General features: G+C 44.3%; 2 protein-coding genes and 1 long non-coding RNA gene across 7 annotated transcripts; 1 reads left to right on the forward strand and 2 right to left on the reverse strand.

Annotated features, from left to right (window-relative positions):
- Window positions 1-60353: 60353 nt before the first annotated feature.
- Window positions 60354-64374, reverse strand: LOC128154646 (uncharacterized). Its single transcript, XR_008239401.1, has 3 exons — window positions 64332-64374; window positions 62880-63771; window positions 60354-61882 (listed from the first exon to the last, which is right to left on the reverse strand). It is a non-coding gene; the product is annotated as an uncharacterized LOC128154646 (long non-coding RNA).
- Window positions 64375-64666: 292 nt separating this feature from the next.
- NOCT (nocturnin) lies at window positions 64667-73463 on the forward strand. The gene is made up of 3 exons (XM_052815570.1): window positions 64667-64964; window positions 70385-70654; window positions 71742-73463. Exons 1-3 carry the CDS (start codon window positions 64769-64771, stop codon window positions 72575-72577), a joined length of 1302 nt encoding a protein of 433 aa, XP_052671530.1. The 5' UTR covers window positions 64667-64768; the 3' UTR covers window positions 72578-73463.
- Window positions 73464-80628: 7165 nt separating this feature from the next.
- Window positions 80629-120301, reverse strand: ELF2 (E74 like ETS transcription factor 2). Of its 5 annotated transcripts, none has more exons than XM_052815592.1 (9): window positions 120142-120301; window positions 112004-112199; window positions 110844-111009; window positions 91226-91339; window positions 90062-90199; window positions 87924-88010; window positions 83527-83719; window positions 82781-83134; window positions 80629-82346 (listed from the first exon to the last, which is right to left on the reverse strand). In XM_052815592.1, the coding sequence occupies exons 2-9, from the start codon at window positions 112073-112075 to the stop codon at window positions 81719-81721; spliced, it is 1752 nt and encodes a 583-aa protein (XP_052671552.1). In that variant the 5' UTR covers window positions 112076-112199; window positions 120142-120301; the 3' UTR covers window positions 80629-81718. The 5 variants fall into 5 exon arrangements, with proteins under 5 accessions (XP_052671552.1, XP_052671543.1, XP_052671570.1 ...); XM_052815583.1 differs by having other exon boundaries at window positions 90062-90235; window positions 120142-120299; XM_052815610.1 differs by lacking the exons at window positions 110844-111009; window positions 112004-112199; window positions 120142-120301 and adding an exon at window positions 98473-98601.
- Between the last annotated feature and the right edge of the window lie 1595 nt (window positions 120302-121896).

The raw sequence follows: 121896 nt of genomic DNA on the forward strand, positions 1-121896 counted from the left end.
CACAAGGACTTGGGGGGGTTGTGAAAGAAAAAAAGAGCAAGAACAGCGAGATTTATGTAAACCCATGGGGAATGCACTGGAAATCTCTTTGATGAAAGATTGAGATTGCTTTGAAACAGACTTTATTGAAGAAAAAAGTGAGTGTTGTGTACAGGGAGAGAGGTTAGCTGGGTCACTTATCAGTCTGTCCTGATTTTCCCCGTTCTTTCCCTGAAATTGTGCACATGCCATACAAGTCTCTCATACCCCAAACCTTGCTCTGATGTGAAACATCACACGGGAGAAACTTTTTGGAATTCGATTACTTGTGCTGCTGTTAGTGTCAAAGCCCAAGGAAGTTTATGTATGGGAGGATGGGGGGAGGAGGGGAAGACCACAGCACAAAAGAGACTTAGCTTAGATGGGGAATGTGCACAAACATGCCTCAGAACAAAAGTCTGTGCTGTCAACGGGATGCTGGTACTTACAGAGCCAAGATTCAGCCCAATACCGGCTGAGAAATTGCATGCTACCTACCTATATATTCCTTCCATGATCTCAATACAGGTGGGTTTTTTGTACCCCAGGCTTCATCCTGGTTTGGGTGCAGTAGGAACCTTTTTCGTTCTGAACTAGAAGATATAGAATTGAGTTCTGACTGGGAATGCCTGCCAGTGAGCGTGGCTGACCAGCTGCTACGTGCCATTGGTTCCCATTACAGCCAACGAACAGCCATAATCCAATTCAAGTGACCAGCATCTTTTGGAAGAAAGGATACACTATGTAAATATAAGCCCTCAGTGTTATCTTTGGTAAGCTAGTCCCTTTTGGGTTTGCAGGAAAAGATTAAGAATATTTTCTCTAACATAGGCAATTATGGCTTTAAGAACACAGGCCAAACTCTTAGAAGGTTTTACAACTTTTAGAAGTACAGAAAAGCAGAGAAACATGTACCATCAGCTATGAAAGTAATAACAAAACTTTGGTACTGTAAGCCAGACATGGCTGAATTTGGATATTTAACACATACATCCCCCAAGACTTTAATTCTTGTCTTTTTTTGTGTACATTTCATGCAGAAAGACAAAGAACTTAGTGTTTCTTATATTTTCTCACTGCAGATCTGTGTACTGTTTATGAGAAGCAGGTACACTTCTTTGCCCTGGTTCTCTTCCCTTTATGCTATTGTTTGTGCCGAAAGACAGAGTAACCTGCAACACTGGCTTTCAGCAATTTTGAGGCTCTTCTGCCACACGCACCAACTTCCTGAGATAGCAAGCAAGCATCTCAAATCAAGCAATGTAGAATCTAGAAAAACTTTACACCACTACCAAAACTTAAAGCTGTCTGGCTTTTGAAGGTAATTTGATCCGTTTGCTGTACTCTAGTCATTACTAGGCTCATCCAAAAAGAATCACATAAGTTTCCATCCTGCCTACTCCACTGAATCTCTCACTAAATTTGCAGGGATTATTTTCAACATAAATACATTGCAAAAGAGAGCATAGGTTGAAGTCCCATCATTCTGTGATAAGCATGGGAACCCATTTCTACAAACGTGTTATATGCAGAGATGTATACTGACATCTGCAGATCCCACTCAGAAATCAGTAGTCTTTCAGCCAAACACGACCATTCTACTAAAAAAAAATTCAAGTAAAGCAATTGATCCTTATGACAAAACAAGAAGACCCAGCTGCCTTGAGGATGGCTGTAGGGATATGAACTTCACCTGGATTTAGGTTTTACTACTTTAATAGTTAGGTTGGTAGGGTGTGCCAGCACAAATCCACTTGCATACAACTCAGCATGAGATAATTTTTCCCCTGTATAGCTGAGGACTGCTTGTGTTCATTATTTGGCCTGTATGCACACAATGTTATGGTTAAAAAGAAAGAAAACCTTCCTCACCAAGACTGACCGAAAAGCGCTGATAGGAGGTTTGGTTTAGCTTCTCTTTATTTGGCAATATCTCTCTACTGACAAATCAGAACACCTTCTCCCTGTCATTTGCTATCAGGGTCTCCATCGACCTACATCTAACAACTATAGTCCCAACTTACCAGCAGACTACGCAGCACAAGAGGAAATCTCAGAAGGTTCTCCCTCACTACCAGACTTCTCATTAAATACAGTAAATTTACATTTTCTTCTTACTGCACTATTAAAACCAATACGAGAAACTTCCTGTTCTTAGCAATTTGTCTGATACACCTACAACAATGTCAAACATGATGTAACACCACCTTAAAGCAAGTGTCAATCATGAATGTAATCCTGGGACTGCTGAATTCAGCAGCAGAAGTCAGTAGAAGCAAGTCTAGTCAAATCCTTTCACACTGATTTCAGTGGAATTGGCCTCTTGCTGCTATGAGGAGAACAGGGTTCTGTGAGAAGCATGGCCACCAATATCCATTTGGGACAGCAGGAGCCTGTGGTACAGCACAGAGAGCGCCAAGTGATGCAGTAAACAAGTCAGCAGGATTTACCCCACTTGTTAAGGAGAATAGCTCTCCAATACAAAGATGCTGCTTTCAAGTGGAGGTATCTCTGTGAGGTACCATACCGTACTTTTGAAGCACACCAGAAGTTATTCATGGCAAAAAGCAGAGCCCATGTGGTATTCGGATGAATACCTCTCTCACAGCAAAGCCTTCATTCATACAACTGACTACATTGCCTGAGACGGGGCAAAAAGCCTCACAGAAGTCATGTGCTAAAAGATAGTAGACTGAGGAAGGACAGATACGGGTTAAGTAACATGTTGGCCATGCTGCTGCTCCTGCACACCTCTGCACAGGGCAGCAGCACTGCCTACCAATGCATGGAGAAGAGCCAGCCTCCATCACCTGCTCCCTCAGCAGAGAGGAAATTAAAAAAAAAAGTGCAAGTTACAGTAGGAGAGGGACAACCCTCTCCATTCAATGGGTGCAAATCAACCACCACTCCTGTATAGGAATCCGTGTCTTGCAATGAACCTGCCCAGGAGAATGGCTGAAGAACAACAATCCAGCCCTCACAGTATTATGCAAAGAGTCACCAAAGGATAGTTTGACCACAGATACTTATATGTAAAATAAAAATAGTGCCTTAGAGAGCCTCATTTTTGTTTGCAAGTCATAGTCATCAAACAACACTCATTTTTCACAAAGATGCGTCTCTGCCTAACTCACTGGGAGGAGGCGAGACTGATTAGCATCGGGATGAAACAGGTTGGCTCAAAATCCCAACCACCCTTTGGTGGGGGCCTCTGAGGACTTCAAGCAGGGTTTGGAGATGAGAGTGAGAGAAGCTTAAAAGGACACTCTGAAGACCCAGAACTGCATGTGATCAAAAACAAACTTTGTTTAGAAATTCCTCCTGATCCTCAAAAATCTCTCAGTCATCCAAAACAAGAGCTCACAACACCAAATGATCTGCTTGATGCTCACTAGTCCCCGGGTTTTCTAAAAGTTGCAGGCATATCAAGATAAACAGTGTGGTAACTTGCATTCACATCATGCATTTATGCTACTCTAGTTTGAATGGCCTATTATAAATATGCTAAATTGTACTCTGAGAGTACATTTCTGAAAACACACACAAAACCCAAGTAACTGGGATCTGAGGTTGCCCCTTAAGAAAGATAAGAGAAAAACAAATATGCTTCTGCAAACAAAGGTCCAAGTACAGTAGTTCATTCTCAGCAGCATTACTGTGCATACCCTTACATTCTCTGTACAGCTGTGCCCATATCTGCATCAGCTCATTTCAAGTCCTTTTTCCAGCTGACTCTTGCCTTCTTGTCTGAGACCATCCATATAAAGCAGAAGACAACCCTCTTCACTGGACACACTATCTGGAGGCTTTTCCGCACAGCCACACAATTCCTCCACCCCATTCCCCCAAAGACAAACAACAGAAAGGGCAAATCAGTCCAAGAGACAATTTTAAAACCAAGCAGCTTGGAAATTATTTCACTGTTAGACTTAGGTTTGAAGGTCACCTTTATATCACCTTTAATGCTTGCAAGACAAAAAATGAAAGGTTTCAGAGGTTCTGAGTGCCTGCAACTGCCCCTAATCTGTGATGTGTACCACTTGTGCACACTCTCTCTGCAAGACCAGAGATGAGCTACCATATGTAAGTGAGGCAAGGTAATAAATCCATTAGCAATACATCTACCTTTGAGACGACATTGTTCCTTATATTTCCAGCTTGTATTAATACATCTCTCTTGCTCAGTTCACATAGTTCTTTCACAGAGAGCTATCATTAGCTTTTCAAGAGGCACAAAATAGAAGGGCATGCCTTTGAACTTGGATCAGTTCAGCGATATAAGGCATTATCCAGTAATAATCCAGGTTTTTCTGAAACCTCAAGGGATCCAACAACTGCTATTACATGCAGCTGATCAGCAGAGAATACCAGGCAACATTTACACCTTAACAAATTATTACGTGAATTTTCCATATTCTGCATGATTCTCCACTGAGTCACATTCTTTTTAAAAATTGCAGCTTTCCAGTTACAAACAAGTTTTGATTACACCAGCCAATACCACTAAAGTAATACCTACCAAAGAAAACACAGACAGACTAGCAAAGGCACCTTACAAGAGCTCCTGAAGTATGATTCCAAGTTGTGTCCTGGGTTCACACTACCGGCTGCTGCCACCGAACCCAGGAACAAGCCAAAGTGAATCCCTGCTTTCCGATACAAGCCACTAACATGCCTTCACCTTAAGGGGTTAACGGGTCACCCAAGCTCAGGCAGGCAACGACTGAATAGGCATGAGCAAATTTAGGTCAGCTGGATGTCGTCCTTAAGGCTGCTATTACAGTTGTTGCAGAGGATAAGCCACTGAAAAAAGCTCTTGGTGTATCTCACAGCAGGCAGATAGCCTTCAGCTGTGGGAGGCATTAACATCTAGCCATTGAAGGCAGTGGAGCCATAACAATTTACAGAGCTCTGCCCACAGGCCTGGGGCTTCTTGCAGGGTTATGTCCCAGACCTTTTTTTTTTTTTTTTAAGGTCCATTACTGCTTAGTAACGAAGAGCAAGGGTAAATTAGTTATATTAATAGGAAAACATTAAAGTGATAACATATGCAGATAACAAGTGCTGATTTGAATTATACAGTCATGTGTACAGCAAATGAAATTTTTTTGTATCTATTGATCAGCATACTTAAGAAATGCTTAGAAAAATACTGAAATGTGAAACAGAATAAGTCTTAAAAGACACATCAGCAGATGCAATTCCTCAGAGCTTCCCTAAGTATGAAGTTTCTAGATACCTGCTTCAACTACGTGTTGTAAGATAAACAATGTAAATAGATACTTTGCTTTTCTGCAATAAAAAAGGATTGTTCTTGCAGCTTGATTTCTGCTGAAGTAAGCCTGCAAGATTCTTTAGTAATTTCACTGCCACTGATCAGGAAAAGGCACATTAAGGTTAACAAGAGTTATGCTCACTAATCTTAATCTAAACTAAGAGTCAACAAGACAGATCCACATATTCTCAGAAGGATTTAGTTGTAAATAGGATCTTCATTGCTAAAACAAATTAGACTTAGCTCAAATACCTGCAGGATCTCTTTTCTTTACTAGTCAGGTTGGAAAGATGCTCAGAAAAGACATGAATTTGTACTCACTTTGTCAAAAGTCCTCTTTTCTGCTTCACAGCCTGCCTACCTACCGATAAAATCCTCTGTAACTTGCTGGCTCACAAAAAAAAAATAAATCTTAGACTGAGTTTGTGCCATCCATCCTTCTTCTGATATGCAAATTCAAAGTGGTACAAGTTTGTGCCCCCCTGTCAAAAAAGTATCCTAGTAGACTCCCAGGAATCTGAGGGTAGAGCATGCCATTGCAAGGATTTAAATTAATGCACCTCAAGGAGATTACTGTGCTTTCCCTGGACGCTACAAGTCTCAGCTAAAGGCAGCAATTTATAACAGGCATGTTTCCAACATGATTATGTACAGGGGATCATGTTAAAATAAAACCCAAGATTTTTTTTTTTTAATCAGGCTGGGAATCTCTACCTTTAGGCTTACCTGTTTTATTTCCTCTTTGCAATGAACTAAGAGCACACGAGGTCAAATACTGCTTGTCAGGAGTAAATGGTTGCTAAGCTCGACCTGATCATTTATGGTTGTGACCACACCTGGAAGCTGTTACCCAGACTGGGCTGTCTTCAACTTCTTTTTTCCTTGCAGTAAGTTTTTCTTTTTTTTTTTTTTTTAACTTATCATCTATATAAAGCTTTGAAAAAAAATTAAAACTGTTGGTTTAAAAGGACTAAACTGCATTACTAATGCAGAAGTGTAGCTTAACTTGAACAACCTACACATCTGAAAATAGAGTTTCTGGTATTCAAAGAACTTTTTTTTTAAAAAAATAGGAAAGTAGGAATTCTACAGTGGATTAAATTTCATTCTCATTTCCTTATGGGATGTGCTTACTCTGGACTAGAAACTGGGATTCATCTGATCGGATTTAAACATCTGTATCTGACTTGGTTGTCAAGGCTCCTTTAATCATCAATGAAAATTAAAGTGGTACTTCTAGGGCAAAATTAATCTCATACTAAAGCAGGCTTCTGAAGAAAGGTAAAGAACACCTACTTCTCTTGGGAAAGGCAAGCTGACTAACTCAAATGTAGACAGTTGCCTTGTACACGCATAAAGCTAATAAAATTAATTCCACCCAGATATGATCTGTGGTGTACAAAGCATTGCTTACCAACTGTAATAAAAAAGCCCACAGTGTGGAACAGCTGTTGTATGCTATTTGTCCACAATAGTTATTCAGGTCTATTCTAAATAGAAATGGGAGTCATTGCTTTATGCATTAAATCGTCTGTTCTCCCTACTCTGGGTAACTTGAAGCTCTTATATTTTAGAAGAGGGAAGACGCCTAGGTGAATAACCCAAGGAGAAGACAGCAGGCATACAGTGTCCTAATAGCTGATCTCAGGAACTTTGTTTCAAGAAAAACAGCATGCAGTTGGCGCCCTGTAGATGGTCATGCTCTGGCACTAGGTGGCTTCTGGTACTTCTGAGTCTCGGTATGCTCAGAACATTTCCCAGGCTTCCAAGAGTAAATCCAGAGGAAATCATTTTGGTGTGAGGATGTGAAATTATTAGCTCAGTGAGGTTACCACCAGCCAGCAGCTGGACAGTCTTTCCAAAGGGTACACCACAGAAGGTGAATCACAGATGTGCTGCTCTATCTACTGCTCAGGAAAGCTTTCCTCAGTTTGGTATTCCTTTTGTACTAATAGAAACTATAGACTGAGACATGTCTTTTGTACTCCTTTTTATATGAATTTTATTTGGGAGGTTGGGAGAGGAGATAATGTGAGCTGTATGCCAAAGATTATGCAGCTGCAACATAAAAACCTGACATTTTCAGACTCTAGTCAGAAGAATCCCAAGGAAAGAATTGTGGGACTGACAACAAGAGGGAAGTGTGAGAAGTAGAATGCATGATAAGAATTTGAGGAAAAACATGATTTAGTAGAAAACAATGCTGAACAGTTAGTATGGGCTTTAAGGAGAAATTGTGGAGCCAAGTAATGTTCGTACTGCATTTGTTCACCCACAGTATTTTAGAGTTTCATATCAATATGATACTGCCAGAGTGCCTTAGAGATAAAAGAGAATAAAACCAGTGAGTTTCCTGCATCATAATGTCTGTGCTTTTTGGCAAATTAATTTTTGAAGATATTTTACATAGATACTACCTTTTTCTTCTACTCCTACAACTATAAGCTTATTCTGCATGTGGGCTCTTTTTGCAATGCCTTACAACAAGAAGTATAAATACAGAGGTAGCAAAAATGGAAGCACTACCTTCACACCTTCTCAACAAGGAGAGAGATATTTTTGACTGATATCCAAAAGGCTGTGCTACCACACACCCCAGAATTGAGCCCAAATCACATCTGCATTGCTTCATAATGTTATGTCTACACGTCAACATCATGTTCTCGCTATGGGGAAAGTGTTTGCTTTTTCCTCTGTAAAAATAACAGAACTTTCTTCCTAATTCATTCTGGAGATTTGAGTATTACAAGAAGGGGATGCTGTTCTCTGTGGCTGGCTGCGAGACACACAGGGACTCTCCACATTATGCTATGAGTACAGGGGTCACTTGCATTACTTACAGTGTCTGTAGTTTACACTTTTCAATTAGAAGGTAATCAGCATGCCATTATGAGTAAAAATTGTTGGAATGACCTTTGGACTGTTTTTTATCTCGTGAATCCCCAGGGGCAGCTTGACTGAAGGAATGACAGGAGAATGAGCTGAGCTAGACTCACGATAAATAAGAACAATTATCACACTTATTATCTGATAAATAATGTATCATGATTTGCCATTAATCCATCACAAAACACCTACTTCAGGAAAAAGCCTGCAGCCTGACTTCCTTTTATGCATCCCCGCTTAGTGTCAGATATTTGTGCTAAAGGAACATAAAAGGTGTGTTTACTCAGAAGCAGAGAGCATCCTCTGCATCCTTGATCATTTCAATCAGGGAGGATGAATTATGGCCCTCATAGAAGCAACAAACTGATTCTTCTGACTCACTGCTGCATGTTTAAGTATCAGAGACCCATCACAGGAAAAGGTACTAAACACTCTGACCCTCTAGCTCAGAAAAGACTTCAAAGCACTTCACACATTACAGAGATTATTCTCCTTTTTTCATGGATAAGTGCACTAAAATACAGGACAGGCAAGCTAATTTTTTTTCCAAATGCAGTGCCTGAATAGCAGAACCTCGACTCGCAAGCAGGGTAGCCTGCCCTGGGATTTCTCCAGGGACTCCCATGTTTGCTGCTCCCCAGGTCGTGGATCCTCACCCCTGCCACCGGGACAGATAAGGATATTATTTTGCACACTAACACATATTAAGGAAATCAGCACTGATACCCATTTTCCATTGGGTACATTAGCCACTGCCCCACAATCAGCTGAGTTGTAATTGCTGCAGGGATCAGGGGCACTGGGTTATAAAAGATAATCCCTGTTTCTGTCTAATTTTATTCTGTCTTCATTTGTGAATGAAGCTCTTTGCTTTCTAGCATCTGAGATGGACCCCTACACAAAATGTTCAGACTTTTGAGTGAAGCATCACCATTCATATTAGACACACAACCTTAATGGAAGCAGCTTGACTAAAATCACAGAAATCAGTACCAAAGCCAGCACAAAACCAGATTGTACATTCCTGTCCCTGTTACGGTTATCTGGCGTACAGAGGTCCCTTTGCCTGAATGAAGTCAGTGTCTGAAGATTAAGCCCAAAGTAAGAACTCGCCAGCTAAATAATACTGTCCTCTGGCAAAAAATAATACCAACTGAACACAAATTTACTAATCAGTACTCAGCAAATGCTGAAACTATACATAATCCATTAAATACATTTTAAACTTGGGAAGGAAAGACAAAACATTTTCCTGCTATGGGTTTTCATTACAGCAACTCCAACAAGCAAAAATGCATTCTAGCCACTGATATACAGTAAACAACCTGGCCTTTCGAAAATTCACTACCTTTTTCCCAGGATATTTAATTTATTGATTTGATGCCATTTTTAAAGCATATGGTTTTCTTTTTTTGTTACTATTAATAATTTTTTTCCTTTCAACTTATTTCTGCTTTTATATCCTTCAACCCTAGTCCCCATTATAGTTCTAGATTTGAAAGCTGATATTTAACAGCTGTGCATATTTGCTCAAGCATTTAAAAAGTCTTGCAGACAGCTGTTCCTAATTTTTTTCAGTATTTTCTTCATACATTTCATAGCATTTCTTTTCTATCTTCACATTTCCTCTTGTGTGCTCCTGATCCTCCTAAAACCATGCTCCACCTCCACACCATAAACAATGAAGCCCTAAGTAAATCCCTAAGTAGTCAAACTAATGGGAGGGGGGGGGAGAATAATTTTCATGTAATATCACTAGTGGAGAGAAAAAACTGTTTTCCATTCCAAAACACAGAACTATTTGGCTGTTTCAACTACTGTATTTTCAAGTCTAACCCAGAACTCAGCAATATCTCTTTAAAAGGGTATTTGAACATAGGCTTTTAGGAAATATGCACTTTCAGGTAACTTGCACAAAATCAGAGGCAGAACGGGATCAGAGAGAGAAGGGGAATACTGAGGAGAAGGCAGCAGGCTACTAGAGGAAAGGACCAGAAAAAAGGAGGCTACTGGCAGAGGAAGGGTCTTAAGGGAAATTTTATCTTAAATTTTACTCTTCCGTGATCTAGACACAAAAAGCCCTCACAGCAGTTAACCTGCAAAGTGGAGCTTTCTGATTAATTAGGGATACCCTCCCCCCGCCCCCAAAAAATAAGCTTCATTTTTATTTCTGAAAAGGTAGTTCAAAAAATATCAAATGCTTTACAACGACACTGCCACTTTTCCTGCAGGTGTCCAGCTGTACCTCCTCAATGGTCCAAGCCTTGAAGGCTTCATGGCCAAACATACATAATCTTAAGGACAAAAATTAATTTTTTAGACCTTCTACTCCTTTGCTGAGCTCTTAGCTTCTTAGTTATCAATTTTTTTGGAGGATTAGCTTGCTCTTAAATGTTTTTCACCAATAATCTGGCTCAGCTGGAGTTTTTATTTAATGAGCTGTATTAATCATTAATCAAGTTTCCTAAAGCTCCATTTTACTGAAAGAATGACATCTTTATAGACTATTCTTGCCACATTTTTTATACACCAGTTACAGTTACACCAAATGGGTAAACACATTTTGAGGGAGTGAGATAATCTTAGCAATATGTCCAAGATAGCCACTTAAGTATGTTTCCCCTTTGAGTACTTGCTTTCATGTCCACATTCCTGCTTCTGTGTTCAGCACTCCTAAAGTTTCAGATTATGGATTTTTCTGGGACTACCCTGTGCCTAAGCATGATATTTCTGGCTTTTACATTTGAGCAAAGTTTATTCAGCTACTCGAGGAAAATACTTCCATTATTCTTCTTTACTAATGTATCATCAATGCTAAAGGTTGAAAATAGGAATCTGGAAATAATTGGAAATTTCTGTGGAGAAACCTGAATCTGGTTGTCCTTAAAATACATACAGCTTTATGATATTCCTATTATTGCATTCAGCCTCCGTTTTCATCAGCCTCCTCCACATTTTGTGCATCAGACCTTCCCCTTTGCAGGGAAAGCTCCAGAGACCACAGCTGCATGGTGGAGGCATTTAACTACCAAACCATGACAGAGGCACTAGCGTAAAACCTTGTGGTGACAAATAAAGACAACAGACCACTATGCCTAAGACTGTTGGGGTAATTCTGTTTTCTAAAATTTCCTGGAATATTCCCATAGTAAAATAGAAATCAAATACATTTTGGGTCAGACTGAGAACACTATCTCATCTTTGAGTAGAAAGAGCAGGTAGAGATGAGGCAATTTTGCCCATATACTGACTAATGAAGGAAGATAATCAGGAATTTGAAGGCAGACAGCACTGCCAAAGATGAGCAGGCCCTGGCTGAGAAAGGCATTTCTCCTGTTGCTCCTTACTTGTAGTGCTATTATTCTCACATTAAAATCCAGCAGGGGAAAATACTGAAGCAGAATGAAGCAGACATTGCTAAAAGGCAAAGGGCAGGGTGAAAAACGGTTTATTAAGAAAACATGGTCTGGTAGAGCACTAAAAACTGAGCAGCTCTTACTTAGGGCAGTCTGTGTCTCCAGGGAAGTGCTGTGCGTGGCAGCTCCAACTGTCATTAATGGGGTTCAGCTGCAGCTGGGCTCATGGGATCTGACAGTGCACAGCATCTCTCAAGAAATTTCCAGCACCCAAGTAGTCAAGCTGGTAAGTAAAGTAACAGAGAGTGTGAAAAGCTAATATTTTCAGTCTTACATGCCTATGCACACACATGCAAAAAAAAAAAAGAAACATGACAACACCACAAATTAAAGGCTAAAGATGATTTACATAAAACAAAGAACTGATAAGATGATTGAGAGGAGGAAAAAAATAAAGTGTATAAAATCAGGAAGCAGGTGCTAGAAGGATCCCACAGTTTTTAAAGATCTAGTAGAAGGAATAGCTAGTGGCAATGACTTCCTAAAAATCTTTGAGAATAGGCCCAGTCTCAAAGGGCTGCAGTGAAGGAAGTAAACTGCCCATCTTTAGGAAGGAAAACTCAACAACTGAAAAGACCAGAAATTAGAAACTCACATTTCAGTCATTGACAGATGTGCAATCACGGCAACTTTGAAGTGTGTTGGGAGAAAACAGACCTAACAACCTGGACAGAAAAAAATGTAGGAAATGTTGGGTAGTGGGAGGCAGGAGGAAGTAACACTGCCCTAACACTGTTCCCTTGCCATCATGATCACATCATTTGTATTACTATAAGTATCCTCTATCATTCATTAAGGTAGAAAATATTTTTTAAACACCAAGAGCAAAAATTATAGCCCTCTATCTCCTTGTCATTCTGCCTATACTCAACAAGCCATTGGACACAATGGGATTATTTAATGATTTCAGGTTTTATTTGCAATGTTGGACATGCCACACCACTTCCATTTTTATCCTCTTCAAAATGAATGACGCTGGACAGCTGGCAATGCAATGAGCTGCTGAGCCAGCAGAGGGAGCAAAGAACCATGGGTCATTCTCTCAGATCCTCTAGTGTTAATTTGAAGTTTAATTCCAATTAAAATATTAACTGCAGAACAAAAAAAAAAAAACAAATAAATTCGCATTTTAAAAAAATCTACAAAACTATAGATTAGATTAGACTGCATTTTATCATGTCTTACGATGGACTGAGAATTAGAACAAAAGCTAAAATTGCAACCATTTTCCTAAGACCAGGACTTTCAGCACCTCTCTGCTTCAGTTTGGACTTGTAAAATGGGAGACATAACACTTTTTTGCTTCATAATATTTGTGTTGGTAAAAATATGTTCAGATTGTCAAGGGCTCAGGTGTTACAGGCTGGGGAACCGTAGATGTTCCTTACTGCAGCTGGATGTGACCCTCCAGACTGCAACCACTGAAGTAACAAAACAGGATTTGGTCTGATATGTCAACCTGGTGCTCCTGACGTCATCTGCTCAGCAACACCATCAGCTCAAGCTCTTCCAGTAGCTTTAGGCAGAATTCATTATTGCTCTCTTATGCTGGCTTGGCCAGTATGAAATGACTGCAAAATATCTGTAAGGTCTGGGTTTTGGTCTTTCAAAGGTGGCTCCTGGCAGGAAACCTGAGACTGGGTGCCAGGTCAAGAACAGGAATCGGGAATATGCCAGGATGAGGAGATGCAGCTATAGGTACCCCAGTGCCCTGGCTGCACCCCAGCTCTGGTTCTGTGCCACCAGTATCAAGTGGGGTATCATTTAGGAGATCAGAAAGAGCTACCTTGGCAACACAGGAACAGGAGAGGGACAAATTGCCTCACCCAGACCTTTGCAACTGGCTGTGCAAGAGCACAGGCATGGACTAGGGTAGCTATGGCTTCTCCAGCATCTGAGCAGTTCTGCTGAGCAGCTAGCATCAGGGTTTGAATCACTGTCGCTAGCACACACATACTCGCAGGCCTAAGCTGATAGACAAGAAATTAAACCTGAAAGGATCCTTCTGCTGATGCTCATTTTCATCAGCTTGCATTTCATTAAATGTCATTCATTTGCATAGTGTGGCACCGCATTACTATACTTATCCAGCCATTAATTGCAGAACTGGTGACTAACAGCAAGGCAGCCAGCTGTCCTCTCTGCCTGCCTAGAAAACTCCAGCACCCACATAGGCTGGGGGAGCTGTAACCAGAAGGAGCAGCAGCCAGAAGCTGTGGTAGCCTCCAAGTAGACAGAGTCTTGGTACACAGTGACTCTAAGTGGGGTTTTGGATCTAGAAGCACTACAGATGACAACTCTGCAGCCAATTGCTCTCTTGGTCGCACTTCCTTTTTCTTCTCTAGTGTCTTTTAATCTGCCTGTCAGCCAACTTGCTTTGCTTTTAGCAAAACATTTGAAACAGGAGCAGCTCAGCCTACAAAGTCTGAAAAGCAGCTGCCCAAGCACCGCAGCTTTCAAAAAAAGGGGATGTGAAACTTGCAAACAACGTTTAATAAATCTCTGTATTATTTTAACCAATACTTAAGGCCAAACAGAATAGATGTCAAGTGTGAGACACAGTGTACTTGTGGACCGTTGTTTATAAAACTCAGTCACTCTGAGCAGCTCCCAGATTGCTGCTGCAGCCTTGAGGTTACAGACTGCTATTTTTCTGTGACAGCTTAACAAATCTGCAAAGCAACTGAAGGAGCAGGGCAGCTGCAGCTCTGCCCCTTGTCCCATCATGGTCCACCTTGTGCCTGCCTGTGCAGGTGCCACTGTGGGGTGCCTGGGGCCACACTAGGAGCACAGCTGCCCCCGCCATGCCTTGTGGCTCTGCGTAGCGTGACTGCACTGGAGGTCACTGTGGCTGGAGATGAAGAAGGGGCTCCTCTGAGTATCATCTGTCATTCATGTTGTCACTAGAGAATTAGGAAGATCAGCTCCATCAAAGACCCCTCTGACATCCTGGAAACAGCTTAATGCACTCCATCAATTCTGCGAGAGACTTGTGTCAAACAAAATTCAAAGGCTGAGAGCACACACAGGTTAAGAAGAAGCCAGAAGCTTTCCACCAGCCAGCAGGGTCCACACACCACACCACCTCCCTGGAAGCCAAAGGTAAAGAGGTAAGCATGGGACCTAATGCAGCTGCATGCACAGACACACCCTTGTTCTCACCCACGCACACACACCATGATTTGTTCTCATTTCAATGTAAATAATACCTATGTGTGACAGTAAAACTAATTCCAGGCATGCAAAGACTGCACTGCTGCCTTCTGCTTTGCAAAAGGAATATAGCTCTGCAAGAGCAGGAGGCACCAGAGGCCCTTCTCTTCACCCTATACTTCACCCACCTGGGGTAAGCAAACAATGTAGCTAAGAGCCTGAGATTAACAAGCAACAAACTCTTGTACCAGCACGCTTATTTTCCATTCTTTGGCCTCAAAAGGTACATTTCAGGCCTATTTGGTCCTCTACTGAAACCAATGTTGTATTGGCCCTAGTTGCTACTTTCCATAGTTAAGTGTTTTACAGACAAACATAACTGTTATGCCTGCACTATTACCGGCTTGCATCTGACTTATAAGCCCAACCCTACCATCACTGGAAACCTCAGAGTCAATACTCCAGTCTCTCCCCATTTTTAATAACTCCCTCATCACTGTAAGTATCTACTGCCTTCCAGAAGTATATTAAATGATAAAACAAACGCATCTCATTTTCATTCCAACTAGAAACTGATGCATGGGATTTTAATTATTGATTCATTGTTGGTTTGTTGGGTTTATATTTTAAAACACACTGCTCTGTGCGTGCTTGTTATTGAAAACAAGCTCTGTCTACACAGAGCAGCTGCAGGATCACACACTGTGGGAAACCTCTCGCATGGCGTTTGATGTACTGTACAACAAATCTCTTGCTTCTGATTTAGCACCTTTCTTTGGATTCATGTAAGTTGTTCTTTGTTGGTACTGTTGTCATTTTTAGGAAATTAAGAATCAAAACAAAGACTAAAAACTATTCGAAAGAATTTAGAGCAGAAAATCGTTTGGTTTTAGAACATATGGCAATCACAAAAGGAGCTTTAATTACAAGGAACTGAAGAAAAAAAAGGGCTGATCTTTCAAAACGAGACATCAGTGATGAACTTCAAGATCAGATATTTCAAAGACTTCAACCACTTTAAAGTCACGTCCCAAATTTATGTGCCAAAGGTTTCATACCCTCATCGTTGCAAAAAGCTAGGGCTAGACCCTCAGCTAGTGTCAGTTGGCAAATGCAGACTGAATTCAGTGTAACCATACCGGTTTACACAAACTGATAGTCTCGTTCTTAGATTTGTATGCTTGTACAAGCTGTAATTCTTCATCCAAAACAGTAGGATGTAGAGTTTATTTTCATTAGGATTAGTTTTCATGTAAGAGTTCATATGGTGACATGTACATGTTACATCCCAAAGAATATGCACAGCTGCGTTAACAACCTCGATTGTTCCCCTAGGTTTAAAGATCATTTTTGAGGGCTTGGCCATATGTGTTTCCAAGACCCTGCAATGTCAAGTATAAGAAAAATGGAAAAAGTCATTTTATACCTACAAAAAAGGAGAGAGGAAAGTGCTCATAAATCTCACCATAAGCAACGATTAATCTGATCTTTTAACCAGCCACCTCTGTCTTACTAATACACAGGGGAACTACCACTGTACCTGCCACAACCTAATGCCAGGATTTGGAAGCCCTGCTAGCAAGCTGAATCAGCAGATGCAACCATCTATCTCACCAAAAAATGATTCAACTGAAAGCCCCCCTAGTTACAGCAGCACAGAACTCTGCAAGTAAATTAGTCAGCTCAGGGCTCCATATTGCTGCAGCTAGCCTGTTTCCAGCATCTAAGCTGCCGAAGTGTGATGTGTTTATACCGCATGAAGGAGCAACCTTGCCCTCAGATGTGCCCTCGCGCAGTTTCTCTTTGACTTCAACTTTGTAGTAAGGGATAGTGGTTTATTGCTGCCTCACACTACCTTCTGCGGCCAGTGAGGAAAGGAGTCTTTTCTCTTTACTCCCATGTCCTCTCACATTTCTCACCCATCCGCTCTGGAGAAGAAAGGCACCTAGCATATTTGAATCAATCCCCCATAGCGACTGCTTCCTGCCGCAGGTATGTGGTCCAAGGCATAATGTCATCCTTAAAGGTTATGCCCATCCCATTCACTTTCTTTAAGAGAAAAAAACACTTTTAATGTTTTTCTCCCAAGAGGGAAAATGACCTTTCATTGCAGAAAAACATACTAGCTGCACCATTAATGCTGAGGAGTCAAGTCCTTGCTGCTTTGATTGAAGAGCTGTGTGAATAGCCAGCCTCCTCTCACTGCTGTAAAGCTAGAATGCTGCATTTTGTGCTGCTTACACCAGTTGCTGTCAGTTGCACTTAATGCAAATGGTACATATGCCAGTTACTGTACATCGTAAGATTTCCTTTTATTTAATAGAAAGACCCCTTTCCACCCAAAAGTCATGATATTTAATGTGCCACACCAAGGAATGCCAGACATGGTCTGGTATCAATGGTTTCAATATTACATATGTACCTATAGCTCTAGTAGGCATATGTTAGAGAAAATCTTTTAACAACCTATGATATACTATCATTATTAAAGTACCTCATCACCCTGTTTATGACACTCAATTTAACTGATATACTTGATTATTACTTAAGTTGCTCCGTGTAGAGATGTTCTTCCTACTTCAGATACAAAAGATAAGTGTTTGGCCAATTAAGCCATTTGAATAGATAAGTATCCTTGATCGTCTTCGCTCGCATACTTGCAGATCTTCATTCCTAAAATAAAGCTCTGACTATACGGGGGTGGGGGGGAATACTGTGTTTCTCTATTTCTTGCCCTTTTGCGACAGAAAACGCACACTTTGGAATAATGAATAATCCTTTTTATGGTGATGACTAGTTGTAAAAAGAAACCAATACCATGGATTACTGTAGGGGATGTACAGGCTGTGCCTCCATTTAGCTTTGGTTTAACATATTAAACTTCTGAACGTTACCCAGAGTATACAGACTACTTTACAAACATTAATATCCAGGACGTTAATGGCAGGTTATTAATCATACAACCTACCTGCTTTTTTGAAGACGTGTCTGGGTATCACAGATGATGCCTGAAGAAACCCAGGCACTCATGGAGTGTCTCAGGACCAGAGGTTCTTGCAGACTGGAGTTACCCACTGCTGTCGCACATCTGCTTCCAGTTCAGTAACAGCAGGGACGAGTACTGGTCTGTAGAGTAGCACCTGTAGAACAACACCTGTAAGTTATATTTCATACATATTTCTACTAGTTGCTCTCTATATAATTGCCAATGTTATAAAACCTCTTTGTTCAGTATTCCTTTGCCGTAATACTACATAACAGTACTAGTAGATACTTTTCTCCCTAAAATGCCCCAGGTCCAGCGTATTACTACTTCTTCAAGTGGGAGGGGACTGTATGGTCTTCCACGCATTCACCAGGATGTATTTGAAAGCCATTGCCCTGCACGGTGGAATAAGACTGACTTTTCCATGTCTTGGTAAGCTCACACGTAAATGCCTGTTTTCAGCAAGGCTCGCCCCCCATGATTACTGCTCCCCGGGCAATCTGCAGAGATGAGCACAGCCTTTGAAAGTGGTGGTAAACCAAGGCACAAACCCAGTGCGATATGAGGGAATCATTAAAAAAAAAAAATCAGTATGAATAACTTCATGTTATTCAACATTAATAACTTTCAGGATGTTTTTCAGTTAAAGATGGTCAAATGAACAGCTAAGGTGGCATTTGAAATTCAGGGGGCAACTCGTGTTGCTCGGGTCTAGTATTCAGATGTTTATAATTGTAAGTCAGTCATACTTAGTCTCTTACGGAGACGTGGCCTTTCCTGCCCTGTTTCAAAGACAAGACAAGTATGAGTGTATCTGCCTGCAATGCCGAGCCCAGCCCCGCTGCCTTCCACCAGCCAAACACCCCGGCTCCCACCGCAGCCTTGCCTGCTCAAGAATGGCAGCAGCTAGGAATATTTTAGTGATAGCTTATTGCCTGAAATTCATTTCAACAGAAAAATGCCTGGAAACATCCCCGGTGTACCCCAGCCTCGCGTTTTCTTTGCTAGAAAGAGGTGTTCCTCCGCGCGCTGCCAGAGGAGGAAGGCCAGGCCGGGCCAGGCCGCTCCTCCGGCCCTGCTGCAAGGCCCCTGCCCCCAGACCCCATCTTCTCGGAGGAAGAGCCCACCTTTTCTCAACCCTCTCCCACGCCCCAGACACCATCACGCAGCAGGCAGGCCCGGCCCAGCCCTGCAGGGCCAGACCCAGCATCCCCAGGAGCCCCAGGCCCCCCCGGGCCGGCCTGAAATGGGGCCCTGGGGAGGGCAGGGGAGGCCCCAGCTGGGGCTGGCCTGGCCAGGGCAGGCTGTAAAACGCTGCAGGCCGGCTCTTACAATACTACGTGTGCAGGTGCATGAAATGGTGCTTCACAGGCCTACGGGTAGCTACCTACCCTGGCTGCCTCTGTTTTTTAAAAAAAATACGCCGTCTGATGTGCCCTCACTTGCAAGCTGGTGGTGGGTAGTTAAATGGGACAATTACCAAGTGAGGGGTGCATAATTAACAAACGGTCACCATGGTCGTTTGGAAATCTGTGACCAAAGACGGAAGAGGTGCCTGACCACTGAAATAAATGGTTTGTCCAGCTCATTATCCGATCAGTGATGGTTTGGGTGTTCTTGGGTGCCCTATCAAGACTATAATCAGTGCCACTTACATTACGTCTTTTGTAGTGCATTGTTACAAATGCTATTTTATGCCTAGAAAGTAATAGCTTCATTTCTTACCTCATGGAGAAGCAGATGAGTGAAAGCATACTTCTGCAGAGCAGAGGAGATTATCGGAGGCTCAATGACTGTTGGCTTTTGCATTTGCCAAAACACATCCCGCAACTCTGCTAGGATGCTTTAGGAGAAAACAAGGACATTCAGATCCTAATACAAAGCAGACAAAACAGGGCTGGGGAGGAGAGGGAGGAGGGAATCGTATTGAGCAGCCATCTCCACTCACCCCTACAGCAGGCACAGGAGCACTGCTACCTAGTTCATCTCAAGCAAAAGGCATTTCAAAGGCAGGAAATAAAAAACGACATTAATTCAGAGAAATCCTCGCGTGCAACCCACTGCCTGCGATGCAGCTTTCATCTGACAGCAGCCCATGGGGAGAGGAAAGAAAGAACTGCAAATTCAAATGGGTGCCTCTTGCACTGCAGTCCCATCCTGTTCAAAGGGGGCCTCGGTCGCTGCTGCTGCCAGCGCAGCTGCGGGGAAGTCAAATCCTGCTCTGAATTCTTCCCCCTCATGGAGGCAGCAAGGGTTTTTGTTCAGGAATGGGGGAAAAGAGAGCTTCTACTCATCCCAATGAGTCTTGCACTGATGCAACAGGTGAGTATTTGGTGCGTTGCTTTCGCAACTGGTCAGCCACGCTTACCAGAGACCAAAAGAAAATGTATTTTAGGCTGTCAGTGGCAGAGGTTTCATTGGGTTTTCTGCCAAGAAGGGTCCTGACAGTCTGAGCACTATTCCAGCTACACAATGCATTTCTGAAAGCCTTAAATAAAAGAAAGATCTTGCTGCAAATAGCATGGGGAACTCTTACTCTCCAAGCATGTATTTTTTGTAGCAGAATCCCAGTCCCTCGCTAGCAGTCCTGCTAATAAGAAAAAACACATGTTCTTAATCTGAAGCTAGTCACACTCAGAATTTGGTGAAGGGGGAATATTACCCAAATGGAGAACAGAAAGGAGCCCCAAACAGCCCATCCTCTCCCCACCAGGCCAGACAGGGGTAGCACATGCAGCACAAGCTCCCTTCCCATCAGGAGGGGAGGTGATGCTGTTTGAGCCAGACTTATTCAGCAATAAGGCAAAACTTTTACTGGCTGGATCTTATCCCTCCCAAAGAAACAATAAATGAAGGAAAAAAGGGAAATGGCAGCTGTGATAGACAGTCCTATCTGTACCCAAGCACAAACCACACAAGAACATCCGGGGCAGAAGAACTTTGCCTCACTTCCAGAGAAAAAGACAGCAGAAGACAGCAAAATCAGAAAAGGGAGAGCAATTTTAATAGCAGGGATCAGCACTGGCATCTAGTATCCCCACTGTGATAAAGGAGATGACCTTTCCCTGAGAAATTTAAAGTCCGGGCTGTAGACATTTTCATCTGCCACTTTAAAAATACACTTTTATACTGCATGTCAGTATTTTTTGCTCTCTCCCTGTCATGTACAATTGCAACCCCAATGGAAAGAGCCCCCGCCTCCATCTTGGATTAATACAAGTGACATTTCTCCTCAACTACTTTTATATAGCTACTGTCAGTCATATCAACTTTAAAATCTCATTTTAGTCAGGACAGCCTTGAAAATGCTGCCTGACTTCCATGGAAGTAGCTGCAAGTATTTTTATTTATTCTTATTTCCATGATGATTTGATTTTTTTTATTTATTTATTTTTACAATTTCTCTTTTCTGTAATCTGTCTGGCAATCCCATAAAGCAAGCAGAGAGCAAAGAAGCAAGCCCTAGAAGCTACAAAGTGTGGAATAATATCTAAATATCTCAATTTAAAAAGCACTTTTCCTCTAAATGTCCTTCAAGCTTTAGATTTACCTTCTGGAGAGCTTGATCTATTTTTAGTTCACAGGGTCAGGGGACCTTTCTTTGCCAATTGCTAGATGGTCAACAGTTCAAAAGTTATTGACCAACTAGGAGAGCAATAGCACAAAACTGGTCTAGGTCTCATGACCCTGTCTCAGCCAAATGGATTGTTTCTGAGAAGCCCTGAGGATAATAAATTATATAGCCAAATAGACACATTAAAACTCTGTGGCTGCAAAGAAGACCAGAAAGTGCTGCAGTGATGATAGGCCACATTTTAACTCTATAATGAGCATAGGTCAGATAGTGGCTTTTAATTTACTTGGAATGCAGTTGTTTGCATGTTAAGACCTCAGTTCCTCCACCAGGCAAGGGAAGCTAAATACATGACTCTGAAATCTTTTCACAGTTTAATCCCAGTGAACTCCCCTCACACCATTTACCTCCCTTATAATTAATTTTGGGACAATGTCAGGCAAATAAACATACAAACAAAAACAAGGCAGGCACCACTGCAGCTGTTCTGTGGCAATACAAACCTCCCTCAAAGAGAAAGGAAAACAAAAGGGAAGGTCTATTAAGGGATTAACAAAGTAAGCGACCCTAATTTTTTAGTAAATCGTTTATGAAGCTTGTATAAAGCCACAAGAAGGAAAGAAGAAACTGATAACTGAGTGCACAATGAAGAGTTTCTTGCATTGTAAAACCAAGACTTGAGTACTGGTACACAAGCATAACGGGGTGTGTTAGCTCTTCAGAGCCAGGGCAGTTCACCCCTACTCCACGATGGGTGAACGGGATGGCAGCTGAGGAAAAGGTATCGGCTCGGCAGAAAGGGTACAGGATGTGCTGCGGTGGCCTCGGATGGCACTTTGCCAGGGGAATGCTACAAAATGTCATTTCCTAATCCTTACAGTAGCCTAATTAACTCTGCAAAGCTTTCCAGAATAGACAGAAGAAGAAAAGCAGAATGCTTTACTGACCCATTAACCCATTGATGTGGGTTTATATTTTAACGGAGCTTTAGGCATACAGACAGAAGCAAAGAAGCTTTGTTGTTGGCCCAGCCCAGCCTTTGCCAGAAGGGGTCAAGTTCATTTTTCAGACTTTGAAGCGGGTCCATTGAGAAGGTCTGAGATAGCATGAAAAGGAATAAAAACAAAATTAAAAGAGAAGAAAACCCTTCAAGATTCGGTTATGAAAAAGCCATGGCCTTTTTGATTTTTCTGAAGTTACAAAGCATCCCCTAATGTTCTTCAGTCCCTCCCTTCATGCAGCTCAGGGTGGCTGTACCTGTGTCACCACTGTAGGGGGACACACCACCTGGAACAGGCCACTACAATTCTTTTTTTTTTATTTCTTTTTGTGGACTGACAGCATCTCCCTTCGTGGAGCAGAGTCCTATGAACCCTTTGAGACTGCTGACACAAATTCATGCTGCATCCATAATGCCAGGCAGCTGCAAGTGATCCTAAAATCCACTTAGTTCACACATACAAAAAAATTTGGATTATTAGCTTAAATATAGCTTTCCAGGTTAAGGCACATTAAATGCCAGCCTAAAGAGTTTTATATTGACAGTGACAGCAGGATCTTAGTCTCTAGGGCTGGGTGTAGGAGTTTGGCAGCTCAAGACAGTCAGACAGATGTCTTCCCCTTCCCTGCCTTTAGTCATCCAAGTACCTCTGCTAGTTTGTTATTCTAGGCGGCTGTCTATTTTACTGGTATGACAAGGCTTGTCAAGGCAAGTCAAGCAACTTAGATGCATACTTTATCCATTTTCTCCAGGAATGGTTTTGTTCTAACACATACAAAGATGGTTTGCTTTATCAAATCAGGAAAAAAAATAATCTTAGACATTGGGGAAAATACACACAGGATATCGTACAGAGCCTCTGTGGCAGAGAGCAAACACTACATCCCAAATTTGTCTTTTGGTGCAGCGAAATGATAACCAGAAACTCTGAAGCTCCAAGGCATATTTGGATTTCAGCTTCAACATATGGACCTACATAAGGTCACTAAAGCAAGCATCTCAACAGAAAATGCCTCTCCTGCAGCTTTTCTGCATGCAGTTGACATATGTTTTTTTGATAGGGCATGTTTTCTCTCATTATTATGAACAGCACAAGGACTATCTGTTGCTTGTATAGTAGCTGTAACTCAGGTGATTTCAGTGGAGACAGAGTATATAAGCCATGGTAACAAGTACAGAGCTGCCTGTTACTCTCATCGGCCCTATCCTCTCCATATAGACATAAGAAGCAATGAATCTGTCATCAGTATTTACTCATCCCCCCTCATCCTCATACCTCAACACCTCACAATCTTTAATGCACTTGCCTTCACGCTCTCTGAGGCAGTTTTGATGGTTTTATCTCAGAGGTGAGGACTCAAGGAGAGGGATGCACACCAGCTTGGTCTCTCTCTCCCTTTACCTCAAGTTCCCCATTTATAAGCTGGAGACAAAATCGCTTACGAAACGCGTAGCAGACCAAAGCCGCTTCCCAAGCACAGCATCCAGGGGTGTCCCCCGGCTCCACGTGCAAACCCCATCGCAGGAGGGGCAGCTTCTGCCCCGGCCCGTGACCAGGCATGAGCACTGAGCACCGTGCACCAAGCGTTTCTGCTGCTCAGAGGCAGGAGGGACTCAGGCTTCGCAGCACATTTCACCACAGATCCATCTCAGGCGGTACTGTTATTAACTGTTAATTACCTACAGCATGCCTGATGCTGTGCAAAGGGGATGGCTGTTGAAAGGAAGCTGACTTCACACAGCGAGTTGATATGGTTTTCGTCCTTTACCATCTCCCTCTCTTGCTTCTTTGTCTTTTCAGTCAATCAGAATTCTTTAAAACTCCACATGAAAAGGAAATAACCAGCCCCAGCTCATTCCACCTCCTAACACAAACTGTAAATAACATATTCCCAGTCATTCATATTCTGTGACTTGAACTTTATGCTGAAGGGGTTTATGTGTGTTAGCACTGGAAACATATCTCTAAGGCAGGCTGTGCTTAGTAGTTAATAGTTATGTGCTGCATACCTGGGCTGAGGAATCATTATACCCCCTGTGAGCACTTCAGTATTTATATATAATGATCTCATTACCAGGCAGCTATTCCAATTTTATCTAGACTTTAATATTTCTTGAAGCAAAAAAGCATACAAAGGGGGTTCAAAATGCCAACTCAATCAAACTCCATATTGATGGACAATTACTCAGCTGCAGGTCAGCATAAATAGAAAAAGAAAAAGGATTATCCTCCACCTAGACTAAGCTGTCTTACCTTGCTTTGCTGCCTCAGTCTGTACCTAGGATTGGCACAGACTGCTTCCCAAACGTGGTACCTAAGTGATTCGGTGAAGCTTCCACCAGAGTTGTGCAAATGCAGCATTGCTGCTTCAGAGGACGCTGTGCAAAGATTTTCCTTCAATTTCCATCCACATGGTTCTCATGTCCCTCCTCTTCTACCCTCAGAGTTTCACCCCAAGTCCTTGTCTGCATAAACTTAAACTCTCATCATTGCTTCCACACCAGGCGACTGAGCTGGTCTGCGACAGGAGACATGCTGAAAATACTCAGAGGACAGAGGATGTGTATTTCTCTCCTGTACCAAAAAGTTCTTTTCCTACACACCAAGATTCTGGTCTTTATTCTGCTCTTTGTTAAACCAATGGCATTATTTCGGATTTCCCTCAGAGAAGCAAAAATACCTGATATTCCCAGAGGATCCTCCAGCAGTCAGCCTTGTCAGGGTCTTTACATTTCCAATCTAACCTTAGACACGTCTCTTACCATACTAATTAGGTTAATGTGTCGTTTGCATGCTCCACACGAATTTCCCACATGGAGCACGCCCTTTTTTTCCTCACATTATTGTATCGGTCATAAGGACTGGCTGACTCCTTGCAACATTTGTCACTATTTTGTCTTCCTTTTGCTCTCCTTGCTTGTTCCAGAGCCTGAGATGAAGATTGCAACACGAGCACGTTGTGGTATGAAACAGATTCATTCTAGTGCTGCAAATTGTAATGAGAAGAGGGCAGGGAATTAATCCTGTCTCGTCATGACAATCTCGAGATTGGAATCGCGCAGTCTTCCTCAGACCTGGGTACTGCAGCATCCATCATCCTCACCCCAGCAACACCTATTGGGCGGCAGAGAGAAAATGCTTGCGCTGTGCTCCCAGCACGTATGACAGTAAAAATAAAATACAACTGGCTGCTGGTTACAAATCCCAAAATATTATTTTCTTACCTAAAATATTACGTAAAACCCATTTGTTTTAAAAACTATCTCAGAAAGAAAGAATACCCTACTGACCAAAATTTGTTACTGTCCAATCCTGTTACATGAACTGTGGCTTCAGTTCACTGAGCCCCAGACATACGCTCTTTTGCTGTAAGGAAACTCAGTAGATTTTCTTTCAAGTGGTTAATGACATATGTGAAGTGAGTACGCATGAGTATATTTTTCTTGTCTGGTGGGTTCTTGGCTTGTTTATCTGCTTGAGTTTCTTTTAGAGGAACTTCAATCAGGAAACAGTGAGTATCCTTAATAGATTTTGGTTTCCCCAGTCTTCAGTTTCTAAGCCCTGCTGTGTCTCCAGCGATGGTTGTCTCCCATCTCCATAACCGTACCCGATGGCAATGTGCAACTGTCTCAGCCACGGCAGAAAGGGCTCTGCCTTGCCTTCTCCCTTGCCCACTGCCAGAAAGTGGGTGTCTACCGAGGACTGCCCATCCTCATGGTTACTGGCTGTGACCAGCCCTTATGAAAAGATTCAATACGCTTTGACTTCTCTTTCTCTTGCAGTCCTGGTAAACCCCAGTGCCAGGCTTGGTTACAATCTGAGCTGGGAGGAAACACTCAGCACAAGTAAAGGAACGTGTTTATTGTTTATTTAGGCACCTGGAAAAGGAAAAGGAGGGAAAAAAAGGGAAGTAAATCAACTGGTCCTTATACAAAAACTGACAAAAGTTAAGCAAGAACTGGTAAAATGGCAGCCAGGGGAAAACAAGATGTAGAAATCATAACATGACAATTTAGCAACTGCAAATACATTCTTGTGCCCTTAGCTTAGAGAAGCAGGCTCTCCTGTCACAGCCTCTCTGCTTACATTCAACTAACCAAGTAACATCCCAAATCAAAAGCATCATCCCCATTCTTATCATGTCATCACTTTCATTAGGACAGCTGGATCTTTCAGGCAGAGCTGAAAATCCTACATATGATTCAGGGAATCCCAGGGAAGTTGATTACCAAATCTCCCCATTCTACCCAAATGTTGTAAAATACATGATGCCTTTCTGAAGCGATGTGAGGAGCTGCCGTTATTCTCCAGCACCAGCCGGTGGCACAGGGCTGCTCATCGGCTCCACACACAGACAGAGGAAAAAACATGGTAACAGCACCAAAGGGGAGGTTCAGACCAAGGCTGTCAGAAAGGTATTCCTAACTCATAAAGATAATCCCACACACAGTCATCACGTTAATGGCTGATAATGTAGACTGGAATTAGACTGGAAGTGGTTAAAAAGTTTGTGTGCCAGTACTGAGCAGGCCAGGCTTGCATTTTCAGCTCCACTGTACAGTCATATAATTGTATTGCTTTAGCTGTTTGTGTTTTATTATTTGTTCCTATAACAATGGCTTAGTTATTTCCCTGGGAAATAAGACTGGTCTGTCAGACTACATGACCAGATTTCTGTTCATTTCCATTAGGGGCTTGTGCACTACAAAAACATGATAATCATAGCCTCCCCCTGATGACTGTTCTCCAGCATTACAGAGGAGAGGGCTGGCTGACCACCTACAAATCTTAGAAACTGCACTTACATTTACAGTAAGCTCACATTCTGTAACAAGTAGTCATAAGTACTCCTATCAGAGTATTTATTGCAGCTGCAAAATCTCTACACAAATTGGTAACAACTCAGCTGTCTCCTCTTGTATGTTGTTACCCATTAGTTTTCACTCCTAATGACTAAAGTCTTATATTGCATGTCAGATGATTGTGATATACCCTGTGATGCATCAGGCAAAATACTAAATGCAACTTTCTGGCACCACCAGTAATGTAAAAGGCAATACTGTAATGTATTATAATAATCTGTCCAGTTTGCTATAACCCACAATTAATTTTATTCACTTGTGCATTTTTTCTTTTAGACATAGATTTATTTTCAGCTAAGTTCAAAGGCTGGAAGAGGGAAATTAAGTGGTTTCATCTTTCATTAGAGATACAGCGATGCAGTCTATATCTTCCCATTCCTTGTATAGTTTATGCCAATGCAAAATACAGGTTTGATACAAGCAAAGTGATTGCTACAGGTATTGGCCGTCATTAGATAAGAATGCTAATGAAGATGCAGTGGCACCACGTAGCAACTGGAGCATGTGTACAAGGTTGCTGCAGGGCTTATCCTCCAGTTGTACACGGCATACTAAAACCTGCTCTGCACAATTTCATTAGAGAGGTTATGGCTGGCAGAATTAAATCTACGTTATACCTACCTGTACTGTAATCACACCTTTGCTTGCTGCATAAATATACCTTTCAAACGTGCCTATTTAAAGGCAATAAATATGACTTTTGCAAGGCAATGCAGATTGCCTCCTCCCCACCCTTGCTCAGCTTAAAGATATTGCATAGCCCTTGCCTTCTTTTGACACAATATTTGAAATGTCATCTACTTCTTGCTTTCAGAACAAGAAAGCATTGCTAAGGGCAAAGGCCTTTGCTTTACAGCGTATGAATTTATCTTTTTCTTATTTCCTAATCCTATTATCTATATCCGCTTTATCTGTTAAACCCAAACTCAGCTGTATTCTAGCTCCATTAAAACCATCCAGCAGTGTATCTTCAGCAATCAGAAGCTCACTTCCTAATGCTACTTTTTGGGTAACGCACTCCAAACTGCCCTTTATGTTCTCTTTTCTTCAGAAGCCTTTGCTACTGTTCAGGATCGCTTTATGATATGAGCACTCTTCTTTGAATCTGTCACCCGAAAGCACTTTCCGAGTGCCTGCATTCATTAACTGAGGGAAATAAGTTGTGCTTGAAACAGTGGAGCCTTCTTAAGTGAATTCCTATGCTTTCTGAAAGAACAGACTTCTTAAAAAGGTAAGATCTGGTGCAGCAAATCTATACACTCTGCACTAACAATTTACTTAACATTAGTTAAGGCAGCAGTCTGGTGATCCTAGTGAAAACAGGGTTGCACTGTAAATAATATGCATAATAGCACTACACATTAAAGTTGCAATTTGATTTTTCTCTGGGTATCAAACACATGTATTATTAGTCTATGCAGCAGCATCAAGCAATAAGGAAAGCATGTCACATGGCAAAACTCGCTCTAAGGCAATCAGCTGCCTCCACCAGCATTCAGTTTTGCTGTATTTCAGGAGCATTGCTCTCACATTGATATTTGGACTCCTTGGTATATGTATATCCATCGGAGCATACAACAGAATAGAATATTCTTCTGTTTCCCCTTTCTCACCCTTGTCTTTCCTACCTCACTCACACCTGTTTACAGAGGGGTTTATCCTATAGTCCTAGCATTCATGGAGGTTGTTCCAGCACTAAGTTCACGCCAGTTTGGTTTTGGGTTTTTTTTTCCCCAGGAAATATATGTCCAAGACCTGGGCAGCTTTAACTGGAATGTTTGAAAACAACCTAAGTCAGTAGAAAAGTTATGATCCTTCTGACCTGACTATTCCTTGCACCCATTACAACGTCAATACGTGACTTTACAGGGGTAGACAGTCAGGCTGTCTCAGGGAAGATTCTGTATCCTTAACTTAAGCCGAAAGCAGCCTTCTCATTATGTTTTGATAGCCCAAAGCCACAGGAAATAGAGAGCAGGCTGGGCATTTCTGCACTTTGTTAAAGTGAAAGGACAATCAACATCAGGAACATTAGTGGTGGCAGAACACAAGATTGCTCAGCAGTGTATGAAAAGAAAACTAGTCATCTGAATTGAATTTTCAACTGGGGCCTAAGAGGCCAAATTTAATCATCCACCTAAAATTATCACACAAGTCAATATTCCCTACTTCCCTTTGCAAGAGAAAGAAACTGATTCTCTATTTTTCAGTCAAGCAGGTGGCCTTGAGGCAGCTAACCAGCTGGCTGATAGCTAAATACCTTTGCCAAGACAAAAGCTAGTAGCATGATTGATTATCTTCCTATTGTACTGGAAATGGACCCTCCTTGCTGGTCAGACTCACAAGCTCTTGCTCTGCTAGCACACGGCAAAACTCTTCTGAGAGCTGGTAGAGGCAGTCCCGAATGCCAGCCTCTGCCCAGCCTTTGCGTTAGCTACCTGCTACGTCAATTTACTGATGAGGCAGCAATAAAAATGCTTGAATTTTAAATTTCCTTTTAGAGACGCCAAAGATATACCAGTAATATCAACAGGGCATTGCATCCCAGACCTGACCCATGGTGGGTATGCCACGGTGACATTTGGGACTGGAAAAGCATCGAGGGGGCATACCAGTCTGGGGCTGAAGAGCCTCCTGCAGTGCTGGAGCACCACCAAGCTTAGCACAGCTGCAGAAAAACTACCGACAAGCTGGATAAACACTTCAGCTGTGCAAGCTAAGCTCCACACTGCCGTGGCCACATAGCTAGTAGCACCCAGGCTAATATTCAGTTTACAGACAGCCCAGAGTCTGTCTACACTACCTTGCAGTCATACTTTTGATTACTTCATTCCCTGCAGTGCCTGCTAAGATCAACCATAGTTTTATGTGCTCCTGGGAGAAGGAAAATTCATGAGTCCCATCACACCTCCTCCTTCTCCTTAGATCACATCCTGACCTTCTTGCATAAAAAAATAGCCTTCTGGTTAGTCTGCAGCTAGCCTGTCACCAACATGCACTCACCTGATGTAAGGTTTTGCTGGGTAGTACAGCTGTGATCACTTGCACACAAGGAAACTATGGGGTGGGACAGAAGTACAGTCCCAGGCAAAGCCTGCAAGTTCCTGTCAGTCCTTTAGTAATTAAATGGGAACACAGCCTGCAAGCCTGATGTGACCTGCTGGTCCTGGGGTGGATATGGCTGTGTGGCATGCAGCCCTGGAGAAACGGGGCCATACAACTGAGTGACATTAACTCCACCGTTCAGGTGCCATTCCCTTCCACTTCTGGGGCCGCAGACTTTGAGGGAAGGACAGGAGACAGGTCTTGGGGTTCCTGTGTCCAGCCCTAGCATGGAGAAGCTTCCTGGCCATTTTATTCATGCCTCTGTTTTCATGCGTGTGAAATGGCTATGGCAAAAATAAGACATGACATAGACATTAAGAGAAGAAATCAAGTGTAAAATGAAGAACTCTACGGTTGCAGGCTTGTTTCTCATTATCTCCCTGTCAATCCCCTCTTCACATCCCAGCCTGCTTTTAATCGCGCTGTCTGTGGAGCTCCATCACTGTTCCCATCCCTTTCCCTCTGCGGGCAGGAATCACAGCGCCGTCTGTGTATGAGGATAACATCAAACGTTTCTGAACATTTCTGGAGGCAGGAGAAGCTCTGCAGACTCCAGTGCAGCTGACACAGGCAAAGGGCATCCATAAATTACAGGAGCATTGTCTGGGCCTGAGGGCAGGTGGATTTGAGGTAAAACATACAGAAATAGCCAGAAAGTAGAAAGGAAAAGGAATTATTCTTTCTATAAGAGATTTTCCAGCTGTACTTTAGATGACATTTTAACTGGGAGGCACATGAAGGGAAAATGTTTAAAATATAGATTGCTTCAGCTGTGAGGGGGTTTCCACCCTAGCCAATGCAAACCTTTAGGGGAAAAAACACAGGTTTTGTTACAGGTCTGTGTTACAAATGTGCAAGTCAGGAGGTTTACCTCACTGTGTCAGTTTATGAAGACTGAATATTTTATGCAGGGGGGGAGAAGAGGGAGAGACCCAATCCAGCAGCTATAGATGCATGTCTGCTTAGGTGTATAATTTCCACTCCAAGTTCAACCATGAGCCTGTTCATGAGCTAATCCACTGCCCACATCACTGTTTGCAGGATTGGGCCCTACAACAACATAAAAGCCAAGGAATGGACAGGAGATGAATTGCAAAAACAGCTTTCACAGAGCACAAAATGCCTCAGGTTGATAGCTGAGAATGCACTACAGTCTCTAGAGACAAATTCTCTCGTACCAGCTCTCTTACTGTGTCACAGAAACATTGTTTGCTTGGTTTTAGGTTGTAGATGAAGGCAAGAAAAAGAAATACTTCAGTGAAACTATGTGCCATTCATGGAAGGAGTTCGCTATAACTGCCATGTTATTTTTTGTATTACAAGGGGAACCAGCAAAGTATGTTGGGAATATTGGAAATAACACAAAGGGAACCAAACATTTACAGTGTAAATAATTATGTTGTTTCTTGTGCATATCTCTGCACCACAGCTGTATGCTTTAGCTTTGCCTGAGGACACACTACAAGCCTGTACCCAGAGGTGCAAGGCTTGATTCTGCACAGTGCAGGGAGTTGTCATCATTGGGATTACTGAGATGTCAAGCAAATGCCTACAAACTTTGCAGAACAGAGGACAGAAAATTGGACGGCCTGCAAGAGAGAGCCTCTAGCGGGTAGGAACTAGAAAAGTAGTTTACATCTGTCTGGCCTTAGACACTCAGGAGTTGCAGTCTTTAAACCAGCTGAAATCTTCCAGTCCCTGTCTGCCCTTCCCCTCTAGACAATACACCCAAGTGTGGCCCTTGTGTTTGGTGTAACTCCACGGTGAACCGGAGCTGGGAGCTGGGTACAGGTTCAGCTGAAAAACCCAGAGGGGAAAAAAAAAACAACAAAAACCCACAGTATTTCAGCTTCCTGAATCCAGTTCACTGTGCAGCTGCAAAAGCAGCTCTGCCACACAACTGAAGGGGCAAAGCAGAAGCCGGGATTTCGTCTGCTGATGCTGCTCCCAAATTATGGTCCGAACAGCCTCAGTGTGAATTTGCAGGACTCAGACTCCCAAAGATGATCTTACCCACTGGTAGCAGAAAAAATAAAATGCGAGCCTTGTTTCAAGATAACTTCAGTATTTTCCTTCTGTTTTGCATAACCGAAGATGAAACAGCTGTCCGTGGTGGGAACCAAATGACTCATTTATCACTGCAGATGCAATGAATGACATCCTCCAGCGCCATTTTGACAGGTCAGTAGCACCTAGCATCACTGAGAAAACCCAGCTCCATGCACAAGGGAGGTAGCTAGAAATACATATACTGATGGTAACATTGCTTTCGTCAGTAGTTGCAAATGCATTTGGTAAATACAGTCAAATTCACTAAATTTCACTAAGCACTAACTAGGCTGAGATCCCTAAGTGGGTTTAAAGGTAACTGTAAGTGCTGAAAAGACTGAAAGGGTTGACAGGATTTGCCTCAGTTCTGAGAGGGCTACAGCATATATTCACCAAGAAAAAAATGCTAATATTCAAGGATTTGCATTTCATCAAAACAATTTTTTTTGAGCTTGAAAAAGAACATCCTGAGATCCCTTTCATTCACTTGGATTCCTCTTCTGAGCACAAATCCAATTAAATTTCAAATTGCAAAATACATTTCTAATCTATCTCAGATATTTGACTTCTAACAAAAATTAGGACACTTGTATGTTAGTGGTGAAACCTGCCATCCCATGAAACTCATGTTTTCTCTATTCCTCAGTCTCTCTGGACACAAAAAAAAACCACCAACGGTATAAAGTATTGTGAAAACTAAAATGTATCTGAGTCAAATGGAACTGTGAAGGTTTTTTCCTTGGCAGTCAGAGGGCTAAGTGCTTTGTGTTCTCTGTGTGTACAGTTTACTGAATAACAGCACTGGAATTGCGTACCTAAGTATGAGATCAGTGAAAAAGGGGATCAAGAAAGACACCAACATGCAAGAATGCTGCAAATCTTGGGCAACCGATAATGCTCTATGGCATATACCTTGTGGCGTACTAGCTATTCACAGAAGCTGTGCCCATCTCACTTTTGCTTGTGTGAAGAGCACCCTGAAATACTACAAAATAAATTTTTCATGATGTATCCCTTCCCAACCACCTTCTGCTACAACGTCAAAGACCTGACCACGGGCTTGTGAAAAGGAGCATTCCCGCACTCCTTGCTTCCCTCCCAATTCCAGCACATCGGAAGATTTTCGAAGTGTCTAAAAAGAAGGGAAATTATTTTCCAGAACATCACAAATGGTTTGGGGACAAATTCCATGTCAAGCTCAAAAAAAAAAAAAAAAATGTGAAAGCTTCTGTCAATCATAAAGTCAGGTAGCAGGAAAGTAATGTTATACAATACCTATTGGCCTGCAGGCAGAGTGGGTAGGTGTTATCCACAGAGTACAGTATCTCCAATTATAGGAAGGGGTAAAAGATATGCTAGGAACAGAGGGAAAAGCAGGTGAAATCTGAAGGACTCTTTGTGGTTGACACAGTACTTCAGGTTTATGTTCTTACACAAGGCTGCAGGAAAGGCTGAGCCAGCCCCGGGCTCCCGGGGAGCTGGGAGCCTGATGCCCAGGCTACAGTGTGAGACCACCTCCGGCAGCACCACCATCCCCATGCACCCCAGCTGCCAGCCCTGCTCCTACACATCCACCCAAACCCACGGCTTGCTGCCCCTTGGGAGGGAGGTGCTGCTCTGGCCCAGGCCAGGGACTGAGCCAGGATGACAAAAGAAACTTACAAAAAATTCCTGCTGGGAAGTCTCCGAGGGGAGCTTGCCGTTGGGTCAGTGCAACAAAAAGGGTGGCCTTGAGGGACCGTCTTGGCCCTACATTAGCATCACAGAAAGGCTAAAGAGGGGCAGGATGGGAGAAGAAAAAAGAAAAGAGGATATAAAGTTTAATTTCTCTCCCTTTCTCTCTGTGAATATGACAGTACAAAGTCAAGGCTAAGGCTTCCAAGATTATCATTCTAAAGGCAAACTAAGTTATATCCATTTCTTCAAGATACAGCATTGTTTGGGAGCAACTGAGGGTAGGACTCAGCCCTGGATTCTGAACATGTGCTGTTACAATACAGAAACCCTAATAAGATAGACACAGAATTTCAAAACCAGATAACTAGAACCTCTCTGGGCCATAAGACAGTTCCTACCCCAGAGCTTATCATTAGCCAAAGTCAGCTTAAAAAATTACATTGGGTCTTGAAAAGACATTCAAGAAAGGTACATCAATAAAATAAGAATTGCTCACACATAAATCTCCCTTGAACCTTCTCCTAGTACTACTTAATCCTAAAATGTCTGCATTTTGAGCAAGCCCTGGTAAACTCTTGGTAAAAAAAGAAGATGGAGGGGTCTCACTCCATATATGTCTCATCCATACAATTCTTTCACAGAAAAGAAACCACCAAGTGTTACAGAAACCTGGAGGAACTCAGGATACATGTACAACTGTAAGGTAGGAAAAATCAAGTACTCCCACAAAGTGGAGAAAAAGAAATAAAATTAAAATTATCCCAGCCTCAACATTCCTACTTATAAACTCCAGCCTTCAAAACACTCCAAAATCCTGGCAATGCAGTTGTACTTTCAACCTAGCTGAAATCAAGAGGTTTGCATTAATCCAGAGCGGTCCGAGTGAGGAGACAATTAGAGGCCTTCATAGAAAAAAACCCCAAACCTCTAGGTAGTGGGGTTTTGCATACAGTTCATTTATAGATGACAAAAAAAATAATAATGCAACTCAGTACTAGATGGGGCAAAATCTTAATACTGTTGAAGTCACCATCCAATTTCCAGTATGAAAAGCGATGGCTCTACTCCAGTCGAAGACAGCACTTCTACCAAGTCAGTGCCATCAGGAAGATAATTTTGGCTTTGGTCCACGGTCAAACCATTCTCTTGTGGAGCTGCACCTGGGGCCACTTGTGGCCCCGTGCCACGTTGGGCCTGAGCATGCCCACGAAGGTCAGAGACAATTGAGAAGCTCTTAGCACAGCTTCTCAGAAGCTCATCTCAGGCAGAACCTGAAGAGCCGCAAGAACGAGGCGTTAGAGGAGCAATGGTCGCTCCTGGAGCCTTCTGCAGATGCTCAGCTTTCACTCAGTGCTAAAAGACAGCAGGCCAGTAAGTCCCAGAGTATCTCCCAAGCTCCCAGTATAGGGGAGAAGAATACTTCCACATCACAAATCCATCTTCCCCAATAAGCCCCCATCTTCTCTCCTTACCCAAACCCTACAAGAAAAGTGTTGCTGGCTTGCATGGGACTAGAGCATAGCCACCTACAGACCCCATGATGCCAGCCACTTGGCATTTCTGGGCTGATTAAAAGTAGGAGGTGCGAGGAATGCCATGAAACAGCCTGTTCTCATGAGATCCTCATCTTTGTATTTCAGATCTAAGGCAGCACATGCTGATAACAAGGAACACTCCTGGGTAGCTGTGCAAGCCAAGCCTCTTCTAGCTTTCTGTCATTGCGGTTGTCCATTAATATGATTCAAACGGTGACTGCCTTTGCATATATTCCCTCACCAACTTCATCAACAGCATCTCACAGAACCAGCTTAAAGAATCCAAAATTGCCTCCTGCACTGCAGCTCCCAAATCCCAAATTATAACCAATGCTTTTAGAAAGGCTGTTTTCAAGCAAATCATGTATAACATAGCACCATTCCCCTGTAAGATGAAAGGAGGAAATGTCGCTAATGGCTTTTCACCTATTTTTCATTACTGTTGCTGAGAAGAATGTGCTAAAAGTAATACCAGTGACAAGAACAGGCTGAAGTGTGGGTGTGTGGCAGGTATAAGTCTGCTTTTCTTCACCTTCATGAACATCAGTAATTCTTTCCATATCACATTATTATCAAGGGAGCATATAATGTCACCATGTGGCAGAAAAGAATTTCTGTTTCTCTTCCCACCCATTTTTTACATCCAAATTCCTACCTGATAGCTACTGATGATGACAAAACAAGGCAAAATCAAGTTTCTATTTCCTCCTTAACTGTTTTCCCATAACGAAGCAGATCTCTGCAAAATGCTTTTCTGCATCTGGCCACTCTGTCTCAGCGGAGCAGCATGAATACATTTTTGACAAGGGTAACGCTCATTTTTAGGCAAGGAATAACCCTCTATATCCAGTCTGCCAAAACTGTGGCTTATCCATTTTCACTCCCTCATACTAGCAACCCTGCATTTCCCTGCAACCATCACAGAGATGTCTTGGTCAGTGCACATTAAAGGCTCAGCTTGCCCGTTTCTTTCAAAGAAAATTAAACAGTGGGAATATGCTAGATGTGAAAAGAAAAAGAACTAGAAAAGGGGAAAGAAAAGGGCCTTCTCTATTGAAAATGAAACTTTATATCTCGGGGAACAATACAGCGTGTACTCTGTAGGATGCATTATGAACCCCTTATTGCATGCGGGATTTACGATCAAGGTCTCCTACAAGGATCCCTAAGCGACAAACAATTTGAGCTAAAGAAATCCTCGCGCAACGCCCTTTGCGAAAGCCTTTACTGCCATCTAATGGCACTTTTCGAGAAAGCCAGCACAGCTCCGGTTTTGAGCAAGGTTTTGGAAAGTGCCACAGCCTCATCAGGCATTCACAGCACCTTCCTAACACACTGCCCCAGTGTCCTTCAGCAGCAGCGCCGGGGACACCACTCAAACCACAGCTGCTGCAAGGTGATTAACTACCTTCATACTTGCTCTTTAATGCACTCCACGCATTAATCCCGGCTTTGCAACGGTTCAAAAAAAAAAAAAAAAAAAAAGCACAAACCATAGATTTATACCTGAAAGGGCTTTGTCCAGCGAACAAACCCCCGTGAGCGGCAGATAGCCGTGCCTCTCGCTAAACTCACAGGAGGCACCGACTGCCCACCTGAGCACTGGGCAGCACTGGGCCACGCTGGCACGGAGCAGCACCTCCTGAGAAGGATGGGGCACCCACCCCTACGGTGACAAGAGGCAAGGGACCCACTCTGATTAAGCATCTAGCGAACGATGGAGAAAAAAAGCGGCTGTGAAGACGGACTGAACTATGAAGGAACACAGGGCAGGACCAGCTCCCACCGAGCGCTGCCCAAAGGCAAAAAAACATCAATTAGCTAGGAAAGGTCTGTGGTGCTGGCAAGATTGTGGGGAGCACAACTGAACCCAAGAGCCCTGAATGAGCAAGTAAATGCTCAAAAAAAGAAAAAGAAGGTGTATGGAAATGAAACTATGTTGTGCTCACAACTGTTTTCTTTCCATTTTCAAGATCTCAAATGAATGACCTAAACAAACCCAGGAAAAAAAAATAAATGCCATCACTGCCTCATTAGTATCATCTTGAAATGTCCAGGTAGCATTAAATTCTTTTCTCAGGTAAAATCCCATCAGTTTGCAGAGTCACAGATACAAGGGAGAAAAGGATGTATCTTAGAACAATATAATCATATAAACACATCAACATAAACAAGAAAGAAACAGGTAAGTTTAAACTATTTCACTTTGAAAATAAAAATCACTAATGGAAGGTACTCGAAAATCAGCTCCCAGTTTGTATCTGTTTCTAGGATAGATATGAGTACAATACTTTGTCCTTACCTTGTCTGTCTGCTACCATGGTGTTCATTAGTATGTAATTAAGAAGTTTCTGCAAGGTGCACATCCATGGCATCTCCTAAGGATCTCAAAGCATTTTTCAGACCTTCGGCTACTCTTGGACAGCAGGCACCTTGCCATAGCACAGCAGAGAACCCAAATTTCCATTCCCATTGCAACTTTTTATGGTCGTTTTCTCAGTTCAGAAGTTATCAGTGACCTATACTATCACTGAATGTGCTGGTGAATTAAGAGAATTTCTCTTTAATGTATTTACACACCTCTGACAACTCCGGCCTCACAAAGAGTTCTGCAAGAGAAGCTGTGTTTGAACAAATTTTCATGGAAATTTCACTTTGTGCTTATCACCGGAATATGTTTTGTCTTCCAATTAAAATACTTTCAGGGCAATTTGTGTTCAGTAACTGGATGAATTCCTAAGGCCTATCAGATGAAAGGTGCAGCAGCTCTTTGTTAGGACATCTTGTAATATTATAGACATAACTACCAATAAAACTCCGAATACCCATATTTTTCAGGCCAAGTGATTCGAAAAGGAAGCCTACAGTTCAGTTGCACAAATAAAAGTTAATTTGTTTAAATTTCAAACTTACACACATGTGTTTGCCCAGGTTCTTCCAAGCACTTCCCTTATGATGGCCATAGGCAGCTACAGAAAAAACATATTACATCCTCTTTAAAGATACAAAATCAGAGCAAAGAAAATAAAGGCTTAGGATGAGGAAGCATATGGAACCTTTATGATATGCCACATAGTATACCAAAAACTGAACCACATTGTTAGTGCTGATACTACTTTCTCAGTTTTCAAGAAAGAGTTGCCCCATTTTTTGGAGGGAGCAGGTCAGCCTAACGAACACAAAGTGCGTTACTTCAACCACTTATAATGATTCAGTCATTTCTGGATGTGAACACATACACACAAACATGCATGCATGCACACACACGTATCCTGAATTCTCAGCACAGGAGCTGAGATGAACATAAATAAGTATGGATATAAACACAGGTTATGAACCTGTGGATGTGAAATCTGATGCCAACATGGTATTGCCTTGAGTTGCCTCGTTGATAAATGTACTGGAAAGACTAGCATACCTTTCAAGGACAGCATGCTCTGTGATCAATTGGCTGGATTTTCTTGAAACCTTTAATATACCATGCAGTAAAGGGATAATAAAATAATCTCTCTGCATTTTCAGTACCTAGCAGGAATTTGTGCTACACACGAATACATCCTGAGTGATCCAAGACAAATGTGCTGTAATGACAGAAGCATTGCTGAGCCTCTCTAGTACAAGCCCCCACGAAAAAGTATTTCCAGTCTGAAAAACAAAAGGCAGAGAAAGAGGAAGAGTTTAAGATTCCTGATCCCAGTTCTTGCAGTAGCTAATCTCAGGCTCCAGCCTGTGCTCTTTCCTCTTCAAAGACTGCAGTATAACATTCAAAGACTGCAGTATAACATTTTCATTCAGCTCTGCACATTCCCTATATTGTATCTACAGGGGAATATGTCCACTTAGCCATACATCTATTCCACTTGTTTATTCAAGTATTATTTCAACATTCCTTTCCCTCTCATTTCACAATATCAGCTATGAGAATTGTTGCGTAGCCTTTTGCACTTTTTTTAATGTTTGAGGACATTGCTATAGATAGCCTTCAGCCAGATAACCTTGCTGTCATTATTTTTCTGGGGATGCTGGGATCACCTAGATCCTTTTAATTCTTCTTCACAATGTCCCAATGGACAGCAATGGAGTATTTTCAGCTCATGGATCCTTTCTTTAGAATAATCTACCTAGGCAGCAATAGCTGTATTCAGTCTGAGCAAAAATGCCTTTTTTTTTTTTTTTTTCACTAGGTCTTCCATTTAGTTATAGAGGCATAACACGTCTCTTGGCTGTATCTGAATTCAAAATAAGTGGCCTTTAATGTATTTAACAATACTGCTTTAAAATGGCCTAGGAAAGCTTTGCAGCAGAATTTGTTGCCTGGGAAGATAAGAGCGGGGAGAATAATTTCTGATTTTATGGCTGGAGCGCTGTATTAAGAGGTCTTCTCAGCTATTTTTTAGCAAATAAAAATATTCGGCTACTCACCACTTTTCTCCTCCAGGGAATCTGAGAGTCCTCCGCACTGGTTCCAGCCGAGGAACGTGCAAGAGATGTTATAAACAGCCATTTACATAACTCTGCCGGCGCTAATATCATCAGTGACGCTGGCTGAGAAAGTCCACCTGACCGCACCAGGGCAGGAGGACACGCGGAGATTCCCGTCCACTCTCATTCTGGCTACAACACCAAACATCCTCTGCCACTGGGCAGCCCAGGGATTGGTACCTGCTGCCTTATGCCGTTTTCCTCCTTCTGTTTTCCAGGGAATAACTCAGTGCTTACAGTATCCCTTCCCCTTAGTTGCAGCAGACAAGCATCTAATTGCCACATGTCATTATCCCACCTGGCTCCACATCCAAAATCCCAGGTCAAAGCTGATTTTGTTATATTTTATCCCAAAGGCAAATGTTTCTTTTCCTGGTGAGTGCTATGCTTTAACAAGTAAATTCTTACCCTAGGAGTACAGTGTGAATTGCAAGACCAAAAAAAAGGAAGCTTCATGAAGCTTTATTTCAAAAGTTAATGCATGAGCTTATGTGGAGAGCTGAAGGAAGAGAAGGGAAGGGAAGGGAAGGAAAGGAAAGGAGAGAAAGAGATGCACACTAGCACTCCCTGGACTGTCAAGTAGGATGCATGCTTCACTAAGTAGTCATATGGCACTTTTCACCTTTCTAAGCAAGGATGCTTTTAAAGCCTCTATATCTGTCAGTCCTTGCTAACTCACGCACCCAAATGTGACACTGAATCTAGTATCTTCTGCCCATCTGCTGTACGGTACTGGCTGTAACTTCAGCAGCTGCGTGCCTCCTGGTAATAGCCTACCTATCATTTTCCCAGGCAAAAGGACTCTCTTACTAGAAAACACGATAAACAAATTTCCTAGAGAAAAAAGACTTCTGTAGAGTTTCTCCACTCCGATTGCTTTACTTGAAGCTGAGGCTTGCTATTCATGCTGTTCCTTCAAAGCTCACTGTATTTTGATAAAGGACATCAGTGGCTGCAAACCCTTTCATCAAAGAGGCATTGACTATTTAATTTTACAGTTGTGGCTCTTTTCCACCAGGAATACGGAGAATTCATTAGTAATCACACATCAGAGAGTGCATCCACCTACATGTTCCTCTCCTTTGGCAATTGTATAATTACACAATCATCTCTTATCAAAGAAACTTTTCCCTTTAACTTCTACACAATAATTGCCCGTGGCTTCACTTCCCTTTATCTCCCATGAAGAGAGGGAAACGCTAAAAAACACTTGTGTCGAGGGTTGCTCTGGTTTCCTTTAAACAGCAAAACACAGGGCATGTGCAGAGAGAAATGTTAATCTACTCCCGACACCACAGAAAGTAAAACTCAACAAAAAGATCTTCCAGTCGGCAAGTGACAACCACGCGCTACATGGGCGAGAAGGAGCGGCACCCTCAAGCTGTCGCTGTTCTGTCTCTCTATATCGCTCCTTCTCTCGCTTTTTTAATTCCTTGTTGGCATTTTGTTATTAGTCCCCACACAGTAAACAACGGGTTGCAAATTCTGACAAAATGAACTGCTGAAAGGATTATTCATCCCTCCGCGAGATTGCTCTGTGAGCTGAGAGCTACATGCTCTGCATTCTGTGACTAAGATACAGTCCCATGTGTTTTCCCAGTTCAATCAAGTGTGCGAAGAACTGTCACAATAGTCCTTGATGCCAAGAAAATAAAATTTAGGGTAGAATGGGAAACCTGAGTTGCATTTTAATGGCATTTCGTTTGCACCTGTTTTTTCTACTCTTTGTTTATTTTATTCTTTTTTAATCTTTATTGACAATTCATTAAAGCCTTATCATCCTTCCCAACAGCAAAAGAAAAGGGAGTTGCTATTGTACCTGTCTGCATAATTGTTACTGAAGTGTTGTCAAATTCTTAGAACTGGCTATATATCTTCCATGTCAGGCCACTGAGACTGATACAAAAACATTTCCAGGCTTCTGCTGGGTTTGGGGTTTTGGGTTTTTTTCTTGCCTTTAGAAGAAGATGTAAAAAGAACAAATAAGTCAAAATGATAAATTATGACAGAAAAAAAAATCAACATTTGAATTGCTTGATAATAGAGAGAGCATGGGGCTTGAGGGAAGATTAGAGCAGCGTCAGGCAAGAACAGAACTGAAAGTTATTTAAAAGTGATAGAAACCCTCTAGGATCTGCAATCCCACCATTGTTTCCCTTTGGAAAAGCAGTTTTCAGAAGCTCCAATTAACCTTAATTGAATTCTGCCTTAGCAATATCTAGAATTTTAATTGACTGGGAAGGTGATCATAAATCTCTGTTCAAAATACAGCTTGGCCATTAGCAATTCCCAGAATGGCCCAAAAAAGTATCACAGAGAAGGACTTGTCTATTCTGCAGGTAAGGCTGCCTCTAGACTATAAAACAAACATTCAGAAGGGAAAATCTCAGTAGCAAAAGCCAGTCCTGCGAGTAGTCATTTTCTCCAGCGCTGATAGCTATGAGTAAGAACCAGTGACTCCTGCAGCCAGCGTATTCATGTACATACTGTCCACAGCATCCTTAAAGGTTGTTTATTCCATCTCTCGCTTGCCTTCCTCTGCTCTTACATTTGGCTCTAGTGCTGGGTGTTTAGCTTCCACTTTAAACGTAATCGCATCCTTGCTTCTCTGGTGCTGGCCTCCATTACTTACATGCTTGTCTCTCACATATTCTGCTTGTTCACTTTTAGGTCAAGTTACTTTCAATCTGGCTGATATTCAGCTGTTCTGGAGATCTGGTGTTTGCAAATAAAACTCTGCAAGGTCGCTGCACTCATGGTATTGAATTGCAATGGCTTTCAAGTGCCTAATTCCTTTTTAAAACCTGCCCTTGATCACCTTGCCTTAGCCCAAACTTTTGGTCTTGGAGAGATCTCACAAACGTCTTAGCCCTCAGCCATCAAAAGACGCCTACTAGCTGTCCTGCACCACTACGACACGTGGAAAGGAGCTATTTTGCCACTGCTAAGTGCACATTTCTTGACCCTGAACTGACAGTGCAACTGCAGAGGGACAAAAGAGATGACTACCCACACCACAGACTTCTGACAGGACAGTGATTTGGTAAGGGTGGAGGGCTTTGATCCTTGGTGGATACAGATACAGCCTGTGCAAGGACTCTGGTGTCTCTGTCTCGGGTTTCCTAAACAAAAATACGGCACGCGTTCTTTTGTGCTATGCAAGCCTGCTGCACGGAAAACACATCTAACACAATGTATGTGCTATACAGTCAAATTGCATATGCACAGTGGCCATTTGCAGATGCCTGGGAAGAGAAGAAGGCCTCGTCTGTTCCCCCCAATAACCCACACAGGGCAAGAGCTATGCTAGGAAGAAAATACCTTGTGTATGTATCTTTATGGACACACTAGCACAACAGCATTTTTCGTGATAAGGAGGCAGAGGGTATCTCTGTGTCCGCAGGGTTGTGTCCCACCACTATGAACACAACACATGCTGAAGGTCCCACGAAAAGGGCGCATTCAACCCCTCTCCTTGCACCTACACCGGGCTCTCCCAGCCCAGCACGGAGGCACAGCCAGAGCTCAGCCCACGGCAAGGCGGTTTTAAAGAGGGCTGTGAGTTCAGTCTCATTTGAAGACCTACCAAGCAGGTAGGTCTTACAGTGCTCACGATCATCAGAGCACTTCGTAGCAGGGCCATTAACCCTCACAACACCCCTGGCCAGCAGGCAATTACTGCTATCACAATTATTGCAGATGAATGAGCTAATAGAGAGTGAGTCTGGGGAGAAAGGGAGAAAACACAGGCACAAACACTCAGATATTCACACCTGCGCATCAGGACCTGCCGGCTATTTCTAGGTCCTAGTAAGGTCAGCAGGTGGTAGAAGTCCTCAGCACCTCTGAAAAGTCAAAGGTGCTCAGTTAGAAGTAAAAGGGAGGCCTTAATGACGTCGTTAGTGCTACGGTAATCGGAAGGACAAGCAAAAGCTCCTGAGGTCTTTTTCTTCACTGCAGGATATAAATCCTATTTACGTTAGCAGGAATTTATGTCATGCAGGAAAAAGATAGGACCTTAGGTTCTAGTTCTGCACGCAGGCGGCATCTCCTCTCTCCTTCTCTTCCACATCTTTTTCCTTTCTCAAAATAAAAGCAGCAAGAATAGTGACTCGCTACTGTTTCTGTAGCCACAGATTGGATTTAGACAGGAATGACTGATTAAAAGTTGTGAATTAGGGTGATTTTGCTGACTCTGTGAAATTGCCAGTAGAGGAGGCAGGGCAGCTGAGTGACAGAGCTGGAAAACACATTAGAGTGAAGTTAAGATTGCAAGCAGCTGTATTGAGCAGAGAGGCCAGTAAAGAAAAGAAACAAGATTGTGATCATATTAAGAAGTTTTAATAGACTGAAAGAGCTAGACACAAAGGAAAATCAGGCATCAGAAGTAAAACCTGCTTCAAGATCAAAAGGGAGCAAAGAAGAGACAGAAGGGAGCTAAGTGACTCGAGTTATCTCACCTCGGCAAGAAGCTGTCCAGCCACCCAGCTGGGACTCAGGCAGGGCTCAGAGAGAGGTGGAAACAAAATGCCAACAGCGTGGAGAAAGACGGTTTACAGACCGAAGTACAAGACGTTGTACGGATAAGCCCAAGGCTGAGCGCACGGTATATATGCAGTACAGCAGCATCAAGATTCATTAAAGCAAAGTTCATCTTGGGAAAAGCAGAACAGCTACACTGATCAGTGAGCAAGAGACAGGAATAATTTTCAAGTCCTCCATGTGATTACCTCACCTTACAGCAGAGGGTTTTCCCTTAAAGAAGGGTGATTTTGTAAACTGCTGGCAATGGTAACTCCACACGTCTTGCAAACATTTTCCAAATAAATTTTCAAAATAAAATACAGTAGACACCTTCAGAGCATCACAACTACACAGAAGGAGACTTCACTTGGAAATACCATCATCATGTGCAAGTGCACAGGATTCACAAGAGAGCAGAGCTATGCGACACAACTTGGATCTTTTATTACACATAGGAAGGTTAGGGCAGGAGCCACCACAGCCGATTTGGAATTTGTCACCTGCCTTTGCAGGGGATGCTTCCTACAAAGACTGTAATGGAAGCCCAGCCAGCTAGTTTACATCAGACATTCAACTCAGTAAAAACAGCTCCAGAGGAAAGCTCACACATGTCCACAGATCTAAATTAAAACCCATTATAAAGGCAACAGTTCATTTCAAAACCAAATGGGTTTATAATGAATATTAATAAATAATACTTGTCTCATACAGTCTTTCTCATGATGGCACTGTCACAGTACCAGACAATGGAAGCAACAGTATTTGTTCCCATTTTTAAATGGGAAATTTGAGGCAAGGAGTGATTTGTCCTGTGCCACTTCCCAGGTCAGTAACTAAGCTGAAATCGGACCCAAGCGATCTCAGTCAGCAGCACATGCTAGCCAGGAGCCACACTGCCTCCCAGACGCTAAGGGAGATGCTCTGCAGTAGATAATTAACCTCACAAATCCACACCAAGCTTTAGTTTTCCCTTTCCAGAAAGAGGAGGGAAGACTCAGGATGGCCATTCAGTGGAAAGCTCCCTTTCTTCAAAAGACTGAATTGGAGAGAGAAGAATTTGGCATGCCATAGCAAGATCTTTGTGTCAAGGCTGCATGTAACGGAGCCTAGTATACTGTGGTTGGGAGCAAAGATTTAATAGCCTGTATCCAAGGTGGCTGCATAAAACAGCGCATTACAGCGGAAGTTGAATGCACTCTGGAAACGATCAAATGAGTTACAGTCCATACGTAGAGGATGCTCCAAACTGACAGTTTAGAAAGTGCCTTTAATGGTGTCGGTAGAAGTGGAGGGTGACACTCATGACAGGTAGTTTGATGTTGCATGGAGCCCTTGGCCCCAGAGCATCTGCAATTTCCCTACATATTGATTTTGTGGTGTTTTTCCACTTGTCTAAAGCCCGAGTGCCTTGCAAAGGACTCCGTCTTCTCTCCAGGGCTCATCAAGAACAGGAGGAAAGCGTGCCTTTGTCAAGACCGCAAGACGGTGCTGACAGCAGAGACCTCTGCCTGGGCATCCTCCACTCCAGCCATCGCCATCCCTCTTCAGCCTCACGAAGCCGTCGGTTAAGTCAGCCACAGGCGAAGGAGGCAGGCAACAAGCAGGCTGAGCGTGTCGCTGGGACATGCCGAAGGAGCGGGCAAGCCCTCGAGGGGTCAAGTCCTCCCCAAGCTCAGCACCACCGCATCCGCGCTGCCCGGTGCCCACGCTGCTGATCTCGGAGGAGTCGCAAAAGCCTCCTCCCAGACTGAAGTGACGGGCGTCTACACCTAGGAGCAACCTGAGGACCAAGAGGAATTCTGCAGCAGGCACTGCACCCGCACGCATCAGATACCCACCTGCCGGTATTTCATCCCAAAACCCAGGGAAGCGGCAACTGAGCCGGAGGTCTGCTCAGGCAGTTCCACAGCTGACTGGCACTGTCAGCCCACAGACCTCCGCCCCCGCCGGCTGCGAGCTCAGGTCCCAGTGGGAGCTCCCACTTCTGAAGAATAACTGATGTGGAGGGCTTTTCTCATGTTAGCTCAGCGACCGGTTTCTGCAGCCGGGGAGGGGGCAGCGGGAAAAGCAGCCTGCCCCAGTGCCTGCCTCCTCCACCAGTACAGGGGTCGGGATGCCCGTGGTGGGGACCAGGCATCACGCAGGAGGGAGGGCAGCAGTAAAACAGTGCAGCCTGCCGGAGTTAAGTGGCTTTTCTGACTTTAATGCTCTGCAAAGGCGGCCTAGGAAGGAAAAGCAATTTTCCAGTTGTGTTTCTTTGTGTTGCGTAAAAGGGTGCCAAGGATGTTCTCGAGCTTCTTTCACACCGGCCAATTTCTCCCCAGTGTTTCAATGTATTTTTACCTACCCCATTTTTCTTGGAAGGATTTATGGAAAAGTGGTGGAAGGGAAGGATTATTATTTTAGCTACTCCTACTGAAAACCGAGTGGCTGTTACTAAGAGCACGTAGCGTATATCAGGTGTTTTGTGTATTTTCCTCACCCCTTCCCTAACTCCCAGTGACAAGGAGAAGAGCTGTCTCTGCACACCCCGGCTGCTTCTTTGAGAGCTGAGACATTTCTGTTGCCTCCAGGGAAATAGAGTGAAGAGCAAACTTCATACCCCTGGTACTTCTGATTTTACAAAGACAGAAGGACATTTGCAAGCTTTTCTCGTGTGTCACAAGGGAGCAGAAAGGATTAAAAACATGGACCTGTTTTCTCCTCCTGTTACTTTTAAGATTCTCTCAGCCCTCGAACCTATTTATGTGCAGGACAAGCCAAGGCACACACGGGCAGCCCAACCTGCCACGCATTAAAGGACGTTTTGGAGGTATGGGCCTGTTGGACGAGTGATCCAGGCAAGTGACCTGGCAGTGACAGCACGGGGGGTGTCCTGGGCTTCGGACAAGCATGGGAGGGAAGGACAGAGGACCAAGAAAACCAGTCAGCCCCACTTTCTCTCCCCATCCCACAGGGCTGCTGGCACACAGACCCCAGCTCTCCCTCTCCGGGCAGCATCGCCTTCCAAAACATCCAGACCCCAGCCAAGAGAGCCTTCACATATGACTACATTTTCTATAGTATCTTTCATAAAGCAGGTTATTATTTTTCTGGCTCCTCACTCATGAGCTACTGAGCAATGGGCAGGTTTTCCTCTTTGCTGGTAACAGCTGTACATTTATGACACAGGCATATCGATTGCATCTCCATAGCACCCAAATTCAGTTCTTCTAATAGAAGTTTTGTTGTTGTTTTTTTTTTCCCCAGCATACCAAGAATGTCTCTTTTAAAATATATCTAGCTTGTTTGGTATCATGGATGGTCTATTTCTCCGGCAGTAAAATATCCACTCTGTCATCAGGTTCCAAGTTGAAATCAATCCAGAAATACAATGTTAGTTCAATAATGACCCACTTCAGCAGAATAAATCATTGCTTACCTCACCGCAAGCGCAGCTCGCGCTGCACCCAGTCACCTATTTGGAACGCATTACTCCCTATAATCAACAGCGCAGCTGTTCGGGGGGCTGCTCTCTTCCCTTCCTACACGGGAATACGCATGATCTCACCCACTCCCTTTTAAGCGCCTGTGGATATTTGATGCTCAGCTACAAGGGTCGCATAATGGAGGCAATGCATCTTCAGTGAAGAAAAATGACAGTCAGAATAAGAAGACTAAACCAATTCATCACTTAATGCAAAGCATTATTGTGCTGCAACCAGAGCATCGCACCGGGATTGATTACAAACAAGATGACACCTCCCTATGGACTGTCTGCTATATTATTATAAATAAATACCCATTCATTTTGGAGTCTGTATTACTGCAGAGGATAGATTATACCTCAGGTACACAGTAAATATCCCATTGAGTACAATGTCCCTTCCTCGCCAACAAATGAGTTTTGTCTCACATAATACAGTTTCGTAAACAAGATAAGGGAACAGAGAAACACCAAGAGACGGAGATCTGCAAAAAGCTCAACTGATATTAAGGAGCTATTTCCATGAAGGACATGGTAAAAATTCAGTGGCTCACTGTTAGAGGGGAGTCGAAGGGGGGAGGCAGCTGCAGAAGAGGAGCTCGTCCTTGCTCCTGAAAGAGAGCAAGCCCTAAAAAGCTTCCCGAGTCCTCCAGACGTCACTGAGACAAAAGCAAACCCTGCTGGTTTCAAACATCTAGCAGCTCGCGCTAACCAGCTCTAATCAGGCATGCCGCAGCATTCAGAAAAATAAAATAAGAGCAGTTTAAAAGGCTGCGTACTGAAAAGTGAACAGCCTGGGAAGAATCTGGCTTGTCTTTATCTCCTTCCCCCCTCTGCCCGCTGAGCCGTCGTGTCTGGGTGCCAGCAGAGCAATCCCTGCCCAGCACAGCCCAGGCACCTCCTGCTCCCCTCAGCCACCGCCCGGGCCAGATGCGGATGCTCATGCTCAAATATTGGGCCACGGCTTGGCAAGCACAAGAAGAGCTGGTTAAAGGAATACCGTGACAAATACACATTATTTATTGACCATTTCTCTTATTTACCCTAGGGGTTTTAAGCACTCTGCACCCAGGAGACAGTATTTTAAGCCAAGAGCAAAAGCATCGCCATCAGCTCTGCTCTCAGTGCCTGCGCTTGGGTCAGAGCAAGGCTACGCCTGCAGCCCCGCGGCTTCAGCAGTTCTCTGCTCACGTACTTTCGCTGCAAAAAGAAATACCTTCTTTCCTCCTCTGTGCTACTCGGTCGGCCTCCAATGGTTTGCGAGGTCTGAGGCTTATTTGTGCAGTGCTCTGCCAGCTGCACACGGGTTGTGACAGCCCCTGAAAGTCCAGTGACGAGGGGAAAAAAATAATAATGGCTTTTATCAGTCTTCCACACATCGGGGAAGGGGTGACACCCATGCTGGGCCACCCACAGATGCGGGCTGGGGGGGAAGCGTCACCTCCACAATTCACAAGGTGATCGGCAAGACTGGAAGTGTTGCACGCAAGTGTGGTGATTGCACCCCTTCGCCTCCCAGGCAAGCTGGTGCCAGGGAGTTTGGTGGGCAAGGGGGAGACTCCTCTGAAAAAATGAAAGCTTCTCACTTCACAGGCATTTATTCTGTCTTCGAGGGGCCGGGAAGCTCGATGTTTGCTCGCATTTTGGCTACCAAAGCCCAGCTGAGCCTGTGGATGGGCTTTAAGAGTACAAAGAAATGGATGAAAAGCCACGACAGGAGTGCTGGAGCAGGAGCACGGTGCTGGTGGAGTCCCTCACCCCTGCTCAGCAGCGAGAGCAGCAGGCAGCCCTGCGTGGGGGCAAGGGAAGGGCATGCCGGCGCTCGCCGGCTGATGCCGTTTGTCCCTCTGCACCTCTTCGCTCTCCTCTTATTCACGGCTGGTCGCATGACATCTACCAGCTCCTTCCAAAAGGCCTCAAGACACTGGCACCAGAGGTGAGGGAATATTGCCATTAGAAAGCTGCAAGAAATAAATAAAATATATTTGCCGCAAATGGTCAAGCTGTGGGGTTGGGGTTCTCCCCTCGTTTTTCTTTTCACCGACTGGATTGCCAGACAGATCTACGGAAGCCAGCTCAGAAAAGATCCTTGCCCAGCTCTAGCGTTTTGCACTACCCTTGATGCTCACGCCTTTCATCCTTCCTTTCTCCAAACTGAACAAGTAAAAACCTTCGAGATGCTTTGGGGTTTGGATATGTCAAAAAGAGAAAAATCCTCAACCTTCCCACACCCTCTACAAAACAAATAAGAATTGTCCCATTTCACAGATAAGGAGACTGAAAAAACAGCCAACAGACTGGAGCCTGATAGAACTGAAGAAGTCATGGAAAAGCAAGGAAATCATCCAGATTTGCAGCTGCCAAAGCCCGTGCCTTGCTGTCATTCCCCAGGGAAGCCTCACACATGCAGGAGAACAGCTTTGAAAAGCAACAGTATTGTTTGCTAATGTTGCTAGCAGAACATAAAGCGGAAACAAAGCAGTATTTTTCTTCCCCTCTCCATCCTCTCCTTTTTATATTTTCCGTCGCTTTCCCAGCAGAGAAACACTTCCCTATGCAGGCACAGAAAAAGTGAAGATAATCAGGCAATTTTCCATCTCCAATCAAAATGGCAACTTTCCCTTTGATTATAAATTCCAAATAAAATTAATATTGTTCCATTTCCTTTGAATGTTTTACAAAAAGCAATTGCCGGGTTTCAGTCGTGTCTGCTGGCTTCCTCCCTACACATTATTTTCACTCCAGGCCTTTCCAGGCATATTTCGTAAAAGCATTAACTGATATTCATCCGACACGGAGCTGCTCTTTCCATTTCTCTTTCAGTTTAACAGAACCCTACAGACCATGGTGAGGACGATTTCAAGCCATCGTGCTGTTTCATATACCCTTGGTCTCTTCTTTCTGTGCAAGAGAAGCCTGTTAAGGAAAGATGAGGCATAAAACCCGGCACCGTCAGGCACCCTTCATCTCCCCCTTCACGTGGGGCGCATTGTTCCAGCCCGCAGCCGGTATCTGGGGCTCCACTGTGCCCTTACCAAGATTAAAGAGGAAAGAGGAGGCGAGTTCAGAGGTTGCATGGCTCATTGCACTACTGCGAAAAGTCCCCCTGCAGCTCTTTTACGGTAATGAAAGCGGAATAGGAAAATTTTGCTAAGTAGCTAATATGAGAACAGAGACAAATTGTAGTAAAGCACAACACGAGTGCTTTGTGTCCCTACGTGCACCTCGGAAACAGCCCCAAAGTTTGCATTAGATCAAGGATTTTGCTTGCATCCTAGTAAACAAAAAAATAAGAGAGCCACTGCACTTCATCGCTAGGTCTGCAAGCGTCATACCGAGGGATTCAGTACCTGTCCCCCGCTCCACCAAGGGGGGAGCAGAGCTGCTGAAGAAATCAATTATATCAGACATGCAAGGGGATGTAATTCAAGCACACAGGTCCCACCCAAGGCCTTACTGAATGGGTAGGACCACTTGTTAGATCTGCACCTGGGTGGCAGTGTTGACTACTTCCAAATTTCACAGTATTCAAGTGCCAGGAGATCAAAGGGAGTTCAATGAGACCAGCTCACCCCCTTCCTACGTGTATTAGCCAAGTCACAAGAAAACAGCAAGCAACGCACCACAAATGCCCTCTGCTCTGCACCCAGGGCTGATGTACGGCACAGCGGGAGGGTGGCAGAAACAGTCCGGGGCCAGATAAGGCGAGATGTGACACCCAGGTGAGACCTGAGAAGAGGGACCGGGTAGCCCACTCGCCTCTTTCTCATGAGCATCTCTCCCTGTTGCCGGTCGCCCTGCATCCCCGCAGGTCACCGCTGCGGCAGCCTCACCTGACGAGCAAGTTGAGTCACCCTCACGGAGTGAAAACACCTGGGTTTTTACCTTACCTTTGCATGAGGCTGTGTAATGGACAAGGGTGTGTGCGTGTCATCCCTTAGGGGGTGTGGGGAATAAAAAAAAAAAAAAAAAGCCACACGGTAAAATAAAGGCAGGTCTGGCACGGCAGTGTGTTTATATGCTCCACTGCCTGCCAAACCAAAAAGAAGCAATATTCCCAGTGTGGCAAAGCCCAGCTCTCAACGCTCTCTTCCAAGTTAAAATCTTTAAGGAAGCAAATTCTGTAATTTCAAGGACATCTGTGATGCTAAACCCACACCAGAATGTAAATAAAAAGTAGCAAAAGCCAGATTTGCCTTGTTATCAGCTCTGCCTAAAGCACTGTTTATTAGTGTCATAACTAGCTGGCTGAAGCATCCTTAGAATTGACTAAAAACCTGGATGAAAAGGAGGAGGAAGAATGGCATTACGCCACACAGGAAATGTTTATTCTTTCCAGCTAAGACACCACAAACACAGAGGCTAACATAGCCAGCAAAAACTACCCATCGCACACACTCTTATTTCTTTGTAGTCTATTCATCCTGTCAGCGTAATTAAAGGGTTAATTAAAACTCTCCACAACTCAGAAAGATTTTTTTTAAAAAGGAACTCCAGGTGAAAATTGTTCCTTCACTGCAGCCAGTGGACTTTTTCTTCCTTACTATTATTTTTGGTCTGTGCCCTGAGAGAAAGAAGATTAAAGCACACTCAATCCTACCACCTGCACTTTGCAAAGGCAAGGGCAGATGAAGGCGAGATGGCCACCAGCCTCCCATGCCTTGCTTAGAAAGGGCTCTCACAGTCTTCATTTTCCCAAGCAGTGCTGAATGTCTCTGCTTGCAAACTGTAGGGCGATAAAGAAGAGGAAAACCTTCTTATTTTGGATGTAATTGAAAATATGGTTTCCAGTCACTTACACACCCTCTCCAAATAGCTTGCCTTTTTTTTTTCCCGTAATTTAATCATCCATTCCACTGGCTTCTGAAATTCTCTGTACAGACAGTGACATCTAGTGAAGGAAAACTGAACTTGTGCAGACACTGGGCTGCACCTGCAAGAGTCGAGATGGGGATTTGGAAATGCTGGAAGGGAGATCGCAAAGGGTCACTTGCAAACAAGGCTGAATTACAGCCCAGCAGAAACTCGTTTATTCACCTAGCAACAAAAATCGAGTGCTTGCAAGGCACTGCATTTCACCTGCCTGGGGAAAAAAAAAAATATAAAAATTGAAAGCAAGGCTGAGTTCATAGGACATTTCTGATTGCCAGAGGGGCTGCCAAGCACTGGCTGAAGCCCACCGACGCGTGGAAGGAGGCAGTGGTAGATCCCGTCCTTATAATTATACCTGCGACAGGTACATCTGCAGCTGCTGCAGTGCCAAAACACTTGGTGGCAACCCCAGCCTTTGCACCCCGGACGACGTAATGAAACTTCTGTCCCCATGATTGCAATTACTGGAGATAATTTTGTGGGGGAAGCAGCCTGGGATAACTTGATCGGCTGTTGTGGAGTGACAAGAACTTGAATGTTTCTCATTGCTGCTATTAAAAAGCCACATCCCTCTCCACCCCGAAGCCACGCGAGTCTTCCCCGAGCACCCGCCTTGAATCCTTGCATGCAAATAGCTCTTAATGAGCCCCATGCCTTTTCTCATGTTGGAAGAAGTATTTCTCTGACAGCAGAGGCATATACATTTGGGACTAAGCAGAACGGTTCAGCTGTGAGCTGGGTAACAGGCAACAGTGCTCGGGGGGACTCAGGGGGAGTTCAAGTGCTCAGCATCGCAATTAGCCTGAACATTGAGAACGGCTCTGCCCTACCTCCTCCGCCAGGATTTTCCTCCCGAGCCTGACAAGTTAGTGATGGAAACGAAAAACAGATCCCATCTCTGCCGCAGGTGCCCCTCAAGCAGCCGTAAAGGTCCAGGAGAGGAGAGAGCAGGCTCCCAAAGCCGGAGGGAAGGCTGGGGTACGGATGGCGTGCCGACTGCCCACCTGGGAGCCCACTGCCTTCAAACCGCGGCCAAGGTGGTGGACACCAAAAAAAAAAAACAGTTGGCAAATTCACCTGGAGCAGATACCCGGGCCGTCACCAACGCGAGGAGGTGCTCTTACACATCCTATGATCTCTTAGCATTTGGGGGAATGAAAGGGGATAAGTTTGCAGCCATGGAAGAATGGCACCAGGAACAGGGAGGGGGTTACTGCAAGGAGAGAAACTCTAAAAAGAAAAGGGAGACGAGTCAAAAGAGAAAGAAACGAGCTAAGGGACAGGAACGGCAGCGCTTCTGAGCACAGGCATGGCTGCTCTTGTGGCAGTGCAAAATAAAGCAGAAGATACTACAGCGATCATGAGGGCAATCGATAAAATGTAGCCGCTATCTCTGACGTCTGTGCAAACAGCCCGGTGAGCACCGCTGGGAGTCACAGGTGCCGGGAGGTGCTGCTGGCACATCTCTCCGATTCCACGAGAAGCCCATCCAATTCCCAGGCTGAGCCCGGGATCCCTGCGCTGGATGAAGGCAGCCCCCAGCACACTCGGGAAGAGCGGGCAGCACTGCACTTGTCTCAAAGCAACCTGACAGCTGGACAGTAGTCGGAAAATGCATCAAATAGAAACTGCAGCAACCGCTATTTGAAAAAGAAATAGCCCCAGGGTCCTAGCACCCCCCACCCCGTCACCCAGACCCCCGGGGTCCCAGCACCCCCCCATCCGCAGCTAAGGCAACGTCACCTCTCCCTGCAATCGGCCTCAGCGGGGCATTGCCACATCATCAGAGCAAAGACATGCTCTTTTTTTTTTTTTTTTTTTTAGTTAAAAATAAGCTGCTGCGGAGTTCACCATCTATCTCAGTGGAAGGTGCTGAAGGACTTGGACACAGTTTGCTGGAAAAGGCACAGTGCTTACTAACCAAGGTGTTTTGGAAAAGCCCCTGCCCTGCCATACACCTACACATGCAGCTGTGGAATCAGCCCAGCTGTGCTGAGCTCCCCAAGCCAGCTCAGGCCCCGCCACCACGCAGTTAAAGCGACACGGGGCTCATGCTCACATGCTGAAAGCTACAAAAACCGCATACAAAACTCATCCCATGACCTAAAGCCATCAGACACATGAGCTTGTTGTTTTTCCCTTCAAAACAGCCTCGGGCTATGTTTATTTTTCAGTCAAACCCCACTGTTTTCCAGACGAGAAAATATGTGCAGAGCCTGCCCGAGTTTTCACAAGTGGGGCCAGCTCTGCCCTTTGCCTAACACCTCACCTGGAGATGCAGCAGCATTTCATTTATCCTACTTGTCTCAGAAAATAGAAATGGAGCTGGCCGCCTTCTTCACTCTCAGCCGTTTAAATTAAGACGATAGCATAGGTGGTAAGGTTTCCTTCAAGAGGAGAGAGACCATTGCAACTTAGAGTGGTACAGCTATGTCGTTTCCTGAGTACAATCAAATGGCAATTTCCTACATTTACCAGAAAAGTCAGTATTGCAATTGCAGAAAGTTTGGGGACAACGTGAAGTTGGCTGTGCCTACCAACAGCAGCCAGACGGGTTTGGTCAGTGGTGGTTTATGGGTTTTTCTTCCTGTATATGTCTGCCCCATACTGTACAAAGAATAACTGCTGCCAGGAGTGCTAAAACCTGACCTCAGGCCAGGATGCTGCCCTTTGACAGTGCCCTAAAACCCCCAAGCTGGAATGAAAATCAGACCTTTACTTCGCTAGACTTTGGATCTTGAATGGCACCGCAGGAGGGATGCTCAGTTTGGTCACAGACAGTGAAACAGCCAGCCTTTCCCCTCCAGGATACGCATTCAAGCCTCGCTGAAGTCACTAATGATCAACCACCCCGGCTTCGCTGCGCTCGCAAGCACATTTTTCGGTCCACAGGTTTGCTCTGTGCCGGGCTGCCTCCGAGTCGCCCTCCAGTCCTCTCCCCCATAAGCTTCAGTGACCAGGGCTTGTTGTCCACCTCATGGGGGAATTCGCTGCTGTCCTGGACCCGGCTCAGTGGAGGAGAAACGGATTTAGCCCTGAAGAAGGTTCCATTTTCTCAAGGTGAAAGGGTGAAGGGGTTTTCACAGGGCAGTCTCTGCTCCCATGTGAAGGACAAGTTGTTCAAAACTGCCTCTCAGCCTGAAATCACCCCCAAATTCTCATCTTCCCTCCCCCCCTTTTTAAATACCACATTCTTGGATCTATTGCATGACTCTTTCCCTGCCCTCTCCTCGACAGCCACCAAGTGCATCACTAGTTCATATCGAGAAGCCGAGGCTGAAATGTCACATAAACACGCACCTTCAGCAGGAGCTCATGAGAATCCCAGGCAACTCACCAACACTTCCACCAAGTAGTAAAGAGGTGATAAAACCAGTATCATTTCAGACTATTTGCTGCCTCAGAGCACCTCTCTGGCTTCAGCCAGCTCCGTAAGGCACACGCTGCCCGCTCCATGCCTTACCCCCAGGATCCGGAGATGGAGGTGGCATCAGCTCCGAAAGCCAGGTCTGAGCTGCGGTGACAGACCAAACCCCAGGGTGGTAAAGCACTGAAACAAACAGGCTAAAGAGGAGTCAGGGCAGATTGATGTACAGCAATGGAGGGATTCAGTATTTCCCCTGAAGACAGCCGTGCCAGGCAGAGCGATGCTTTCACGCTGCAGGGATCAGCATCCGACCGTGCCTTTCTCTGTAAAATTGTCTTCTGGACTTAGAGCTACTGCAAGTCTATTACTGAGAGCCTGCATCCATCCCCTAATATATCTGGGATACAGAGGCAAAATTAGAATTTCTTTCAAAGAAAGAAACTAGAATATAATGAATTCAGAAAGCCTAGCTGCTCTCTGAGGAAAACAACAGCAGTTTCACCCAAACTCCAGCACGTACCTGCAGAGGGAAGAGTACTTTTCTATGTCTCAGAAAGCTGCCCTGGAAGGACAAAATCTACTCATAATTAGATCTATGTTTGATGCATTACTAGTAGGCAATTCACAGAGGAATTTGCTATTGAATACAGAGAACATTTTTGCAGGGTGCAAAATCTATTCTAGGCACAGCCCAGGTGGCATTTGCCATGACTTGTCTGCATTACCTCGGCAGAACAACCCCTCTGGCACACAGCTGGTGAGAGCAGACAGTCCAGCCAGCTGCTTGGGAAGCTGCCAGCTACCAACCCTTGCCTTCGTGGCTGGGGATTAGCAAAACCTCGAGCTTTGCCAGCTCACCCGCCCCAGCCCAGGGCAGCGGGGCCAGGGGCTGCTCAGCTACGTGCAACGCGGTGCCCAGGGTGGCTGCAGAAAGAGCGCGAAGCCCAAAACCCCTTCAGATACCTAAAAGGGAGCCTCTGATTTGGCACATCCACCGGCACCAAGAGCTTCCCAGCCCGAATTTCGGGCTCCCTGACTCCTGCCGAGGCCAGTCAGAACCGAGCAAAGCCTCTTTGCTCTGTGCCTCTCTGTGCTGGGGAGACCCGGAGGGCAAAGCACCCCAGAGCCTTGCCGGCCGGGTTACAAAAGTCATTGGGGGGGGCACGCCGGTACAGGGGCACTTGCACAACCAGCCGGGACCAGTGACGTGAGGCAGAGCTGGATGCCAGCCAGGGCTGGATGCCGGCCGGGCAGTGGGAGCTGCCTGCAGCCCTGCCTCTGGCGCAGCCCAACCACCGCGCCACAGCCGAGCACACCCCCGGGGGGGAAAGTCCAGCCTGGGGCTTGGTTGCCGGCTCCACCGCTCCAGCCCCTCTTCCATTACAAATTTACCGGCTGGAAACTGATGACTGGCAAGTTTGTTTACGGAGACGCCAAGGTACCATGAAACCAGGGTAATACGGCGTGAAAAACAGAAGTTGCATTTATTTTCTAAGATGAACATTAACAGCATTTTACCTGAGGAGCGCGGTGCCCGGACAACGATCCTCAGCATCGCCACGTCAAAGACAACAGTGCTCCGTCAGTGCCCATCACTTTGCTTTTCAAGAGGAGCCCAGACAGCAGCAATGTAGCTTAGTACATAAATATCCCGTGTGTGATTTGCGGAGCAGCTTCCAAAATACAGTTACTCAGATCGGAAAACCCTGGGACTCCGATTTGTAACTGTTTAGATCAGGCAGGGTATAAGTATTGCACCCCTACCACTGGAAAAACAGCTGAGCCTGCTCAAATGGGACTGGAAACAGGACACTGGATGATCTCAAGGGCTTCAACAGTCAGGTGGTGAGATGGTCAGGTCCCCAGGTGAGCCCTATTACACTTCACCTCTCAGTCTCAAACCTGCTAACAAGCAACACAATCTGCACAAGCAACACACATGCGGAGACAGCCCATGCCCAGGTTTGTTGCAGGCCACACAGCAGTCGGTCAGCAGAGATGCTCTCCTTTAAAGCCAGGCAGATATTCTCTACCCCAGACCAAGCTGCCCAGTGCATAAGGGCAGGAGCACGGGAAGTTCCTTCACCGCCCCTTAGCAATGCCAGGGTGAAGTTCCGTAACAAAAAACTGTACAAAACCAGAGTTAAAGCTCTCTGGCGTGGCCCTTCTCACTCTTCCCCTCTCCTCAGCTCAGGCTCACCATCCCAGCAAGCTGGAACTTCAGGCCCTGCTTGGAGTTTATTTTCTTGACACAGGAATCAAATACATCATTTTGCAATCTGCTGAAAGGGGGAGGAAGAGCAGATCCCAGCCAGACCTCCCGGAGAGGAGTGGTAGAAAGTCCTCTACACAGCCTGTCCCCAAAAACTGTGCTTCCTCTGACACAATGGAAGACACTAAACCAATCTGAGGTCACGCTCCTCCCAAGAGAGATCTATTTGCACCTTGAAGGGGAAGAAGGAAGGAAAAGCAATGCTCACACCAAGAAGACTCTCCTTACCTTGACCTAAGATACCCTCACTCCCAAAACAGTCACTGGGAAGGAGGCTGAATCTTCTGCCCCTTGGAGCACGTGGCAAAGAGCAGGGTTTGCAGACCACCTCCGGATGGGCAGCAGGGAGGGCCCAGGCACCAGCTGCAATGAATGGTGCTAATGGGCAGCCCCAGCCTAAACTCCTCCTGCCTCTAAATGCCTGTGTGCCGGGACGTGCGTGACCACCGGGAGCTCCACAGGGCCAGCACCTCCACTGATTCGGGCTCTGGAAAACCATTGATCAATGCTGTGCAAATCCCAGGCTCTTCATGGCGCTCACTCTTACCTGCCTCCCATTTGCCCCGTGCTCTCAGTAGAGGCAGGTGAACCGCTCCTGCACCACTAAGGGCTCCAGTACCTGCCAGTGGGTCAGGGGGACACGGCAGCCCTACCACTCCTTGCAGAGCCTGGCCTTTCTAGAGTCCTCCAAAAACGATGTCACCATCTGATAGCTGTTCAGAAGCTACCACCAAAACGCTGATGGTCACACTGACGTCCTAAATGGACAATGTGCCCATTTCTGTCTGTCGGAAGACAGACTAAAGGTTGAATGGAAATAATTTCCCCCGTGTGCTAAATGGAAATGAGTTGTCCTCCCCTTCCTCAGATGCTGGCAAACACGAGAGCACAAGTGGCTGCAGTGGCTCTAAGGAGAGCTATTCACACACTAATTCCCTTCAACGTCACTAGCATTGTAAAAGGAAATTAAAATGGCTTTGCCCCAAGAAGCTAGGTGGCAGGTCTTCGGAGCATAAATAATTATTCAAAAAATTATTAAGTGTCCGAAAATAGATTCAGAGAGTTACTGAGCAAGTCAAGCCAAAGGCTGGCTGCCGCATGTAGAAGTCTTGGAAATTTTGATTCAACAGGCAGACACCTCTTAGGCAGATGACTACTTCTAAATACGAAGAACTCTATTTAATCATCTGCGCTGCAGTGTATGTTCGTATCTGAGATGAAGTGACATGCATGTTTATTTAACGAGATGTCAGAATTGTCACTATCATTCCCTCTCTCCTCCTTAGCTGCGTGGAAGACTTTACCATCTGCTGCCCAGACTTATTGCTACTCATTTCTCAGTGAGACAGATATTGGGTTAAAGTGGCAAAGCTCCACTTTGAGACGCTTTAGTCACTGAAATGCTTGAGAAATCAGAGCTGAGTGCTTTGGAAAGCTATCTCAGCTATCTATGGCAACGCTGCCTGTTTTAAACATCCATCCTCTGCCCGCTGCTACCTCAGGTGAACCCGTTTCGGGGCAGCCTCCCTCAAACCTACTGAGATCCCCATGTCTGCCACCAAGTCCTGGCTCCCAGCTTCTTCCCAGGTGCCCAAAACCAAGGTGAAGCACAGAGGGGAGAGCAGCCGAACACTTCCAGCCCCACTGCTTGGGCAGGGAGGATGCCCCACAGCAGGGCGATGGCACGGAGGCTGGGACATGGTTTTTGGAGGACTCTAGAAAGGGCTCCTGGGGATGTGGCAGGGCAAAGGGGCATCCCAGGGGTGCAAGGCGTCCCACAGGAAAGCAGCCGGCAGCCACCAACCCAGGCGATGGCTTCGCTCGTGCCAGAAATAAGGTGCTGGGATGCGTGTGCACTATGAAGTTAGAAACCACCACGCTCGCAGCCATCCATGCTGCGCAGAGGCAAACCGCCACAGGTTTTTTTCCTGTTAATCCACTGTGATATTTCAGTGACTACTGTCCATCCCCCCCAGGACCGTATTTTCCTGAAAATGCTGGCAGTGTTAGGGCAGCAGTACCAAACGCAGCACAAGCGCTTTCCTGACATAGGGATGACTGGTTGGGAGGAGCTGCCTGACCAAGGAGGTGGAAGGATCATTATCCCAAGGAAGGTTGTGGAAGTTTTGTGGAAATCACTGGTTTTACTACGTGCTAGAAAAATGTTAGTCCTACGCATATTTTTTAATAAGTAACATAGTTCCACTGGGCCTGGGATTTCCACAGCATTGGAAAAGGATTAACAGTCTGTCCACTAAGCAGGATGTTTGAAACACCAGCATCTCCAGGGCAACAAGTCAAAAAGTTAAGAAAAAAAACATTTCTCACAGTCTATGCAGACTCTGGCCTGGACCCCTTCTCTCGCCTTGCTCACTGTTCCCAGCTAGTGGAAACATCAGCCAGACATGCGTAAGATAGCCTAGACTGCTTTCCAAAGAAACTTCTCTTTTTTTCTTCTAAGTCACGTGGACCTAAAATTAATTGCATCTTTTGTGTATTTTCAGAAGGATTTTATTTTCCACGGCAGGCTATCAGGACTTTTGAATCACCCCAAGAGACACCAAGCAAACACTGATTCATATTTTGGAGCTAAATCACCATTCTTCCCAAATTCCGGGGACAAAGCAGTACGTGTGGAAAACAGCCTTGTGCATCACCAGTAACTTTTGTTTCTTTCAAAAACACCTTCGTTATTGTCATGCTGGCTTGGTCACACATGGCATAGGAAAGCCAACACCCTAAACAGCACAGAAAAGCACATTCAGTACAGTGGGGAGCAGGAAACCTCTCCTCCCTCCTCCTCGCAGATCACACGAAGAGGTGGTTTGGCCTAAACCCAGCTACTTGAGTCATCAGAGTAATAAACCGAGTAACATATCACACCTCCCAGTCATTAGCTACTTAACGACCGCCAAGAACTCTGGGCAGCGAGCAGCTCCGTGAAACGTGCTGGAGCAGGAGCTGGGGAGCGGCGGCAGGGAGGACGAGCAGCCAGCTCTGGGGGCAAAGGGTTTTCCCATGGGGCAGGAGAAGCAGGATGAAGAGCCATCAGGCTAAGATGCACCTGAATGTCAGCGACCACCTGACAGGAGCGGAGGACAGGGAGCTCAGAGTCAGCCCCAGCTGCCTCGTCTCCTGAGCAGGACCACAAAGTCAGCCAGCAGCTTCCCCGTCACCAAGTCTGTAATCTGCCAGCGGTGTCGTGGCAGATAATGCAACACAACCTAAGTTACCGATCCCTAAGGCCACTGCTGTTATATATTTTCTTCGCCAAATCCCACCAGAAATAGCGGGGCTGTTAGGCTAGCTCATGGATTACTTGGATCACCAACCACTCTTTCCTTTCACAAGTGTCTGGTCTTCTAGAAAGGGGAAAAAAAAAAAAAAAAAGAGCTGGTTACAGATCATCACACACAAGCATGGAAACAAACTCCTAGTCACGAGTTTGCCCTTCTGATAAGGGTGTCCAGACTTGAGAGCAGACAAGCCCAGTCAGGTGCCGAGTCTGGTTAGCCAGTTTTGCATGGCAATCAAGCCTCTGTCTCTACCATGCAGATATAAAGCAGAGAGGATACGAATCAGAGCTGAGAGATCTGAAAGGAGTGGTCAGTGTCTGAAGGCAGAGAAAGCCGAGCTCCAGCCCTTCCCTCCACGGCTCTCCGGCTGCATCTCCCCTGTGCTCCCAGCACTGGCCGATCTCTGTCGAGGGCAGGCAGCACGACTGCTTCATTTTACAGAAAACAAAACTGAAGAAGTCAGAGGGGTACTAATTACCTACCTTAAAATGTTTAATTAACTTTCTCACTCTTTAGTTATCTTTATTTAAAATCATTTAATCATGAGACTACCAAACATTTTGCTTATGGAGGGGTAGAGCCTACCCACAGCCAGGTGTAAGTTTAAGCACCCAGCTCTAGGACCCACCTTTGAAACTGCAGCAGCTCTATACACGTTCCAACTTACTCTCTTTAATAGAAGAGCAGTGTAGAGAGAAAAACACTTGTCAGTAGAGGGCTTGTGAGACTACCACCATCTATGCTTCGATAATCAAAAAGGAAACAAGGAACAAAGATAGATAGATAGATAAAATTACAGTTGAGAATAATAGATTAGCACAAGCCTTCAGGGATGAAATCAGGATGGCTCATAACTGAAATCAGTCAGAGCCAGGAGGGTTCAAAGCATCAATGGTACAAGGCATCAAAAACAGCTCTAGAAATGAGAAGGAGATAGAGAAAAGCCTTAAGTGGGGAAGCAAAGCAAGTAGAGGATGGGCAGAAAGAAAGCTAACAGATACCTCCATCATCCCAGAAAGCTCTAGAAATTCTCCCAAGACATCTCTGAACCCTTAGCAAGTACCTTCCAAAATCCAGGCAAGAAGAGTGGTCCCAGGTGACAGAAGAAAGACGAACGATGCACCTGCCTTCAAAAGGGGAGGAAAGAGTTACTGCAGGGACCCTCGCGCCACAAAAATCCGAACTGTCCCGGCAGCGATGCGGATGCTGTAGGGAAGGACCTGGCAAATACAAAGGTCTGTGACTGCAATGGAGAGTAACACGGCACGGCCGCAGAAGAGGCAAGGGCAAATTTGTGGTGGGTGAGTGCCGGGAGGGCTGCGCGCAGGACGTGGCGGGGAAGTGCAGCATCTCGCTTCTGGGCTGGGGCAGGCAAGGAGAGGCTTGAGGAGAAAGCAGTAAGAAAAAGAGGTTTAGAAGACATGATCTGAAGGAAGTAAGTTTCTTTTTTCCAGAGAAAAAAAAAAAAGAAGGAAAAAAAAAAAAAGAAATACCAAGAGGCCTGTGACAAACGGTCTTCAAGTAGATTAAAAGGTTGCTAGAACAAGGGCAGTGACCAACTGCTCTTCATGTCTCCCAGAGCCAAGACAAGATGCAATCCCTTTCCAGTGCTGGGGAAAGCAGGGTACCCTGTTATGCTTAAGAAAGGTAAGCACCTATATTGTCCTAGAAAGTTAGAGCTTTCATCACATCAGAGCACCAACCCACTGGAAAAGAGGAAACCCCACCTTTCTGATGACACCTGGCAATCATTTCCAGCCCCGGAAAGCCAGTTTAGTCCCCAGAGCCACGAAAAATCCCTTTTCCATGTATCCTGAGGTGTGCCTGCATGCGTGCCCACCAACAAAAGCAGCCGCACCTTTCCGGGAACTCTGAGGGGTTGTGAAATTTCCTCCACGGGCAGCTTAAAAAGAGGGTGCACATCCCCCTTAAAGGCAGCCTGCAAATAATTCATCCTGATAGTGCAAGGAAAGAAAAAAAAGCAAAGTTAAGATCCTCTCCAAAACTTGACTTCTGCTCGGCGGTGGAGCCCGGCCGGTGTTTCTCCCTGCCCCCGTAACCTCCCTGAGCCAAGCGGGCAGCAAGCTGGAAAAAAACCCACCCGAGAGCGGTACTGAGACACCTAAAACGCAGGGATGAGCTGCCGTGCTCTGCTCCCACTCCTCCCGGGGAGGGAAAACCCGAGGGAAACCGGGGGGGGGGGGGGGGAGCAGGGGAGGTTTTTAAGCAGAGCCGGGCCTAAGGCCGCGCTGCAGCAGCATCTCCCACGGAAGGCCTCCCCACCCGCGCTCCCCGCTTCGGGGGCCAGACCCCCGTTATAAGGGGTCACTCCCCCGCCGAGCGCCCGGGACACGGCGTGGAGGGAGGGGTGCGTGGGGGCTCCGCGCTGAGGGGAGCGAGTCCCGCGCTGACACACGCGTGGGAGAGCCCCGCTCCCCCCCCCCACCGCTGAACCGGACCGAGCGACCGCCGGCGGGGGAGGGGAAGAAGGGAGGGAGGTCACGGGGCCACCAACCCCCGCGCCGTGACGCCCGTGGGAACGCCACACTGCCCCTCTGACGTCACCAGTGAAAAACCTCCGCCGGGCGAGACCACTCCACTGCGGCGGAGGGGGGGGGGGTAGAGGGGGAAGAGGATGCGCGGCCCCCCCCGGCGCAGCGCGTCCCCCACCCTCAGGCAGCGGCAGGCGCGGAGCGACCGGCGAGAGACGCGGCCCCGCCGGTCCCCGCGGTGCCAGCTGGGTGCGGGCGGCGGTGCACCACGGTGCGGCCGTTCCTCCTCCCCCCCCCCCCCGGGGGTGCGGGTGGTAGGTGCCGGATGTACCGGCTGCGCGGGGCGCCGCCGCCGCCGCCGCCGCCGCCTCTATAAGCGCCGCCGCGGGGCGGGCGCGGGAGCCGCTGCTCGACCCGTCCCGACCTGTCCCGTCCCGCTCCGCTCCGCCCCGCCGGGAGCATGTACCAGAGCCCTGCGCGCTGCCTCTGCTCGGCGCTGCCCGCCCTCTGCTGCGCCCCCGCCTCGGCCTCCCTCCTGCCGCCGCGGCCCCGCGTAACCCCCCACCAGCCGCCGCCTCCCCTCGGTCCCGCCGCCCCGCGGGCAGCAGCAGCGGCGGCGGGCGGCCCGCCCGTCCCGGGGGCTCCGCCCCGCACAGGTGCGTACCGGGGAAGGGGGGTGTGGGGGTGTGGGGCCGCCGGGCTGCCGCAGTCGGAAGAGAAACCGGACGATCGTCCCCGCAGCTGTAGCTGTTCCTCGGCGAACCGCCGCGCCGTGCCCCGGACGGGGAACCGAGCCTTCCGTTCGACGGCGGCCCCGTGGCTTTCGCTCACGGAGCGGGAGCAAGGGACACCGACCCACCCGTGCCGCCGGGGGGGGGGGAAGCCTCGCTCTGCCCCCGGACGCAGGCCGGTGGTTTGGAGTGAACCCACGTACTCGCGGGGTGACTCTTGCCCTGCCCGAACGGGTCAGGGTCTTTATCCGCGTCGGCGAGCTGAACCGTTCTCCGCTCGTCTGGGGTTGCGGTTTGTGTGGGACAGCCTCCGCTCGCCGTGGGGTTTTGGTTTTTTCTCGTGCTACAGGCAGCGCGTGGGAATAAGCCCAGGTTACCCTCAGGCAGGCAAAGCCGTCAGCCTCCTGCTCACCCGTAACGTTAAATGATTACGCCCCGCTTTTCGTTCCCAAAATGAGACTTTGGAAAACGTTCGAGGTCCCGCGTGTCCCTGGGTGCACGCTCTGCCCAGAGCCCGTGTGAGGACCCACGGCGAGGCTCGGAGCAGAGCGGTGACGTGCCCGATGGGTCTCTGCCGTTCGGATTCAGCCTTAAGCCGCATCAATTGATGAGCAGCTTGCCTCTGACCGTGGAGGAGAGGATCCCAGTGAAAGCTGGGGCGGCATCCACCTTTTCTCCGGGCTGCTGCTGGTGGGAGAGGTGAAATGTCCGACACCATTTATGCAATATCTGGGGCTGTACTACTTACCTGGTGTGCAGGAGATCCACTTTTCCCTACTGTCCTCAGCTGGGGTTGGCGGGAAGTGTGTTCATTCCCTGTTGGTGCTGTTACAGGAGGGGTCTACAAGCTAGGCTGGGGCAGGGTGCTTCCATTCCTCCTGTTGGAGCCAAGCCAGGATGCCAAACGGCAGGATCGAAGCTTCACGGAGCTACGGGGAAGAGGAGCGTATGTGTGTGCGAGCTGGCAAAGTCGTGCTCATGATTAGAGCACTCATGAGAAAAAGGGTTTCCAGAGCTCGTGCCAAGTACTGATTCAGTGTATTACTTGGGGAAGGATTTGAGGTTCCCTCCTCTTTTTGGTGTTGCCTGTTGACTAGGCAGCACCTCCCTTGCTGTGATGTCTTGGGACCCTCATAAGAGGATTCAGACTCCCTTCTGCGTAAGACTGGCCTAGTTGCCAAAATCAGGACTCAAACTCCAAGCAGCAGCAACCACCGCTTTGAATGTGGGTGGCACAGGGCTGCAATCCCATGGCTGGCCCGAACAAGGCTATACACGTAGTATGATGCCCTGTAGCATAGGATTTGTCACATGGGGATGACGTCTGTGAAGTTTCACCTAGAACTGGGGTTGCAGGGCGGGCGTCTCCGGCTGCTACTGGCCTCCTCGGCTGTGGAGGGTGATGCAACTACAGACCAGGCTGCAGGTGTGGCGGAGCCGTTCCCCTGGCAGTGAAATCCCTGCAGTGAACAAGGTGGGGGCTCTCAGCCAAAAGCAATGCTGGGAGGTAGGAGATGAAAGGATGGGAAACCAGAATGCTGTTCACCTTACCCAAAAGGTAAGGGCCCTGGCTCCAAAACCCCTCTGCAGCCCCCTGGTCTGCCTGCACGCTGCAGCCCTCATCTTTGAGGCAAAGTGCTTAAACTCAAGTCTGTGACTGCTCGTTGCCTGAGGTCCTAGAAGTTCATATCTTCTGTGCTATTGCTGGATGACACAGGAAACCTTGAACTTTGCCCCCTGTTCTTCTGAAGTTTAATGAACAGTTTAAATTCCTCCCCCGCCCTTACTGTGCTGAGGCACCACCCTTGCTGAGAGGAAGGCTTTTTATTTTAAACACCTTGAATAGTAATTGCTGAGCTGGCGTTCCCTATTGCAACATTGCACAGAGGGAATCGCTTCCATGTTCACTGCCCACCGCTAAAGTGCAAGCTCAGGAGTCTGCTTGTTCCTCTGCATACACCAGCACCATGGTGCCACGGTGCCAGCAGCAGACATTAACCCAGCAAGTAACAGGTCATTTAACTTGAACTGTAAGGATCTCAGAACGGTGACCTTGTACTTGCCTCACTGCCACAGACATGTTAAGCATTGCAAAAATAACAAATGGATTTTGTGTTTCAATGTGCAGGCTGCTGGTCTGGCCCCTGTTCTGCGGAATAATTCTTTCTGTGCTGTGACTGTTTCAGCACTTTGGGGACAAAGAACTTGTGCAGTTCATCAGTCATCTTAAGCTGGAGTCTTCCTGCAAGGAGTCCCCCTTCAGCCAAGGACTCCCAAGCCACCTACAACAGGCCTGAAAGCATTTGATTTACAGCCCAGGCCCTCTTTCACCCAGCCTGCCCTGGGCTGTCAAAAGAAGATGGAAGCTTTTTTTTTTTTCCTTCCTGAGACATCACTGACTTGAAAAGCTGTCAGGTCTGTGCTGCAGCTGGGCTGTAGCACATCCTGTGCAGGTTAGGCTATGCCTGACTCCCCACAAAGAGCTGGCTACCCCATGACCCCAGGGATGACGAGGTTCAGACAATACTCTGGCTTTGTTTGCAGCTTGGCAGGTGCGTGACTGAACTTAGACTTCATCCTGCTGTAACAGATGTGAGCTGCTCAGAGCTTTAGGGTAGACTTTTGGCTCCAGATGCGTTGCACCTGGCTTGTCCCTTTCAACATCCTCCCTCTGATTCAGGTCAAGCAATGAGCAGCCTGGGCCCTTGCTTGCTAATGGCTTCGTGGAGCAGAGCAACTCCCCGTTATTCCTTTGGAGAGCCCTGCCTGAGCCGTGTTCATCCGTGGCACTGCCTTCGTGTGGACTTCCCACTGCCTGGCTCGTGCTGTGCCAGGAGGGAAGGGCAGGGGTGTGCGGGGCGTAGGGCTTGTGGCTGTACTCGGCTGCGGACGGCATCCCTGCGGTACCAGAAAGCACCGTGTACTTCTCTCCCGTTGCAGCACTTAACTATGGGTGGTATCTACCCCAAAAATAGGTGAGGAGCTCCCTGTGGAGCTTTCATTAAAAGCTCCGTCCATTTCTTTGGGTTTCTGCTTGGCTGCCTGGCAGCACGTAAGCTGGACCCTTTTGCAACCAGTTACAGAGCGTGCTTTCGTTCCCGGTCCCCGTCCCCTCGCAGCCGTGTCAGGGTCCTGCTTCACTCACTATTAAATGGCGTTTCTTCTACTTCAGCAGCATTTGGCTTCTTGACAAGAATTGTAAACTAAGAAAGACCGCAGAAACTGAAATGCTTTAAACACAGTTCCCCTCGAAAGATATTCATGCTTGTGAGCCCAAGCTCACATCTCAGTTTGAGGAACTCCTGGTACTTTAACTAAAAGGATGGAGATGGGGAGAGATGTCCTACATCCAATTTAAATTCCCAATTTATGACTTCCTTAGAACTGTTCCGAGGCACTATTCTACTGGATTACACATACAAAACACACTGTAAACCAAGTATTTTTTAGTGTCTTTAAAAGTACCCATTTTCCTAAAGACAAGGACACGATGCTTCTGCTGCAGGGTCTTTCTTTTCTCTTTTACTCCTCCTAAGTACGCTTATTGAAGTGTTAGGGCTTCCGTCTTCCTGCCTTCCCCTCTAGCCAGGTCTGTCGCTATTGTATGTCTGTCACCAGCGCTTAGGATTGGTAATGCTGTAGTTCAGGCTAGCAAACGCTGAACATGCAAGTGTGTTGGGTAGCACTCCAAATCTGCCACAAGATGTGAGTGCGAGATGACGAGTCTCTTCTGTTTTTAAGTGACTCAAAGGTACAAATAAGCTTACTTAAAAACTGCTGTGGGCCAACAGCAATGCAACGCTGAAGTTCTTTTGCTCAAGATTACCTTTGCAAAATGCATTCAGAGTAAATAAGTTACAACAACGGACAGCAACGGAACTCTGTCAGCGTTGCCTCTTGTGCAAGTTGCTGTGGTGCAAGCGCTGCTGCCTGTGCTTGAAGGGAAACCAAGTGTCCAGGCACGCTACTTGGGCAGAGCACTGGGAAGTACTCCCCGGGCGTTGTGGCAAGGGTCAGAGCAAAACCCTCCCCCTGAGGAAGGGTTGGAAGAGATCTTGGGGCATGCACGGCCGTGCCAAGGACTTGCTATGGAGATGTGTAGGAATATCATCAACTCTGGGCAAACTCCTTCACAGCTACCCTGAAGCTCATCCCTTAACACTAACAGTCTCCAGTGTGTTTGCAGTAAGCGAGCCTCAGGGCACTTAGAGCTGCACGGTGGTACTGGCTGTGCTCTTGTGAAGTGGGAGAAGGAGGTATTCTACAGCACACTAGTCACCAGGGCTGCTGTCTGAAAGGGATGGCTCTGCTGCTTCACCCCTGCTAAGGGAAGAGGGCTGCAGCCACCTCCTGCGCATAAGCCAAAGGGCAAAACAGGGAGAGGGGGACAGCACCTTCCCCCGTGGCAGCTGTGACCCCGTGTGGGATGGGGGGACCTCCCTGCAGGAGACAGGGGGCTGGGGTGGGGGGCTAACTGCTAGCAAGCATTGACAGGTAGAGGTGGGGGACAGCTGCTTATTTGCAGGAGGTGTGCTTAAGATGGCAAAAGGAGCAGGAGGTCACTGGGGAGGACCGCAGGGCGTGCTGGAAGGTGCCAAGCTGGGGCACAGCGTGAAGGAGCGAGGAGCCAAAGGGAGAAAGGAGAGCGAAAGGAATGAGCGTAGGGGCGTGAAGGGGAGCCGGAGAGACCCCCTTCTCCTCTCCACATCCCAAGGTCTAAGCCAGCAGAAGCACCTGGCTGCTCCGTGCTCGTGAAAACGTTGCTGCTTTGCGGGCAAATGAAGCTGTGATCAGAGATTCCTATTAAATATTAATGTGAGGGAATGGGTCACCCCGCTTGCCGCTCTGCAGGCAGGAGGCCTGCAGCCCAGAGGCACCCCAAATAGGCGCAGGGTACCAGGCTGTGCAGAGCGCCGTCTCCGTTAGAGACAAGTGCTGCATGTGAAATGAGGAGCAGGCAGTATTTGTCTACCTGCTGGCCTCTCTCCTCTGTGAGGAGGGAAAAAGTACGCTCTGTTTCCTACAGCACATGCAGAAGTTAATCTTAGCCCTGCTATTTTGGATGAAAGACTCCTTTCTTCCCTGAGTAGACACCTGCACGATGTCTTAAACCAGACCGTTTGCATGCTGCAGAGGTTAGCAGCCCCTGGTAATAAGCAAAACACAATGAGACTGTGGACAGAACTAACCCTATCTCTGCATCCTTCTTCTTTTATCTCAGATTCAGGAACAGGCTCCTGCACAAACCACAAATTGCTGGCACTGTAACAAGGTTATCTGCGAGGCACCCAAGTGGTGAGAAGAGTCATGGTGGACATCTCTTAATACCTTTTTTTCCTTTCCAGTGTGTTCCATGGGAAACAGCACCAGTCGGCTCTACAGCACGCTCGCCAAGACGCTGAGCGGCAGTGCAGTGTCCCAGCACCAGGACTGCCTGGAGCAGCCAGACTCAGCACGGCTGGATCCTATAGACCCCAAGGATTTGCTGGAGGAATGTCAGATTGTTCTGCAGAAGCGGCCACCCCGGTTTCAGAGGGACTTTGTGGACCTGAAGAAAAACGCTGCCAGCAACCACCGCCCCATTCGGGTCATGCAGTGGAACATCCTTGCCCAAGGTAGGCGCTGCCTCTAAGCTCAGGGTATGACCTTGAGATCAAATGCAGCAATGAAAACCTTTAAATGCAGAAGTGTCTACGTAGTTAGGCATGCCTGGGACTGGCAGAGCAAAGGGACAGAGGTGAATTATGTGAGGCGCAACTGACTGAGGGCCGGGGTGGGAAGGGAGATTTTCAGCACTTGAAATAGTGGCTTGCCTTCCGCTCTATAGGAAAGGAAAAAAGATCTCTCCTTACAACTGTGATGCCAAGGGTAGCTCTGAACGCCTGTCTTAACACAGTATATTCAAAAAGCTGTGACCCACCACTTTTAGATAGTTGTTAGCCCCCAGAAAAGACTCATCCTTCCCTAAGTTTTATTCCTTGTAAAGCTTCTCTACAGTTTTCCAATTACTTTATTGGTGAACTATTCAGGGATTCATATCTATTGTGGCAATTCTTAATTCTTTGGGATAATTTTAACTGATTTTTTTTTTTTTCCTCAGACCCCTAAAATCAAGGCTGTAAATTGGCTTATGCAACAGTCTCATCTTAAAACCTTTTGGGGTGCAAAATCCCCCATGTAGGGACTGCCTTAACATTCTGCAGTTAAGTCACTCCTATCCCACTGTGGTTTTTTCTTCGGCTTAAGCTGTGGCAGCCACATGTGGAAGCACTTGCCACAGCGTAGTGACTTTTGGGATGAGGGGGAAGAAGTCTTTAATCTAACTTGTATCTGTAAAGGGAACTTAATTTTTTTGGAGAGACTTCAGTGTTTTGAGAAGGGGTTCTCACACCCATTGGCAAGCCTGGCACCCTTAAAGTCAGCAGCTGCTCCTGAAAAACCCCCCACCTGCATGTGAACTGACGTACACGCATTTTACAGGGAAAGCAAAAGTGTGGCAAAAGCCTCATGCCGCTTCCCGTTATAAGCCCTTGCGCTGTGACAGACTGCCTGTTCTCGTGCAGGGCTGCAGGCAGCCACTGGCTGCTGCAAGGTGGCAGCTGGCTCCCGAGAGCAGAGCCTGGCCTCTGCAAAACCTGGAGGAAGACAGCCCGTTTCAGCTATGGGTAACTTTTTTTCCCCTCCCCTCCCTGCTAATTTCAGCTCTCGGCGAAGGCAAAGACAACTTTGTTCAGTGCCCCATGGAAGCTCTGAAATGGGAAGAGAGGAAGTGCCTCATCCTGGAGGAAATCCTTGCCTACAAGCCTGACATCTTGTGCCTGCAAGAAGTCGACCACTACTTTGACACATTTGAGCCACTCCTCAGCCGACTCGGCTACCAGTGTACTTTCTTCCCGAAGCCGTGGTCCCCGTGCCTAGACGTGGAGCAGAACAACGGGCCGGATGGCTGCGCCTTGTTTTTCCTCAAAGACCGCTTTGAGCTCATCAACAGCGCTAACATCCGGCTAACCGCCATGAAGCTGAAGACCAACCAAGTGGCCATAGCTCAGACGCTGAAGTGCAATGAAACTGGAAGACTGTTCTGCATTGCCGTCACTCACCTGAAAGCCCGTACCGGCTGGGAGAGGTTTCGGTCCGCACAAGGCTGCGATCTTCTCCAGAACTTGAAGAGTATTACCCAAGGTGCAAAGATCCCTCTGATCATCTGCGGAGACTTCAATGCGGAGCCTACCGAGGAGGTCTACAGAGAGTTTTCCAACTCCAGCCTCAACTTAAACAGTGCATACAAGCTGCTGAGCCCCGACGGGCAGTCAGAGCCCCCATACACCACCTGGAAGATCCGGCCCTCGGGAGAGTGCCGGCACACGCTGGATTATATCTGGTATTCCCAGCATGCCTTGAATGTGAACTCAGCCCTGGGCTTGCTGACTGAAGAGCAAATTGGGCCCAACAGGCTGCCGTCATTCAATTACCCTTCCGATCACCTGTCTCTGGTGTGTGACTTTAGTTTTAATCAAGACCCTGACAGACTGCTGTGATGTGTTGGAATGCCACCTGGTATTGCAGTGTCTTAACTCACCGCTATTTTATTTTAGAGAGAACTTTTGAAGCTGGAAGCCATTGAAGGATGAGGAAATACTGTTGACTAAACATTATTTTGGGCACTTGTTTGGAGTTACACTTGCCGTTCAGCGCTTGTTAATCTGGAGCCTCCAAGGGAGGAAGAAAGGAGTCAGTGTTCTCGTCGTGGTGTTCTTGCCATGTCGAGGTTTGAACACCGGAAGGCAAATGAGCTTTATCCTTTCACTAACCCCTGTGTTTAAGGATTTAATCCTCTAATGAATGGGGAGGCCTTAGTATTTAAATCAAAACACTTGTGTTTGTAAAACAACTTGCCCTGACAGCATGCTAATTTTATTTATTTCACGCTAAGCTTGTGCAAGTACCAAAGGGAATGAGGCTCAACTATTTAGTGAGATTCTCTTAAATCTTTTTCTGTTGCAATACAAAGGAAGTTTAATGCAGTTTAGACATGAACAAATCTAAGCTCATACTAGTGTTGTCTTCTCATTTTTACATGACTTGAGATGATGATTTCATTAAAAGTGAATGGATAATAGCCCAGTGTAAGGAAGGCACTCTGCAGTAAGAGCAGGTAAGGAAATAGAGGCTAATTACTCTCCGTCATAATAGTAATATCCTCACTTTTCCAGATGAATGTGCATGTGTCCGTTACACGAGTACAGCCTGCAGGTATGTATACACAGTGACTGTTCCCTTGTCTCTTCTGTGCTTCCCTCCAGAGGACACACCTAACTAGGGAGTATTTCCTCCTCTGCTTCAAGTATTACTTTTCTAAATGGTTTAAATTTGTAGTCTTGTCAATTTTGCTGCTTCAGTAAAGGGCCAATCTTCTTGTTGAAAGACTTTATTTATCTTCAGAATCTAAAGCTACACTGGAACCTGTTAGAAGATAAAGTTTATTTATTGAGAGAAGTTGGTGATCCTGCATCTGACTTGAAATCATACAACAGTGTTCAGGAGCCTCTTTCCATGGCCCGGGGGAACTCGGGCTAAGCACCTAGGCTACAACAGAGCTGTGTTAGTATAGTAACTCTTGTGCATGGAGTGGTGCTCATTGGTATGACATAGGTATTGCATATATGGATTGTAAACATGCCACTATGCTGGAAAATGAGGTAGGGAGAGAGGAGGAAAGAGAGACAACAGTTGGAGTTGGGCTGACATTGGGAAAGATGAGGCAGAGCAAATAAAGCAGTACTTCCATGTAAAGTAAGGCCCATAGTAACTCTGAAATGTTCCAGGTGTTTATTAATAAAAGTCTTTGGAAAAAAAAAAAAAGTAACGTCTCTGCTGCTATCTTCTTCATTTCCCTATCATAAATAGGTGATCTGTCTCAACTAGTGACTGTTCGAGCTTCAAGTTAGTGGCGATGCTACCCATTCCAGACCTCTTTCCCCTGACCCCGCAGTCCTAATCTTACAAGGTGGCACAGCTGCTTTGCTTTCAAGGCAAGTGCTCTTTCTCAGACTTGAGATGCCCAAATTCCACAGCAAGTCTGCAGGGAAAGGAGTTACCTTTAGCGATGTTAAGCTGCTTTCTCCCCTAGCTAAAGATGAGGCCTAGACCCTGTATTACTGTAAATATTACTCTTTCCGACAGTTGTGTGGAGCTACAAATCTGGCCGGTACTGCAAAGCAGGGTGCAAATATTCCTCCCTGAGGGCTGCTAAGTATGCCTAGCAGAGCTGGCTCCTCACAACAGGCAGCTGTATTTGTCACTTTCTTTTAAAACATCATTTGAAGAGCAAGAAATGCCACAGGTGTGTGCTTTACACAGCCCACAAATTATCATACTTGCATTACTGGTAAGTGAAATACAGAGTGTGGTAACTGGAAGTCCCAAATTCCCACACACACTCCCTTTCAGGCACACGAATGGAGTGCTGTGTTGCACAGGTGTTAACACACTCTGCACGTGTTCCTGACCCTTGCAGGATGAGGGCGATGATCTGCTTCCAGAGGAGCTGAGGCTGTAGCTCTAACCAGCCTGGGATGCAGGACTCCTCTAGCAAGTGTGGATTTGAAATTCCCCAGACAGAAAGGATTTTACAACCACCAAGAAGCCTGACTTCTTTGGTGAAGACTCTTACCAGGCAGATGTGACATACCAACCACTGCCAGCCAGGGCCTCCTTCAGATGAAATTTCAGAAAGAGCAAATTGTGTCCCTGGAAGCCAGAAGGGGTGGCTCCTTTGGGGGAGATTCTGGGCCAGAGATGAGACACTCCTAAAAGCAGACCTTTGAGCATCCCTGCCGTAAGCATTTCATACCAGCTAGACTGAGACAGCTTCCTTTTTGTGGTGCTGGCTGCCCTCATTGGCTCTCTGAGGGGGTGAGATGCAGCGCTGCTTCTTTAGGGTTATCTTCTCTTAACATCTTCCCTCAAATGGTCTTTGCAAGAAGGACAAATAATAATACAATTGCCTGTTAATGGAGGTAGCTAGTCATCTGTAGCTAAACACTTTCAAAAGCAACACCACAATGTAGACCTGTAAGATGGTACCTTTAGTAAGTCAAATCCTACTGCAAAAAGTCACACCAGAAGCTGGAGTGTACATTCAGACCCTTCTGGCAGTTTCTAGAAGAAACTACACTTGTGGTAGAAAGCTGTGACTTGAGAGCAAGGATAATACTGTACTCAGATTGGTATTTTTTAAAAAAAAAAACAAAACAAAAAACAAAACCAACCCAAACAAAAGCCAACCAACCAAAAAACCCACCACCAACAGAAAGCCCTTAATTTCCATTTTACTTTTGCATAAGCAGCTCCATTTTTCTAAGGACAGCCGAGGGTGTCCATCAATGTGGTACTGTTTCACCACGGCCAGGGCACAGAGCCATAGCACTGATTATGGTAGGCTTTGTTTACCAGCAGGAGCTAAACTATCATCGCAGCTACAAAACACCCACCATCACTCTCACAGGGTGATGATATTTTGTATATCTGGACGATTCCTATGCCATTTTACTCAGACCCTTGCTTTCAACGCTAACTTTCCTACAAAAGAAACCAAACTGTGGCAAAACAGCATGATTTGTATGATATTGCCCATCACTGCAGAGCTCTTCTGAAGCGGAAAGGGCTGGGATTCTTTTTTCACCCTGGACATGTGACAGTAGATGTTCACTGCTTCATGTCCTTAAAGGGTAATTTTTAAGGCAAGGGGAGGGTGGAATAACTGTGAAAAGGCTGGGGCCTCTCCCCATCATAATTCTTAATATCATACTGAGAAAGAAAATCACACATCCCTGCTACAGTACAACAGTGAACCCTTTCTGCTATATTTTAATAAAAGGTAGATGAGACACAGAAATTAACTGGTAACTTCCCAGTCAGCTTCATCCTTTTATTCCAGTACTTGCTATAAAGAAGTTTTCCAAAAGAGTCCACAAAAAATAAAGTGAAATATTGCTCTTGCTTTGTTTTATTCAGCAAGAGGCAGGCCTGCAGCACTGAAATGCTTTTGCGTGCTATAAATATCAGTACGGTAAATATTTTTCATAGGAAGAAGCAGGAAGGTTTTAATTTTTTTTTCCTATGTAGCAGTATGACTCTTACAGTAAAAATGTCTTCAAAGCCCTTCTTGTGGCTGTCTGCCTTATAAGCACACCAAGGCTAAAAAAAGTCTCAACAGATCCCTTGCTCTAATCTTGAATAAAAGCCACATTAGCTTTAACAGCGACAGTTTTCCCTCACCCTCAAGCTAGCTGAAGGAAGAAATGACCCACTTACTTAATTTGCTGCAAGGCAGAAGCTGTTGCAAGCTTATTAAAATACTATCTCTCTTGGAGAACAATTATATCAGAAGTAGATAGTGTCACTTGGATCTTCTTCACTTAATAAGCTTAATACCTGCTATTTGAACTGTCTCTATGAGGCAGAAATTGAATTTAGCTTGTTTTGGCTGTGACAATCTTCATGCGTAACTGAGATCCCTGCTGTACGTGTCACGGCGAGTAGGAACTGAGTCTTCAGGCACCTCTCTACTTTCTCATCAACTCTTGACTGCCCCTGGCTCACTGCTCCTTCCTTCATCAGCTCAGATATAATGCTCCGAAGTCCTAAAGTTGATGAAATCAATTAGCAGAGGATCCCAAGAGCTCAGCCTTCCCTGCAGGACACTTCACCTGGATCACTTGAGTTGTGTCAAGGCACAGAAGCCTTTGCTAACCGAGATGGACTTTGTCCAAGAGAGAGAGTAACAAAAACAGTGGTCTCCGGGATGGGATTCCCCTTCCAACTTTTCTTGCCACAACCCAGAGATTTTGATATTCAGATCTTTATACCGAGTAGCAACTCACAGTTAGACTTTTTTCCTGTGGATTACACAGCATTACCCTGTCCGTCCTATAACTTACAATAGCAGTTATTTGAAAAATAAAAATGTTTGTACTTGTATCTGTAAAATCAGTAATACCACGGCTGTGTATGTCTCAATGCCTTCTGTGTAAAGCATGCTCACTTCACACTAGCGTTTCATTCCACTCACACATCTAGAAAAGTTACTACTTGCCAAGGATGAGTTAAGCCTGGACTCTTCTACGTGAGCCACCAGCTTCAGATGTAAAAGCTAGTCCCGCTTTCACACATGGACAAAATAACTGGTTTTTCAACGGGATTGCAAAAGTCTGGGAGTACAGCTAGATACTAACTTCTTCAATGGTTTAGCGTCCCTTTGTCCTTTTCGGATGTTACAAACCTAACCAAAGCTCCCTCGTCCTGAGGTCACATCCTCCAACACCACCAGTAAAAACATTTCTTGCCCACGTAGTAATTAATAATGTTGGCATAAAGCAGCATGTTGAAGAGCAAGCTTGCACAGACCTAGAGAATGATCTGAGACTTTCAGTTACAGGGGGCAATCTTGCCCCTCTGACACTTAGCTGTAGCAATCCCCAGGGAGAGGCTGCCTCTTGCAAGAAGCATGGCTTGTTACCTAGATTACATACCACCTCTGAAGAACAACCAGATCGCAGAACAACTCGGAGGAACCACATGCACACAAAGCAATGCCGAAGAGCTGTGCTTAAGCAGATACGCCGAAATCACTACCTGTGACAAAAAGCTTGTCTGTACTTCTAGCTAGCAGCTAAGTTAAAAAACAGGAGTACAAAGGCATACACAGAAAGGTCGGCAAAAAGGGTCTTCAGGGTTAAGTACCCTTTCCATTTCAGTTACAGTGCATCCTCACACAGCTTGAGAATCTCGCAGCACTCCACGAACTTCTGATAAATGTCCTCTGGCAGCCGGTAGCTGTGTGCTGCTCACCAGGTGGCCAGGGGAGAGAGCCAAAGGACCATCGCCAGTTCTGTGGCAAGATGCAGCACTGACAGGAAAAGCAGCATCTCAGAACACGGCTGCATGCCGCCAATCTCACCAGTAGCAGAGATGTGCACCTTCATTCCTTTTATTTTTGTCATTACATGGTGAAGTCTTGGCTCTAACTTGAGAGGAGGTCATCAGCTGGAGATCCTTATCTATGTCCAGGAAGACAGTTTGTCCCCATTTGACTTCCAATGTATCTAAATTAGGTGTCAGAAAGATCTTAACTACAAATACTCCAGAGACAGACGTTTTACACTCTTAGATACAGCATCTCTCTTTCATACACCATCAAGTAACAGCCATTTAGAAAAGGATTTCTTACAGAAAAGACTTACAAACATGGGTTTAAAAATGCTATTACTTTTCTCTCGTCTTCTAGCTCCAATTTGTTCTACCTGCCTCTCTTCACACTGCTCCATTTCCCTTTACCCAGAACATCAGTGCCTCTCAGACTACCAGATTAGTCAACCCACTGCCCAGCGTCCCCCTACTTCCCTTTCTGCCCTACCTCTTTCTTGACAACATAAATCCTCTTCCTTCTCCTACATTTCCTCCTGTGAAGGTGTCTTTGTCCTCTACCCCAGGCCAGAAACACAGCTCATCTGTAAGAACCTTTCCTTCTTTGCATTAACTGCTGGTGGAAGGGATTGCTGCCTTCTACACCACACTTTTTTACCTGCTTCAGCTTGTTCATTCATTTGTTCTTAAACTCTGCTTCCCCACTTACAGTATGAAAAAGAATCCCTTTTTCAGAAGACTTTCAAAGTTCCCCACATGCTGGCCTGGCCGTATAGAGCTATTCCCACATTTCTTACCAGTTGAAGGGAATAATGGGGCTTACTGCTAGAACTCTAGAGCTAACTCATTTTTCAGTATTAAAAGTTAAAGGGAAAAAATAAACTCCAATGTAAGTATATAATTCTGGTCTCTCATCGTTACCGAAGACGTCAGTTCGAGAGTTCTGTTAAAACTGCTGCTCCAGGCATGAAGTACTTAGATGGTCATTCAGACTTAAATTATTTCAAGATTACCAGAGTTCCTGCTCTGAAGACTTTCCAGGGCATCTCACTAGGAACTGGGGGTGCCACTGGGCACCTGGCTACCCACAAGCTGATGTGCTGCTTCTCCAGTAACTGCTGTAGTGCCTGTGTGGTCCCCATGAAAACAGGGTAAGCCACCCTGCATCTATTTTAAGCCAAACTCTTGCACGTGGACTGCAACTATGGAGCAATTTGTGTACTGTGTGTTCTCACCCGAGCTTTACCCTGTAGTGATGTATCATGATACCCATAACTTCAGTGCAATTATAAATGGAAAACCTATTTAGATACTTACTTCATTCAAAAAAAAAATCTACGTAAAGTCATGTTATGTGTGCTGAAGCCAAAATATTAACAGTTGGAAATGTCAATGGCAACAACATCAAAAGGACCAGCAGTCTAACTTGGTATTTCTCTTTTTTCATAGTTTCTACCTACTGGTACTTTCTAGTTGCCTTTATGAGGTTGTTAGACAGATTAGCAGACTAGAGTAGCCAAGATTGCTCATTTCTATCTTTCCTTTGCAGTGCTGCCTTTGGAAATTAAGGTGCAGCTGGAGGAATAGTTAGGTAGTTGTGCTGGTTTTGGCTGGGTAGAGTTAATTTTCTTCATACTGGCTGGTATGGGGCTGTGTTTTGGATTTGTGCTGAGAACAGTGTTGATAACACAGGGATGTTTCCATTACTGCTGAGCAGTGCTTACACAGAGCCAAGGGCTTTTCTGCTCCTCACCCCACCCCACCAGCGAGCAGGCTGGGGCGGCACAAGGAGTTGGGAGGGGACACAGCTGGGACAGCTGACCCCAACTGACCAAAGGGATGTTCCAGACCATATGTCATGCTCAGCATATAAACCTGCGGGGAAGAAGAAAGAAGGGGGACACACACGTTTGGAGTGATGACATTTGTCTTCCCAAGTAACTGTTGCACGTGATGGAGCCCTGCTTTCCTGGAGATGGCTGAACACCTGCCTGCCGATGGGAAGTGGTGAATTAATTCCTTGTTTTGCTTTGCTTGCATGCACGGCTTTTGCTTTACCTATTAAACTGTCTTTACGTCAACCTCCAAGTTTTCTCACTTTTACCCTTCTGATTCTCTCCCCCATTCCACTGTGAGGGAAGTGAGTGAGCAGCTGTGTGATGCTTAGTTGCCGGCTGGGGTTAAACCACAACAGCTGTTCACAGAACTCTGAAAGTTTCTGATTCTCAGGGTCATTTAAGCAAACCCTGTCTTCTTTGCATTAGAACAACTGGGAGCACACACAAAGTTACCACCTGTCAGCTGGAAGGCAGTAACTTCTTAAGCTACTCAAGTTATTCCACAAGCACTCAGGTGATCAGCTGCAATACAAGAACACTGCATATGCTCACCGCCCTGAAAAAGCATTAAGAGAACTAGACCCCTGTCAGAAGTTACCTCACCAACTACCGCAAGCTTCTCAGATACTTCAATGAATAATATTTCAGTATACTGTGTGGGAGAGTTGGTCAGCTGTTCAGAGTACCAGAGTAGTGAGGAGTTCCAAACTTCCACACTGTATCAGCTATCTTAGGCTGAATGCCTGGAAGATTACAAATAAGCAGAAAAGAAGGTTAGTAAGTTGAAAGGAAAAGGTAAAAAATAAAAAGCAGACCAAACACCATTAAATTTCATTTCTATATTTCAGTAAAACCTACTTGAATACACTTTGAAACAAGAGTACAACAAAATAGAATATACTTCAAATGTTGAATATACAAACTATTATAGTTCATTCTGAACACTGGTACTTCCCTCTTAACTTCAACTAAAAAAAATTTACAGGTTTAGAACTACCTGACAAAAGCTCATGCTGGGCGTGACCTTTCAAGTGACAGAGTAGAGCTGAAACTGAAATGTATGCGCGGATGTCAAGGCTAAGTGAGAGACACAGGCATGTTACAGCAGAAGGCAGAAAGCCTGCTGCTATTTTGTCCACAATTAAGAAATTTAGACAGACTTTTAACTACCATACAAAATATGTTACATGTAATTCTATAACAATACTGTGCTAGGTACAAGATTTTTAAAAAATTTGTTTTAATAAAAAAGCTTTACACAAACAAGCCATTAGCTTATTTCAAGAAAGATAACTGAAAATCAGTCTAAGGCTTTCATTTTGAATCTGCTTAAGCTGTATGATACAAAAATCCCTCTAGGTCTCTGTCTTCTTTTAGAAGCTCTTTAATCTTCTCCTTTATTTCACATTCTACAATACCTAGTAGCAGAGTTTTTCACATAGCACCAGTTGAGTACTGTGGGCACACAGTAGTAATTGCTGGTATGCATATAAAATGCATCAAATTTGCCATCTGTAACAATCAGACTTTCCTCTCCCCCAAAAAACTAAAAACCAAGGCAAACCTCTCACACAGCTCTCTTTTAGTGTTCCAGGTCTTAGTGTAACTTGGTAACGGGTAACGTAGTGAACTGTTTGGTCCCTTTTCAGTCCCTCTATCTTTCCTTCTCCGTAGGTTCAGCTGTTTCCCAACTGGAAGAGGCAGTTTTTGTCAGCATATCAATGTGGTTCAATTCCCACTGAAACACGGGAAAATAATTTTTTTTTCCAGTAAGTCTTCAACATATGCATGTTTATTAACATTCCAAAACTCTCCTTTTCGACTTGGTGATCGCATCTACTTCCCTCCCCCAATTATGTCAGTATATTCAAAACCGTAACAGTCTAGAAGTCCATGCTGGAAGCAACCCATTCTTCATTTCTCGCACGTTATGATTCCTTCTGTTTTCATTGTTACAGGAAGGGCAATAGCAGAGGGCGTGCTAACTACTACAACATGGGTCACAGTCTTGCTTCCATCTGCCGGCTTCTCTTCTTTTACCAGCTGCAGTGTTTTCACTTCACGTTCCTGTTTTAAAGCCGCCGTGTCTGATTTAACTTCTGGACTTTTTATAACTGCACTAATCACCCTGGGAGGAGTCTGGCCAGACGCCTGCTGAGCAGGCACCGATAGTCTCATTACTGGTGTCCCATGAGCTATAGACACGGGGGTTAGTGCTCTAACAGCCAACGGGGTTCCCACGATGTTAATACTTCCTGACCCAGACAGGCCTGTTTTTGTTTGTAACTGACACTGCGTAAGTTGCGTGGCAGGGATCGTAATGATTTTGGCAGGCTGCATTGTGATTTTATCTCCGTTTTCAGCAGAGGTTGGCATCACAGTAGGGATTGTCTGGATTACTACCTTTGGAGTTGTTGCTGTTGTTGGACTTGTGTTGGTTATCAACGGTGACCCTGCATTTACTGACTGCACTGCCACGGTTGAGATTTTCTGTCCCAGAGAGGTCATTACAACAGGCACTTGCATTGCCACACGTACAGTCCTGCAAAATAAAGAAAGATGTGTGTGTTTAAGCCAAAACACAGGGCACCATTAGAGATGATAACAGGGGCAGACACATCTAGGATGTACAGCTTTTTAATTGGTTCTTTAAAAAAAACCAACCAAACAAAAAAACCACAACCTATTGCACATCTAGCAATAGGAACTTTGGAAATTTAGAGCATTTGTATCTCTTTTTTTCCCCTCCCTCTCTCTACAACATTTTAAAATATGCACGAGGGCAAGCATATTGACAGTTGGCTCCCGTCTCATAAACTAGACTTACGTAGTATTCTATCATGTTACATTGCTGCTTGCAAATCAGAAACGATTTCCAACATTTAAAACATAAAACAAAAAACTAAAAGACAGCTTCCTAACCAAAAAATTGTTTGTAATTAGCAAATGGCAAGCGCAAGCCACATTAACACAAACCTGGGAGCTGTCGTTGCTGGGACAGTAGTAGTGGTAGTTGAGGGACGAGATGACGATGTATCATGCGCTGGTGAGGCAATATTCACAACTCTGGTGACTGCTTTTTCTGTTCTGGTACAGGTTAACTGAGAGGAATTTTTTCCTCCGCGTGCAGAGGTTGCTGCTTTTAAAAGGTTTTCTGCAGATAAAGACACTCTTTCCAATGACTTTTCATCTGTAGGCATTGACAAATCTTCATTGCAGGGCTCGCTTTTGTCATCATCTATGACAACTATATTTTTTGGCATCTCTTTAAACTGATATACAAGCCTCTGTCCCTCAACTTTTGCAAGGATTCCTCTTTGATAGTAATATCTGCAAGAAAAGTACAATTAAGTAGTAACCAACATAGTGACAGGTTTTAAAGAAAACCTTGTTCTATGCTAACAAGCAAATCTGAAGTAACCACAGTAAAACCTACAATGTCAGACGGTATGGAAAGAAGCTGGCAGAGCATACTGGCAAAGTATCTGAAGGATCTAGATGAGAAAAAAATCTGACCTTTTAAATACATACTTGAGGAATTAAATGCAAATTAACCAGTAACATAAAAAGCAATAGGAACTGCAAGACTGATGCTTTTTAAACAGCTAAGTCAGCAAGAGGGAAAAGCTTTTAAAATTTCGGAACTGTTATATTTCTATAGGCAAAATTAAGAATCAGATTTAAAATTATAGTGGTTAACTTAAGGATATAAGAGTTTTTACCTCAGAGCTCTTCCCATAGTCTCGTAGTTCATGTCAGGTTTGTTTTTGTGTTTTCCCCATAGTCTGGAGACAGCTTTCGAGTCCACAAGTTTAAAGATTCCCTTCTCTCGCTGAGTCCATTTAATATATCGAGGACAAGTATTTTTGTCCTGGAGAAGGTCCAGAAGAAACTCCCACAAGTACGTTGTATTTCCTATAATCAGAAAGCATTTAAATATTAGAAACCCACTTTTAAAGATAACAGAAAGTTCTCCACATATAGGTAACTCTGAATGACCTGCATTACAAGCAAATGTTACACAGTGGATGGTATCTAATGTAACCTGCACATAATTCATTCATTCTGTTTAGTAAAGCTTCCATAAATATTTACGTTCTGAAAGGAGCTAATCCAAGTGATCTGCTATATAGCACAGGAGCCTGTTCAATCCAGTGCCTATTCTCAGTTCTTGAAGCGTGGGAGGGTGTTCCAAATCACTACAACCTACATCTGTTCAGCAGAGGCAGGATGAGAGCTCAGAATTTTCTTCTCGTATTTGCTCAAACGGGGAATGGAAATGCCAGTGCATTTCATGACACTGAAGGACAAGAGCATATAAGTAAGTAATTTTTAAAAGTCATACAACCTTCAATATCAAACCATCTCAACTGTGGTTAAGTTTGTAATATAACCTCCTGTCCAGGACCTGGGGCTCTCACACCGATTGGTGACAGCCCCATGTTCTGACCCTTCCCAAATACATGTTGCAGAGTGACCAATGTCCTTCTAGGTGCAAAACCAGTCCAACTTCTTGCTACAAGTATTCATATGGCAGGAATCCTGTGTACCTTTCTGTAATTAGGGGGATACAGAATGAAGTCAGGCTACAGAAGAATTTTAATGTACTTCTCAGGTATTCAAGAGGTGTACCATATCCACCGGAGAAACCCCAAAACAGGGTTTATGACAGTGACTATCAGGATGACATAAAACTTAACATGGGGGTTGTCTGCACTCTGACTGTACCGTTTGCACCTAGGAAAAGGGGAAGAGAAGCAGAAGAAAACAAAATAGATCACATTCCAATTTGTACAGCTGGAGAAGACTCAAGTTATCTGAGAAGGGAGAACTAAGAGCTACAAGAGTAACAATCTCAGAACATTAATCCCAATTCTTCACTTGATCACGCTTCCAGGGGGTGACGTGGGCCAAATAAAAATATATGAAAAAATGTTTTTTGTGAAAAAGGGTCATTAATTCCTGAGATTTAGTGGCCCAGCATAGCGGTTGTTATGCCATGCTGGAGACAATTAAAATACATTAAGGCAGGTTGAAGACCACTGTTGCAGACTCCAAGAAGTTAGCTGTCTTTGAAAAACCTCAAAGGGTAAAAAAAATTATAGTTTCCATCTTCTGGAAGACCACCTCATAGACAGAGTGTAAGTGTATTTTACCACATGCCCCAATAAACAGCAAGTACTGACTCAAGAGCTACGAAAATCCAGATTCTACTGGGTGTCAGAGACATTTGAATAGGACCTATATGAGGAAGGAGTCAACAAGAGAACTCAGGAATCCTGAAACCATCCTAGATTTTAGGGAATTAATCCCTTTTTTTTCCCCTTAGCTCCTCAGAAATAGAATTTCTGGGTCCACCACCAAATGCTGTAGGTCTGCAAGAGATTCTTTGCAAAAAATAAGTGGGCTTCAGTAGTAGGAGGTAAACAGGAACTTCAAGAGAAATCATTTCTGAAAGTGCCTAATTTTTCTGCAGGAGCAGTGCTGCTGATTTAGCAGCTTTCTTCTTTTCCCTCATACTGTATACTGACTTAAATAACAACTTTTTTCCACAGGAGGACTATGCAATACCTATACTACTCAGAAGCCATCTACTATTGCCAGTAAGACCCAGCGATACTTCAAGTGGGCTGCTGTGTCAGCTATAACTGCAGTGCATTTAACACAAAAAGCTTATTTTAGAAATGTTTAATACAATTTTGAACCATTTTTAAACCCTTTCTCCTTAGAACCAGACTTTACCAATACTATGAATCCAAGCTTACAGAATCCTGAGGAAGAAAAAGACATGGTTGTATTATCTGAACAGCTTTACGTTCGTGCCACTCTTAAGCACCCATAAGTGCGGCCTGGTAGACAAACATGTACCACACCTTGCTAGGAAGACAGAAGCCTTATTTAAGAGCATACAGCGCTCATCTCCACTCCTGAAAAGTCTCACGCTAACCAGTACTGAGCAGCCACTGAGCTAGACATTATTATTACCCATCTTAACTTCAATACAGAGTAGATTTTGCACAATGAAAGAAATTTTTGTGGCTAGCCAATTATTACAGGTGCCAGCTACTTAAGAATGTTAGCTGTCATCTCAAAATTAACGGCCAGAAAGTATGTGAATGATACAAGGCATTATCTGTATCAATGAACTGCCACACTGGTACCAGCATCTATGTGGAGAGGCTCAAAGCCAGTTTTGCTCCCTTCAACTGCCTACACTTTAAAAAGAGCATTTATGCAAATGAAAAACAAAATATGAAAAGAGAAACCATGCCTAAACTGCCAATCCACTATGTGAGGAGAAAAAAATACTATCTCAATTTAAGAAAAAATATTAATAAGTCTCCAGTTCCTCCTGTATAATAAACTGAAGGGCATAATTAAATCAGATTTACAGCTGCTTCACTTTGCACCAGAAAGCATCAGGAATGCACAAAGGAAGGAGTACCTACATGGACAACAAGCGATCCCCTTTCCAACTGTGCACAACCAGCTGTCCTCCTCCTGCATGACTTAACTGCTGACAGTACTGAGTTCTAGGAATAATTCCTGGTTTTCCAAAATCACGCTGCATGTAAAATAGCCTATATTTGCAAGTAATTTTTAAAAATAAATAACAAAAATAAATCCAGTAACAAAATATTTTGCAGGAAATCAAGTTAGCCTACATTAAGAAAAAAAAAATGTATTTTATGCCAGTTGTAGTGTAAAATATGGAATGAGATACCTTGTGAGAACAAGAGACTTAAGTAGGTCATTATGAGGGTCCACAGAAATAAAAAAAAAATAAAAAAACCCACAAAACCCAAAGCAGTACCACGTCCCACTTCATAAAAAAACCGCAGCTATAGAGTGAAATCACCAGCACAGACAAAAACCAGAAGAAACAGAAATAGAGGCCTCCTTTCTCAAAGTTATTTATGCAGCAAACGAGGAACTGGGACACTTTATGAGTACTATTCAGATAATGGAAAGCTGTAATAGTGAAATCAGAATTAGAAATAAAGCTAAGGCGGCTTTAAGAATACTCAAAAAAAGGAAAATTAAACAAGATGTACTTTTAAATACAGCAAATGCAAAATTTGTATCTTCATCAAGGTCCACTGCTACACTCAAATCCAAAGACAGCAACAGTGGCCACCGCAGGGAAGTTTAATTACTGTTTGCACTGGTTTTCCTGAGCTAACATCTGCACAACCTCAGTCCCATTCTTCCTTGCCCTACTGACAAATGTGACGACTCAGGAGCTGTACCCAGATAAGGAATTATGTAAACAGCAGAGACCTTGCTTTCAAACAAATCCCAAAATAATAGTGGAGCTGACCACTGCACTCTTTCAGCTAGTATGCTGCCACTGAAAGTCACTAAACTTTGTTTCTCCTAGCCACAGCAACATCTCCAAACAACTTTCAGTGCAGTAAGTGGGGAAGCAATCCACATTTTTCACCTCTAACCAGGGAAGAGCCGATACACTGTATGCCAACTCAAAGGTAACCTGTGAGCGAGTGCTCTCGTCTGTCTCCCTGCTGGGTGAATAGCAGGGCCTTGGAGTCCAAGAAAGGACCCGCTATTTATCAGGAGAAACATTAGGGAAGTATGACTCTCCTGCACAAAATCCCTCACTCAACCAGTAGAGAAACATACCAACATTTGTTTTTCCCCTTAAGGCAAACTGAATCTATTAGTCAAGCAACATATTCCACTGAAGTTTGTGAATCAACTAAGAAAACATATTTTCAGCCATCACCATTACAAACACCCATAAGCTGCTTCTATTAGAAAACAAGCCTTTCAGCAGTGGCTTAACAAATTATGTCTCTAGCAGTAAGTTAACACACAACACAAAAGACAGCAGGAGTCAATAAACATAAAGCAAAACAAATGAAAAATCAGAAAGCCTCTTAACTGCAGAGCGTATTACAGGGCACTTCTAGAGCAGTTCCACACATCCTTGTGCTAGATCTTGTACAAACATATTTGCAGACACGGAATAAAATTAAAACGGTAATGAAGTCAGTACAAACTCATCCACCAAATTTTTCAAGATCTGTATATTTCCTGTGACAGACACGATACATATACACTGCAAAATTTTAAAGACTTGATAAATGGAAAAATATACCTTTGCCTTCTCTAGGTTTCTTCTTTATACCTAGTTCTGGAGACCCATCAGATATAGCCGATTGTTGGGTCTTCGGTTTACGGCCAGCTGCAAGTAAAACATGGGGGAAAAAAATTATTAATCATATGCAGAATAGAAGTATTTTATAGTTTGTCTTTGTTGAAAGAAGCAGTTCATGCTTTTTTTTTTCCCCCCTGCCATGTCCTTGCTACAGGTATGGATAAACTTCAATTCTTAGATTACTACTACTGCACATCCAGTTTAATTCATCATTTGGTTGCTTATTTCACAGGCAGATTTAACTCAATTTCAGACAAGTTAACGGCAGGTGAGGTAAGCACCATATGTATAAAGCAAAACTTAATTTATTTGCGTTCTTTTAATCCAGTGTCTGTTTTACTCTGATATGTATTATTTCTTCTCCCGCTCTGTTTTTGGTATTCTAGTATGGGTACTGATCAAAGCATCAGTTTTCCTAAGAAGTTTTACTACTGAAATTGCGAACATTCATTTCCACCTTGCACCCGTCCGTTCAAAGCTACAGATAAAAGCTTCCGCTCAGAGTGCGAGTGGTGCCGCGTGGGATTCGTGTAGGGCAGAGCACTAAGACGGCTACAAACGGCACCCGCAGCCTGAGCAATGCAGGACAGCTCTGGGTGGTGCTGGAAGCCGCAGCCCCCATCTGCCTGCTGCCCACGCGTGGGGCTGCCCTGCCCCGGCTCGCTGCGGGCTAGCAGGGCTACCATGTGCCTCCTCCCACCCTCCGCCTGTCCCTGCGAGGAGGCTTAGGAGGGGACTCCTCATCAGGCAGCAGGCTTAGAGCTGCCTGTGTTCCTGTGCCAGGGAAATCCTCTCCCAGCAAGACCTGTGGCTTCTTCACCCTTTCATGCTTCAGTGACCTTTTTACTCAAGGTAAACAGGCCCAAGTAGGGAAAAGGATCACACCCCATGGCAGCAGGCTGTAAACAGTCCATGCTTCTGCCTCCAGTTAAAGGCAAGCAGCAACGATTAACGCTCCTACCTCAGGCATAAGAGCATTAATTTTTGCTGATGAACAATGTTCTTCATTAAACACTGAATTTCAAAAGGCATTAATTATGAAGACCAAAGTTATGGCTCTGTAACTATGGCTGAATGACCTTACGCACTTAAAAGCGGGGATCTGGACTCTGTAATAGGAAAAAAATATTTACAAAATAACCTTCATAAAATTTCACAACTTCCTGAGCACAGCAATCTGCCCAGTAATGACCATTCAAACAGACAGTGGAATATAAAGAAAAAGTTTAACTCCAGTGTACAACTACAGCTACGGAAAAGCTTTAATCATAATTTTCTTGCTTATGTAATTTACAGTAGAGTTACAGTTATCTGTTACGTGTGTTTTTACTAAATCTAAAACTCATAGACCTTAGATTTGTATCTAAGTGTATTTTATCACTACATTGCATTTTTTCTTCCCCTCTAAATTACAAGTCAATATTCCATCTTAGCATGTCTGGAAGCTCTAATAAAACAACATTCCTACAGTTCTGTGAATTGTACTGATGCCTGTAAGAAAACTGCTAGACCAGAGAGAAACCTCACCAGGTGCCAACCTCTCATTTGGTAGCTGAATGCTTAGAGCTCAAACACTGTTCTGAATAGTTTCTCTTCTAAGACACGCCAATCAGACAAATAAGATCCTTCTCTCACAAGGAAGATCTTGTACCAATTTTGTAAACTGATTTATGGTTTTGTAAGTTAGTGTTTACCCTGCCATTTCATTGGAAGAACCCCGAGTCTACCAACTCTCCAGATATATCCGTATTTCAGACACCAATGGCTACCCACACAAGTCCTCTTGGAATGCTTCTCTACCTTTCCTCCACTTCATCAACTGTGCTTAATAAACACACCAACAAAGATACCATTTTCCTTTACGGCAGGGTAAAGCCCATTCTCTTGCTACTTTTTTTCTTTTTTCTTGTTCCAGACTCATTTGCTATGAACTCGCATTTCAGACTCCCATCAGTCTGATTATATGAGCAGAGAAATCAGATCATCTAGCCCATCTCCACCAGTATCAACTACACCATCTGCAGCAGTGCACATCAGAAATAAATTCTGAGATTGCTCCTACAAAGAGCCATACAAACCTTTTTTCTTTTTCATTGGTTCATGGATATCAGGGGAGGTTGGAACAGGAGATGCATCCATTGGTTCAGATTCCTCCGTTGATACCTCCACCACAGTTTCTGTGATCACATCGGGTCTCATGGCCGCATGGATAAATTCTGGGGTTGACACACAAGGAGGAACAAAAACTTCCACTATGACGGAAGGAAAAAAAAAAAAAAGCACTATCTGATTAAGTTTCTACCTGGTTATTTTAATGCATCTTACATAAAATTATTTTAAACAAAGCATATGCAATAATATAGCAAGATTCTGCTCCAACAACCTGTCACCTAGAAAATCAACCCAATTCCCAAAACCATGCATGTTTGCCAGTATTGTTAAGCATAAGACAAGTATCACACTAACATTCTTTAGAACTAAACTCAACTTTAAATGAAACAAATTACAGCTTAATCTTTGATCCTTATTCCAATCTCCATTTCCTATTTTGTAGCTTTTGGGTTTCAGTTTGACCATTATTTCTTCCAACATATATTAAATAACTTCAGAAGGAACATCAAGTTAAAGTAATCAACAAGTTTTGTTTTTTTAAACTGACAGCACTTTGCAATACAGTGTATTCAGATATTCTTTCTAAAATACAGATAAAAATACTTTTCCCTTAAAATAACTCTTTATTTTAGCAATTTAAAATGCCAAATTCACAGAACCACAGAATGGTTGAGGTTAGAAGTGACCTTGGGAGGGCACCTGGTCCAACCCCCTGCTCAAGCAAGGCCACCTAGAACCGGTTGCCCAGGACCGTGTCCAGACAGCTTTTAAATATCTCCAAGGATGGAGACTCCACAGCCTCTCTGGGCAACCTGTGCCAGTGCTCCGTCACCCACACAGTGAAAAAGTATTTCCTGATGTTCAGACAGAAAAGTTCATTCTAAACGTGTAGCTACTCAAGGATCTCTACCCAACAGCCTCTCTCAAATAAATTATTTAATCTACAAGTACGCTCATTACAGGGTGGGGAAATCCCATAAAAACGCGAACAAATCAGTAGTTTTGAAATAAGCAAGCAAATGTTTTAAACAGCATACAGTTCTCCACAGAAGCAGATTTCCCAATTTGCTTGTTTTTCTAATTAGCGGAAGGAGAAACGTCTCACAGAGCAGAAACGGTGGCTGACATACCAGGACTCCTGGCATCTCTCAGGCAGGTAGGAGACTCCATATGAAGCAAGGCCTCTGCAGCTTCAATTGTCTTATCCGTACAGTGCACATTACTTCCATGAACCGATGCTTCCACTGTAGAAGGATAAAAAAAATTAATGAGAACAGATCACTTATAAAAGTCCACGTGTATCGCTGTACAACTGCACTACTCAATCTTAAACATGAAAATCCCAAAATTGTCTGGTGTCTTCACACCTTTTATACCTTCCTGGCAACAGAAATGTTTAGAGAAGACACAAGACAAGCAGAACCAACACTGTCGCTTCTTAGATTAGATTTCTGGTTCACAACCAAGCTCCTCATTTCTATGAGGTGATCAAGAGCTTACAGAAGCAGACTTCTGGGATTTGTCTTCTGCCTTCAAGTTAACCAGAACAAACCGGATTGTAATGACGATGGTTACAAACCAACACAGCAGAGCAGGGAAATAATACCATCTCCAGCTATTACCCCATTAAAATCTAAAGGTCACCTCTCTTCAGATTTTCAGTCTATTTGGGTAAGTATGTATATATAAAAATACAAGATTAGTTTGCAAAACAGATATATCCAGTTTCATTTTCTGGAATTAAAAGTATCTGTGAGTTGGGTTTAGCAGGCTTGCTTGTTAAAAAACAAAACACAAAGCATAACGAACAGTGTGCAGGGGTGGGTTTTTTAGGCGATAACTAAGGGAAGAAGGCAAAAATATCTCTTTTTTCCAAGTTCTGAAAGTTTACGAAACCTAAGTAATTAATAAAAAATAATTTAAATTAACTTCAAGAGAGCACATTTAAGTTTGATACAGTGCAGATCGCAGCAACTTGAACACAGCAGCAACACACACACAAAAAAAAACCCAACAAACCCAACTTATCAATTAAAACTACAATCCTATTCACGGCTAACGCTACATTCCTCACCCTTGCAAAGGTTTTTGAAAGCGATGACTGCGGAAACACCTGTTGCACATCGTCCACACTCTCGCTAAGGTACGCCGGCTCTCTCCGGTTGCTCTTTCCATTTATGGCCATCTGCTCAAAGCTGAACCGCTCCAGCGAGGCAGCCGGCAGCCCAGGAAATCTATCTTTAGCGTTAAGTAGGATCACCTATCTCCAGCGTCAGAGAACTAAAGAGGATTCGGTAGTAATTCTCTACGAGAACTTCAAGGCACCTATCCTGTTACCGAAAATGTCTAAGAAACAACTTGAGGTTCCTTTAGTGGGAAGCAGGGAAAATGCTGCCAGCATTGCTTCCGACTTAAGAAAACACTAGATACAAACAGATTCATGAGGGCACACGTGGGGAAAAAACCTTCCAGCATACTGCAGTTTATTTAAACACAAGCAGCAGACTAAACGTGTAGACCAGAAGCTGAACGTGAACGAGATCTGGAAGACGCACAAATGCAAAATTCTGGCCAACTGAAGTGTCTCGCTGAACCAGCCCGGCTGCCCACCCGCTAGCTGGCTGCTGTGATTCCCACCACAGCCCTCTCCTGGGATGCTATTTAGGGGGCTTTATCTTTTGGAATAGTAGATGCCTGATAAAGCTGACATTCCACCGCAGCTTCACCCCAGGCTAGGAACAATAAAACCTACCTAAGAGCACAGGAAAATCAAGCTAAAGGAAAGGGTCTCTATTGCACGCTCTGTCCCTTGGATAAGCAGTGGCAATCAGCAAGAGTTTTGCACAGTGAGCCCTTTCCCCAGCTGCAGGTCCTGGGTGCTCCCCATGCCCAGGGAAGCTGCTGTTTCTTTCCCAAGCAGCAGTTTGGGGGTGTCCCGGGTCAGAGGCTGAACACCTGCACTGAAACTGAGTGGCCCTGCAGGAAACCCTCTACCTAAACATTTTTCTTTCTAAAGAGAAGCTTCAGTTGCACACAAATTGATGACTAAGTTTCCCCTCATCTACCAGATAAAACTTTCCACTGGTTGTCAGAATACAGGAACAATATTCAGCTAGTCATTATAAATGTATCAATTCTACACCAATACTGAAATTAAAAAGTCCAAATCAGCATTTAATATATTATTATTCTAAAGCACGAAAAAAGATTTAAAGCAGGTCAGCAAAGCTTTTCCACCAAGGCCTCTTCCTCCCCTGCAGCAAAGACCTGTACGATTTTTCATTTCTGTTTCTGCTGGTTACCATTTTTGGGGCAACTAGTTAGCTCGCTTCTGTGTGGTTATCAGGTTCAGTATAGAAAGGACTTTTATAAAGAAACTCAAACAACAGTTGCCAAATTTCAATTTTAAGAGAGTACTGAATTAGCTTACTGAAGTCATCTACTCCTAAATGCTTAAAAGCATACAATATTCTCCTGCTTTTGTATGCAAAGTATTTCCTATAGGGAACAGTTTAGATGCTGCACCACAAGTAAGAGGTACTTAGCAGAGAGCAGGAACAAGGCAAAAAAGATAGCTGAAAATCATCTTTGTACTTTTCCAGTATTATGGCATTCTGCTGAGGGGCCAGAGTGGAGGGAACAGAGACACGACTCCCCCAGCATTAGGGACTACGGCTGCAATATCATAACAGCAGAGCAAAGGAGCAAAGGAGCCACCCAACCTCTGCCCTAAGTAACCCTTCCATTTCCAATAAAAATAGCACTATCTACTCCTCAAAAGCCTCTGACATTTGAAAATACACACTTCGCAAATGTTTTTCCAACATGAGTTACTTAGCACTCCGCTAAAATTGCCACCTAAAAAACATCAAGCAAAAAATAGTAACACTTCTGGCTTTGGCTGGAACAAGACACATGCTATCTGTCTATCATGACAGTTAACAAACTCACCTAACATTGCCAAAAAGACATCTATTGAAATACTTACTAAAATGAGTGCCTGAAGTCTTCTCAGCTAGCTACATTCTCCTTTAGCCAGTCCATGGTTTTAGCCTCAGAAGCATTTGTCTACCCAGTGAGCATTAGGAGTTTTCAGTTGTGCTCAGGCAACGTTACTGTGCCAACACATTTGGGAAAGTGCAGATTTTATCTCAACACAAATTTTACATAAGATGTCTTTCTGCCACGCTAGAAAATGTCTAATAGAAGATAGCAAGCCGGAGTGCTCAGTGAGGAGACATGATGAAAAATACAGCTAGAAAAGACATCCCAGAAGATGAAGTGGGGGAACAGGTTCTCTCAGAGAGGGGACGGGACAAGGAAAAACCAGGCGGCTGTTCTTGCAGATGACTAGGATCAAGTATCATCAACTAAACTATGCTTGTATCACAACACTTGGTAGCACTTCTCACAACAAAGACGGGGAAAAAGCAATCCAAAGGAGTAGGATTCCACAATTTAAAAAAAAAAACAAAACAAAACCAAACCAACAAAACCCAACTTCAGTCAAAAGCCATCACCGCAGAAAATCACTGGCAGTTATTTTCTATGCAGTACCTTTCAGGGTCCTATAGCTTGTGCCATACAAACATACACATCACAGCAACCTTAATCTTCTCTCAGTACATCTAAGGTTGTGATGCACAAGCCCAGTATCACAGCAGGCAGAAAAATTTCTAACGAAAGAATGACATGTATGACCTGTTTCTTTAAAAATGCCAGTTGCACAGATTTTCTATTATACTGTGCACATATGCTTGAGTAAACAACTTAAGATGTAGCTCTGTTCCCTTATATACTCAACGCAGGAAGAGTATCACTTGCCCAAATGAAGCAAACGAGCTTACACGGATGGAAGTAAATTTTCCAGACTCTAGTAAATGAGTAACGTGAGAACTGCCGTTTACCGATCTAGAACACATCAGAGCTAACACCACCACTTATCCTTCATTCTTTTAAACCAAATCTCATCTTACTGCTTTTATGACAAAGTCTGATTCCTTGGCACTTCATTTTAAAATACTTCATTAAAAAAGTTTCTGGTCCATTTTCAGGGGAAAAAAAAAATCTTCTTAGAAAAGAAAATAATTTCCATTTTTAAAATGTAAACAGTTAACTAGGCTAGTTGATGTCTGTCTTCACTGTTGACCTAATGTCTTCTAGCTCCACTTTCTAAACAAATAGCATGTACAGTAGATTATTCAGGGCTCTCAACAGCTGTTACAAAATACCAAACTTGGTAATTAAGTCTGACAGGGCTGTACTTTAGCTTTACAGAAGAGAATACTGGCAACATATCCATTTTGTAACAATGCCCCCAGTTTTAACATAAAACAAGAGTAACAAAATGAATTAAAGCAAGTGATGAGAGGAAAAAAAATGGAAATTTTCAAATGGTACTTTTTGAAACTGCGATACAGCTCCCCCCTCTTTATCTGAAGGTCTATCAATGTCTGCATTTACAAGGTCAACACTTAACTGTAGCACCTGATTTACAATAGGTTATCCTTTAATACTATCAGGCAACCAGAGCAATACTTTAATGAAGAATTCACAATTCCAAGCATGGAACTCAGTCAAGAGTGACTACTCATACACTAACAGGCCTCATTAAAGTTTATTGGCATTCACATACTTGTTTTATCTCAGCACTTAAAAGACCATAGTAAACAGCAGTAGAAGGTAGTAACGGTGCTTAAGCCACATTTTTAATTAAAAACAGCTGAATTGCCCATGTAGGTAATACCCAGAAATCTTTCTGTATGCAACACTTGACTGGAAAAGAAAGCATTTTCAGTTTACTGCTTGTTTTACGGCAGACATTTGTTCGGAAACTGAAGAACTATTCCTTGGGTTTTTTAGCATTTCCCTAAGCCTGCCTCTGTTCCTTCAGAAGACTTTCAGCTCCATACAATTTGAGGATGATACATAACCCACTGCATACCAGGAATCAATAACAAAGAGTAGAGCAATCATCTCAAAACACTTGGTTCCCTGTGAGCCATATGTTATCAGCCCAATATTGAAAGAAATATTAGCTACAAAGCCAAAACATTATCTTTGTAAAGTCATTTAGGAGTTGCTCTTACAACGAGCAATTAAGATAACCTTAAGCAGTAACAATTTTGGTCCAGCTTTCTTCCCACAGTTATCAAACACTCTGAAGTTTTGTCAATGCTGAGGCTAGCAGCCACAGGAAAAGGCAAGGCATAATTAATATAATCCCTTAGGATAAAGGATTCCTCTCTTAAATCCACGTGATACCATCTACATACATAAATAAGTAAACAGATATGGTATCCTGATAGCATGATGATGGGAATACTAGACGTGCGCAGGTATCTGTATACCTCACTGCAATGCAAATATCAAAAAAAAAAAAAAATTAAGCTGGTTGGGCTAAGCACATCGGAAAGAGCAATGCAAAGGTCATTTGTTATTATCTAGGGGTTGGCTCACAAGCAATCTAGTTACAGCGACTTAAGCTGCTGACACAATAATCAATTACTTCAACGTTCTCTATTCATCGACAATCGAAAGTAAAAAACAACTGAAAACTCCTGCAGTAGCAAGCCTGGCAAAAATCAGAGATGTATTCTACTGGCAAAGCGAAGCTGTCTTCTCCGTCGTATGCAAAAGACTGTCTAAACGCTTACAACATGCTCCACTTTCTCTGTTCTGCTGCAGAACAGAGATTCTTTGCTGCTTTGTTGGGGGTGTGTGTGTGTGTGTGTGTGTGAGGTTTGCTTCTTCCCCCCCCTCCACAAACCCTGGGTGTTTTCCCACATTAAATAAAATAAACTCTTATGCAGATTAGGCAACTCGTCCCCCCTTTTTAAAGGGGTACCTTAATACATTGGTAAATGACAGAGCATCTACCTTTAGCACACGTTCATCTTTGTACAAACCTACTGCCACGTCAACGCAAAAACAGTATTAAGGTATACTCTCGATTAGTTTGTGTCCAGGCGCTAACTGCACAACCAGTTACCTGTGAGACTATACGCACCATACTGCTGTGTGTGATTTCGAAGGACTACTTTAAAAAGTTGAGCTCCACGTTGTAAAGACAAAAATGAAATCAGAGCTGGTACGACTTCCGTAGAGAATGGAAGGTTTGACATTGTGTGTGTGTTTTTGAGCAGTGTAACCTTGCCCCTGTTTTCTCCAGGTCTGTAACGGCACTTAAAGACAAACCCCGGGATCACCGGAGCGCCCTGGTGTCAGAAACGGCAGACTTAAAAAAAAAAAAAAACAAACAAACAAACAAGCAAAAAAACCCAACAACAACAAAGGACGCCAAACCGTGCCCGGTTCTCAACACGTCCCCGACAAGGTGCCAGAGCTCGGGTAAACGGCCCCTGTCCCGGCAGCGGCCGGGGCCGCCCGGGGCGGGGGGGGGGAGCGGCTCCCAGATCCGACGGTGCGGCGGAGCGGCACGGCGGGGCTGCCCGGAGAGACCCGGGCTCGGTCGCACCTTTCCCGCCTCCGCCGGCAGCGCGGGGGCGGGGCGGGGCGGCCACGTGCGGCCCGGCGGCGGCGGCGGCGACCCCACTTCCGTGTTTACACTCCGCTTCCCTCCAATTCCGTGCGCGCCCCGTCAGCGCCGCGGGGAGCCGCCACTCCGGCGCCCGCCGCGCGCCCATTGGCGGCCGCCGCGCCCCGCCCCGCCCCGCCGCCCTCCGGCCGCCAAACGGCGGCGGCCCCCATTGGTGCGCGGCGGCCGCCACTCCTCCCGCTCTCGGGGGGCCCCGGGGGAACGCGCCGCTTCCGCTACGCAGCGCGCGTGGGGGAGGGGGGCGCTGCCCCCCGCGCCGCTTCTCCCCCCCCCCGCGCCCCCCGCCCCGCACACGTGGGCCGCGGGCGCCTCCTCCCGCCCCGCCGCCAGCGGAGAGTTTAAAAGGGCGCGGGGGGGGGGGGGACGGGACAGGACGACGACACCGACACGACGGAGGCACCGGGCCGCGGCCCTGCGCGCGGCGGCGCTCGGCCTGCCCGCTCAGACAGCGTGGCGGCGGGAGGGGAGGGCCGGGCCGGGGGAGGCGGGAGGACAACAATCTCGCACACTTCCTGGTTCTCGCCCCGGCCGCGCAAACCCCGCAAAACTCCTCCGCCCCGCCGCAACTTCCGCCCCGCTGGCGGCGGTAGCGGGGCCGCCCGCGCCGGGGGCGGTTGCCACCGACCGCCGCCGCCGCCGGCCGGACGCCGGCCCGGCCGCTACCAAGGTGATCACTTCCTGATTGCCCTCCATGGCTTCCCCGCCCGCCACCGGAGAGCGGCGTGCGCCGCGGCTTTCCCCTCCACCCACACACCCCCCCCACCACCACCCCCGCCCCTCACCCCCCCTCCTCGCTCCCGCCGGCGCGGTGCAGCTTACCGGCCCGGATGAGGAGGTCGAGCTGGTTCGTGGGCCCCTCATGCAGGGACGTCGCCATGTTTACGCTGCCGGAGCGGCTTCACATTGACCGGCGGGCGGGCGCGCGCCGGGCACGCGCGGGGAGGAGCGGGGGGCGGGGGGGGGGGGAAGGCGGCGGCGGCGGGGCGCGCTCCCGCGGGGCGGCGGGCAAGGGCGGGCGGCGCGGGCACCGCCACGGCGCGGCGGCGGTCGGCGGCGGGAGCGCTTCCTGCGGGGCGGCGCGGCGCACGCGATCCTTCCGCCGCCGGCCTCAGACAGGAAGTGCCGCGCCGGCACTCGCCGCCGCCGCCGCAGCGCGGGGCCGCCCGCGGGGAGGAGAGGAGGGGGGGAAGGCGCCGGGGCCCCCCTGACCCGGCTCCTCGGACGGCCCGAGCGGCGAGCGGAGCCGGGGGCAGCCGCAGCCGCCCAGGCAAGGGCGGGCGCGGAGCCGAGCGCAGTCCGGCCCCGTCCGTCCCGCAGCCCGTCGCCCCGGCACAGCCCCCGGCCGGGGCCGCCGCCTTCCCCGTGCCCCTGTACCTGCCCCGGTGACGCTCCCCGGCCGCTGCAGCCCGGACCCCCCCGCGTACCAAAACAGCCCCTTTTCAGGGCAGCGTTTCTCTCGGCACCAGCCCGATGGTCCTCACCGAGGCAACGGCCAGCACGTTAACAAGTTTTCTCCTTGGAAAAGTCCTGGGCTACCTGCTATAGAGTAATATCTGGCCAGAAAACTTCAGTCTTCCTTGACTGCAACCCACCTTGTCTCCTTGGCAGTAGCAGGGCTTACTCCAAGAGAACTTTAGATGCCTTTTCCGGTTAGCCAGAGGCCCCATCCTTCATCATATCTAGCCTCGGGGGGGGGGGGGGGGGGGGAGTTGCATTGCTTTCTTAATTTAAAAAAAAAAAAACAAACAAAAAACCACCACCACTGTTTAGGGTTGTGTCCTCTCCCATCCGAAGAACCAACCACCTGCTTTAGTAACACCATGGCCTTCCCTATGCAGAAGCAACAACCACAAGAACACGTTCTCCAAACTTCCCAGTTGAGTCCCTGTGCTGCTTATTCTCAGGGTAACGCTTCAGAGCCACATGCAAAGAGCAGCTATGCCAAGAGAAGCAAAGTATGCCCTACACGGAGCTGTGCATGGAGATCAGGCGTCGGAAGTCCTTCATTAACGCCACATGCGCCTGACTAGGTCTATATTATTAAGCCATTATTAGAAGTATCATGCAACCACTTACTGCCCCGAGAGACTTCCCTGTATGCAACAGCTTCACAGCTCCAATAGAAAAATGTGACAGGCACCAGCTACATTGATCTGACAATAAGGAATCTCTCTCCCCCTCTCAAGTTTTAGTAGTCCTAGGATCTAGATCACAAGCAAGAAGTTAGAAGCGTATTTCCCCAGCACAGAAATCACAAAATAGTATCCAGCATAAACCACCTCCAACTGGCAAATTCAGTACCTCAAACTTTTGACAGATCATACTCCTACTGCAACTCTCAAGGCTTTTTAGGAATACAATTTAATCACCGTATTTATATACACAAATAAAAATTCAGGTATTTTGCAGACTTCACTCATCTATTCTTGGCTGTAAGGAATCAAGTTTGTTCATCGCCTCATCAGATAATGAGCAAGACCTGCAAGCGAGATCGTTCATTCTCACATTCAAGCCATGATATCTAAGGGTAGCTCTGTGCTAAAGTTTTGCCAGCCGAGCTCTTTCCAGCCAGAAGCATGGACAAAAAAGGCACTCTCTAGCCAGCTGTGACGGCAAAAAGCTCTCATGCAGATACAGCTCTGCCAACAGCAGAGTGCTCCTGTCAGCTTATGTTATTCAGAGAGGTGGAATAGCAGTGTTAACAAGAATTCCTTCTGTCAGCATATTTCCACTAGGGGACTCTGCTGTATTCTCCAGCAGGAATTTTTCTAGTGGAGACAAGCCCAAGGACAAGTAAAGGCATTTTAAGTAGGCACACACTTAAATGTGCAACAAAACTTCACAGCCCTTCACTAAAACATCCTTGAATTGAAGTGGAAACCTCATGCGGTATAGTTTAGCGACACCGTAGATTCAGCTTACATACCGAGTACTGAAATAACTGCGTACTCGCATCACTTTGTCCCTGTGTACCTACTGTTGTTAAAAAACGTAATTTACCCACACTTCTCTTCAAGCAGTTAGGTCTGCAGCAATAAAATACAGTTAAAAATAGCTTGTCAGTTTAGATCCGGATCAGAAGGTGCACAAAGACACTAAATACCTTTGAAGATGCAGACCTGTGTCAACAGGAGTTCACACTTACATACTCTGGAAAAGATGCATTCATAGTTTTTTGCCTTACTGCTTGTTATGTAATTCAGTGAGGATTGTTTACCGATTGCAACTTCCAGTCACAAACTGAAGCATTTGACTCATATCCAAGTTGTTCCCTCTGTCCCCTACGGGCAGAATGAAGTTTTGCCTAAGATATGTGGACTCCTTGAATAAGTGCATTCAAGTAATGTGCGTGTGTAATTTTTTGACAAACACCATGTGTCCGAAATAAATTAAAAAAGAGTATACAACGTCAAGCTCTTGGTTTAATACCAGTTTTCTAAGCAGCATTTATTTACTACTGTGAGCACAGACTTGGCACAGTGTTTGCCAATTTACACGAAATGGACTCGAACAGCTGCACGCATTATTCTGATCCTTTGCTCTCTCTGATGGTACATAGAGAGTATCACTGCATGCCCAAGGGATTCCAGTCAGTTGCAAAAAGTCCAAGCCCATGCACTTTCAAGATTATAATGTAGGCAACTACAATAAATCTACAAAGTGATCATTTTGACCTGGGCCCAACTTACTTATACAAGTATAGTAGTATTAAAGCATAACACTGGTCTTTAGGAGGAATGCGATTTTCCCCAGAAGTTCTGCAGTTCCATCTGTTTAAACTATATGACTTCCAGTATTTTATGCTGAATGCTAATTGATTTGCCATGCTAATAAAATCTTACTATTTCAGGGGAAAAAAGTAAATAGGGAAAAAAGTAAGCATGCACTTAACTCTGTAATCTCTCTTAAAGCCTCCTTTCTAGGCAGAAGGCTAACAGAGAGGCCTACAAAATCTACTCAGAGAGTGGTGGGTGGCCCAATGAGGCAAGAAGTATTTACTATAAAGTAACAGGACCACATGGAATTGCAGATTAACCTATGTTTCTCTGGCATGAAAAAAGTAGATAAAAAACATATAGAAACAGATCCCCAAACAGCATCATTCTTTGTCAGACAGAAATGTATCTATTAGCCTACTACCTTTTCTTTTTTTTTTTTCTGTTAGAGTATACAGAGACTAAGCTTTCTTGCAATTTTTTAAACCACAAGCTCAGCTGTCAAGACAGCCAAGTAGACCTACATGCTCATCACATGCTACATCTACCAACTACCACAAAAACAAACCAAAAAGAAGTCAACATGTTCTAATATGCAGGAAAGCTACCATTCAAAAATAGGCTTATGACACACAGGAACATAGTAAGGATAAGTCTTAAGTAATTTCAAGACAACAACAAGGAATCGTTATTTTAGCTGACAGCACCTCCACCCCTGTGCACGCACTTCAGAGTCTTTGGTAGATAAGGAACTTGGACAACAGGAACACCCAAGTGAATTGTATCCCTCTACTTGTACAAACACAGGAGTAAAATGTCTATCAACTCATGCTTTCTTGTTAAGGGATATGGACAATTTTGTTCACATTAAAGGAAATAAGCTTCACTTCTTTGCAGTATACACCAGTTAAACTTCATACTGATTATTTCGAAGAAGTGAAAGACAACTCAAGAGAAGCGGCTGGATGTGATTAATTGCATGCAAGATGGTGGATGTAGAAATTCAAAATATGAAAAACTGGAAGGCTTCAGCAGATCTGCAGAAGTGGGTGGGAGTGGGATCATCAATTAACTTAAGCATTTCCTTGAACAGTCCTCAAAACTAATACAGCATTCAGTGGCTATAGGGGAATTGTCAGTCTCCTCTCTCGTAGTCTCCTATGCAAAGTTGCCTTTCCCACAATTCTGACAAGTATGTTGAAAACATTCTCTGGTAATAGGCTGTAGTTTCTCTTGGAAAACTATTTTACAAGCTTTGTAACTTGAAACACTAGAAGTACAACCTTCCAATGGCACCTTTTTTCCTTCACTGACAGCAAATGATGAACCAGAAAGAAAAAAACCCGCATATTTAATTACTTTTAGCCACAGAGGGTTCCAGTTGTATTCTAGTATGACCAAGCTACCCTGAGAAAAGGCAATTATCATAAAGCAGTTACTTATTCTTACAGAGGTGATTTGTTTGACTTCATTTAAGTAAAGAGTCAAGGGTAGGTGGCAATCTGTCTGAGGATAGTATTTGCAGTCTACATGAGAAATTGCAAATGATAACAGAGGAACAATACCGAAATGCCAACCAAGCTAAAAAGCTTCCAAGCAACTTCAGAAGTCCAGGCATGTCCTGTCCCAAGTGCCGAAACCACCTACAAATCTTAAGTAGTTACACAAAGGTCAGTTTTGCCCAGGATCCTGAAGAAATTCACATCTAATAATTACAGAAGTAGTTGCTGTCCTCAACAGCAGGCTATCAAACTGTTGATAATTATTACTGCATTGCAAGGGTAACAATAAAAAGAAACATTTTTAACAGTTGGATTCCAGAAACATCCAAGAAGATGCAGCAGTCCTTTATCAGCACATCAGCATAATCATTACCATCCACTGTGGATTCCACGGTAGAAAATTCCAAAAGTACAGCAAAATAACCACAAAGTGTCCCTGCAGGAACCAGGGAAATACTGAGGAAAGGGTTCAGTGACCATGCCAAGCTTATCTTCTTGACTACACTATATGAAGTCTAATAATACCAAAGCCAAGAGTCTGTCACAATCTGCACCTTTGAGTGGACTCAGGATCCTGGTGTCACTATTCATATAGCAATTAGTGATTCCACACAAAAAAAGCCAATGTATTCTCAGGATTTGGTACTAACTTTGACAAACAGAAAAGGAGTTACTCAAAATAGCAAGTGTCTACGTTCCAGCATTATTACTTATGAATGTGGAATAAGAAAAACTTGGCTGTCTCAAAAAAAAAAACAAAAAAAAAAAACCCCAAACAAACTATAAAAAAAAACCCCAACCAACTGATATATGCACTTCCCTGCCTTATAACAAAATTCTTTAATTTCAGGGCAGTCTAACAGACAATTATAAATCAGGTATTTGCATAGCACATCACATGATTTTACAAAATTGACAGTATTTGAGATTGGTAATAGGCTGGCATATGAACTATGCCACTATTGAGGAACTTCTCTGTTCAAGACCTAGCATTTACAACTCCTTAAGACGTCTCTGATAACAACAAATGTCTATTCTATAAAGATTAAATGTCCTGCTCAAACACATATGGCTTTACTGTGATCCTAGAATTTGTTGTCAACTACAATCTCCCTTTTAACACGCAGATCACCTTTAAAAATTATTACCGTCAAGTTTGTCACCATATTTTCGATCAATAAAGTTCACTGACTCCTGTGCACTCATACCACAATGGTTTTGGCATGCCATATTGCATTCTAATATCAAGATACAAGCCACAAAATTTTTCAGCTTACATTAGTAAAATGCTGTGACTGAGTCTTCATAGTAACATCCTGCAATTTCTCACTCCCAGCTGCGACTGGAGTTGGGAGTTTAGAGGAGAGTGCATCTGTATGTCTGAAGTCCAACCCATAGTGCCCCACACTAGCAAGCCATTCAATTAGCCTCACATCAGCCTCAGAAAATAAAAATTATGCCCGAAATGTGTAGTTATTAGTCTTTACTACAAAATATTTAGTCTTGATGTGTTCCTTCAGTATGAATGGAGCACTGAACACAGCAAGGCAGAAACCTGCAATCTAGAAAGAACTGGACACCACAACCAGGCTGTTACTGTTACATAAAAATATTACCATTCATACAGCACCTGCACAGCTCTTTTCATTAATTTCTCAGAAAAGGAAACACCAGCAAAGATGACATAAAATTTAAGCTGCAGTTGAATTTTGTTTCCAAATTAAGAATGTTACTGAGAACAGATGTATATGCCCTTGGCGTAACTGCTCCAAGTGCTATACAATAGCACATGCAATGGGAGGGGGAACGTTTTGTTTCACTGTCATCAATATTTAACTAGCAAAAATGCAATGGATTTCTTGGAAGAGCGAGAACTCACATCGATATAGCAGCAGCATGGTGTCAAAAATAAAATTAGCTCACGTTCAAAGGATAAATTCTTAACCCATGAATGTGTTAGAGAGATAATTCTCACAGTCGAGCAAGTACTGCATGCAAAGTTTTATCTTGCTTTTATCTAGCTAGCTAATGGGCTTCATCTTAGCTCTTTGATGAAGGCAGTACCAACTTAAGCTGAGAGTTTAATCAAGTTGTTAGAATGTCCAAACTCTTGTTTGTCGTCAGAGTCTTCTAAAGCAAACTGCTCTCCACTTTTAAAATTCTCATCAAGCTGTGAGTGTACGGAAATGAAGTTCAATCAATAGGATATGTCAGCGCTACCAAAACATACACCAGATGTTCCTGTTAACTCATTTTTTGTAAGAGGCAGTTTAATCAAATAATGTCTGGACAGAATGAATTATAACATTGTTTTGTTTATCCCTTACGTACACATGCCATAATCAAAGGTAAGATTCTAATGAGATCTAATACTGAGGTCTTGGTATATGATATTTAACAACTGATGAAAACTCATCTGAAATAAACAAGAGTTCACAGGCTCAAATTCACATAAAAGAAGTCAGAAGGAAGCAGTTTTAATCACAATGGGAGAAGACATATAGAGGCAGAAAGAAGAAAAGGTAATAACTAAAGATTTTACATAGATATACAAAGCTGGTTTCCACAGTGATAACAGTGTAAGTAGCAACCTGAAATTTCCTCTGTAAAAGAAGATTTGCCTTAAAGCAGATATTTTATTCATGCATTTGTTTAAATTAGGGGAGGAGTTAAGCCTAAACTCACTGTTTATTCAACTTCCTCCCTCCTTAAGGATGGCTATCAATTTACATGGTAGTTTCAACTGAACTTCCTGGTGGAAAAAAAATTAAGATATTATAGACAAACATACCATCATTGTTGTCTTTGTAGGTCAATATTTTTCCATCAGATCGTAATCCTGGAGGGGCTCATTTTCAGATCCCCATTTTTTCATGCAGATCTTCTACCCCCCTGTGGCAATAACATTTTTAGAATTAAAACAGACTTTCAACTTGCACCACAGGGAGGATTTCTGATGGAACATCAAATTAAAAAATATGGTAACAGTTCACAAGTTGAATGATACCTCAACTTCTCAAAAGCAGTAGTTTTGTTTCCTCTTTAGCCTTAAAGTTGTGAGAAAAAAGTCCCAAACCTGTACTTGCCTCTTTGATGATTAATAAAAATTAAGTGGAAAAATACTATTGATATGAGAAGTTAGATTCACTCAATCAATTGAATCAGGGACTATATTGGCACTATGATTTTGGTATACCTCTCATAAGGATCAAGCTTTACTGTACCTAAGGCAATATTTGCTTAATAGCTGCCTACTGTTCAACAAGATTTGTAAACAACAAGCAACACTGATTTTGCAAATTCATCATAAGTGAGGTAACAGAGAAGGAAAGTAATACCACTGCAGGCATGAGCTCAGTAGGAAGGGAGTTCAGAAACTACTAACCAATTTTAATGACAATGTTACCGATAACTTGGCATTTTTAAAACAGCATTATCCTACCTAAATACTCATCTAATGCCTTATTTGACTAAAAGGCTAGGCATCGTCCATGTATAAGATCTGCAGATCACAACTGTGGTACCTTCAGCACCGTAGATATGGCAAATCCAAAGATTAGATTGCCCCACTAACACACATACACATCCACATTATGGGTCCTGTGTGGTGACAGACAAACAGAACCATAACAACTGTCAATTTCAGACTGACTGCTTCTTTAAAGACAGCAGCTTCTGCTGTTATGTAAACTACAGAGGTTTTGCTGAATAAATCCTAAAATAGAAGCGCTAATTACTTTAAGGACAGATAATTCTCAGGAAATGGAAGCCAATAAAATTTGGATGTTATTAAAAAATTGTTAAGAGGGATGTATTGTTTATGATCGAACACTTTCACTGTTGCAGACTGTAACTCAGTCCCCAAAAGTCTAAAGGTACTGCTCCTAAGAAAGATATCATAGGAAAAGAAATTTAAACACTATGTCAATCTAAAGATTATACTTTCCCTCTCAAACATCACAAAAGGCACTCACTACTTCCACTGAGAATGTCATAAGGTCACCTGAAAAGATCAAAATTCCTGTGTTTTGTTTTTTCTAGAAAACTGCTTTGTCAAGACTTTTTTCTGTTCCAAGCAGACAGGCAGTTTTGTCTGGAATAGGACAAAAAAATGCAACTTGAACCATTAAGTCTTTCTTGTTTGTTAAAAGACTCTTGAGGTTTAATTTTTTAGTTAATGGATTAATTTTATAGTTAAAGGATTAATTATAATTAATGATCCTTGATTAATGAATCAAGATAGATTAGTGGGAAACAGGCTGGAAGGAGTCTGACAGGCAAAAAAACCCATACTCCACTAGAATTAACTAAAAATTCATCAGTATTTATAGATATGATCATTTATAATGATTATATAGCATATTTTATTTGAATTGTGGTTTCATAAATGCAAGAAGTTTTTTTTAATACAAAACAACATTACAGGTCCTGATTCTGCCCTTGGATCAGCACTGACAGTCCTTACAGTCCACGCACCCTCAAACTCAATCACAAAATAGCAAACCACAAATAGAACCATTTTATGCACAGCACAAATCATCTCTTTAGTGTCCTAAGTAAATTTTACCACATCAGCTACCGCACTACATTTATCCCAAAGGGTACTGATTCCTATCTCTGAAGGCTAGAATAATGCTACATTTTACTAAATTACACAGCTTTAAATTAACTGCAAAGTAGCTCGAGGCTCTTGGAATATGTATGTTGAAATGTTGCAAAGCATGTAAACCAGGAGTTATTGGAATTGCCAACAGACTGTCACAAGGAGGGAGGTCAAAAAAAACCAAAAAACAATCAGGCCCATAGCCAACAGCAGAAATACTGACAACTGGGCGCATATTATATTATGTGGATACATATCATATCAAATACTGCCAAGACTTAAGATGGGTTTTTAGTATTTACCATGCTGTCCGTAGAGTTTAGAACCACAAAAGCTATTAAGTCTACTCATTCTTGATGCAACAACCATGCATTTATCAAATAAAGTGGGTTTTTTGCAGCAATTAATTCTGACATTTATGAAGTAAAATCAATTGAGACTAATTTAGCAACAATGGATTTTTCTTCTAAGATGCTCATAAATTAAACTATTGTACCCATCTAAATTTGAATCATTAGCATAATAAAGGTATGTACTTCACAAAATTAGCATCTTAAAATGCTCTTGAAATAAACATTATTATATCTTGTTTACTTGTTTCTGCCTTAGCCTGCTTTCTCGTTCACATTTACTATGGCACCTTTTACCACCTCTCCAACATCAAACCGATTCCTACCCACAGCCCAAATCTCTTCCCTTTCCCTAGAAAAATATAAATCAAAAAACACACTCAGATTCACACTCCTGCAATTCATTGCTAGTAATGGCACATTACCAAAATAAAGGTTTCTTGGGGCCTTTATGCTTTCTTTCCCATTTACCTCTCTGGATGAGCAATGCATTCAGAAAGACTCATGGCTGTACCAAAACGTGTCAAGTCAAAACACATGCCCCACAAGTCTGCCTCCCTCAGAACAGTCTAAACCAAGCACTTCTTTCATCAACACTAGATGCAAGTTCTGTGCAAAAACCATTACTTGCTTACTTACTGTCATGTACAATTACACCATGAAAACTGCCCTGGATCTGCTATACAAATAATAATGAAAAGTTGGAGTACGGAAACAGGGGAGATTACCTCTCTTCCCAAGGACCTTTTGGAATCACAAATGATAATATTCATTAATAGTTTTTAAAATCTTCATTAGATTGTAATTTCTCCTCTACACTACTGTAAATTGGCTTTTTAGTACACATTATCTTTACTTTTTATATCAGAACTATTAAAACAAAGTTTTAAATATTTGAACTGATTTTAATATTTTATGTTATTATACTAAATTTTTAAGCATATGTTAACATCAAAGTTATTGTGAAATTAAAAAAAAAAAAACACACAAAAAACTACCACCAAACTATCTGCAGTCAAGACACATCGCTTAACATCTCCAGCCACAAACTCACCAAATCATCATATCAACTGCCCTATAAATTTTAAGACCGTACTTTCAAATATCAAGATTTGGAAGCAGCCACATATCTCTTTCTTTGAACAGTAGCTTAAAAAAAAAGAAAAAGAAAAAGATTCCTACAGAAGAGCTACAAGTTTTTAATTGTCATTTCCACCAATTTATTGTGGCCAGAAAATGATACTTAAAAACATACAGAGTTCATTTGCAGTCGCTCTTTATCCTAAAAGAACTGTTCTGTTAGCCATTAACCTACCAAAATCTTACAAGAAACAGCAAATGTAATGTTTAAAAAAAACACCACTTCTGAATGCAAAAGCCTTCAAAGTACAAGCTCTTAGAGGTTTCTGAATACAAGTTTAATTTATTAAACTCAGCTTCTTGGGAAGAACACCCTCACTTCTCACTTACCTTAACCTTAAAAGTTTTATTATCATAGTCAAAAAAAACAAAAACAACCACCCTTATTTCATATTCTTTCTTTACACGAATTTGTTGAACTTGTCATTAGCATATTTAATTCAAAACACATTTGAGTAAACTGGAATTGCAAGTATTCTCCCAAAACCTAAACCATTAGTTTGTGCACATCTTACAAAGTTGATGCATGTCATTTTTGATGCAGTACTACAGGAGACGAACATCCAGATTCAGAAAGATGTATGAGCAATTGCATCCACCGTTTATGGAGAAATTTGAACTGAAACCTACCTAATCTGATGGGAACGCACACATATTTACTGGGCTGCAAAGGTAAGCAACTGAGAGAAGAGTCTCACAGCTTTGTTTTGCTTGCCTGACATAATGAATTCAAACTCCAACTCTAAATTAGGCAGCCCAAGGGTAGGAATGTACGCTATCCATGTTCTAGTCAAGTGGTCTCACCAGTTCAGTATGGAGTGCCCAAGAGGACCTGTCCCCCCTTTGGTTGCACTTCTATGTACTCCCTACCCCAGCACACACCCGGCCCTTGGCTGAGCCATGCCAGCATGCTAATCCAGCAGAAAGTTAACCCAACAAAAATACAGAACAGTTCAAGGTTTCCCTGCTATTTTTTCTTGCAAAATTAGCATACTGCAATGGCTAAAAAAGGTTCAACAGGTATGAGAAGTAGCACAAGAAAGCAAGCAGGAGGGACAAGAGAACTGCAGCACAGCGGCGGCCTAGCAGTCAGATTAATTAGGCTCCCATAGGAGCACAACTTTTGTTTTTTCAGACAGTTTAAACGGACTTTGGTCCTCCACTGAAAGTTCAAAGCTCCTGACCACGTTCTTTGGAGAGCAGTGTACGGAAAGATACATGCTTATCGCTAAACCAGTCAGCTGCTTTAACGCCAAAGCTCTACTTCTTCCTTCATTTGTAACTCGTTCTTTTACCATACAGCTGAGTTAATTTCAATCTATTATGCTTTCTGCCCATAAAAAGACAGTCCAACTCCAGTCCCCCCAGCCACGCGCTCCTGCCACCAAACCAGCAATAAAACCACTCTTGGACCAAAAAGGCAGGATAACAAGGGACAGAGGATAGAGCTCATGGGAAGGGGGAAGAGTTGGAAGATAGGGTAAATAGAGCCGCACACTCTGTATTGCCAGCTGCCCTGCAGTTATTTGGCTCAGACACACTATGAAACTAAATTCTAACCAGCTTCCCGGCTCAGCTGATTTTTAAAAACTCCAAGTTTAGTTGTCTAGTTAACCCCCAGCATTAACAAAGACATAAATTAAGATCTGCCTACTTATGAGGGTACATGGTGTTACAATGCAGCACCCTGAACCAAAGGTTCATTTTTACCTGCCAAGCCCCAACTTTGTCACCACTGAAGCTAAGTAAAACTAAGTTTAAAGCGAAGAGATGTGAACCCAGGTCAGATCTCCATCCTGTGGGTAAATACAAAATCACATTCCTCAGGAATTCTTCTAAAAGAAAATCTCATGGAAAAAAAATATTATAGTAAGTCTACCTGTTTCCACAGTTTCAGTCTCAATTTCTTGTTCCTCTGCTACATCTTGCATCAGGTAAGTCTCGTCATCATAAACCAGGACCTGAGCAGCATAACCCTGTTCTAGTCTGGCACTAGGAACTGGCTCCACAATCACTGCTGGGAATTCAGAGACTGGCTCATTTTCCTATAGAAAGGAAAAAAACAAAAACAAAAACAAAAACCAAACACGGTCTAAATACTGCACTGTTGAACTCTACGTTAAAATGTTCCTCTTATGCTCTTACATATTTTATGGAATAATGACAATAATTTTAAAGATTTTTAAAAGGAAACTTTCTTCTAAAGCAAGAGATTAAAAAAAAATAAAAGCCAGCTTATCATCCACCAAAGGGACCCTCCTGAATCTCAAAGATATTTTCCTGGCTTTAAGCACTTAAAATGTAAAGCATCAGACAGCTTTAAGATATTGAAAAAGAGCAAGCTTTCTAATTAAGACATTCAGCTGTGGGAAGTATTTCTTCTCCCTCTGTTCCACGAAATTTAATCAAGGCTTTGCGTGTATACTGCAACATACCTACATCTGACCTGTATCTTATGAACACTCATGTTTTGGATTAAGTACATAAGCTATCACAAAAGAAATGGCTACTTCAAAGCCCATATGCCTATATCTACTTATTTAAGGATCAAAATGTCTGTAACAGCACATGTAATCTGTTAAAGTGTTGCAGACATGGAACCCTGCCAGATTCAATTTACTACGAGCTACAGGATAGTAGAAAACATTTATTTGTTGATAAGAATGCAAAATACGAGCAAATGCATCGCGTTGGCTAACTCTGAAAAAGGCCCTTGTATTGTTCTGCTTATCTCATTCAACATGTCAAGACACATCTGAGATCTTTACTTTAGAAGAGATGCTTAGATTAGAATTTAATATTGTAAACCCAGTCTACAGTTGTATTGCAGACTTCAAAACTTACTGCTTCCACTTCTCTGTGATAATAAAATCTTCTAATAAAAGGTATTTGAAAAATGGACTGCTCTCTTCCTCCTCGCACAACAGTCTCTAATCCATTTCACTTGCTTTCACATCAAGTTTACAGTGAATTTTTCTTTCAAATTAAGATAAAAGGTGTAAAGTTTGTTAGCAAATAAATGCTATTTATTTTTCTAACCTTTTGATTTTTTATTCCATTGCTGTCAAACTCCAGGCCAGGGCCTCCGGTGTCAATCACTGCTGACGTCATGGTGCATCCCCCGAAGACACTTTGAGAGCCGTTATCTATCCTGAAGACAGTAATGCTGATAGCCTGAGGTTATCCAAGGCTTAAATCCACAATCCACTTCTGTTAAACAGCTAGGCAGAGGTGGCTGAAACACAAAATAATTTTAAATAAGTTATTCGCATAGTTTATATTCAAAAGTCTTCCAACATTTATGAAAGCGATTGCATGCTACATGTCTACATCAAAAGAATGAACACAACAGATGCGACAGAATGTGCTGACCTTGGTAAAGTTAACACTGAGCACTGCCATACAACATAAGTTTCACACTAACTTTTAATACCAAGGTAACAATTTCAGTTTGATTCTTTGCAATTTGTTAAATTTCACACAGTTCTAAAAACAAATAATATCCTTAGATATATTCCATTGGCCAAAATCATTAATTTCTCACTGAGGTCAAATATCAACTAGTTTTTTGAGACATACACACGATTGAGTTAGTGTGGCTTTTCTAAAGTTAGTGCTTTCCTATTAATTTAGAAGTTTTTTTAATTACATTTTCTTCTTTGTTCTACTAGCTTCATAGTCATTTCATAAAGCTATAGTTTCATAAACTTTTGTAACGCTTTCAAACATACTGCTTTTTAAAGCAACGCATATATAATACACACCTCAAAAATACATACCTAATTTCTAATCTACAGTTTTCTTTGAAATAAAAAGTATTGTAGCAGTGCCTCTTTTTTTCCCATAGAAGAAATTCTTAAAGAGTCCCAAAAAAAGTAGTTCCACATCATAATGCTTTAATTTGGGTATACCATGGGCTCACTGAACTTACAAAGATATATAACCTCCATCTTGGTGAATTTCTCTAAAACTAGATTAACTGCAGTGCTTTGTTTCTAAACAACTGCTATTTATTTATTCTGAATAAATATTATTACTCATATCCTGTCTTTGGAAGAGACAAAAAATCTGTGTTCATAAACCTTGGGCTGTGAGGAGCAGTTTACTACTTCAAGATGCAAACTAAGAAGTTTGGCTTCTTAGTTGTACAACAGAAAGCACATATTCCACGTGAGACTAAGAACCCAATCTGATATCAATTACCCTCGCAAGTAACTCCACTGAGATCAATGCTTTATAACAGAAGCCAGAATTTAAAATGCCCAACATTTTTAATAAAATCCATCCATTTAGAAAGCTAGCACAGTCACTGAGGTCTGCAAGAAAACAGGATCTTCCAACACATACTGAAGAAAAAAAAATATAATTAATACTCCAATGGGTAAACTCAGTAAATATTGCTTTTCAATAGCAGACAGCCAGCTTAAACTAAATTAAGTTTGCACATATAGGGAAAAGCTAGCTCAGATTCATGTAGAGTAACTGGGCTTCTTATAGGCATGGAAATCTTTGTTAAGTTATAGCTTAGGTATGTATACTAGTAAAAATTACCATTACTGATCTCCCCAACTGGATGTCAACTAAGCAAGAAAGTCAACAAAAAAATACTATGCAAAAACTGTTTAAAAACTTTCATTTATCAAGGTATTAAGGATCCTTCAGCATGCCATAAAAATACGCTCAGAAAGGCATCCTTTATGTTGCCATACCAACCTAGCACAAAGAGTCACTAGCTACAACAGTGGATGGCAGGTTACTACAAAAACACACCAAACAAACAACAACAAAAAAACCAACACACCAAACAAAAAACTCCAGACACAACAGAATAAGATATTAATATTTTTCACCCTTACATACAAAAAGGAGAATAAATTCTAGTAGCAGCTTTCTAGGTAATTAATCCTCATGAAACAAAACTCAAGAACAAGAGATCATCTTAAATCACTGTCATAGTAGCAGCAGAATAAGCACAAGATATATTCCAAAAGAAAGGAAAAAAATATATGCAATTTAGGAAAAAAACAAGGCATTTTTTGCTTACATAGGCAGTCAACTTGACATGAGAAAGCATGATTCATACCTAAAAATATTTCATTTGTACTAGCACAAAAAAAACCCCACAGTAATACTTTATTTCCCATTGTTTCATTTGTAAAGCTAGCATCACTTTTTGATTATCAGTATTTTCCTTGATGAAAAAGAAAGCAATGACCTCCTCTCCTCCCCCAAAGTAGATAGACTCAAGCTGGAAAGTCTTTAACAAGCATCCTCAGAGCCATATACACCTGTCACCCTCCAGGCTTTTAGCACAAAAAGCCTACTCCCTACCTGCGTATCAATTACCACATTATTTCAAAAGTCTAAATTCAGAAATATGTAAAGTAGAAAAACAGCTATTTATGAATACACTAAAATAATCAAATCAGGAGGAAAAATTTAAAAATCACTTCTACTGTAAAAAGACTTTTTCCCCTTCTACAGTTTTCCATCTACAGCCATACTAGAAATCCTGCCAAGCAATCATAACCCAAAAGCAAAGTCCAAAGAATGGAAATTATATTTTAATTTGGAAGCACAGTCTCCAACCAATGTCAAACATCAGCATTATTCCTGCAACTCAGACTTGTATCTATGTAAGAACATACAGCACTTCACATAGTACCTTTGCATAGCTTAAGCGTGTCACAAAGTTCATCTGGTTCTCACACAGTATATTAATGCAAATAAACAATCATATACTAGGACCATGTGTACTGTATATTCATATTTTATGTACTATAATCCCACACAGGTGGCCAAACAGCTGCCAAATTGTAGCAACTGAAAACACTTAATACTGTGTACTAGATCAGGTTATGTCAAAAACCTGCTATTTCTCCATCTCCCTAGTTACAAGAAGTTTAGATTACTTTTGCACTGATTTATCTCTACATGAATTACCAATTACCTACAGAAGCGAAGATAGGGCAATGCAGGAACATAAATTAGAATCCTCGTTTTCCAATTCCAGCAGAAATTCATAAGAACCTTACAGGGGAAAATATGCAGAAGAATGAGATGCTAAATCTCAGCATTCATTAAAAGGACAGTATCTTTAGACTAAATGCACAGAACAGTCCAGGCAAGGAACAAATGAAAGATCCAGAGTCTTTATATAACAGGATTTGAACTTCATACCAAGAGTCTTGCTATTCAGCAACCTTTTCGAAAACCTGACAGGGTGGGGAAAAAGGCAAGCCCACTGGCCAGCAAGTGGGAAGTTAAAAGAGTTTCAGTTCAGCCTGGTTTAGAAGTGTTAAGTTAAAACAAATGCACAAACACACTCCACACACTTAAGTGTAGGTTAGATCCCTGCAGCCGCACCCCTTTTTGAATGAACCAGCTAAGCATTTGCCCTCTTCCCTTTACCTAAGCAGTATATCCTTGTGGAAGCCTTTTCGCTTCTCCCTCAAATTTCAGTAGAATACTGAATCTATTTCCCATCCTCTCCTTAGCAAGTCACAACTGATTTGACTTCTGTAAAAGGAAAAGACTGCCTAGCCACTTTCAGAAATCAGTCCCAAAATTCACATTTCCCATAGCTGAGACAAAAAGGCCAAAAGACAGTTAGATTCTTAAAGTAAGAGATGATTCAGGTTTCTAAGAGAGCAGGTTATCCCCGGTGCTACAATCGGCCAGCACAGAAGCTGGTTCAAAGTATGACTATTTTTGAATTACAGAACAACATGCAGAAATATTAAAAAAAAAAAAAAAACAAAACACCACCAAAACCAAACAACAACAAAAAAGCCCACACCAAAAAACCACACACTACAAATTTAATTCCTCTCTGGACAGGTGCTTACAACAAAGCAAAATATGGAATGACATCGGGGGGGGGGGGGGGGGGGGGCAGGCAAATCTAACATTTCCAAAAGAGGTGACCAAATCATTTTGTTACAGATCTGACATCTACTCCTGTTCTTCCTGGCCATGGAAAATGCAGAGAGAAACTAGTTCTGAAACATTTGGAATATCCCTTACAACCAGGAAAACAGCTTTGCTGCATCATCCGTTATTTTTGTACATATCTCATGGGAAAACAAAAACAAGCCTAGGTGCTCCCACCCTCAGAAAAAACAAAACCAAAAATCCGAATCTTGAAGCCAAATTCTTTGCCTCCCCAGCAAGAAGTTTCTAACTGTTTACCACTACAAAAGACACAACAAAGACCCAAGTTTTTGATAGCTTTCACTGGTCAAGAAGATCATTTACATCTTCAGAGGCTACAGGGCACACTTATCATAAAGGCTGCAAAATACCAAAGAGTTTATTCACATATTTAATAGTACATTTATATGGCCTACATTATGTACCCAAATGTCTGCCTACAAGAAATCCAAACAGTCCTCTTATGTTTTCAGCAGCTACCAGAGAAGCTTAAAAACACTGCAAATCACAACTGCGATGAATGCGTAAGTAGTACCACAAAACCCAGAATCTTAAGCCAATCCCCCTGTGCATAACCACCTATCAAGTTAATAGAGAAGCAAACATGCAGCTCAACAGAATTAAAAATAATAATTGAAAAAACAGTGTGGAAAGGATGGCAGAGTGTCACCTCTACTAGGCCAGATTCAAAGTGAAGTTATTTAGGACTGGCTTCAGAACAAAACTCTAAATATAAATCTGCAAGTAGTTTTAGTACACTTTTATTGAAATTATAAAACAAACAAACAAAATTATCAATGCTTGAAAAAAAAGATGCACACACTTGTACCCACACATGAAAACAAGACAAACATGCAGAAGACTGGGCAGCAGCGACCAGAGGCAGCTGCTCCCGCCGCACTCAGAAGAAACATAAGAGTACTTGGAACAATGTCCCCCTTTTATTCAGCTGGCATCCCAAATCCTGAGGAGAGATTTATGCAGATACCTACACAGACGCAACCGCAAGGGCAAGACTGCAGCCAGCAGTAGCATCACACAAAACTTTTTGCAAAAAGGCCTTCCTTTGGTTTACTCAAAAAAAAAAAAGTTAAGGAAGTCGGCTTGAAAATGAAATTAGTTATACGTACAGAAATACACCGGCCAAGATCACTGCAGAATCCCATTAACTGTAACAAGGCTTCCAAGGGTACAAAGGCGGTCTTTCATAGGCAGCACCTCAAACGTACCAGTAAATGTCACTATCACTCCAGTACATATAAACCACAGCGCACGCTGTAAAAATTTTTTTACGTTGACTGAAAGTTCTTTTAAGATATTTTCCCAGATAATTTTTACTGCTCTGGCTAACTGATTCACACTGACATTTGTAGAAGAAATGGTGAATTAGCTTTTTTTTCTTTTGAAACTCAGAACAAGTAAAAACTGAAAAATTAAGTTACTGCGAAAGCTGACAGTGAAAAAAAAATTAAACTTGCAAATAGCTAAAGAATCAGGGGGTATGCTTAAAAAGAGGATACAAAGTAAATCTTTGCATCTACAACATCAGGGGAATAAAACAGACAATCCATGTGATTTGTAGCACCTTATAAATCACACCAATCACTAAAATTTACAGAAAAGGAAATCAAAATGAGGAATCATCAAAGCAAGTAGTCGTGGCCACATCATACTTCAGACGTTTCCATACAACAAGGCAATAATTTTATTGCTGAATGCACAGAAATTATTACATTGGATCAAATTAATGACGTACCAAATCCAGTAAGAAACTAGAGGAACTCCTTCCATGCATATTTAGTTTGATAATCTGACCATCCAAAGTTTGCTCTGAAACCTCAACAGCTAAAGCTGATGAGCCCCAAAACATATAAGCTTATAATGACTTAAAAACTATTAACGTTCTGCAAAAAGCTTTGTGGCTTCAGCAGGCTTCTTCTGGACCTTCCCGTATTTCATCCTATTAGCAGGCTCTCTTCCCACTGCTCTCTATTTAAAGGTCCCCTGAAACCCTCTCTTCCCTCTGTCAGAAGTCCCATACACGTACCCCTACTTTGTACCAGCACTTCTCTTTACAGCGTGTCAACCGTTGGTCCTTAACATCCATTTCCACTCCCCCACAAGCCAGAGTAGGGAGCAATTATTCATCATTTTACATAATAAAAGAGCAGAGACAGACGAAATTAAATGGTGAGGATGCGGTTTAAAGAAAAAAAACACAAACCAAAAAAACCCAAACACGAAAAAACCCAACATACACACACACACAAAAGGAAGTAGTGCACACAAACTATATAATTAATTTTCATAGGATATTCTAGAGGTCACAAGAGTAAATTGTAAGATTTAAGTTAGACAGCTTTACGGAGGTAAAGCCCCCGACTGGCTTACGGGACTATTAAACACAAAGACGCACATACAGCCTGAAGTTTAGGGACCTTCTGAACCAGGTATTACTGAAACCTGAGAGATGGAAAGAGTATGTCACTGAAGGTAGCATACAAAATAACCATCCTGTTCCCAGAACTTTTCCTAAAGCAACTGATCATGTCCACTATCAGAGGTGGAGTGAGGGGAGAAGGAGGAAGAGGATCTTGGATCAGACCCATTACATACAGTTTTGTAGACTTGTATTTAATTTCTTTAAGATTCTTGAAATGAAGTCTTGTGGTAACAGTCACTGACCCAGACCTCTCCTGCAGTACGCAATGTAATACATGGCTTCATGACATCCCCTCTCAAACAATGCTGTGGGGTTTTCAACTTACCCTAATAACAGACATTTCTATAAAGTGATCTGAAACTCTTACATTCTCCAAGCTTTCCCCAAATCACCAATATTCACACACTTCTGCCACATTTCAAAGTTATAGCACAAAACATGCAAACATGCTACTTCTACATGGTTTTAGGCCACAGAAGTATCTGAATTGCTCTTAAATGTTATTATTAGAGCGCTGTTTTCATGAGTCTCGAGAATTCTCTAATGCTTACACTCCTACATCCCTGGGCTCAACTTCATTTCATGCTATTTGTCTCAACTAACCAGGAAGCTCTCAAAGTCTGACGCACATATACGCTAATCAGAAAGTGGCAAAAAGCTTTATGATTAAATTGCAACAAAGCTGAATAATTATCAGCACACGGAAGACAGACAACTTCAAAGCACGACAAGACATGAACTCAGCGCACGGAGAACCCTCCTCACAAATCGACTCGTTTTAAACTGACAGTCAGTAAGTTTTAGCCGTCTTTGCTAAAGAAGTTAAATGGTTTAAAAAAAGTCACAAGGAACATGACAGTGACTGGCCATAAGGGAGGGAACACCCAGAACTGAATTATTTAAGGAGGGGGGTGGGGGGAGGAAGAGACATGACAGAACACATCCAAAAAGCTAAGAGATAAACACGAACACCAGAGCTAACCCGGTACAACATTATAGAGGCACGGTCAGGTATAATTAAAAATACGCCAGACTTCAGCTATTTAGCCCGGGTGCAACCAGAGCAGGGCGCAGAGCGATTTTAGGGAAGAGGGGAAGCTGCAGGCCCGGCGGGGCTACCCCACCGCCAGCACCCGAGGAGCGAGCACGCATGACAGCGACTGACCAGCACGCCCGGGCTGCCATGTTCTCCCGACGCCCTGTGTAAACAAGGCGCTGCCCCCGCGGGGCTGCCCCGGCCGCCTCACCCGCTCCCGCCACCGCCCCGGCCCGGTCCGGTCGGGTCGGGTCCGGGAGGGACTGCGGGGCCCGGCCCGGCAGGCCGCGGCCGCCCCGGGGCCGTGTTTACACTGACAGCCGCCGGGAACCGCCCGCCGCCCCCAACGCCCCCTCCGCCGGCGGGGCGGCAGCCCGGGCGCGGACCCCCGTGGGGCTGGCGGGGAGGGGGGAGCCGGCGGCGGAGCGGGGGGGGATGGCCCCGGCCCAAAGGCCGCCGCCCCGCCGCACCCATCCCCGCGCCCCACGCGAAACCGAAAGTGCAGCTGAGGGGGTGGGGGGGGAGGGGAGGGTACCGCCGGAGCGACCCCCGGCCCCGCCAGCCCCGGTCCCACCCGACACATCTCGGCGGCCGCCCCCGGGTCGGCTCGGGCCGGTCCCGCGGTCCCCTGCCTGGGCGGGCGGGCGGGCGGCCACCCGCTCGCTCGCTCGCCCCCTCTCTCCCTCCGCCGGCCGCCTGTCAGCGCCCGTCCCGCCCGCCCGCCCGCCGCCGCAGCAGCAGCAGGAACCGGCGCCGCACCCTTACCGTGCCCGTGCGCCCGGAGGCCGCGTCCGTCGCCCGCTTGGGCCGGGAGCAGGAGACGGTGGGCGCCGCCCGGGCACAGCCAGAGCCAGGGCCAGGGCCGCCCCGCGGCGGGAGGGGCGGGCGCAGCGGCGCAACCTGCCCGGCCCCCCCCGCCGCTGCCGCCGCCGCCGCGCCACCGCCGCCGCCTCTGCACATGCTCGCGCCGCCCGGCGCGCGGGGGCGCTGCGGGCATGCGCGGCCGCCCCGCGCCTGCGCAGGGGCCGGAGGGAGCCGTTGCCCTGGCCCGGGCGCGAGGCTCCCCTCAGGGAGCTGCCGTTGGCGGACGGCCTTCGCGATGGCCTCCTTCCTTTCCCCCCCTCCCAGGGGTGGTTCGGGTCTTCGTCTTGAGAGCGGAATGGAGTCAGCGTACGGGGCACAGAGAGCGAGGCTGAGGAGAAAACCCGCCGCAGACGAGGTTGTCAGCCGCGGCCCTGCGTCGGAAAGGCCGCTTGGCCTGCTTTCAGAAAATCCCTCCCAAAGTTTGGGTACGGCCCCAGGGGGTTAATTATTTCCGGCGATTGATTTTGGTACCTAAGACAATGAGCTGTCCGTTTGCCTGGGGCGTTGCCGAGCCTTGGGCGTATAGAACCGATTTCAGCCAGTGACTCATAGGGGCAATGCTGAAATGTCAGATTCAAGTTTTCTTCAGTCACAGCCATCTGTTTTAGAGCGCATAGCTTTTGAAATTAGCCAAATCCGTAATTTGTTGTTCCCTTGTCAATATGACATATATTGTTGTCATAGAGTCTGCTCACAAATCAAGACTGTCTTGATCTAGCCTGGTCTGAGAGGTTTTGGACAGAATTGGTCTTCTTTACAAATAGTGGGCTTTAACCATTATACACACCCTTCTTTGCACTTCACAGTAATAAACAGAAGAGCTTTAGCTGAATAGGAGGCATTACATTTTCATGACAGACAAAAAAACCCACATTGCCAAGGAGACTTTGGACGTTGCAAAGCCACTTGCTTGAAAGGAGCTCTAGGCTGAAGGTTTTCTCTTCGGACTGATTTGGGCCCCCTTGTGCCTGTACATTGTAAAAGTCTGACATACGCCTTTTCAACAGGAGCCCTCTGAGGACTGAGCAGCGATACGCAGACAGTGTACAACCACACGCACATGCTCCTCACCTTCAGCAGTGTGCAAAAGCTCTTCTCTGCTACATCTCAATTTCCATCTCACCTTCCATGTCTACAGTTCCCTTGGCACACCTGTTCGCCTCCTCCTCCACTGAGTCTGATTTCCAGTCCTCAAGTTTCTGCCTTAGGCACATTACCACCCACTGCTCTACAGGTCTGGCTCCCATTCCTTATGCATTTGAACTGGGTATTTCTTTCCTCTGCATCTTCGGGGCATCAGCTTCCTTTCCTAAGGAAATAAGATCTTTCGGAGACCTTTAGGCCCTAGAATCTGACTGACTTTTATAGGTTACGTACAAATAGCGGTTTTCCGGGATATATAACGTGGGCAGTTATTTTCCCCAGGGATGGCACAAACATCTCCCTGACAATAAAGGTAGCCCTAAAAGTATCAGGCCTGTGCCCTGAAGCATGGAAACATTGGAGATTCTTTCCTTCCAACAATGTATCAGGCAATATTAATAATAGATGGTGCTACCAGCAGTGGCCACTACCAAGGTGTAAACTTAAACTTAGCTGTCACTTTGTAATAAGGCACACATCATAACAAAATTGAGGTCTTACCATATGCTAAGC

Source organism: Harpia harpyja, chromosome 2 (genome assembly GCF_026419915.1).
Source record: "Harpia harpyja isolate bHarHar1 chromosome 2, bHarHar1 primary haplotype, whole genome shotgun sequence".
In the NCBI taxonomy this organism is placed as follows: Eukaryota; Metazoa; Chordata; class Aves; order Accipitriformes; family Accipitridae; genus Harpia; species Harpia harpyja.

What these genes read in the sequence shown, in the direction of transcription:
- ELF2 (XM_052815583.1), bottom strand. Translation starts at nt 112,075, where the DNA reads ATGACGTCAGCAGTGATTGACACCGGAGGCCCTGGCCTGGAGTTTGAC. An exon ending in GAAACCTAGAGAAGGCAAAG is followed by an intron (nt 83,720 to 87,923) that starts GTATATTTTTCC and finishes TTCTGATTATAG; the next exon opens with GAAATACAACGTACTTGTGG. An exon ending in CCAGCAACGACAGCTCCCAG is followed by an intron (nt 82,347 to 82,780) that starts GTTTGTGTTAAT and finishes TTTATTTTGCAG; the next exon opens with GACTGTACGTGTGGCAATGC.
- NOCT (XM_052815570.1), top strand. Translation starts at nt 64,769, where the DNA reads ATGTACCAGAGCCCTGCGCGCTGCCTCTGCTCGGCGCTGCCCGCCCTC. An exon ending in GGGGGCTCCGCCCCGCACAG is followed by an intron (nt 64,965 to 70,384) that starts GTGCGTACCGGG and finishes TTTCCTTTCCAG; the next exon opens with TGTGTTCCATGGGAAACAGC. An exon ending in GTGGAACATCCTTGCCCAAG is followed by an intron (nt 70,655 to 71,741) that starts GTAGGCGCTGCC and finishes TGCTAATTTCAG; the next exon opens with CTCTCGGCGAAGGCAAAGAC.